The sequence below is a fragment of the Ammodytes marinus genome (assembly GCF_949987685.1).
Source record: "Ammodytes marinus genome assembly, chromosome: 17".
In the NCBI taxonomy this organism is placed as follows: Eukaryota; Metazoa; Chordata; class Actinopteri; order Uranoscopiformes; family Ammodytidae; genus Ammodytes; species Ammodytes marinus.
In genome coordinates, this window is record NC_137221.1 from 25,395,174 (window position 1) to 25,539,352 (window position 144,179).

General features: G+C 41.1%; 5 protein-coding genes across 6 annotated transcripts in view; 3 read left to right on the forward strand and 2 right to left on the reverse strand.

Moving 5' to 3' along the window:
* The first annotated feature begins 9,933 nt into the window (after positions 1-9,933).
* On the forward strand, positions 9,934-16,888 carry c1galt1a (core 1 synthase, glycoprotein-N-acetylgalactosamine 3-beta-galactosyltransferase 1a). 2 transcript variants are annotated; one of them, XM_080044967.1, is made up of 4 exons: positions 9,934-10,184; positions 10,381-10,560; positions 11,950-12,614; positions 13,367-16,888. In XM_080044967.1, exons 2-4 carry the CDS (start codon positions 10,404-10,406, stop codon positions 13,529-13,531), a joined length of 987 nt encoding a protein of 328 aa, XP_079901093.1. In that variant the 5' UTR covers positions 9,934-10,184; positions 10,381-10,403; the 3' UTR covers positions 13,532-16,888. The 2 variants fall into 2 exon arrangements, with proteins under 2 accessions (XP_079901093.1, XP_079901092.1); XM_080044966.1 differs by having other exon boundaries at positions 9,935-10,223; positions 13,367-16,886.
* A 1,174-nt stretch (positions 16,889-18,062) lies between these two features.
* On the reverse strand, positions 18,063-51,627 carry col28a1a (collagen, type XXVIII, alpha 1a; the record flags this gene model as incomplete). The annotated part of the gene is made up of 33 exons (XM_080045913.1): positions 18,063-18,235; positions 18,705-19,005; positions 19,419-19,564; positions 20,217-20,771; positions 21,792-21,828; positions 21,919-21,954; positions 24,992-25,072; positions 25,266-25,334; positions 25,536-25,604; positions 25,844-25,912; positions 28,294-28,362; positions 28,472-28,540; positions 28,826-28,894; positions 29,187-29,255; positions 30,088-30,159; positions 30,733-30,801; positions 32,841-32,912; positions 33,002-33,070; positions 37,678-37,746; positions 37,842-37,910; positions 37,996-38,064; positions 38,746-38,814; positions 39,461-39,529; positions 39,641-39,709; positions 40,162-40,215; positions 44,966-45,010; positions 45,120-45,164; positions 45,445-45,471; positions 45,768-45,812; positions 45,912-45,965; positions 47,697-47,756; positions 49,643-50,253; positions 51,501-51,627. The coding sequence occupies 33 exons, from the start codon at positions 51,625-51,627 to the stop codon at positions 18,063-18,065; spliced, it is 3,576 nt and encodes a 1,191-aa protein (XP_079902039.1).
* Positions 51,628-75,165: 23,538 nt separating this feature from the next.
* rpa3 (replication protein A3) lies at positions 75,166-79,904 on the reverse strand. The gene is made up of 4 exons (XM_080045523.1): positions 79,778-79,904; positions 79,608-79,682; positions 77,166-77,277; positions 75,166-75,953 (listed from the first exon to the last, which is right to left on the reverse strand). The coding sequence occupies exons 1-4, from the start codon at positions 79,874-79,876 to the stop codon at positions 75,868-75,870; spliced, it is 372 nt and encodes a 123-aa protein (XP_079901649.1). The 5' UTR covers positions 79,877-79,904; the 3' UTR covers positions 75,166-75,867.
* A 2,562-nt stretch (positions 79,905-82,466) lies between these two features.
* On the forward strand, positions 82,467-119,969 carry umad1 (UBAP1-MVB12-associated (UMA) domain containing 1). Its single transcript, XM_080045083.1, has 4 exons — positions 82,467-82,631; positions 102,504-102,597; positions 112,055-112,143; positions 116,854-119,969. Exons 2-4 carry the CDS (start codon positions 102,513-102,515, stop codon positions 117,145-117,147), a joined length of 468 nt encoding a protein of 155 aa, XP_079901209.1. The 5' UTR covers positions 82,467-82,631; positions 102,504-102,512; the 3' UTR covers positions 117,148-119,969.
* A 2,581-nt stretch (positions 119,970-122,550) lies between these two features.
* Positions 122,551-144,179, forward strand: part of glcci1a (glucocorticoid induced 1a) — a 23,322-nt gene continuing 1,693 nt past the window's right edge. The window contains exons 1-8 of the mRNA XM_080045775.1: positions 122,551-123,231; positions 126,529-126,686; positions 132,830-132,919; positions 137,860-137,997; positions 138,911-139,063; positions 139,361-139,571; positions 139,817-139,937; positions 142,230-144,179. The exon at positions 142,230-144,179 is cut by the window's right edge and continues 1,693 nt beyond it. Coding sequence (XP_079901901.1) covers positions 122,874-123,231; positions 126,529-126,686; positions 132,830-132,919; positions 137,860-137,997; positions 138,911-139,063; positions 139,361-139,571; positions 139,817-139,937; positions 142,230-142,461 — 1,461 coding nt within the window. The 5' untranslated portion in view covers positions 122,551-122,873 and the 3' untranslated portion in view covers positions 142,462-144,179. The remainder of the gene's footprint in view (positions 123,232-126,528; positions 126,687-132,829; positions 132,920-137,859; positions 137,998-138,910; positions 139,064-139,360; positions 139,572-139,816; positions 139,938-142,229) is intronic.

The window sequence follows — 144,179 nt, forward strand, 5'->3', positions numbered from 1 at the left end:
AGGTACCTACACAAAACAAAAAGCTATGAAGAGTTCCTTAGTTTGAGACCTGACTTTTTCCAGAATTGTGGCTGCTTTTAACCCTAACCAGCTCCACCCTAATGGTCAGAGGGCAACCTATGGCCCCCAGAGGACATCCTGAGTTTAGTCATCACCTAGAGTCGATATGTCACGTTGGCCAAGAAGTCTGATTCAGCAACTTTTAAGACGATGATGATGATGATGATGATGATGGCCAGGGTCAATAAACTACTGTTATCTCTTAGCCAGACTGTCTTTGATTAACTCACAAGACAGTCACCTTTGTGTGAAATTTGAATGATCTACAGGTCAGCCTTGAGGGTTTCCTCACTCAGGCAGCTGACATCCCTGACTTTGCCCCCTGCCAGATGAGGCATTGTCTTTGTCCTGCTCTGTAGCAGTATAGGCCTTAATATAAAATGTATAGTATCATAATACACTACAGTAATCTTAAAATGTGTCATAACGAAATACACTACACCTACATTGAGACATAGAATAAAATGTCATAGTTTGTCATACAATATATTAAGACTGCCTATCCTTTAAAATAAATTAAGATAAGCTTACATTTAAAATGAACTCACATTAAATGGGGTAGGGGTCTTCAATCAATATAATTGATTGAAAGTATTTCAAGTCTCAAGACACTTGTTTATTCCACCTTTTTTAACGACTGAAAACATTTTAAACTAATTTTTAAAAGTAACATCAATTGGGGGTAACTGAAGCAAAAAAAAAGACATTTGACAGTATATAATAAAGTCACATTTTTCTTTTACAGTGAAACACTGCAGGTGAAAGAGTCACATGTATATAGGCCTATAGCATCATGGAACTTGACAGTTGATTATTTACATTAAAATTATATGAATATTTTTGTATTAAGCTACAATTCTTGGATAGCCTACTGCCATTTTTAGTTTTATAAATCAAAAATTCTATGTATAGGTCTTAAAAATACATTTTCTGCATGTTTTTAAGAAGACCATGTTTGATAAATGAACAACATGTGAACAAATCCTTCTGCAATAGGAATATTAGAATATTTATCAAAACGTCATTCAAGGAAATACTAGCCTATAAGGGAAGGGAAAGCAAAAGTAGAACACCAAATTCCCCTGGTTTGTAGGGGCCACAGCATAACACATGTCAAAAGGGGATCTTTTAAATGATTTTATTTTTAGGCCCAAATATATTTTTGTGTTTTCTTACATGGTTACACCCCCATGAATTGTAACCTGTGTATTCATAGTAGGGACATGTGTTTTCTATTTAGGCTGCCTATCTCACAGTCCAAGCTTACATACAAAACACAAGACTTTTCAACCTTACATTGTTCAAATAAACCACCCGTCTCTTCAAGCTGATCGCATCCTAAATAATGCAGCTTACAGTTAATTTAAATGTGCAACATTTTGTAGTTGGGGATGGTCACATGCACTGCTCTTTGCCTCTGTTTCTTGCCCTGCGTTCCAATCCCCATACTTCCCTAGTATTAAGTATGCCAGAAAAAGATTTAGGATGTCCGAATACATGCACGTCATTTGTAGTATGCTGAAAATACATAAATGCCCCATAACTCCAATAGCATTTTGGAGTATTCGACATAATGAAAAAAAAACTTCCTTATCTGATTTCTCTCCTGTGGCCCTAAAACTCTTCTTTACTTTTAATGTAGTGAAAAGAAAAAGTATGTGAATTGGAGCGCAGGGTCTGTTTCCTGGTTTGTTTTCCTCTCTCTTTACTACCACTAGAGGGCAGCAACAGTGTGCATTTTTAAAACCTTCATACTTCAATAACTTGTAATTCAGCACTAGTCAGCTACACATCCAGCAAGTCTGGTTGTACGACTCCATAACAGAAACTAACTGAATAATGCGTGACAACTAGACTCTGTATATAGAAATGGTCACAACACTCTGACCTACAGTATTGCCCAACTGAATACTATAGCTGCAGGTGATTCTTTATCCTAATTAACTCAAGTTAATACATCCTGGCTAAATCTGCAGTGATATTAGTTGATTTTAGTATATGTACATTGGATGGTTCTGAAATAGAAAGAGAATGCCTATAAAGTGACTAGGGCGTATTCATTGATGAAAAGCTCCCCAATAAACCTCATGCTATTGAGTTAACCAAGAAGTTAGAGGAATACTTCACTCATACGGTACAGGCGTTCTATCATTATAAAAGCGCTATTATAATATAATGAATGAGGTTTTTCTTCCCTCAGTCTTCCCTTGGCCCAGCTATCCTGTTAATCCTAACCATACAGTTTACCGTGTGATGTCTCACATGGGAAAATGTAGGGTTAGACAGTGAGACCATAAACACACTTCTGCCTTTTCTCAGGCTAGGATGAACCTATTTCTAACATTTTTGCACATTTATACTACATAGGATCTCAGAGTTCAATACACCCTCATATTTCCACCGGTGAAGTAGGCCTTTAATGATGAACCTTGGGTTCCTTTTTTGAAATAGATCCTAGAAAGCAGATGGTGAAATGTACTGTCTTCCCTGTACTTATGATTCTAGTTATACGACATGCTGCCTTTACCACTGTGAAACAGCTTGATACTGTTTATCACTCAGCAGCACTTTGTTTTATGACTGGCGATCACTTTAGCACACATTGTAATCTTTACCTGACAGTGTGTGCTCATCACTGGCTGCTTGGATAAGGAAGCATTTGATTTAGACTTTAGTGTCCCCAAGGGGAAATTCTTTTTCACATCACAGGTACATTTATGGTCTGCATGCCGACAGACAATGGACAGAAACAAAGTAAACATACATACAGGATATATAAACAGAGTGGGACTGGGGTGATTTATCTTGGCCTTTTGTTAAGTGCCGCTATGGCTGCAGGCACCAGGCTTTTGCCATAGCGAGCCCTCCGGCACAACAGGGACCTGTACCTGCGTCCGGAGGGCATGACAGTGAAGTGGCAGTTGAGTGGGTGTGAGTTGTCCTGTGTGTAACCCTAGGGTACACAATTTTACTTTAACTGAGATATGTTTGTAAATAATATGTTATCGAAAAATCAAACTGTAACAGAGTACTGGGCTAATTGGTAGGTTTGTCTCGTGGAGCTGGTGGAGGATTAAAGACACGACACAGATATTTGGTAACCGGTTTTGTATTTCAAATAAACAAAGAATAATCACTTGACTCAATCAAGGAAATATAAACAAACATAAATAAAAATGAGGCCTTCAATTCAATTATCTTAGATGTTCACACTTGGTATGGGCACACTTTACTCCATACATTTAGATCCACAGTTCCCAGTTCTACTCAAACATTGATTAGACTAAACATAAAACAATGCATCCCACACACTTCATTCACTGCAGGTTAGATATGTTAGATGTGTTTGTGGGTGCAGAATGTTCAAGGAAGTCAGTGTTTGTTTGGGCAGGGGAAATCCTACCACACTCCAGGCAGCCAGCTTGAAGCCTGCCTTTTTAGGGAATTGGACTCGAGTTTGTTCTTCTCCTTTAGCTCGCCATCATCTCGCTCCGGCAATAGGGCCTGACCTGTTTAGGTAAACAGGTAAGATTACAAGTCTGCTCAATTTGGGAGCAGCATTTTAATTAAGTGTTCCATTTTGGAGCTCTCACCAGTGTTCAGTGTTAGAAGCGTCCTCCTCAGCAGCAGATCAGCTCCCCCATGTTTTCAGTCACAGTCCAGGTAAGTATGTTTTGTTTCCAGGGTTGGTAAGTTTGGTTGTGTCTCTCCTGTGTTGTGCTTCTCTTCCAAAAGTTCTGATTGACTGGGGTTTTAACTGTGTCCTGCTGCCTGAATGCTTAATTAGCTGATTTGGTTCACCTGGGGAATGGGGGTTGGCTCAAGGGATTTGATTGACAGTTTGCCAATTTCAACAGTGTTACATGTGCTATTGTGGATGCAATGCGTGAGATGGCCTTGAGATTCAGTTCTGACAGTGTGGGTGTGGGGAGACCAATTATTTTGGCAGCTATGTTTTTGACACGTGTGAGTTTGACACGGTTTTTGACAGTGAGCATGTTAAAGAAGCAGATGGAACAGTAGAGCAGGATGGGCTGGACAATACTTTGATACAACAGAAGGAGGAGATGGGGGGAAACATAGAGTCCTTTAAGTTTACGGATGGCATACAGTCCTTGGTGGCTCCTTTTTTGAATGTCCGTTGTGTGCTGGTCGAAATTGAGTTTATTGTCCAGTGTGAGTCCAAGGTATTTCAAGCTGTCAACTGTTTCTACTGTGTCATTGTTGATGAGAGTGGGGGGCTGGGGTGATGGGGTACCTATTGTTATTTCTTTTGTTTTGTTTTGTTTTGAGATGGAGGAAGTTATGTGTGCACCATTGGGAGAAGTGAGTGATAGTGTTGTGGTAATCTGATACAGAGTTATTGTCTGATAGGAGGGCGAGGATGGCAGTGTCGTCAGAGTATTTGAGGTAGGTGGTGGTGTGGGAGGGGCTGGTGCAGTCATTAGTGTAAAGGGTGTAGAGGAAAGGGCTAAGCACACAGCCCTGGGGGGCTCCGGTGTTGGTGGTGAGTGTGGGTGATGTGGATGTGCCTACCCGAACAGCTTGCCGTCTGTCGCTGAGGAAGTTGTGCAGGAGATGGATCAGGATGGGTGGAGTGTTGAGGTGGTGAAGCTTCTGGATGAGCAGGTGTCTTTGGATGGTGTTGAAGGCGGAGCTGAAGTCCACAAAGAGGATCCTGGCGAAATTGCCTGAGGAGTCTAGGTGCTGGAGGAGAAGATGCAGCAGGCAGGCGACAGCGTCCTCTGTGCTCCTTTTTTCCCTGTAGGCGAATTGAAGGGGGTCCAGATGAGGTTTGACAAATGGGAGGATGGTCCTGAGCAGCAGTTTTTCAAAGCATTTCATGATTATGGGTGTGAGGGCGATGGGGCGGTAGTGGTTTGGTTCGGAGGGTCGTGGTTTTTTGGGTACCGGGATTATGGTTGCACTTTTCCAGAGGAGGGGTATTGTGGCTGTAAGGTAGGATTCACAGAAGAGGGAGTGGGCGATTGGAGCCAGCTCAGCAGCACAGGTCTTCAGCACCCTTGCTGGGATGCCGTCGGGTCCTGGGGCCTTGGATGGGTTGCACCGGCTGAGCTGGTGGCGAACTTCTTCCACTGTGAAGGGGGCAGGCTCATTGGGATCTATTGGGGGGAGAGCCTGTAGTGCTTGCATGCAGTCTTTTGTGAAATCCTGTGAGTCAAACCGGTTGAAAAATGTGTTCAGTTCAGTGGGGAGAGCATGTATGCTTATTAAGCCATTATAGAAAATAACTACAAAATAACCCTAGAGCTCCCATTGCATGGAGCTCTTATACAGTACAAGACCAGATCACCGGATTGGCTGTTTTTTGAGGTGCCGCAAATCAAAACTGAGTTGGGAAAAAACTGCTTATTGTGTATAGAGCCTAGACCTTCAAGAAACCCTTAAAGGTGAAGTAAGCGATTTATTTACGTTAATTTAAAGGCCTACTTCACCGGTTTGAATATGAAGGTGTATTGAATTCTGAAAATATAGGGTTAAAAAAAACTTACTTTGTAAATATTACTGTGATGTCTTTTACTGTGACATCACAGTAATATTTACAAAGTACGTTTTTTTTTAACCCTATATTTCTCTTTCTGTGATGTCACGAGAAAGAGAAATATAGGGTTAAAAAAAACACTCTTTCTGCCTTTTCTCAGGCTAGGATGAACCGATTTTAATTTTTTTTGCACATTTATACTACATAGGATCTCAGAATTCAATACACCTTCATATTCAAACCGGTGAAGTAGGCCTTTAAGTGTTAAATCGCTCTTTATTCCTACAGTGATCACTTATATAGTGTGCACGTCTCATAAAGACGATCTCTCAGCCACCCGCTCTGCATGTAATCAGCAAATAAACTTTTCGGGGATCCCATTACTGATAACCAGAAGAATATAATAATGATAATCAGAAGAGCGAACGCTACAAACCCGCGCCCGTCTCAGTGCCGGTACACGTGCAGAGCAACAGATGGGTGAATGTTTATGTGCCTACAATGGCGGGGCAGGGAAAAATCCTTCCCAATGTCTGTTTTGATGGTTTTTATCATGTTGTATCACACTTGATTGAACTCGCTGCTTGAAGACCGCAGTGCATTAATGTTGTGACGAGGGAGGGGACTGCTTACTGCAGTCACCGACAGGAAGTTGGCCAACATAATTTTGTTTACAGCACCTTTAAGTGAAATTTCCAAATTTCTTTTGACAAATTCAATTATTTTTTATGTATTGTATATTATGTCCTCTATTCTGCACATTTTCAATTTCTTTAGTTTGGAGTTCACATTGAGGGCAGTGGGACAGTTTGATTTAATTTCTTTATTGTTCAAATACAGGTACAAAGACAGACGGAGCAGAAATAATACATTACTATTTCATCAGTATTCTGCCAGCATGCAGGTTGCTGCTGGGTTGTCGTCATCAGGTTGTGTAACCTTGTGCTTTGTTCCTGTTTGACGAGACACTTGTTCGCCCACATGGTTTGGCAAACTCCTTCATGTGCCAATGTGATGTTGGTTTTTTATGATGAACACTTCTGTCAACACTGGCTGAATTTCTTTACGTGTGAAGCTAACAAGGCAAGGTAAGGCAAGGCAAGTTCATTTCTATAGCACAATTCAGACCGAAGGCCATTCAAAGTGCTTTACAGGGGCAAGATTAAAATACATAATAATAATAATGTCTTTATTTATATAGCACCTTTAAAAATAATGGTTAACAAAGTGCTTTAACAAAATACATACGAGCAAGTACAATCAAATAAATACATACTAATAAAAAAACACACATACAAAAAGATAAATACACATACTCATACACACACGACAAACTAAACAAGATTAATAAGTGCTAGGGTAAAAAGACATTGAGAAAGAGAATAAAAAGAATAAGTAGATGGCATCACGTAAAAGCAAGTCTGTAAAAATATTAATACATAATATACAATAGAAATAAAACATTTGACCAACTCTAATCTAATGTCACACAGTGTTAGTGTCTGCATGCTGCTACCATCTCAGGGGTGTAGGCCCTACTACAAACCCAGGGGCCTATTTCACAAAACCAAGATAAGGTATTAGGCCGGGATATTTCAGCCATCTTGGCTTGCTTTAGTCATGATGCCATATCAGTCATGCCTTATTGGTTCATTCCTCTGTCACTCCAATCGGAAATCAAGGTGTGTAACAGTTAATCCATGAACTGTGTATTGCTTAATTGTTATAAGCCTGTTTTAAGTACCCCACATAAAGGACTACATTGCCATTTAGTTATACATATTAAAATAATGTATGTGATAGGTATGCAGGCTACATTATATTGGTATATATAATTGATTATTGATGGCAGATGAAGTTGCACAATGTGGTTTAAACTCAAATTGCAGCGGTGTATGTCAGTCTGGTAAGTGTATTCTAAATTGGAATTGGTACAGTTTGTGGTTCCACATAGTTCATCATTTATTATCTCACCTGTCACATGTTTAACTTTGTGAAAGATGCACCAGTAGACTGCTCACTGTCACTCTTTTATCCTTAAACAAAACAGGGAGCATCAAGATCAGTTGGACAATCATGAACTAGCAAGGCGTTGTGATCGAAGAATAAAGTTATTTGAACTTGAATTGAATTGCATTTGTGAACGACTGAATGTGGTTGCAAAGTTCCCTGGACATTTATACACACTGGCAATTACAGAAGCCTTGTGACATTAGTCAACTATGGACTATCTGTATCTGATCTGTATGACGTTTACTTGGATATGCAAAACATTAGGCTACAGCCTATACAATGCCCCAGATTCCATGGAAAGGTGCAGTAGAACACACCCACATAGCCTCAGGGGGACATCAGGGCAATGTTGTTAATAATATGGTACTTGCTGTAGTTTGGTCTGGCTTTGCGAGTCTAATAATATGGCAACTGCCTCCAACCTACCTGGTTAACGCCAACGTTCATTTGGGACTGATTAAGAATATACACAGATGAACACACAGGGATTGGTGTAAGTGGCAAGTCAGAGAAAAATAAATTGTTCTTTATTTTTATTAAACCTCCTTTTGAAGCATGTTGCATTGTGTGGCCTCTGTTCACTTGTGTTGTTTCAAAATGACCACAACTTGTTTTGTAGCAAGGGAACACCATGTATTTGACATCAAGTCACAAGGTCTGTATACTCCTAATTATATTGGAGCCATTTGTAGTAAACTTATGTAGGATTTTGAACAGTTCTCAAACTTTTTTTTTTACAGTGAGTTGCAAGTGCTGGAGCAAAAAGTGACACAGATACCCGGTCTTCATAAATATATTGTAAAACTATATGTAGTTGTAAAAGTTTATGTACAGTATTTGGATATTTTGATGGCTGCGTTTGGTGCCGGCAATAGTGAGTAGAGGAGGTGGCCATGTAAAACACTTAACCCAAGCTCGGCAAGCTCTTTCCGGTCAAATATTTCAAGAGGACAATATAGTCACATGCAAGGCCAACAAGGTGTCCCTCTCCCTCTGAGGCGCTCAGGTAGGTGTGGGTCAGAAATGATATACTTTCAGAATGCAATCAAATGAAGAGAATAATTAACAAATCAATCACGGGCAAAGATTTGAGGTATGAGGCCACATCACATTCGACATCTGTCAACATTTTAAGTTGGGGCTAACAATCGCATTCACAGCTTCCAGATCTTGAACCCAGCTCCATTCCCCTGGTCCAGGGCCTGCCTTCACCGACTGGCTAAGGGATTGTTTTACGCTCTTTAATTGTGTGAGCATTATGAATTTATAAAGTTTAGTCAAAGGAATGTACTACTATCTCAGCCATGGAGCAAAACTTTTTTACGGCACTTTAACTTTCCTCCTGAAAGGTGGAGTCAGTGATTCTGGAGAGTTTGTTGTCAAAATCACTTCTTGTTAAAATCTGTGAATATCTCTCTCTGTCACTCTCTGCGATCCTGTACGTAATGTGTGTGCACATGTCATTGTATTATACATCTAATAAAAATTGAGTTTCAACAGAAATCCATGTGCCAAATATTTTGTATATATTAAATTATTTTTTAGATGAATAAAGTGTCAGTATCAGTGTTTGGTTCCCATCTCCATTGAAAGTGGGTTCGCAGAAAACACCTAACAAAGAAGACTTTTTCAACCAAGGGCGCACTCACACTAGGCAAAGTTGCCCTGTACCGTACACAAGGAAGATTTCTAAACCATTTAGGGCTTTATAAACCGACATCAATATTTTGAAATCAATTCTTTGGGTGACAGGAAGCCAGTGTAAAGACCTCAGAACTGGGGTAATGTGATTCACTTTTTTGGTACTGACAATAATCTCAACTGGGCCTGAGTACAGTTGCTCCTTCCCTATGTCACCATGTGCCTTTGTGATTTGGAGCGTAGGCTACTTGCAGGCTACACGATTGTATTTGAATAATTTAATCCGGACAAATTTGCATTTCCGATTGGTGCACAAGCCATGACCAGAGCCTCAATCAGTCTGGTTACCTGTGTATCATTTTGTAGGAGTGAATAACCTGTTTCCTACAAATGACACCAAGCTCTCTCTCTCTCTCTCTCTCTCTCTCTCTCTCTCTCTCTCTCTCTCTCTGTCTGTTTCGACACACTGGCTCTTTCATTGTGTCAGGTCATATTACAATTATGTAAACACATGGTAAGGGTGTTCCCGTATTGTAGCCTACGCTCAAATAGATTGCATTTCTGTCTTTCCATATATAAGCAGTATACCATACAGGGCTCTAAAAATATTTCACATGCTGCTGAACCCTCTGGAAAGATGCAGAAGATCTAGTAAATCTGGTTTGACTTCTACATCATCAGCTGAACCAGTTTACGTTCCTGAATGAACTTTCAACGCCTCTACCTCTTTCATTCTTCTCTTTTGTCTAGAGGAGTGAGGTAGGGCGTGGTTTGCTTCTATACAGTGGATTTAAACCTGAAGTGATTTCGTACTAGTGTCAGTGTGTGTGTGTGTGTGTGTGCGTGCAGGGCTCTGGCTCTCTGCTCCATGTGTGTGTGTGTGTGTGTGCGCTGCGTTTGTTGTTTTCTATAGGAAGAAAGGACAGCGGAATGCAGATTGGGTGGGGGAGTGGTCATTCCTAATGAGGTAACATCATTTCTCATTGAAAATACTCACACAACTCATGTAAGTACGGCTCTTCCATTTATTTATTTTTTTCTTTGCTGCTAGCTGTCCAAATAATTCAATTTAAAACATCTTTAATTTGAGCATAAACTGGCTGAAGACAAAGAAAAAAGTGTCACAAAGTTATCGATGAACTAACTGTTTGATCCTGCATTAGTTTCATACAGGTAAACCAGGAGGATGCCACGCCTCAGGTCAAAGTTCATTACCACCTCTGGACTGATTGTGGGATTTTTCTGCATTCGCTTTCTGTTGGAGTCAAACTTCTCAAAAGACCATCTTGTGAGCGGTGACGAACGTCAAGTCAAAGCCCACCATTCACAGCATGTACACACAGGTAGGCATTCGATTCAATTAGCCTTATATTTGGTTGAATTCAAGTATTATTATATAATTTGAAGATGTTTTAAATTAGTATTAGCATTTTTCCAATTCAAATCTCTAAAAAATATCTTAGGGTGAATTATTTAGTGTTTTGTGGGTGTGTTTTAAAGCATATGGATCTCCGATAGTTTTAGTGAATTTAGGTTATTAAATAAAGTTTGAGGGTCAGAGTCGATCTAACAAACTGTGAAAAAAGAATTGGTTGATTCAAAGTGTCATTACTGAGTGTAGAGGGTTGCCTGCATACATTATTCCGCACCACCTGCATCCACTTTTTAAACTCAAGCTATTGTATGACATTCAACTGAAAGTCTAGCTTAAACGACCCATATCGTGAGCTTGTAAAACCATTCCATTCCAAAATCTCTTGAAATGAAGTTACAGTGTTGAGGCATGATTTGGCTGAAGTGGGGTATGCCTCCACCTGTTTTTCAGTCAAAAATATAGCCAAACAACCTTAATTGCTCTTATTCTCGACAAGTCAGACTCAAAACAGCTTTATCAATTACATGCTTAGTAGGCCTACATTAAATTTTAAAGGTTGACTATTCCACATTTTCATTAAAAATGAAATTATTCATTAAAAATAGTCACACAAAAGTTATCCGACTCAATTATCACTGCTGTCCCACTAGAATGTGTGGTGGAGTGTTTACCCCCAACACCTTTCTGTATTTGCTTTGTTTTGGTTTCTTTTGTTACTTCGGGATCTTTCTAGGCATCCAAAAATTGAGCAGTGCACGTGGAGAGTGTCGAACCCTCAACCAATAACATTGTGAGGGCGCTCCCTGTGCTGCTACGGCGCTGCACTCTGCAGCTGAGGCACTAGACGCTTGGCCAGCTCTCTCACCTCTCTCCACTTCCTTGACTGGGGTTAGCTTTAGTTAGCTCAGTGGCTCACTGTAACGGCTGCTGCCATCTAGCTGCTGCCTAGGATATGTTTTTTGTGTACTGTATGTCTAACTGGAAACTGCGGGGCCCTGCAGGTAGCAACAAATGTTACTATATAAAATACAACCAGACAGAGGAGCACTGTGCAGATAAACACACCGCCACATATTATGTTGGAGCATAAGAGAGGGATTACTTTTGTGGGAGTCTATAATAATTTTTTTTCGACTCTCAAAGATAGAAACTTTCTTCTTGTGTAGTGGCCAGTGCCATATATTCTATACAAAGCTATAAAGAGTAAAAATTAAACATTTAATACAAATATTATATATGGGGGGTGGTGGTAACAAAATGAAGCTGAATCACTGCATTCCACAATTAAACCTATACTGGCTCATATCTAAATGTACATGCTATACTATTTCTGACACCTGTCCATTTTTTCTCCAAGATCTGGACAACGGGTCAGCAGCTAATTCATCTCACCAAACACGGATCTTGTGCTGGATCATGACGGGGCCGAAGAACTTGGAATCCCGGGTCACACACATCAGGGGAGCGTGGGCCAAGCGCTGCCACAAAGTGCTGTACATGAGCTCTGTCAAGACGGACTTCCCCACGGTGGGGCTGAACGTGAGCGAGGGCAGGGAGAACCTGTACTGGAAGACCATCCGAGCCCTGCAGTACATCCACCAGCACCACCTGGAGGAGGCCGACTGGTTCCTCAAAGCCGACGATGACACCTTCGTGGTGGTGGAAAACCTACGCCACACCCTGTCCAAGTACGACCCGGAGAAGCCACTGTACCTGGGGAGGAGGTATTACCCCTTCATGGATCAAGGCTACATGAGCGGGGGAGCAGGCTATGTCCTCAGTAAGGAAGCGCTGAGAAGGTTTGTCCGAGGGTTCGACACAGGGGAATGTACCCACTTCTCCGACTTAGAGGACATGGCTCTGGGGAAATGTATGGAGACCATGAAGGTGGAGCCGGCGGACACCAGAGACGTGCAAGGGAGACACACATTTCATCCCTATCCACCAGATTATTACCTGATCAGACAGCCCCCAAGACCACGGCCTTGGTATCTCCAATACGAATACTATACTATAATAGAGGTATGCACAACAATACCCCTACCTGTTGTACAATCCACATCACATATTCACCTTTCTTTTTTAAAAACCTCATTGGCATTTAATGAAAAACTTTGCTGATTGTAAATAACTGTACATTTGACTTTTCCATTATCGTCCAAAATCAATGCTCTTGTTTGGTGCTACCACGCTGTGTCAAGGTTAACTTGGGCATATTTGTGGTTTAAGCTAGGCCTATATGCTAACAACAGCTTGCTAGAATACTCACATTGACTCTACTAACATTTATGTTTTTATCTTATTTGAATGTTTATTTCACATAGGGGAAAGTGTGTCGCATACCCCAATGCCACACACCGAAACATTTATAGCCTACCGTGAATATGCTCTACATTCAGATGAATTAGCCTATTGGTGTCGCTTCCCTTTTTTTCTTTTATTAACAGGAGTTTTTCCTCACATCTGTACCGCTGAGCAGGTTTCTGTCATGCTGAAATGTAACGTTGCGGCTGCACGCGATCGCTACTGTTCAATTGTGTGATCACAAACAACATCAGAAATGATTGGATGTCATTTCCAAAAATATTCTTTTATTTACACTGTATACTCTACTACCGTAATGATGGGTAGAGACTGCTCATGCCAATTCTCATGCATGCATCCTCAACGGAAAGATTCTGATGAAATTAAGCACTAAGCCGCTCCACTAAAATTGTAAACTGCTGTTTGAACGCACTGATGCTAATCTCTCATGTGTTTCTGTCCCCTTCCAGGGCCCAGGCTGCTGCTCAGATTTTGCTGTGTCATTTCACTACATTTACCCTTTACAGCAATATGTGTTGGAGTACATGACATACCATCTGAGGCCGTATGGATACAAATACAGATTCAATCCTGATGAAAAAAAGGAATTGAACACTCCAACTAAGCCCGTTTAAAATGTCGGTGTCTGGACAACAACCTTTGAACTTATTGGGAGAGGGGTTGAGGCTATCTGCAGGATTCAGAGCCGGTAGCCAAAACAGTTTCATTCTCTCTAACTGTAACGGTTTATTGTATGGCTGATTAAGTTTTAAGATGCCTTGATTCCAAGTCAAGTCAATCTGTACAGCATACCACACCCTCTGTCCTTGGACCCTCGATTCGGATAAGTAAAACACCTTTTAATGGGTAAAAATGTCAACATGGATCTAGGGTTGCCTTGCTCTATTACAACACTGTTTGTCAGACTTTGTGAAACAGACTTTCACTTGACCCAAATATAGCTCCTTCGGATATCTTGACAGGAGAGTTGAATGTTAATGGACATGTTTAAATATAATCAAGCCCATTTAGGTTTTCAAAAGCTTTGCCAACTTTGAAAGCTTGTTAGGATCACTTCCCAGCACTCTGTGATCAAAAACAGACTTCTGTCTGCCCCCCCCCCCCCCCCCCCAGGCATTTTTTTAAGGAACAGGATGTGACCAATTGTTTTAAAAAATGCAACCCCCGTAAAGGTCCAGGCCCCGATCACATCGGTGGCCGCTTATTAAATACCTGCGCAGATCAATTGGGTCCCATTTTTAATTTGATTTTTAACAGATCTCTCAGCCAGCACATAGTACCCTCCCTCTGGAAACAGTCCACTATAGTACCCGTGGCCAAGTGCAATAATCCAAAATCACTGAACGATTTCAGACCCGTAGCCCTTACTTCCCTGGTCATGAAGCAGTTCAAGAAGCTTGTCAAATCAGAGCTTGTTGCAAAAACCAACTGCCTTCTAGACCCTTTTCAATTTGCTTACAGGGAGGGAAGAGGCGTCCAGGACGCAACTGCTACTCTTCTCAATCTGCTTTTTAAACACCTTGAAGGCAGTAAGAAGCATGCCAAGCTACTTTTTGTCGATTTCTCCTCGGCTTTTAATACGATCCAGCCCCATGTTCTCGTTGACAAGCTAGTTAACATCTTTAGCCTAGATCCTTGTTTAGTGGGTTGGATTTTTTAACTAAAAGATCCCAAAGTGTTAAGGTGAACACAACAGTGTCTAGCCTTCTGTCCACCTCCACTGGTTCGCCACAGGGCTGTGTTCTCTCTGCTCTTTTCTTTATTTTATACACTGATGACTGTTGCAGTAACCATGACAACCGTTTCATCATCAAATACGGTCATTGTCAGCCTACTCAATAATGATGAGACTGTGCATGGCCAGGTTACAGAGGACTTCCTGACCTGCTGCAATGATGCGTTCCTTGAACTTGACATCTCAAAAACAAAAGAGCTCTGTATAGATTTCAGACGTGGCCCCCATCCCACCGAGAACACTGTCATCTGTGGCCAGCCTGTGGAAATCGTGTCCAGTTATAAATATCTGGGCACTATCATTGATAATAACTTGAAATTTGATGTAAACACTGAAATGCTGTGCAAGAAAGGCCAGCAACGCCTTTACTGTCTTAGAAAATTGTCTAGATTCAATGTTGACAAAAGCCTGTTGAAATTGTTTTACAGCGCTTACATTCATTCTGTCATCTCCTTCTCTATCATATGCTGGTACGGTAACCTCACTACCAAGGACAACAATTCTCTTGGGAGAATAGTAAAAACTGCTGCGAAAATCACTGGTATCCAGTTAGAAGGCCTTGATCCTTTCTATAGCAAACAGTTGCTCAAAAAATCTAGGTCCATACGACAAGACAGTGCCCACCCTCTCTATTCAGAATACAGGGTGTTGCCATCTGTCCTTCGCCTGTGTGTCCCTATGACCACCAAAAACAGATACAAGTTTTCCTTTGCCCCTGCCTCGATATATTATTTTATTTTATGATTTTATCTTATTTTATGACGGTAAGACCTGTGTCTGCACGGGCACTTTGACTTTGTTGAGTTGGTTTTTCCCTGATTCTTGCACTTTAGTGCCCAGGCCTGCGTACATGTAGTGATGTTTGTCCGTCACTGTATTGTACTGTTATGTGTTGTCGCCTCTCCTCGCTGTAAACCAATTTGCCCTCTTGGGACACTAATAAAAATCTTGAATCTTGAATCTTGAATCTAGCAAACATGGACTTTTTATTTATTTTTTACAATATATTTTGACGGGTGCCAGGATAAAAAGTGGTCACTGTGTGACTTGCAAAGTATAAAGGATCAGCTTGGGTTATCGGATTTTTTGGAAATGCAGTTATACATTGTCGAGAGTGTAATAAGAAGATTGACACAACATAGCCTAGCTAGCATAAAGACTGGAAACATGGAGAAGAGGCTAGCTTTTCTCCATCCAGCAGTAACAAAAGGCACCTAGCAGTACCTCCAACGCTTAGTAATTAACATGATTTATCTTAATTGTTCATTCACTTCCTAAAGTCTGTGCTAGCTGGTTGCATGGCATCAATGCTCAGACCAATAAAACCCTGTAACACTGCAACTTAAAGTTTCCACGCTTCAGTTTTTGCATGGCTGGTCATTGTAGTTGTAGATTTGCCACACACACAGCAGTGTATCCACCTACTTATGTAACTCTTGTGGCATACTGGTGGAATTGCACTTGATACATCATGTAGCATTTACATGTGGCACTTTGTAGTTTGGTTTATTTGAAGCTATAGTACCTCCGATATTCCTGTTGTTCTGAGTTTGTACCTTCATGGTAGTACAGTGTTGTCTTGTTCTCTCCCTCTCCCCTTTCCCCCCCAGGAGGTCATTCACCTCCTACCAGGCCATTGCTTAAATAAGACTTTGTTTCTAGGCAATTTTTGCCTGTTTAAATAAATGTTGATGATGATGATGATGGTTGAATGCACTTAATGGAAGTCGCGTTGGATAAAAGTGTCGGCTAAATAAAATGTAATGTAATGTAACCAATGGTTTAAACCCCCAAATCACAACATCTACAGTTTGCGTTAGGCTGGAGACTTTCTTTAAGATGTCAAAGTCTATACATCTTATCGTAAATTGTGTGTAAGTATTGAGCCTCAGCCAGAGGCTCTTCAGGACAACTTCATGTACCAGGTCTGTGTATTCAATGTCATGTCATATGTGTTGGACCTTTGAAAAAAGTTCTTGAATTCTTAAAGAAATTGTATTTTATTTATTTAAAAAATTAGTTTTGTTTGTTCTGTTTAACTATCACGTTCTAAGTGTACTATTCCTTCTGGCACAAACATTAAAACAATATATTTTACAGTCAAGTGTGTCTCTTTCCGTACAACATTCAATATAATGGAGGTTAATGTTCTGATCAGCTAAACAACTATAGAACTTAAGAAATGAACACAACATCATGTGCACATATACAAACATAATGTGAAATTACAATAAATTGAGTACAGTGTGTTGAGTTATCAAGCTATCTCTTAACTCTTAAATAAACATCTACAAACAGTGACCCACAATGACAATCTATGACAAGACATCCCAGAAAGGAATAACTAAAATAACCTAAAATCAAGTAGAAAAATGCGTTATACACTGTTGGCTCAATACACTACATCAATCTGTAACAACAGTATAGACTATATTCACATTGCAGGTGAAAGTACCTCAATTTTGCCCTGTGCTTTTTCTCAAGCAATAGTATTATGACATGGCATAACCAGACAGATTTGTGAGACATAAGTGTTAACAATTCAGAAACCAGTTGCCACAGTAACAATCAGAAACGTGTATTAACTACATGAAATGCATGCTATTTGCTGATTGTGACATAGGGATGTGACACCTCTTTTTTTATTATTAACATTCCCATTCCATCCCATTAACTCTTAAATAATACCAATTAAAACAGTACGGCCATCATCTAGCTTTTTGGTTTACAGTTCCACATGCCAAATTTTACATATTTATTCAAACATTTCTGAAAAAATGTATGTAATCAACCGGCTCACGTTTCATGATATATATATATATAAGTGTGCAAGTGCCTTTAGCCTGAAAAGTCAGCTAGATAGCAACTGAAAGAAGGTGGAAGTAATTTGCAAATTTGGGATGATATGTTGAACAAGTTAAAAGGCCAGTACATGTGTCACAGTTGAGAATTGAGCAGGAGCACCTGCAGTGTAAACATAGCCTGAGAGAGAGAGAGAGTGAGGAGGGTCCAGTCTGCTCCATAGTATCTGTCTGATGTACAGGGGAGCGTGGCTATGTTCCCACAGGCCCGTTGGTCCCACATTTCTAAGTAATCCAACAATATAATAGAGAATAGTATTTCTGTGTGTGAGATTGGGAGTGTGTCACTCCTATTCATACCTCTCCCGTGTCCCTTTTCCCTAACCTTAAACCACCCAGCTGTGATGCCTGAACCTAATCGCCACTGTCAGGCAAACATAGGGCTGTGGGAGCATCGGGCTGTGGGAACATAGGGATGACCCCCACGTACGGCTAGCAGCAGCTGTTAGCCTGAGCGCTATCAAACAGTGAAGTCCGGTGTGTTTCTTCAGTGTTGCAATGGAGCAGGTTAGCATGGTACACACCCTTTCTCTCCAAACACACAGTCTGTTACGTGTACACGCAGGAATTGCGGCAGCTGGCTTCCGTCTCAAAGTTGTTTGCGTTGCCCTGACAGCCTCCATACCAGAACTGAGCACAGGCGTTGGCCTCAAAGTCGTAGTACCATCTGACTATGTACTGTCGACAGGAACCGGGGTCCAGGGGCAGGCTGCACCCCCCATCTGAAAGGGACAAGAAGGGTGCAATGAAATGTTTGGTTTGATTAAAAAGGAGGGAAGAAAAGCATCACTGTCATTTCAACTGTGGTTGTTGTGTGTATCCAATACCCATACTTTCTGCTATTTAGTATGGTAGAAAAAAATTTAGGCTGTCCCAATTCTTGTGGTCAGATTTAGTATGTTTGAAAATTCAATGAGTTCAATCAGAGGGCGTCCAAAAACTACCTGGTTCACTGTTGACCCTTATTTTAACTTGCAGATCATCAGCCATGCTCATAGAGTTCCCAAATCAGCTCGTGTATCTGTATAAAAAGTAAAGCTGGCAAAGAGTTCGGGTTTGCCTTAAATTTCAAATATCTAGCAAAGACAGTTGCCTTGAAAATTTGAGTTGTCCTAGCTTTTTAATGTTACAGTGTAAACAGTCAAATTCAGTCTGATGTAAGTCAAAGTGTATCAAAGGTTGCTCCTTTACCTGGCATTGCTGAGTCCGGCAGGGCTGGAGAAGAAGTGCTGACTGGAGCCTGTGTACTCTTTGCCTCAGGCCGCCAGTCATTGGGAGTGTGAGGACCCACCACAGAGGCCACCCCAGGGCCTTGCTGGACCACCACGGAGGCCCCTCCAGGGCCCTGCTGGCCCCTGACACCAGGAGAGGTCAAAGTGATATTGACCGTGGGCTCCACCAGTAGTTTAGTATCAAGCAGGTTCTGGTCAGATCTACCTGACTCACGGGACTCCGGAGTAGGGGCTGTGACTGTCCTCACTGGGATTTCGAGCTGGGAAGTAGAAGAGGTGCTTAGATCAGACACATTTATAATTGATGTTGTTACACAACACATCATACATCAAATTAAATTAGAAAAAAATACGATTTCCAATGTATAATTTTAAATGTTGGTTTCCATAGGATGAAGCTTGATGGTTTTGGTGGCACCAAACTAATTTTGACCTCTAAGCTCAGCTCATCACCTAGCATGGCAAAGAATAGCCCCCTTCACCAGTGATATAATGCTGGTCTTCCACATCATGTCAGTCATCATCATGCTTTTTTTTTTAGCAAATAATGAGTATTTCAAATGTGAGGTCAACTATTTTTTTAAACTGATGTGAATGTTGTTTTGTCACTTGAAGACCGGAAGGTATGTAGTGTATCTTTCAATTGTTCCAAATAAGATTAAAGAGTCATTACTTGTACTTTCTTCTCCTGTGGGAACTGTTTGGTGCGTCTGTCTTCTGGAACCTCTGGGTGGATCTCCACAGGTGGAAGAGAGTTGGGTAGAAATGCCATGGCGTCATCCGGCTCACAGATGTGACTCAGTATTTTGCTTTCTACAGCTGCACCAAAATGAACAAAGAAGTAACACAATTAGAAAGGTACAAGACCATGATCAAAATGGTGCCTTGGATATACTGTATGGCACTGTATGTTGCAGGCAGAAGAACATGCAATATCAGTGTGCTGCAGCTGGAGGACTCCTTCATCTACCTTGTTTAGTTCATCCATGTCCTAAAGAAGTATTTCAAAACTAAATATATGGTCTATGCTTTTATGATTGATTTTATTGATACTTTCATCTGGCCAAATCTGCAGTGAACATTCCACCTCTGCATCAAACCAACTCAAATGAAACATTGTTTTTTATGTCCCTCTAAGGGATAAGTCGCATATAAACTGATGGCAGGGCCGCTGACTTCTATACTTGTCCTCGTACATGAGCATATGTGCCCAAGCACACCTTTTCCAACCGTGTAAGGGTCAAGGAAGTGTACTGCTTGAGTACGGTATGAAACACTCACACTGTTTCAAACATTCTAGACTTAAGGCGCCAAAGTGCTTGGGCATGGTACAGACCTAATGTGAGTGCGCCCTAAAAGGTTATCTCTTGTAGTAAGCCATTGCTAGCATACATACATAGTAATAGTATATCATGGTCAACTTAGTGTTGGTGTTGTTTATCTTAGGTGTGAGACAACATGGTTTCCTTACTGGGAAGATTCCTGAAGTCATCTATGAGGTAGATATGGCCTTCATCAGGATCAGAGGCAATGACCGTCATCTCAGCCAGGAACTCTCCGTACAGAGGGTCACTCTTGTTCACCACTCCTACCACAAACATCTCGATCCCCTCTGCCTGGGCCTCCGTGGCCGTCTCTTCAAACTGCATGACATCCCGGGGGTCTGCCTGACCGTCCGTTAACACCACAGCTACTTTCCTCACGCCGGGCCGAGCGGCCTGGAACAGCTGGCTGGCTCTGTGGATGGCGCTGCCCGTGAAGGTGCCCTCTCCCAGGTAGGGCATGTTCTTGACCTTGGCCTTCACCTGGTCCTGGCTGAAGTGCTGCTGCAGACTGACCACCACCCTGTCCACGTGGCTGTACAGCACCACGCCCACTCGACTGGCTTCCTGGCTCACCGACAGCCGCTCGATAATGGCGTTCACAAAGTCCTTAACCAACTCAAAGTTCTCTGGACCCACGCTCTCAGAACTGTCTATGACAAACACCAGCTCCAGAGGGCTCTCTCTGCACTTGACACCACAGGCTGCATGGGCAACACATGATTATAATGTTAAAACTACCAATACAGGAACAATTGTTTAAACAAAGCTTGACAACAAGGAGGACAACATAGAATGCAGCAGGCCTGAAAGTACTGTTCCACTTAAAAAAACAGTTCAACCTACTTCTTAGCGAAAAAATTTAGAACCTTACCAGGTATATTGGTCTTGGTATATTGTATTATAATCAAAATATCTCATTGCACTTAGGGCGTTATAGGGACTTGTACATTCTATTCAATTCAATTCAATTGAAAATGAGGATGACAAGGTTGGCAACTATGGGCCGGTTTCGCAGACATGGATTAAGCCTAGTTCTGGACTAAATTGTACTTTCAATGGACAATCTCCATTCAAAATTCCATTTAGTCCAGGACTAGGCTTAATCCATGTCTGTGAAACTGGCCCTATGACACAAAAGCTCTTCCTACTAGTAACATTATGCTCATTATGAGTAGCTAACGTTATGTCTAATCCTTAAATGCCAAACCATCACATACTTATCTTATTTAAGGAAGGTGATTAACAGTGCAAGTAATGTTTCACTTGAAATGAGTTCAATTAAACTTGAAACGTAGAGAATAACATGGACAATACAATACAATAACACTTCAAAACATATACTTCAAAGATTGTTTTCCCAGCTGATTTCAAGATCTCTTCTATCTTTAAAGGATTACAAATGGCATCTTATTTAAAGACATTTAAAACAGTTTTATTTATGACAAGTGAAATACACTTTGTATTACTGACTCTTTTTTTTAAGAGGCATATTTACCGGTGATAATGCTTTTTGTCTTAATTCATATGACACTTTTTAAAACACAGAGTAGGACTGCATTATGCCATAAGATGAGATATTGTGTGGAGTTAGTTTACATTTTTGGAACCATTAGCTCAGATCTTACCAACACAAAACCCATTATGAATGATGAGTAAACTACTGTGAAACAGGGAAAAAAGGAGATCATTTGATGAAGTAAAAAATGAAAGGTGTACTTTACCACACATTTCCCTTATAATCCTAATGACTTCTTCTCTCTGTGGACAGAACAAACAGGAGAAGTTAAAAAGGAGTCTTATGTATGAGATGTTAATGTTTGATATTATGAAGAGTGTCACTTTACTCACTGTGAGCCCTGGTTCCCCCTTTCCTCCAGGTCTCCCCTGTGAAACCAAACTCGGACGTCAATTGATGACATCAAGTCAAGTCAAACGTTGTAGTTAATTATAATACATGGCTAACACTTTACAATAAGGGTAGATTAATTAACTGTTAGATAACGCTTCATTAAGGCTTAGTAAGCATGTTCTAAGCATTACCTTACTGTTAATAAATGCTTAGTAAATGCTTAATAAACATAAACTAAGCATTAGCTAACTGTTAAGCTTATTTCGTTCTTAAGTAAGCATTAGTTAACAAAGCATTAACTAACCGTTAATAACTAAGCATTAAAGCTGGGGTATGTGATTTCTGATTGGTCAAAGTTAACGAGCTGTACACTTTGACCAATCAGAGCGGGGCTCCGATTCTCTGTTCTTATTGGCTGTTGGGGCTGTCCATTCACTTTGGCACAACGTTGTTGGTGTGTAGAGCGTGTCAGGGTCCAGGGAGGGACCATAGGGGAGGGACCAAAGAGAACAAGTGGAGCGGTTGAGGTATTTGGATTCGAATCTCTATCCCATGCCATTTTCTCCCCAAATCCTCCACCCCAGCGTCAACACTTACTTAATGCTTAATAGGCATTAACTACGCATTAACTAACCATTTATAACATTAACTTAACAGTAACTAACAGTTAATTATTGTAAAGTGTTACCGATATATGCAAGACATACATAAGAATTGAAATGGCGTTTATCTCCGACCCACATCGCAATAGGAACAATAAAATAAAATAGAGTAGAATGAGATAAAGATAAACAATATTTACATATATTTAATATTTATACTGTTGGGCTAATCTCTGTATACGACCATCACATGGTGAGCTTACAGTATGTAAGGGATGCTCTGATCCAATTGGCACCAACTGATGTCAGCAGACATTTGCTACAAACTCGATTTACATATCTTTAAATCTGCATTTTGGAAATCAGGGGCCTATTGCATAAAACTAGGATAAGGGATTAACCTAGGATATTTCGGTTATCCTGGCTTGCGTTAGCCATGATCTGGTTGCATAAAAGCGGAGGGACATAAGTTACCATGGAGAATTATCCTTTACGTTTAGCCTGGTCCCGACCAGGCTAAACGTAAAGGATAAACTTATTCTGTTGCCTGATTGGCTCAGTCAGCTGTCACTCCGATCTGAAATCAAGGTGTTTAACAGTTATTCCATGATCTTCCGTGTATTGCTTTATTTTCATTAGCCTGTTTTAAGGTACCACATAAAAGACTGCATTGTCATTTAGTTAAATAGTTCTTCTTTTTTATTATTTAACCTGAACCATTTATAATTAACTTAATTATAATTACATTAAGATGCAATGATATAAATTATAATAATTTATGTGATAGTCTGTTCATATTGCAGGCTATATTTATACAATTGATTATCGATGGCAGATGACGTTGCAAGTGTGGGTCAAATAAATTCACTTTGTACTTATCACTATATCGAAGTGCATCTAAAACAAAATTAAATATCAATGAAAAATTCCTTTTTTCTGCAATTTAATTCAAAAAGTGAAACTTAAATATATTCTAGAAATTCATTACACATGAAGTGAAATTAATCTAGAATAAACATACTTTTCAGAAGGTCGACATTTCTGTATTATAAATCCTTTTTCTGATTGGTTGTATGTAACATTCTAATATTTTGAGATACTGTATACTTTTTATTCCATGATCAATCAATCATCCAAAAAAAGGCCTGACATATTTCACTTCTTGAAATGAATCTATGAAAGTTTCACTTTTTGAATGGACTTTCCATGATATACATTTTTTTAGATGCACCTGCAGACTGCTCACTGTCAACTATTTTATCATAAAACAATGCAGGGACATCAAGAACAGTTGGCAGAGAATACATCTCCTGTATGAAATTAACTGCCCCCTGATTTACGGTTTAAACTAGCAAGGCATTGTGGGAAAATGGGCCGTCTTTTCCATTTTTCCATCAGTAAATCTGTGTTCGATCTTTGGGTCTACTTCTGAAAGCTGTGGGCTGGCACTTAACAGAATTACTTACACCTGGCTTGACAAAGCAGCCCCTTTACATCCTGGATTGGCGTTTATGCAACTGACTAATCCAAAGTGCCCAGGCTAGACTTTGTCAAGGCTGGCTTTATCAATCATCCTGGATGTCTTTATTCCACTTTTATGCAATAGGCCCCAGGACAAATTGATGATTCATGGTTAGTATTATGTGAGCTAGCAGAGCAAATAGTTTGTCATCGAGTGTCTCTGAATCGCTCCAAAGAATTGTGCTGGAAGTTTTAGTGGCTACATGGAGATTTCAGTCTTTGTTGATTGTAACGCTTGGACAGAAGTGGTAGTGTGTTTACAAGTGTTTTAGTTAGTGTGTGTAGTGAACTGTGTACGAAATGCAACATTTGGTGGAATGGAGACGAAATCTGCAGTTTATCTGATGCTCTCTGATGTATTACTGCTGACATACAGTATGTAAGCTTGCAGGCCTCTAAAGTCTGTAGATTTAGGGATCAGATTATTTGCATTTCAGACATTGCAGCACATGTAGCCAAGCGTTTTAAGCTTTAAGTGTTAAACCACTCAACTGTATTTACCAGTATAACAATGACTTTTTGATAAGATAGAAACTGGTGGATACAATGTCTAACATTCTGTCTCCTGTTTGTCAGTTTAAGAGGCAAGCATTGCTTTTTTCTTTAGGGTGCCAGACCATGTTGGTAATCACTTGTGTTGAATTGATGAACGTATTGGCCTACAAATAGCTAATTGGCCTGTGTCTAATTAATCCAAGTTTTTTTTTACCTACAAGGACACAAAACACGCTATCTGAACCTTTCTTTATAAGTTCCATCTTACGTTATATGGGGAGGACATGTGTGCCTAAAAGTTGAAAACGTAACTGTGTCCCAATACAAAAAATAGCTGCAAAAATAAATAATTTACAGAATACTCTCATAATCACTGAGCTTGTGGATAACAGTTAAGGAGGTTGTCACATAAACCATAAAGTAAGTATTTCCCAGATGAGACATGCAACGTTACCATGGCTCCAGTAGATCCATGTTGTCCATGGTTTCCAGTGTCTCCTTTCTTTCCCCGGTCTCCAGGAAGGCCTCTATCGCCCTGTGTGTGTGTGTGTGTGTGTGTGTGTGTGTGTGTGTGTGTGTGTGTGTGTGTGTGTGTGTGTGCATGCATGCACATGTTTGTGTTTGAAAACAAATGTTATTACAACACATTTGGAGCACTGGCAGTCAGACACAATATGTCATAGAAGTCATGCAGCCGTTGAGACATGCAGTAGCTGGATTGTTTGTACCTGATCCCCTGGAAGGCCTTCTCCTGGTGGCCCCCGAGGGCCCAGTGGCCCCTGAAAACCAGGCTCCCCCTGAGAACAGAGATTGGTTAGCATGACGAGGGGGGTATCATCAGCATAAAGACCTTTCTATGGAGTCAAACTACACCAAGGCTTGATTGATTTCATCACAAGCCAAATCCTTAATCTTAAAAAACTATATTCAAAACCATCTTGTGTAAAAACATGGGCATGGTCAGACATCCTAGCAGACTGGTCTATTCTCTTTCCTACCTTTGGTCCCTGGATGCCCTCTCCTGGATTCCCTGGCAGGCCTGATGGACCAGGCTGTCCTGAAGAGCCCTGGTGGTAGAAAACATTACAATAATAGTTCTGTCATAAGCTTATCATTATAAAGAAATGCATATTTTAAGAACAATATAAATTATTTAACTCCCTTCATACATACACACTCAGGGGAAAAAAGGTGTTAAATGGAACCGTAAATGGATCTTCAAGGTAATGCCATAGAAGACACTTTTTGGATTGCACAACCTGTAAATGGTTCTTTAAATACTTTATATGCATAAACACACACTGACCTTTGGTCCATATAGTCCAATCCCAGGGGGACCTGATGGCCCTAGCACCCCTGCTAAGCCTCTGTCACCCTGGCAAGTGGACAAAAAAAGAAAATAAATATAGGGGAGAACGGGATAATCTGAGCCACTTTTTACATTTAATAATAATAATAATAATGCATTTATTTTATATGGCGCCTTTCAGGGCACTCAAGGTCGCCTAACAAGCATAAAACAAGGTAAAAACACAATTAAAACAAGTTTAAAAAGCACAAAGCTTGCAGCAGATTTTCAGTCCATGGGTGAGTATGCCTGCCTAAATAAATGTGTTTTAAGGTGGGATTTGAAGGTGAGATGTGAGTCCATATTTCTAATGTCCGGGGGAAGGCTGTTCCAGAGGCGTGGGGCGGAGCGGCTGAAAGCTCGAGCCCCCATGGTGGACAGACGAGCTGGGGGGACGTGTAGGTTGATGGAGGAGGCGGATCTAAGTGACCCTCTAAGCGAGCTGAAATGATTTATCACTCAAATTTATACATTTCCCATTAATTCAGGATGTTTCCTAGAAATGGGCATTAGCAGAATTTGTTCAAGACAAAGGGCAGTGAAAATATGATTGTTTAAAAAAAAGTTGTCATGTGGCTCACTTTACCCCAGCTGTGGGGTAAACTGAGACAGACCAGAAAAATCAAGGGGCTAAAGTGAACCAGCTGGGGGTAAACTGATCCACTTACTTTTTCCACTCTGAAACTACCATAACAACACATATTGTAACAGTTAGAATCCTGAAAGCTAGCCTCACATTTCAGAACTAATGTCGGACTTGTAAAATGTCCGACATTAGTTCTCATGTAATGATGGGGTTTGGTCAATTAAGCAAAGCAAATTTTCTAAACACTTGAATTTAACTCTGAACAAAATCAAATACAACATATTATAATTCAAAAGGTTTTAATAAGATTCAAATGAAAGATAGAACCAGTTAGATTAGAACACAGTCTGGGGGTCAGAACACAGGACCATTAGAGCCAGCTTGTGTCTGTGGGTCAAAGCATAGGAAAATCAGAACCAGCGAGAACAGCCTGGGACTCAGAACACAGGAGAAGACCCAACTGGATTATAACATCAACCTGTCATACTCTACAACTAGGCCTACTCTACATTCCAGCCCTGAAGGTTACAGGGAAAGATGAGAAAGTGCTCTTTCCGTGTGGTTGCCCCATGTCGTCTTCCTGGTGTATTTCCTTGGCATGATGGCGTTTCTACAATGTGTATGACATTAAAATAAAACATATGTTATGTAATATTACATTAAAATATGTTTAAGACTTAACTTAACTTGTGCCTCATGGTGGGGGAAAGTGAGACAGTGTCTCACTTTCCCCCACAGTATTTGGCTCACTTTCTCCCACCACCACAATTTGAGAAAAAACTACCTCTCTTAGTATTTCAGGCTAATCTTTAGCTAATATCATCACATGGTTTTTATATGTTGGTAGTTCATCAACACGTATGATAGAAGTTTTTCTACGTGAATACATTTGCTTTGGCACAACAGTTGATTAAGTTGACAGCAAGAAAATTTACTTTTACATGCAAAATACCTATTTTGGTGAAAAAAACATGCTTACCACAGCACCATGAGGTCCTCTCTTTCAGGGCCATGGGGAAATGAGAGGGGCTTGAAAACATATATCTCACATGACCACAAATGTTTTCCGTTGCCCAGATACAGGGGGTGGCTCACATTACCCGATGCCTCAGATTCCCCCGTTCTGCCCTACTTCTTATAAGCCCAATGATATATTATATAATTTCAATGATATCTCTCTCATGTTCGTTCTGTCTCTTAGGTCTTGTTCACTCCTTATAGTCCGCTTCCTTGGTACACACCAGATGTGAGTTGGATACATTGTTTTGTGCTTAAGCTGGTTCGGTTCTCGTTCACAAAGGCAAAACTCAAACAGACTATACATGGTAAAAAACATATTGCGTACTTAATAGGCTTCCTGTGATTGGTGCGGTTAGGGTTCACACCAGAGATGAACCTCTCCAGAGGCCAGCCCTTTAAAGTGGACCAGAGGCTGGGACTGTGTTCAAATCAACCCAGACAAACTGCAACAAGGGGTTAAACACTCCAGGGTTTGATTCAACTGTACTAAACGAGACTGGTTTGAACGCAACCTAGCCTATATGTACATCAGTGTTGACAACAACCCTTAACTCAATAGACTCCCTTCCAGTCCATCATTGTCTGAGCCTGTATGTATTTGTAATGATAAGTGCTGTTTGTGCTTATATGTTTTTAAAATGTTCCCAAATGCAAGACAAATTCCCCTTGGAGCAATAAAGGTTTATCTCAACCTCAAATCTCAATCTCAGTTGGTTCCCATGCCCACCCATAGCCACATGTATGAAGTGGAGTCATATGGTTTTTGCTTTGTTGGTGTTGAGCAGTTCCACTGGTGACTCACCTTAGGTCCAGGCACCCCTTTCCCTTCAGGTCCCATGTCCCCCTGCAGCCCTGGTAAGCCAGGCAGCCCCTAACCATGGAGAAAGACATGGTCATTTAAAAGCCTGTTTTGCCTTTGCATTCAATATGAAGATTGACCAATTGCAACATTTCTCATTTGAATGACTGGCTCCTCTCACCTGTGGCCCCGGGAAGCCATCTCCCTTTACTCCTGGAGGCCCAACAGGTCCAGGATTACCTGTGTTACCCTGTCAGAGGAACATATACAAGAGTCAAATGACTATTAATAAGCAGAAAGAAAAGGCTGTTTTATCTACACAGTGGCTAAAACACTATGGTGAGCTGCTGTGGGTGGATATATTACGAACATACTGTACAAGTTGTGTGACCTCAATAATCCACACATTATATTACTAAAGTAAAAGGAATAGTCATTTGCAATAAGGAAAAAGCTTTGTTTTATATATTCCAATTGCAGACTGTAACTCTAAGGTGCACAATGACACAATGGTCTTATTCTGTGTTGATTTTACCTTTGGCCCAATGATTCCTACTCCAGCTTCTCCAACAGGTCCATGTGGTCCCACCGGCCCGGGGTCTCCCTGTTATTGTATTAAAGAAGTGAAACACATTAAACCCTATAGAATAAAATACAATTGCCATCGAACATCGAATGACCAAAATACATGGACCATACATGGACCCCCACAATGGGTAAATGTTATTCATCAACATGAATCTCTTCAGTCAGGGTGTCTGTTTGTAATAATGTGTGTGTGTGTGTGTGTGTGTGTGTGTGTGTGTGTGTGTGTGTGTGTGTGTGTGTGTGTGTGTGTGTGTGTGTGTGTGTGTGTGCGTGCGTGCGTGCGTGCGTGTGTGTGTTTTATTAATCACCTTTGGTCCTGGTAAGCCGCGCCCTGCATGTCCGGGTAGACCCATCATTCCTGCAGTGCCAGGCTCTCCCTGAACAAAGAGCCAGTCGTCAAATATCAAACAATCCACACACTTGTGCCAAGACCCATGAGCAAACATTTGTCTTGCGTTTTCTAAATCCTAGAACAAAAACCCTTTGCCTCATGAGCTCAAATAAAACCATCATTCTATCAGTTCAGCTTCTTAAGCAATAAGATAAACTGTATTTAAAGGTGTTAGTTTAAAAGCAAGTACCTGATAAAGAATGACGTCTATTTTGTCACAAAAAGAGGAAGTGAACTTGTAGACCACGTCAGCCAAGGTTTAGAAACCATTAGAAATTCCATTTTGCACTACAGGTGTTCCTCTGACCATGACCTGACCTGACACCTCTATGAAACTCTGACAGACTGGATAACCTATCTACAGCGAGCAGACATGAGAACATTACGCTTCTGGGAATGGGGAAACCTGTACTTAATGGGGATTTAACGATATGAAAAACGTAATAAGTAAAAAGGGGTTAGGGTGGTCGACCCTCAACTGCAGGGTCAGTGGTTCAATACCCCGTCTCCCCGCCACATGTCCAAGTGTCCCTGGGCAAAGAGACACTGAACCCTAAATTGCTCCCGATAGTTAGCTTGCACCCTGCGTGGTAGCTGCTGCTATCAGTGTATGAATGTGTGCTCCAGTTTAAAGTCGCTTTGGATAAAAGCATCTGCTAAAATGACATGTAATGTAATAATGTAATACGTCCACGATACGGTATGTATTGCAACATTTTGAAGAGATGAAAAAATGCAATTGAAGATTGGAATAAAATGCCACAATTGAAGATTTAAAATGATGTAGAAATGAGGGGACTATAGTGTTGAACATATACCTTAGCTCCCATAGGTCCAGCTGGGCCTGGAGACCCTGACAGCCCCCTTGACCCACGGTCCCCTCTGTCTCCCTGTGGAAGAACACACAGAGATAAGTTAAGTTAAGTTAAGTTAAGTTACTTTATTAGTCAATGGATGGTTACATCGAAATTGGGGTGGTAGGATGGCCAAGAGGACAGGTGGCCGACCAGTAACCATGAGGTCGCTGGTTCGATCCCCGGCACCAGACAGGAGGGTGTTAGTTTTAAAACTAGCAGAGGCTGGTATTACGTCTACGGTGCCCTCCATCTCTACCATTGTGTTCTTGAGCAAGACACTTAACCCTTAAACTGCTCCAGGGGCGCTGTGCTACGGCTGACCCTGCGCTCTGACCCCCTCCGAAGTGTGGTAACTTGAGAGGGGAGATGCGAGAAGACTAATTTCAATGTAACCATCCATTGACTAATAAAGTAACTTAACTTAACCACCATTTTGTATGTAGCTGTTTGCCTACGTTCTGTGGGAAATGTATTATCATCACCATGCTGAAGTGCTATTAAACAAAGCAATGCTTTCCAAATCCACGCCCACATCTAGAACGATGTCGGAGGAAATTTTAAATTTACCAGCGGCGAGTCTGGATTTGACAGGGTATTTGGGATTACCTTTTCTCCAGAGACGCCTTTCCCAGGCGCTCCCTCTTGGCCTCTCAGACCTGGAAGGCCCATCTCTCCCTATAGAGGACACAGCCATGGACATGTTATAAAAGGACACATCACATCACACTCATGCACATAGATGACACACACCACACTGCCTCAGAGCACTGGAATCAACCAACATGTTCCAGTCAATCACCAGATACTTTACCAATGCTTGTGAGTGTTCCGAATCTAGACGTTTGGCTTCAGGAAAAAACAATGCACGATTAGCAGTTTAAAGTTATACTCTGTAAGATTGTTATCTAGTTAACTGTCTGTTAAGTTCCTATCTATCAAAGAGTGAGTTTAAAACAATGGTGATTGATCATTTGACCCACTGATGAAAGCGCCTGTTGCTGTTTTGCCCAGTAATACTATCAGAGTAGGGACATCTACAACTGTTTTTGAATTTAGTTTTATATGTTTTATATACAGTCTATGGTTCGTATAAGACATGGTCCTAGGTCCCACATTTTCAAAATTGACGACAACTTGTGGCCAGATTTAGGATGGTTAGAAGTACCCGGATGTCCTACTTCATGCGGCCAAGATTGTTAGTGTTGAAAAGTGCATCCTATTTGGGCGATTCTGACCCACAATCCAGTGCGCACGTGAAGTGACGTAACATCGACGAAGCCTCCATATGAAAACAAACAGGGATGCGACGGATATAAAAAGAGGCAAGATCAAGGTGCAATGTTATGATGAAATAAGAGATAAAAGTATGTCCCAATAGTATGCCTACTGCATCCTAACTAGATTATTTTTATCGTCGGATGTAGTATGTAGAATAGAAAAAAGAAAGAGTATGCGATTCGGAACGCAACCACAATGTTGGATCAGAACACACAGAGAAAGCATTCTGCAGGTAAGAACTGCCAATCTACTGACTCCATACAGTCAATAATGTTTTGGTTTTGAAATAAACTCTGGTCCAGAAGTGCCTGCAACTACATTTATGGCCACTAGAAACAACAACGTAACTCAAATGGAGCGGATAACAGCTTTAACTGTTAAAGCGAGTCACTGCAGGTGAATATGGTCAAATTCTTAAATGATATCTATCATCACAAAACTTTACCGGTGGATTACACTAGAGGACTTTTAAAAGACGTTGAAAAGACTGAAGACTGAAACCCTCTCACATCTAAAGACAATCAACTCACACCTGAAGACAACTAGTCATTAGTTTTCAGTCACAGAGTGAGATTTTGAATAGAAAGGGGGTCTCATATTGCAAGACTACAACTAGATTCCTTTTGAGATTAATATTATTTCCGCAAACGCGATAGTGATTATTTAATTTAAAAAAAAGTTAACTAAATATTCCGAGCAGGGGACTTCCTTTAGTTATTTGATCATCTTTATTTGCTGATCTCGTCCCCCAATAACTTTAACTCCTAACCCTGTATTTCACAGGAAAGTGTTAAGGTTGCGCGGCTGTCTGCCTGGTTTTCCAGCCGAAATAAGTGCCTGCACAGACGGACACAGGTCGCGACTAATGCCGCTCCTCCTGCATCGTGCTTGGTGCATGCGAGAGTGTGACAGCGTTTACGTAATTTCGCTTGAGCCAACCCCTTAAGACTAACGATAATATCAAACATGTTTGATAATGTCGGAACGTCAAGACGAGAAGAAGACTGGCTGAAATCGGGTCAGAAGACCACCATACACCAAACGACTGAGACTACGTGCGCGCGCCACAACTCCAGCACGACTCCTGTGATTTCAGTCCAACATTGGAAGATTGTCTGTGACTGTCAAATCGCGTGAAAAGTCGTGTAGTGTATCCAAAGTTTTAACAGAACAGACTTTGGATACAGACTTTTTTCAATGCATGTTTTTAGGAATGAAATGCATCATAAATCAGACAAATCCTTCTGTACTAACCTATAAGGAGATTTATGTTGAGATTAGTATTGAACAAATATATATATATATTTATGTGTTATTTTAATATAAAAGTTGAACCCAAACAGTGAGATGAGCAGCTGTAGCCAGAGGGAGAAGGCTTTGTTATGTGTTTTTATTTGACAAAGCCTTGACCTTTGACCTCCAGGGTTGTGACTCACCTTGGGCCCGACAGCTCCGTCCTCCCCCGGTATACCAGGTATCCCAGCAGCCCCGTTAGGCCCTCCATCCCCCTGGAATACAACACATTCCCTCCTGAGACCCACCCTTCAATCTGTTTAAAAAACGTTATTATTATTCCACAGACGTTCTGCTGTCTTACCTTTGGTCCTGGCTGTCCAACCCCCCTCTCTCCATGATGTCCAGGCTCCCCGGGGAAACCCTGCTCCCCCTGACGTGCAACACAAACCACAAGAGAAACTTGTCCACGCTGTTTTTTTTGTTGGTTAATCTCATGGATTCAAAAAACTGCTGCTAGTGTGTGTGTGTGTGTGTGTGGGGGGTGGGGGGGAGGGCGTGGCTTCTCCCCTTATGATGTCATAAGGAGAGAAATCTGCCCGGGGTTTTGGAACACAGGTTTTCAGAGCACCATGGTGTTTTTTGCCCCCTTCAAGACAGCGCTGCCCCTAACCTTAACCCTAACCCTAACCCTAACCTTAAAGCGGACATATGATACATTTTGACTTTTATGACCTATAAACGTTGTTATGATGATTTATAGTCATGTTTAACCATACTAGATTATCAAATAATGACGTACATGCATTTCGACGTATTCCCTGCTTACCGTCTGGGGTGTCTGTGCAGAGCACTAGACACTATTCTAGCCAGTCGAGAAGTCACGTGTTCAAAGCGGCTTGACGCTTTGTAACATCGTGACGTCGCATGTAACTTGGTGTCGTCACCACGCGGATGTTTCCATGTATGGTAATGCTGCCACTTTCCTACTCGCGTCTGCCTCGCGCCCTTATAGGTCCATGCTCGCACCTCCCGCCACTGAAAGTGTTCCAGAAGGAAGGTAACCAATCACAACGAAGTTGGGTTTTCAGGAAGGGAGGGGAGGGGGCGGAAATGTCAAAAGCAAAGTGTTTACAAGGCATGCTGGATCGCCAAAATAAGAGAAAGAGCTTCCCGAAAATCTACATAGTTTTTTGTGATGTGATTCGTGTCAGGTTGCTCTATAGCAGTGTAAAACAAGAAATTAAGACCAGAAAAGTAGTATAATAGGTCCTCTTTAACCAGCGCTGCCTTGAAGGCTCCATTGGGGGCACAACACACCATTTTCAGAAAGATGGAGTTGGAGAAAAGGAGAGAGGGGTTTTTATTTCTCATACTTAGGGAGTCTCTAGTCACACCAGAGACCCAACTTAATGTTGAAAAGAAAACATGAATAAGTGCATATTGCTTAATAGGTGACTTTTAGAGTAATGCATAATATCTCTGTATTTCTCATGATGGTCAGATAGAGTTGTCACACCCCGGCTCCAGGGAAGGACAAGGAGGAAACCACACAAGATAATTAGTTTAACCAAATAATACTTTATTTAAACAAAGTATAAAGTAACCTACTAAATGGTGCATGAATATCAGTAATCAGTAATGGGTGCGGTGTCTGTGTGGATGAAGAATGTAGTGTATGTGTAAAGCAAAACTAACTAAGGAAATCAAATCCAAAGCAAAGCAAAGCTAAGCAAACCAAACCAACCAGCAGGCCAGGGAGCCCATGTGGCTGATAACTCCAGCTTATATAGCTGACGAGATCAGCCAGCAGGGGTGCATGCAATTAACAATTAGCTCCTGGAAGCCAGGTGCCAGGAGCTGTCACACCCCCCTCCATAGAAACAGGGTTCAACACTTAACCTGCAAAACAAACACATTTAGTTACGGGGAACATACAAACATGACCAACTACTAACACGTTGACCAGATATCTCTCTTTTCCCTAACATTTTATTTTCTGGCATCCCCGAGACCCAACAACTAAGACCCTACAGCACGGGGACGAATATTAAGCGGGAGGATATAGCTAAGGCGATGGCGCCCGGGAAAGAGCATCAGCAGCTACATTATTCTGGCCTCTGATATGTTGAATATCCCGTTTCATACCAGGCCAGAAAAAGTCCTGAAGGACCCGCCCATATGTTCCCCTCAATCCCCCTTGACCAGCTACATGCGCCACTGTGATTACCGGCTGTCTATATTTCACAGGAAGCACAATCTTCCCCACTGATCCCCCAGCCAAATTTCTCCCATGAAGGACCCACCTCCTCATCAGCAGGCCCTGATGGAGAAAATAACCTCTCGAGTTGTTTCCCCCATTAATAGAGTGCCCGGCCTGCTCAAACAGCTCTCTTAACGAGAGATCCTCTTTCTGGTCCCTCATGAATTCTGCATGAGAAACAGACCCAAGATCAGATATCTGTACGTCAACTCTTGGCAGCACACTGAGAGAACGGGACACTGCACCCACCGACTGCTCAGGGACCTTAGACCTCGCTTTAGCATCAGGCCACATACATGCTCCTGCCAAATCATTGCCCAGAATAATGTCAACCCCTTTCATTGACAAATCTGGACGCACACCCACCTCTACATCCCCCTGTATCATGCCACAAGACAAATGCACTGTATGGACAGGCACAACAATGGTGTTTAAATCCATTCCTCTGATTCGAACACACCTTCCTGTGTCAGAGGCTGGTGAAAAACGTAAGGCTGACTCCCTAATGAAGCTTTGTAGAGCCCCAGAATCTCTAAAAACTTTGACAGGCACCTTCTTACTATTGTCAGTTAAGGATACAAAACCCTCTGATATAAATGGAGCATACCTTAAAGCAATGTCAGCTGCACTCAACACACTGGGTCGCATCTGAAAAGGAGGGACAATTTTGTCAGTACTTAGCTCTGAGCTACTAAGCAGAACAGCTAACCCCACAGATTGGACAGGCCCTGTACTAAAACCCTTTTTTGATTCTAGCAAGGGGCACTCCTTTTTCCAGTGCCCTTGTCGCTGACAATAATTACAAGTGGAATTAGTATCATTGTTCCCAGCTCTGCCTAGCTCTCCCTTTGAAGAACCCCAACTAAAATCCGATTCACCTTTCTCCCCGCTGTCTTTGAATCCAAACCGTTGTGGACCTTGCTCCCCAAAGACACGTTTGTGTGTTAAACCATATTCGTCCGCAAGTACAGCGGCTTCTTTTGGAGTTTTAACTTTTCTCTCATTGATATAAGTAAATATGTGGTTAGGCAACGACTGCTTAAATTGTTCCAGCACAACAAGGTTACGCAGCTCTTCAAATGACCCAACACTGGACGCAGAACACCACCGATCAAAATGTATATCCAGCTCCCTTTCAAAATCCACATGCGTTTGCTTTTCCCCTTTTTTCCAATTTCTGAAGAGCTGCCTGTAGGCTTCAGGAACTCATTCATAAGCTTTCAAAACGGCTTCTTTAACCATTTTATACTCTTTGCACTGTTCTGCTGTTAAAGCTGCATATGCCTTTTGGGCTTTACCTCTAAACACGCATTGAAGTAACAACGTACGTTCACTATCAGGCCACTCCTGTGAATCAGCGAGACGCTCAAACAAGGAAAAAAACGTATCTGGATCTTCCTCATCAAATTTAGGCAGCAATCTGAGATTCTTAGTACAATCCACTCTAGATGAACCAGCAGACCTAGTTATATCAGTTCCTGCCATCTTACCTTCTCTAACCAGATCTAGTTTGTATTGTTCAATGTCCAGTTTTGCCTGCTCTGTTTTTTGTTTCATTGCTTCAAGCGCCAACTCTTTATCTATCTTTATTTTGTCATGTTCCATTTGTATTAACATCAGTTCCTTTTGTTGATCAAAGGTGAGACTCCCCCCTGGTGAAACCACCGTACTTGGTAAACCCTTACCTTCATCAGAAGCCAAAACCCCTTCTTCCATCAAAGTCGCCTTCAGGATACGTTTGATTGTGTCCTTCAGACGTGTAGCTGCAATTTCAACTTTGAAATGATCAGCAATTTTCAACAGTTGGTCCTTTGTACAGCTGTCCAGCAAGGTTTCAGAAGGAGACTGAATAAACGCTTCTACTGAAGAAGCCATGCCAAAACAGCTTTGATCACTGGGATGCAAATAGAATTAGAACTTCCCCCCTAACTGCCTATCCAAACCTGAATAATCTTGACCCTAGTGTTCATGCAGCTTGCGGTGGGTATTTATGCACTGTAAACCAGCCGGTTTGAAAGGCGACCTGCAAGCAGACAACCCCCAAGATCCTTCGGATGTGCCCCCGAGACAATTGACATTGAACAATTGACACTAACCACGCCCCACAGCACTACCAAAAGGGAAAAACAACAAAAGAAAAAAAATTCACGCAACCCAAAGGGGCAACGCAACTGAAGCCTAACAGGGAAAGTTCAAATCCAGACATGTGCTCACCAGACAATCAACTCTGTTAGCCTAGCCTCAGCCAACTACCCACTATGAAAAGAACCTGCTCCCAAACCAACTACTAACCTGTCCTATGTGATATTCCTCCAAACTGTTCAACTACTTAATCCAACCACTTATTGACGAGCCCCCATGTCACACCCCGGCTCCAGGGAAGGACAAGGAGGAAACCACACAAGATAATTAGTTTAACCAAATAATACTTTATTTAAACAAAGTATAAAGTAACCTACTAAATGGTGCATGAATATCAGTAATCAGTAATGGGTGCGGTGTCTGTGTGGGTGAAGAATGTAGTGTATGTGTAACGCAAAACTAACTAAGCAAATCAAATCCAAAGCAAAGCAAAGCCCATGTGGCTGATAACTCCAGCTTATATAGCTGACGAGATCAGCCAGCAGGGGTGCATGCAATTAACAATTAGCTCCTGGAAGCCAGGTGCCAGGAGCTGTCACAGAGTTAAATGACATATTATAGTATATGTTCAGTGTATCACTCATTCCTATAAATAATATATAAGCCCCGTGATAACTCGTGCTAAGACTGCTTACCTTGGGTCCAACTATCCCCAGTCCTGGAGTCCCTCTGGGACCAGATGGCCCCACTGGCCCTTGGTCCCCCTAGAGCCAGAGAGAAACATCACAGTCAACATGCAGCTACGCAGGTCAAGGAAGAATATTGGAAGCTAATTCCTGACATTTCCCATTGGCCTTGCCTTCTCTCCCTGGATGCCTGCCCCTGGAAAGCCCACAAAGCCTGGCAGCCCTGGGGCCCCTGGGAGTCCCTGGTGGGGTCAGAGGGTGTCAGAGATCAGAGAGGATCAATCTTTACAGCAGCTTCTCTCAGGTTTTCACTAGGTTGAACCATACCTTATCACCTTTGTACCCAAGACCTGGTGGTCCACGTCCACCCTTGGTACCCTCATAGCCCCTGTCACCCTGTTAAAAAGAAACACACTGGGGGGGTCAAGGAAAGCTTGGGGGCCTAGATGAATGACACATCACATTGACACTGGCGCAAACTTACATATCACAGGCTATAGGGCTCAACAGTGCGGTTCCAGAAGTAAATATTTTTTCTCATTAGGGGATTTGATTATTAGCCACAAAATGTCAAAACCATCCCAAGTCAGACTTACCATGAGCTACCCGAGTTTGAAAGGTGGTATATGCTTCTGTAGATGTCACAAGTTTGCATGATATTAATCTAGTTTTAAGAAAAACATGTTTGATTCGCCATCTCAGGGAGAAGAACTACACTACCCATGATCCTAGAGCGTCACAGCGACGGCTCTGATTGGTGGAGACCACGGTTAACATGGAAATGTTTACCACTTGCTTTGGGATGAGTAGTTTCTTCACTCCCACAAAAAATGATGTTCAAGGTCTTGTACCTTTGCCTTTTTCTCCGTTTTACATTTTTTTTTAGCCCTGATTAAAACGTTTTGTTATCACTAGTATTGGGGTAGCTGATTGGCTTGGTTCTGTGGTTAAAATGTTTCGATATAAGGAATTGTTCGAATGTCAATGGAGTTTTTGAATGGGAAAATGTACTTCCAGAACCAGAGCCGCTATAAAAGAACGGGTAAACGATACATGGAACAGCGTCCTGAAAGTTACCTTGGACCCTGGAACACCCTCCCCTGGAAACCCTGGAGATCCTTGGTGGCCTGGTGGCCCCGCTGGGCCCTAAACACATTCACAAGGAGAGTGGATGTTAAATACTGAATAAACAGATATTATCTTACATGAGTGATTGTATACTGGAAGCACTACAATATTCACTCAACCAAACAGACTTCGGTAATCTTTGATGCATTTGTTGTGTGATGTTTTTTTATGAAGTGTTCAACTCCCTACTTTTACATAGAGCCTAGGCTATATATTAACACCAACTTTTACAGCTCACACACAGAACGGACAGGTAGTGGATCGTCAAGATATTTTGACAACAAGCGTTCCCCACTATCACTGTATCCACCTTAAAAGGGTGAAGTGCAGTTTTTCAGCTTTGGCATTGATTTAAAGTTGGAGTCAGCGATTCTGGAGAACACTTGTTGTCAGAATATTATTTTTTGTCAAAATCAATTAACATCTCTTCACACTCATCTTAAAAATATATGCTGGTGTTTATACACAGCCTAGGCTTTGTAAATGTATAGTAAACAGAGGAGGCCCACAGTAGCTCGCACTGGATTTCTTTCCAGCGCACACACAAAAAGTGACTTTGCCGACAAGCCTTCTCCAGAATCACTGACTCCACCATTAGGTAGCCTACAGGGATGCAGCGATGGCATTAGTGAAGATGTATTCAGCTATAAGTAGAGTCATTTACCGGTGTCCCTGGTTCACCCATACCCATTGGTCCCAGAGAGCCTGGTCTTCCTTGGTTCCCTTTGTCACCCTAAAAAATCAGTTTATAGATTAGTTATCATCTGAAGGTATGCACAGGACACACATTGGACTTCATGCAAATAGGTTATTGACTCAAATACTAAAGCAAAGCTAAATGTACCTTGGGACCGGGGAACCCAATGCCGTTATCTCCTCGAGGTCCAGGTGCACCCCTCAGTCCTCGGTCACCCTGTTAGAGAGAGGAATAGAAAGGTATACATGTGCCCATAGCTTTAACATGGGATCACCCTGGTGTATCTGTAGAGTGGTTTAGCTTAGCTCCCATAAATGATAAATGGACTTGACTTATATAGCGCTTTTTAGCCAATTTGCTCACCCCCAAAGCGCTTTACATGTCTTACCACATTCACCCACTCATACACAGCTGCTATTTGGGGTTCAGTGCCTTGCCCAGGGACACTTCAACATGTGGCGGGTAGGCGGGGCATCGAACCTTCGACCCTGCACTCCAGAGGCAACCTTCCTACCCACTTCGCCACTGCCGCTGTCTGGCTTTAACATGGGAACACACTGATGTACATGATGTATGTGTAGAGTGGCTTAGCTTAGATCCCATAGCTTTAACATGGGAACCGCCTGATATACATGATGCATCTGAAAAGTGGTTTCCAGTCTCCTTACTTTAGGACCTGAAGGCCCATATGGTCCCTGGTCTCCGGCTCCTCCCCTTTGTCCCTGAGATGAGAACAATACAGGACAAGGCAAATCATCCCATTAATAACATGGAAGTTCTTTATTACAAAACATAATAGGTTATTTAGAACTCTTGGGTCTATAACCGTATACACATTCAGCTTATTTTGGAGGGTAAAAAAAAGGCAAGACGGGTAAGTTTGAGATTTCTCTTTGCCTTTTGGAAGGTTATACGTTTGTGTACATTAAAACGTCTAGTGATTAATGAGAGTTTCTTCAGTAAGGCTAAAGGCCAATATACACTCAACAAAAATATAAACGCAACACTTTTGTTTTTGCTCCCATTTTTCATGAGATGGACTTAAAGATCTAAAATTCATTCCAGATACACAATATTACCATTTCTCTCAAACATTGTTCACAAATCTGTCTAAATGTGTGATAGTGAGCACTTCTGCTTTGCTGAGATAATCCATCCCACCTCACAGGTGTGCCACATCAAGATGCTGATCTGACATCATGATTAGTGCACAGGTGTGCCTTAGACTGTCCACAATAAAAGGCCACTCTGAAATGTGCATTTTTTTGATTTATTGGGGGTCTGGGGACTCAGAACCAGTCAGTATCTGGTGTGACCACCATTTGCCTCATGCAGTGCAACACATCTTCTTCGCATAGAGTTTATCAGATTGTCAATTGTGGCCTGTGGAATGTTGGTCCACTCCTCTTCAATGGCTATGCGAAGTTGCTGGATATTAGTGGGAAGTGGTGCACGCTGTCGTATACGCCGGTCAAGCACATCCCAAACATGCTCAATGGGTGACAAGTCCGGTGAGTATGGTGGCCATGCAAGAACTGGGACATTTTCAGCTTCCAAGAATTGTGTTCAGATCCTTGCAACATGGGGCCGTGCATTATCTTGCTGAAACGTGAGGTGATGTTCATGGATGTATGGCACAACAATGGGCCTCAGGATCTCATCACGGTATCTCTGTGCATTCAAAATGCCATCAATAAAATGCACCTGTGTTCTTCGTCCATAACAGATGCCTGCCCATACCATAACCCCACCACCACCATGGGCCACTCGATCCACAACATTGACATCAGCAAAGCGCTCACCCACACAACGCCACACACGCTGTCTGCCATCTGCCATCTGCCCTGAACAATGTAAACCGAGATTCATCCGTGAAGAGAACACCTCTCCAACATGCCAGACGCCATCGAATGTGAGCATTTGCCCACTCAAGTCTGTTACGGCGACAAGCTGGAGTCAGGTCAAGACCCCGATGAGGACGACGAGCATGCAGTTGAGCTTCCCTGAGACGGTTTCTGACAGTTTGTGCAGAAATTGTTTGGTTATGCAAACCAATTGTTTCAGCAGCTGTCTCAGTGGCTGGTCTCAGACGATCTTGGAGGTGAACCTGCTGGATGTGGAGGTCCTGGGCTGGTGTGGTTACACGTGGTCTGCGGTTGTGAGGCCGGTTGGATGTACTGCCATATTCTCTGAAACGCCTTTGGAGACGGCTTATGGTGGAGAAATGAATATTCAATGCACGAGCAACAGATCTGGTTGACATTCCTGCTGTCAGCATGCCAATTGCACGCTCCCTCAATGCTTGTGGCATCTGTGGCATTTTGCTCTGAGACAAAACTGCACATTTCAGGGTGGCCTTTTATTGTGGACAGTCTAAGGCACACCTGTGCACTAATCATGATGTCAGATCAGCATCTTGATGTGGCACACCTGTGAGGTGGGATGGATTATCTCAGCTAAGCAGAAGTGCTCACTATCACACATTTAGACAGATTTGTGAACAATGTTTGAGAGAAATGGTAATATTGTGTATCTGGAATGAATTTTAGATCTTTAAGTCCATCTCATGAAAAATGGGAGCAAAAACAAAAGTGTTGCGTTTATATTTTTGTTGAGTGTAAGTGGCAATGTGTGGAGCGACCACTGGTTAGTTTTTGTTGGTCAGCAATACAAGACAAAGCTGTATCAAATCTGATTGAAAGGCTTATTCCATCGAAAGAAGAGTGAACGCTGAGCACATGGAAACCACGATGGCATAAAGCACATTCCAATTTAAGTTACAATTGAAGTTATGACTGAAAAATAGAGTCGAGCATAACAACGTTGAGTTCTGAAATATCACACTATTGACATTACATTACATGTCATTTCGCTGACGCTTTTTATCCAAAGTGCATTCAAGGTACAAACTCAGAACAGCAAGAATCACGCTAGTAGACCTACATTTGCTTCAAATAAACCAAACTACAGTGTGCCACATGTACGTGCTACATAAAGGATATACAGTATATATTGTTTATATGGCAGACATATAGGTAGAGTATAAGGATCTAGTGTGCAGCACTGGCAGATGAGCTGTGACTGCCCTCTGCTGGAATCTAAGGAGAGTGTAATAGTGTATTAATGTCTGCTTCTTTTCCAATGCATCACCATGTTATGCAATACTCCTCTCCATTTTTGTGTTTTGGAATTTGACCATTTATATCCATTAAGACCACTTTTTTATCTACAATATTTACTCTTTCAAGGAAAGTATGTCCAGGCCCTCAAGCTCTTCCATTCTCCTCAAAACTATCTCTGTCATTTTCTAAAAACTAAGTGCAACGCCGTCCGTGACTGCTTTTAAAGCAAAGAGTCTAAAAATGAACGTTGTTATTCCCTTGATTTGAAGGACTATCATGTCTCACCCTTCTTTTCGTTTCCAAGTAAGCCAGGCTTAGTGTGACAGTGAGCCAGCATTTACAATACCAGGACCCTGGAACTGAAGCAAACTGAATGGAATCCAGCCATTCAATTGATTTATTTAAACCTTTGCATTTCCCTATAGTGACATTTTTAGTTTACTCTTGTTCATATATTACTACAAAAATCTGTCAAAGCATTACAAGCTGTCTGGAAGGCCTACAGAGTTAGAATACGTACACTGTTAATCTGTAAGGTTCAAGTTCGAATCCCCCTGAACATGTTCCCTTTCTACCAATTCTTCTCAGGGAGACTAGAGTTATATTTTTGTCCATTTAATCTATTAAATCCGTGCTATTACTTCTGTAAATTGTATATATGTTTCATGACCCTATATCACAATGTCTGTCTTCAACTATTGATGTATTGATTTGAAAGAAATCAAATAAATTCAAATAGATGGGACTTGTAGTAAATGGGCCAACACATTCAAAAACACCAGCTGGTGCTTCAAATTCAGATACTTCTATAATATAAGTTGATACACTGCAGGTAAAAACATTCTTTAAATACTGGTACATTTTGAGATTTTTGTCTATTTCGTTCCCATGTCTTCTTTCATACTAGTATAAATCAAAGGTCCAACATGTACATTTAGGTGTTTAATTGACTAAACCTTGTCTGTTTGCGTCTGTAAATTTCTCCTATACAACAATCTTTAACGGCCATTATCTCAACATTAGTTTTTTTCAATACTCCTTTTCTATACCAAAAATCTCAACTTCTAAAGCACTTACATCAACAAAACGTTCGGTTCAATAATAATTCATAGCACTATTCTAAAGATTATTACAGACGTCTTTGTTCATATGTTGTTAAATGTCTGATTTATGATACATTTTCTTCTTAAAACATGCCTTTTCAAGACCTGTACACTATAACAAAGAATTGTTTTAATGTCAGTAATCAACTGGCACATTTTCATAACGATATCTATAAATGTGTTGAACTTTTTCAACTGCGGCATCTCACCTTAATATTTTTAAACTGGTATCAGAAAAAAAAATGACATTGAGGCTGTCACTGAGAGGCTGTTTAAGGACCAGTGGGTACTAACACTGTGATGGTGTGTATACTTTGGTAGAACAGGTTTATGAATACACTTTGGGACAGTGTGTGTAGGGACATTTTCATGGGAACTGGAGACCAAATCATAAAGACATAAAACCCCTGATGACACTGTGGTGACGGCGGCTGCATGTTTTTCTACCAGGGCTGAAGGGGGCAACAAGTGTTTAAGGAGAGAGAGGGGGAATGGATAAAATGTGCCCAAAACCCTAATCCTCTGGGACAGCGTCTGCTCAAAGACTACAACCAAACATTGCAAGCCTGGATTCCCCTGCTTTAGAAAGGCTACATTAGGAGAGGGATAAGAAGCTAATCCACAGCTCACATTCCACAAGTGCAGAAGCAGGAGATGGGCCTCGGAGTGTGTGGCTTTTCACACTGGACGCACTGATTGTCCCAGCTAGGATGTGGGATGGGGGGGGGACACACACACAGGAATCTTTCAATTTGACCACACACACCCATTCAGGTGAAGCTTGTATATACAGAGTGCAGACAGGGAAATGACTTCAAAGTGTATTTCCCAAAAAGGTTTAACAAATTCTGTCATTTATGAAGAGGGGTTATGGGTTAGGGTTAGTTTTAGTTGTTAAGGTGAGAAACAGCAGACAAACGTAATTGTTTTTCAAGCACTGGTCAATTCTATTTTGCATCCACAACATGTCACTATAAATCAAAGGTCCAAAATTTACATTAAGGTGTTTATTTGACTAAACCTCGCCTCTTTGCGTCTGTATATTTCTCCTACACAATCATCTTTAACGGACATTATCTCAACATTAGTTTTTTCACTCCTGAGCCAGAAATCTCAACTTCTAATGCACTCACATCAACTTAACTTTCCATAATCATAATGTGTATATCAGTATATCAATGTATTGCTGAATGCATTGTCATCTATTTGACTGTTGGTCAAATGGAGAAGAAGTTCAAACACTTTACCTGCTCTCCCGCGGGGCCTCTGGGGCCAGGAGCTCCATCTGAACCCTGAGGAAAGACATTGTTATAATATCACTATATTCACATACAGTGGGCTACATGGCATCACCAAAGTCATAGAGGCAATTCAATGAATATAAAAAAACAAGAAACTTACTTGTTTTCCTTTTTTACCAGGGGTACCACATTCACCCTTTTCTCCCTAGAAAATACAACCAGTATACAGTAGATACAGGTCAGAGAAGCTTAAAGAAACATAAAACATAAGCAGTGAGCAAACTCAAACCGTCTGACACTATAGCAACATCTAGGATTAATATGTCCCAATAGGGAACCTCCTTAAAATGCATTGAGAAAGTCAACACACATTCTTTTCCTACCTTCAAGATATTGCCATACCTTAATGTACCAGTGGTGATTCATCTTGAATAAAATACACGTCATTTTAAGTCATTTAAAAAAAGATCAATAATAATACATACCCTTTCCCCTTGGCCGCCAGATCGACCCTAGAAAGGAAAAATTATACTTTAAAACTTCTGCTAATCGTCCACCAACCATCATGCTACTGTAATGAAAAAGTCAACCAACTAACATTAAAATAGATCATATCTAATGTGATGGGAGCACGGGAGATGTTTTAAGACTGATATATATCTATATATCTATATATATATAGATACATAGATATATATATATAGATATATATATATTATCCATTTGGAGCTCCCAGTATACCGTACCATAGATATACATCAGCTCGTTACCAGGTCAAACGAAGGTCGAAGTATTTGATGATGATTACCTCTAGGCCCTCCATTCCTGGACGTCCGTTCACGCCTGCCTCCCCCTACAGTGACCGAGCCCAGACAAAACAGCCCATCAGACTATACACTTCATGGATTATTTCTGTTACCAGCGCTGGATTACAGAGACAAAAGAGATTTACCCGAGTGCCCTTTGGACCTGGAGCTCCGTCGGACCCCGGCTCGCCTGCTTTCCCCTGGATGAAAGTAAAAGGGAGAGGTTGGAATGAGAATGAGAATATTTGGGCCCCATTTGAGTTTGTACGGTGTATGTATAGGCAATAGGTGAGGTAGGTCATCCTCAGTGCAACCTGTCTGTAACCCCGGTCCAACATAAACGTCCCCCTCGGTGCAGTGGGTTTTCTCAGATCATCGCTGGCCTGTGTGTTTGCTCAGATTTAATCTTCCATCCTTGACCTTTGCATACGTTCCACTGGCCTGTGTTCAGCAGTGCTACCAGTGAAAACAGTCCTTTTCAGCTCGGCCCTCACCATCTGCTACACTTGCTTTGTTGGGAAATATTTCCTGCTCTTTAGCCTCTTTTTCCCATAGTGCTTTGTTATGAATGCCAGGAACACCTGCTAGCAAAGGCCTCCACATGCCAGCGATAACAAGCCAGTCTTTGAGGCTTATACTGGGCTTACTCTGTGGCTAAAGAAGTGACTGTCAACCTGAGGCCAGCTGCTACAGAAATAGTGTCACATTTTTTAATCCGACTCATTTCATGAATGATGAGAATAATCATCACCGGCAAAAAGTTGGCAGATAGATGCCAATGGTAACAATTTTATTGTTTGTATAAAGTACAGCGAACGTGTCTGGGTTGTGCTTATGTTGCTTACTTATACACACATACTACCTAATAAATAAAATAATAATACATTCATAATTTCTTAATAGAAAACAATATTCATGTTGACATGCCTTGCTTTAAGGAAAATGCTTAATGTCTGAGTTCCTAAAGGCCCCACTTAATATCGGAATCGGTCCCATAAAATCCACATCAGTCGAGCCCTAGTCACATTACCCAAATTCCCACTTCTCTAATGAGAAAATGTAGAAAAAATTACTTTTTTTTGGTTAATGCATCACAAGGTGAAACTGGTCAGCCTGTGCACCTGCTTACCACTTTGATGTAAAGCAACTAATAGCTTTCAAAGAAATGTAGTACATACAGTATATTCATTGTCCTGTGAGGATGATGCTAGGACAGAACAATATTGTTTAAATCTGTATCAACATAGCTTGACCAACCAATCTCAACTGGAGGTGCAAATAGTAGAATTTTAAACTGCATTACACAACGCACTTAAGCATTTGCCAGTAGTCAAAAGAGCTGTTGCGCTTCCATTCAGAACATCCATCTCCATCCATCTCCATCTTTCACCCATGAAGACCATGTGATTTATAGTTAGGAGATTGAGGAAAAGCCAGTTGATGGACCTTGACTTTGAAAAGTTTCGTAAAACTTTGTTGACAAAGATTTAAGATGTATCTTTGGCTCATTTAAAGGTAAAGTAACCACAATTGGCGGGTTGTACATTTGATATGCTAACAATACACAGACTGGGTAAGTTAAAGACCTACTTCACCGGTGGGAACATGAAGGTGTATTGAATTCTGAGATCCTATTTAGTATAAATGTGGAAAAAAAAATGTAATTGGTTCATCCTAGCCTGAGAAAAGGCTGAAAGAGTGTTTTATGGTCTCACTGTCTAAACCTACATTTTCCTTACTGTGACATCACAGTAAGGGCTAGGATTAACAGGACAGCTGGGCCAAGGGAAGACTGAGGGAAGACAGAGGGAAGAAAAACCTCAATCATTATATTATAATAGTGATTTTATAATGATAGAACGCCTGTTCCGTATGGGTGAAGTATTCCTTTAAGTATAGGATGATTTAAAAGAGCACTATCATACACTCACCGGGCTTCCAGGGTGACCCCTCTCCCCTCTCTCACACAGACAGCTCTTTGGCTGTGGGCACTGAAATAAAGGCATAGGAAAAGAGCAAAACATGAATAGATAATCCTAATGTATTTAAGATTCAAAACAAAAAAAATTAAATAGCTAGAAGAATTATGAATGTGTGTCATGCACCTAAGAAAGGTCTCAAAGGTTGATGCGTGTGTGTGTGTGTGTGTGTGTGTGTGTGTGTGTGTGTGTAAATGATCACAGGGATGATATTGGTTAACATTGTCATATTACTTACCTGGGTTTTGACAATTGTGTTCTAAAAGGAAAAAAAACAGAGAGTTAATCACAGTCCAGTCCTGCAGAAATCTTAAACCAAGACATATACTACAACACTCTCCATGCGTTCCAAATCACATACTTTTTTCTTTTTACTACACTACATACTAAAGTACAGAAGAGTTTTAGGGCCACGGGAGAGAAAGAAAAAACAGATAAGCAATGTCATTATGTCGAGAAATTTCAAGAATAAAGATGAATACTCCAAATTGCAATTGGAGATAATGGGGCATCTAGGTATTTTTAGCATACTACAATTGACGTGCATGTATTGGGACATCCTATATCTTTTTCTGGCATACTAAATAGTAGGGAAGTATGGAGATTGCAACGCAGGGACTCTCTCTTGCGGGGTACCACATGGTTCCATTCTTGGCTCCATCATCTTTTCGTTAGATACAGTATGTTGCCTAGGGGCCAATTATTGTCAAGCACAACTTGTTGTTTCATTGTATGCAGATGATACGCAGATGTATCTACCTATGAAGCCTAATGATAGTGATGCACTTAATTATCTGCTTAATTGTATTAATAATATCAAGCTGTGGCTGTCACAAAACTTCCTTAATTTAAATGAGGATGAAACTGAATGTATACTTGTTTTGTACTTCTTGCATGTTAAACTTCCAGTCTGCAGCTTGGGCGTTCTGGCTTTGTATGTTAAACCATCAGTATAACATCTGGTGGTGACTTTTGACAGTAGCTTGAAATTCAACAAACAGATCAACAATGTTGTTCAAATGAGCTTTTTCCGGGGTTGCTCCGTGGCGTAGTGTTTAAAGCGTGTACCAGGTTCGACTCCAGCCCAGGTCGTTCTCTGCATGTAATCCCCCTCTCTACCTCATTTCATCTCTCTTTCTCCAAAAACCTTTTAATAAAGGCATGGAAAAATCCCCAGAAATGATCTTAAAAAGAGCTTTGTCTTCAAGTTAAGTCCCTCCTAAACAGGAGTGATCCAGTGAAGGCAATTCACAACCCTATTAGTTCATTTGGATTACTGTAATGCTCTTTATGTTGACCTCAATCAATCTTCCATCTTGCTCCTTCAACTTGTTCAAAATGTTGCAATTGGCTTTTCAAGGCACACCTCCAGGTGTGAAAACATTACGCCCATTCTTTACTCTCTCCACTGGTTCCGTTTAATTTTAGAATCGATTTTAAGATGTTGAACTCTTTGTCAAACACAACAGGTCATTGCGGTTATACAAGCAACTTCTTTTAGGTATAAACTGTGGGCTGATCGCACTTTTACAGTTGTTGGCCCGCCACTCTGGAACATGTTACCCCCCCCCCCCATTTTATTTAGAAAGGCTTTTAATACACAGTAGCGCTGTGACTTATTCCTTTCTTTCTCCTGCTTGTATGTAAGCTTTTCTGATTTTACTGTATGTGATGTTTTATTGTTGTTTCCTTGATGATTGATTGATTGATTGATTGATTGATTGCTGTACTAGTTGTCTCACTGAAATGAATGAAGAGACTGCATTCTTTGCAGTAGTGCTATTGATGGTATGAATGTGACTCAAGCTTAATCCAAACATTGGTTACCTATTTTAATTGCATACTTATGGTCTATATGAGTATATACATTTTGTTTCCCCCAGAATCGCTGACTCCACCTCTAACTTCATGACTACGACACTGATAGTACAAACAGGACTGACCAGCTCATTGAAGAGTCTGTCGTCCAGCTGGCTGTCAGTCAGGCTGAGGACGTGCTGCTGTGGCGGGGCGCTGGCTATGGATCTCAGCTTGGCCCCCATGGGTCCGTCCCTGGGCAGGGCCGACAGCCGGATGGTGAACACCCTGATGTTGTGCTGTTTGGCCTGGGCGGCGGCCGCCATGGCGCTGGGGCTGCGTGGATGGTCCGTTCCGTCCATCATCAACAGTGCCACCCGCAGGCTGCTGGAGGACGTCTCTCGGCTGAAGAGCTGCGTGGCGTTGGCCAGGGCGTAGGCGGTGTAGGTGCCCTGGCCCATGAAGGCCATGGAGGCCACGCGGCTCTGGAACACATCCAGGTCCTGCCAGTCTCTGAAGTTATGCTCCACCAGCACGCTGCTGCTGTACTGCATCGCCGCCAGACGCAGGCGCAGCCGCCAGCCGGCAGAGTGGAGCTGCATGAGCTTAGTGCTGAAGCGCAGGATGAAGTCCTTCTGTTGCTCAAACACCAGAGACTTGGCTTTCTCCGAACTGTCCACGATGAACATGATCTCCACTGGGCAGATCAGGGCTATGGGAAGGACGCAACACAGAAAAGGGTTACATTGTAATAGCAACCACTCACAGAGGTTTCAAGCAGTTGGTGGAGATGTTATAATTCTTACCTTTTACCAGAGTACCTGTATGATAAAGACAGCATTGGGCAACATTGTTCCAACAGTAATGTCCCCTTCACCCAACACTGCGGTCATTAGATCTTTACAACAACTGATCATTTGGTATGGAGGCTTGTGAACAGACGATTAGGATTTTAGTTAACCTTTGGTCTTTCATATTGTGCTACCATTGGGATTAACTTTTTCCTAGATATCCCATCTTTTGATCAATGACAAGAAACCTACAAAAACTAATCAGAGAATTCCCAATACAGAATAACCAGCAAATTACCCTGACAATATTATTGTATGATATGAGCTTTGTTAGAATATATTGCTATTATATATATTCATGATGAGCTACATACATTTGCAGTATACATGTTTTGTGTTAACAATAAAAAAAAACATATCATCTGGAGCAGAATGTTTCTTTGCCTCTGAAGTATCATAGGTATCGGCCTGAAAACGCCTGCATTGGAAGGCATCAATGTTTAGACAAAGTTAGACTGAATAATAATGGTACCTAGAGGCAACAAACATAGGATTGTTTCTGTTTTAACTTCACAAAATCCAGGTTAAATATGAGACTACTGGTAGTATCTTTAAATGAAGCACGGAAAGGTTAAGCAACCATGACATAAAAATGATATGAGGCCCATAGTGTGAAATTGATCATTTGTGTCCCAAGCAGTGACAACTCTGATATTAAACATGTTGTTAAATATAAAACACATATTCAATCACCTGTCAAGATCAACATTTGAGTATCAAGTTACAATAACCAGACTTTATCTGTGAACACTGTATCTTTCATTAGATAAGGTGCAACCACCTCTAAATGTATGCTGGACCTTATTAGTTGTGTATTAATTTTTTATTTGTTTAACCTACTAATGAATGATCCTGTTTTACTTTTCTTTATTTCTGTTTCTCTGTATTTGTATATATCAAATGTTTCTATTGTATCTTTTCTTTGTCATTTTTATTGTAACATCAACCTGCCTAATGGACTACAGATGGAAATGAGCCCCCGGGCTACAATCTGACATTTTTAAGCGTACTGCTGTACATGTTCATTAATGTGCATTGTCCTGAAACAAACAAATATATAAATTCACATCACTGACACACTACTTTATGACTTTTTGCAAACACTCACTTTTGGCCTCGTTGACAATGACCTGGTTGTCATCTCTCTGTCCTTTCCTCCTCTTCTTCTGCCCCGTGGTTTGGCTGGACAGGGTCAGAGTGAGGAGCAAAACCTTCAGGAGCCACTGCAGATACATTGTTGGAACCAGCTTCTCATCGTGGGGGGGAAACAAACAGTATTGTCAGTCATTGGATGACTTTGTTTTTGCACAACAGCGTCATGGTGCTCTCAGAGATGCTCTTTGTTTGTTTGTATGTGGACTGTTGTTTCTCTAGTTTTTTATTCTCTAATATATTGACCTCTGTCTTATTTTTCGATAATCATTATAATGCATCAAACCTCCGCAGCCTTGGCGACAGAGCCTTCTCTGAGGGCAGCTCCCAGGCTCTGGAACAGCCTCCCCAAACATATCCGTGACTCTGAGTCTCTCACCATCTTCTAATCCCACCTCAAGACCCATCTCTTCTCCTCTGCTTACCCCTAGACCAGCCACCAACCCAAGCCCCATCAACTAATTTAATTTAATTTAACTTCCAACCCGACACACACTAATGTAATGATTTGACATGGACACAAGAGGGAGACAGGACTAGGATGGCTAGGCCTGTTCTTTCAGCATCCTATATTGATGATGGTGGGGCCAGCTCACAGAGCACACACCTCACCTCTGCTTACCTCCAATACTACTAACACTACTGCCTCTGCTAACAAATAGTGTTGGACTTTTATGAATACTTACTGCACTGTACTGTATGAATTGGATTTTACGTGATGTTTTGCATTGATGTCAACGGCTTTGAAATGTCAGGTGCAAACATAGATGTGTTTATCAGAGGGACCGACCTTCCTGTGTGGTCAATACTTCACCAGACATTCACAAATTCGATCTCAATTGCTTTGGCCTACACATTGATATAATAATAATAATAATAATAATAATAATAATAATAATAATAATAATAATAATAATAATAATAATAATAATAATAATAATAATAATAATAATAATAACATCTTTATTTATATAGCACCTTTAAAATAATGGTTTACAAAGTGCTTTAACAAAATACATACGAGCAAGTACAATCAAATAAATACATACTAATAAAAAAAACACATATACAAAAAGATAAATGCACATACTCATATATAAACACAACAAACCAAACAAGATCAATAGGAAGAAAATTAAAAGAATTAAAAGAATAAATAGACGGCATCATGTAAAAGCAATATTGTGATGTATTGTTAAGTTTGACATCCTCCTAATAAAGGTGTTTTTCAGATCTAAAACTCCAAATCAGGATTGTCACCTATAACATTGATGATTATTACCATATCTGCTGTTAACTTCAATTTATATTAAAATGCCAATGCTAATGCTGCAATTATTATAAATAAGAACAAGTAACTTTACAACTGAACAACTACCTTTTAAACTGAAATTACCACCACCCCTGCTTTTAACGATACCTACATACTGTAAGTATGGTACTTACAATTTGATCTAAGCATTCAATGTGCCACACATATAAAATGGCCTAATTTTACTGCTGCAACTGGTGCCACAAAAAAAAACGACCAACGCTATACTGCAACTACAACTTCCATTTCAATATATGGTATGTCTGGTATTATAATAATACTATGAAAATATGATAAGTAGATAGGATAAAAATATGGAACGATCTTGCAATGGTGGATGTTATTTTTAATTGTCCCTGATAGATACAATCATACACTTAAGCACCCACATGAACCCGTCATTAGTTTCGGGATACATTTTATTTTGAACTATAAGCATATGAACTATTCAAAGATAAACTAAAGTAGACCTACAGCAAATTACTTTAAAAAACAGCCAGTGTTTGACTAAGTAGCATATATGATGAGACACTGTGCCTACCTGTGTGTGAGTAGAGTCAGAGCTCAGGGCTAATCCATCAGTGAGAGGGACCGGTTACACACTGGAGAGGTCAGACCTGCAGCAAGCGCCCATGGACCCCCCGCCCCCCGACACACACACTGACAAGTCACACACATTACAGCAACTACAGCTTCCTGTTATGCCCTTCAGAATAAAACTTAACCTAAAAGCCAGACGCTGCAGGTGAATATGGTCAAATTTTTCATGTAAAGTTATCATCATGAAACCTTGCCAGTTGTTTACTAAAGTTAAAAACAATAATTTTTAGTTTAAAAAATGTCCGAAGAAAAATGCACATTTGGCGATATATCTAAATAATTATATGTGTGTAAATTTGCATCTCTTTAAAACAAAAAAACATCTAAGGAAAATAGACAAAGATCGCAAAACTGACCAGACCAGTGCTTGAAAAAAATAAGTTTTTATCTGCTGTGTCTCACCTTAAGGAACCACATCGACTCATTATCTGACATTTAATGTTGTAATTTGATTATTTAATGATGAGTGTATTTCAAAATAGTATGGGAAGTTCTGCATGGGGCCAGCACTTTGGATGCAATGTGCATGTTCTGCTTTTATTTTGAAGGAAATCGTTCTCGCCAACTATGGCAACTTTCAGCCAATGTTCACTGTTATCTGATCAATCTTTAACAGCCAGTATCTCAACATTAGTTTATCAATACTCTGAACTCTCAACTTAACTTTCAATGGAAAAAAATTAAATTAGGTTTAACCCTGGCTTTATCCAACACACACACACACACACACACACACACACACACACACACACACACACACACATATATATATATGCATATATATATATATATATATATATATATATATATATGCAAATGTATGCATAATCTTTTAGTTATGCCATATTTGCATATTTATTTAAACATTTCTGAAAAACATCACGTTTGATTCAGCAACAAAAATGAAGCAGGTCATTGAATGAAGTTAGATTAAGCTCTGCATTGTTTCCTCATCTCAGCTCACTTCTCTGATGACTGAACCTCTGACCTGGACAAATGCCATCCATGCCTTCATATCATCTGCACCTCTTTAGATTATGACATCACTCCATCTTCTTAATCCCTGTATCCAGCCATCAAGGTCAAAAGAGGGGACCACATTATTCCCATCTCTGGCTCCTGTGTGTGTGTGTGTGTGTGTGTGTGTGTGTGTGTGTGTGTGTGTGTGTGTGTGTGTGTGTGTGTGTGTGTGTGTGTGTGTGCGTCTAACGGTGTCTGTCTAATGTTTGGTGCTGACAGGTATAGTGAACAGTGGATTTACCAGAGCTTTTCATTTGAAGTGAAAACAACTGTGTGCTGCTGCTGGAAACAAGAACCAGGAAGGTCAGAGAGTGAACCAAAGCAGTAAAGCGCAGGTTTACTTTTTACAGTGGGCCTACGGAATGAATCAGTTGTTCATTTTTTAAACCCAAAGGATGCTATCTTTGCTATCGTCATAAGGCGGACAATGGACTACAACCTGATATATTTTTTTACAGACGTCCTCTAAGCTCCACTAATAACATTGCTCTCTATGTGCAGCGGGCTGTGAGACGAGAGCACGGGGATCGTCTACAAAGGGATACACTGAAGAGAAAAATAACATTCGCTCTCATACAGAGTGCAGTTATTAGTGGAGTTTAGAGGACATCTGTTTTACCGTAGTCTTCAACTGATGACTTTAAAGGGATAGTTTATTATTATTGGAGTGTGGTTGTATGAGGTACCAAAGAGCCACCAAGCTTCTACTCCTCCAGATGGAACACCTTCACCAACCCAGACCTCGCCTTTGCTGTGTTCCACAGTAAGGACCCGATGCCAGAGAGAAGGGTCATTGACAGGTTCCCCCGATCACACCACCGACCGTCTGTCATCAGAATACCATCACTGGTGCAGCCGGTCGCAGGGAAGCCTGTCAAAAGATGGAATTTCCGTAAGGCCAACTGGCATGCTTTTTCTTTTGACACAGAGAGAAGATCTGTCACCCTCCCGGACCCAGACACTCCTAATGTGGATGCTGCATATGCAGCCTACTGTGAAGTGCTGACAGGGGCAGCGAAGAAAACCATACCACGAGGCTACAATGCAAACTACATCCCGGGTTGGAACGAGGAGTGCAACCACCTCCTGCGAGCCCACCAGCAGGCTAGCTCAAGAGCTGAAGTGGATGCGACAGCAACGGCACTGCTTGAGAAGCTGGACGCCACTCGCAGGGCTAGATGGACAGAGGTCGTCGAGTCGATTGACTTCACCCACTCCAGCCGTAAAGCGTGGCAGACCATAAACCAGCTCTCAGGAAGAAGTACACCGCCTCCCAAGTGCCCTGTGACAGCAAACGCCATCGCAGCCCAACTCCTGAAAAATGGCCGCTTCCCAGACGCAGACAAAGAGTTTGCCCGCTCAACATCCCACGAGGTATCCAGTCTCTCTAGGGCGGCCAGTGTCAATGCCAACCTGTCAGGAGATTTCACACCAGCTGAGCTCAAGGACGCTATGGCCAAACTCAAACAAGGCAAGGCACCAGGCTCTGACAACATTCACCCAGAGTTTGTGATCCACCAGAGCGAAATAACATCTGCCTGGCTGTGTGCATTCTTCTCTGCGTGCCTCCGGAGGTCCAAGCTCCCAAGGGCATGGCGACGGGCCGCTGTCATAGCCGTCTTGAAACCCAACAAACCTGCGGATGACCCCAAGTCCTACAGACCAATCTCGTTGCTGTGCGTCCCTTTTAAAATCCTGGAGAGGATGATACACAGCCGAATTGAGCCAGTAGTTGACTCACAGCTACCGAGGGAACAGGCTGGCTTCCGCCGGGGCAGGTCTACAGTGGACCAGGTAACCCTTCTCACACAAGATCTCGAGGACAGCTTCCAGGCCAAAACCAAAGCTGGGGTGGTACTACTGGACCTGACTGCTGCTTACGACACCGTCTGGCACCGCGGACTCCACCTGAAGCTGCTGAGAACAATCCCGGACCGTCATATGGTCAACTTCATCATGGAGATGCTGTCAAACCGCAGCTTCATTCTCCAGACCAGTGACGGCCAGCGTAGAAGGCTCAGGAGGCTGAGAAACGGGGTCCCACAAGGGTCTGTCCTCTCACCGATGCTCTTCAACATCTACATCTTTGACCTACCGGTGACGACATCTAGAAGGTATGGATACGCGGATGATCTAGCCATCATGCTACACCGGCCCACATGGAAGGCGGTTGAAGAGGGTCTTAATCAGGACATGGACGTCCTGGCTGCCTACCTTCGAAGCTGGCGACTGCAGCTCAGTAAGGGAAAGACTGTATCAGCAGCATTCCACCTCTGCAACAGGGAAGCAAGAAGGGAGCTGGAGATCTCAGTGGACAACAAACCCCTGGAGTTCCAGCAGGCCCCAAAGTACCTGGGCGTACGCCTGGACAGGACACTGTCCTACAAACAACACTTGGATGAAGTGAGGGCTAAAGTAACAGCAAGGGTCTCACTCATCCGGCGCCTAGCTGGTACAACCTGGGGGGCCTCGGCCAAGGTTCTACGTATCTCCACACAAGCCCTCGTATTCTCTGCAGCTGAGTACTGTGCCCCAACCTGGAGTAGAAGCCCACATGTCAAGAAGGTCGATACGGCCATCAACAATGCCCTCCGGATCATAAATGGCTGCCTGAAACCCACCCCTGTGTTCTACCTGCCAGTCCTAGCAGGAATAGCGCCAGCCGGCCTACGGCGAGAGGCCGCTACCCTCGCCCTGGCAAGGAAAGCCCAGGAACACAGCTGGCACCTCCTCCATGAAACCACCACCATGGCAACACCTCCAAGCAGACTCAAGTCCCGCCACCCATACAATCAGGCCGCACAAGAGATGCTTATTTCCATCCCGGAGGATCTGACAACCAAAGCCTGGCTGGCAGCGGCATGGAAGCAGGAGTGGGAGTCAGCAGGACAGACACGCCTACACCATTACATCCAGGATCCTGGAGGTGGCGTTGAGGGAGAAGATCTACCTCGCCGGCAATGGACCCTCCTGAACCGCCTTCGCACAGGGGTTGGCTGCTTCAAAGCGTCCATGAAGAAGTGGGGCCTAACAGACAGTGCAGCGTGTGAGTGCGGGGAGCCTGAGCAGACTGCCGACCACATCATCACCACCTGTCCCCGGCATAAACCACCTTCAGAGGAGGGCCTCTTCCAAGTGGGACCTGAGACGAGGGAGTGGCTACACGACACGAAGTTGGACATATGAAACGATACACGAAAGAAGAAGGTACCTGGGCATTTTCTGTTACCTTATGGAGCTGGTGATCAGTGCAGTCACAATAATGGGTTTGTTAGAGATGTCGCTGTAGCAGAAGTAGGGGAGAACAGGGTAATTTGTCACACGGGTTGGTTGTCACAATCGTTATATCTCGGAACCAGAAGGCGCTGTCTGTGAAATTTTGGTATGTAAATATCCAGAATTGGGATCAGAGGTCACCTGCATAGTCTTCCTTGGAGTTAGACTGCTGAATTTGAGGTGAGACGACTGTTTGTGTTTTTCATTTCAAATTGAAAATATTTAGCTCCTCAGTATTTTTCTTCTAGGCTTTTACACAATGGGTTTATAACAAAACACTTGTTACCCATACAAAGTGTGAAGGGTAAACTATAGTTTAGATTGTGGTTAGCAAGCTAATTAGTTGTCAGATGGTTGTTGGCCTTGATGCTAGCAAGAAATTCAAGTTGGGGTTGGTCGTCATATTTTTTGGGGGGTTGGTTGTCACATGTTATCTCAAGGCTGCAGCCAGAAAAGGAACCCAATAACGAAATAAATTGTCAAGCTGTATCCTCACTGACACCCCAGAGAAGGAAAGAATAGAGCAGGAAAAGGCAGCTAGCATGCAAAAGAAAAAAGGGCAACAAAATCAAAACAACCCAGTGCATCCCAAACTAGACCAGCTGCCAAGGCTACAGTAAGTTATGTAGGCCTATTTGTCAACTTGACAATGCAATTAAACTTTCAAATTTAGTTCTACTTTCTTGCCTTCTTTTTAAGATTATTCCCATTAAGATAACATTGTGACAAACAACCCCATAGTGTTTGACAACCGGGGTTTGTTGTCACAATGTGTAAGGGTGTCTTTGATGATTAATTTCTTCTTTATTACAATAAGATAGAAAAAGTGAGGGGTACACATTTCAAGCCAACACCTTAAGCTTCAATTTAATGTAGGAATGACTATTGAAAGATGTTTAGGTGATAAGCAATTCTCACTAGAGTAAAAAGTGTGCCTACTTACCCCGTTCTCCCCTAAGCTGTTGCAGAGGGGACCAGCAAAACAACGTTTTTTTTGGCCACATATATAACTGCTTACCTAAAAACATAAATATCTGTTTAATGTACGCTAAATATAGGATTTTTTCACTGCTGGCATTTTATTTTTGCATTTTTTTAAAAGCGTAGGGGAGAGTGGCCTAAGTTGTGTCGGTGGGGAAGTTGTGCCACCCCTTGTTTCTAGAAAACCGTGGAAGAAATTGGAAATGTGACCACATATTTAAGAAGAGACATCCATTTGACTCCTCCTGTAAAGAAGGGAGACACAAGGAATAAGATATAAGCACATTTAAGCTCAAAACAATTTTTTTGCCTTTCAAAGTAAAATTTCCATGATCAAGGTTTTTTGATTATTGTGTCTGAACAATTATAGACAAGTTTGAAAACATTTGACACATGTTTTAGTGCTTTAGTATGCTACACTTTGAGTCTATACAGTTAGCAGAGAGTTGTGCCAGTGGCATGGCTGTATACGCTGGTCACCAAAAGAAAGTGATCGTCTACAGTAGCTCAGAAGAGAGTGGCATCTCCATTCCACTTAACGACACCACTGACAAGAGTTCAGATGGCCATAAGATGATGATGGTGACTTTGACAGTGTGAGCTTTGCAGGCAAAACCACCTAGATCTGCTAGGCCTTGTTTAAGAAAATTGACCTTCAATCTTTGTAAAATATTTACTTTATTTACTTTAAATAAACCTTAAATAAGTAATTGTCTAATGGATTTGTCTTGCATTACCGTTTATGAGATATCTATCAATGGCACAATTTACCCCATGGTATTCTCTCTTGTGGCACAACTTACACCACACCGGGGGCAAGTTGTGCCACAAGACAACTTTTTTTCCGAAAGCTATATTTCATTCCATATCCAAAGTTTTTATTGCCAGGGATGCACAACATCCTGAAATATATGTACATATTTGAGTTGGAGACATAACTGTCAAGGCCTCACTTTAAAATCACTTTGAGTAAAAAGTGGCACAACTTAGGCCTATCTCCCCTATAGTTCGGCCATGTATTATTACGCACAATCTTAACAGTACAGTCTGCAAATCAACAGCGAAAAAATTCTATAGTGTACAATTGAACGAACATTTATTTTTTTAGGTTAGCATTTATACGTAGGGGAGAACGGGGGAATGTGAGCCATCGGGTAATGTGAGACACCCCCTGTATCTAGGCAATGGAACACATTTTTGGTCATGTGAGATATATGTTTTCAAGCCCCTCTCATTTCCCCTTTGCCATGAAAGAGAGGACCTCATGGTAAGCATGTTTTTTTCACAAAAATTTATTTTTTGCATGTAAAAGTACATTTTCTTGCTGTCAACTTAATCGATTGTTGTGCCAAAGCAAATTGATTCAGGTAGAAAAACTTCTATCATACATGTTGATTAACTACCAACATATGAAACCATGTGATGATGATAACTGAAGATAAGCCTGATTTACTGAAAGAGGGAGTTTTTTCTCAAATTGTGGCAGTGAGACAAATGCTGTGGGGTGAAGTGAGACAGTGTCTGTGCCCTCTTTTAATGAATCCATTATATTTGAGGTAAGACAAAAGACAATGTGGGCTGGAGGTGGGGGTTGATGGTTGAAGGGGTGTCAGCAAGGGCATGGTTTAGCACGGATGTATGTGGGGGACAGGAGTTTGACCTTTAACATCAATAGACTCTAAGTAATATGTCTTTATTCAATGAATGATCCCAATAAAACAAATGCAGAAAAATATTAATCAAAGACTGAAAAGATGGAAAATGACAGCTGTGTTCTGAGTCCCAGGCTGTTCTAGCTGGTTCTGATTGTTCTTTGCTCTGACCCCCAGACACTAGCTGGCTCTAAGGGTCCTGTGTTCTGACCCACAGACTGTGTTTTAATCTAACTGGCTCTATCTGTCATTTGAATGTTAATTATTGAATATGAATTATATGGTGTATTTGATCAGAGTTACTTTCAAGTGTTTAGAAAATGTTTTTCTTAATTGACCAAACCCCATGATTCTGTTACTAGTCTGACATTAGTTTTGGAATATTTGGTTTTCAATCTATCTGTCAGGGTTCTAACTGTTACGACATGTGGTGTTATGGTAGTTTCAGAGTGGAAAAAGTAAGTGGATCAGTTTACCCCCTTGATTTCGCTGAGACACAAGACAACTTTTTTTAAATCAATCATATTTTCACTGCCCTTTGTCATTTATACATTCTGCTAATGCCCTTTTCTAGGAAACATCCTGAATTAATGGGAAATGTGTACATTTGACTGATAAATAATTTTAGCTCCATTAGAGGGGAGCAAATGTAAAAAGTTTCTCACATTACCACGTTTTCCCCTATATGTTAAAAAAAAATTCTGCTGACCTCTCTGCAACAGTGCAATGCTGACTTCTGCTACAGCACCATCTTTAACAAACTCCTTATAGTGACTGCACTGATGACCAGCTCCATAAGGTAACAGACTAACTATGCCTAAGTACCTCATACAACACTTCAAAGATACTGAACTATCCCTTTAATCTTGACATTGTATTTTTTCTTTATTCACAAAATTGTAATTACCACTTTATTTTTAAAACTTTGACTTTATTCTCTTGAGTGAATAATGGTCTGCTGCTTGAAAAGTACATACAGACTTATGTCTAATCCAGGCCTACTGTATACAGACTTAGAAGTGACCTATTACTGCAAAACAAACTCTTCAACTACACCACTATAAAACAGAGAATACTACCCTGCATTCCAAATCACATTCTTTTTACTACACTACATACTAAAGTACAGAAGAGTTTTAGGTCCACAGGAGAGAAAAAAACAAATCAAATAAGGAAGATTTTTTTTCATTATGTTGAGAAATGTCAAGAATAAAGACGAATACTCCAAATTGCAATTGGAGTTAATGGGGCATCTAGGTATTTTCAGCATACTACAATTGACGTGCATGCATAGGGACATCCTATATGTTTTTCTGGCATACTAAATAGTAGGGAAGTATGGGGATTGGAACGCAGGGTTAGTGTGGAAATATGTTAAGGCAACAACGTACCCTGCTCATGAGCCACTGAGTGGAATGCAAAAACCAGTGCATAATAAAACATGACTTATATGGTGAGGAAGACATGGAGGGGAACAGCTTGGTAGATATACTGTACTGTATATTGTATTTTAAAACCCTGTCCTAAGTTTGAAAATGCTGAGGAACTTTTACCTGTCTGTCTGATAAAACTTCCATTAGCTGCTCCCATAATTCATAGAGATAGGTTTGAGATAAGGCCTCACGCCCTATTCCCTAACATAACTCATTGATATGTCTGGCACATGCCACTGCTCCCTCTCTCTGCCAATAGATACAATCAGTCTATAAATATGACCTGGAAACCTTTGGAGAAGACTTTCTTCAAAGAAAAAAGTGTAAAAGGCTTTTCGCTCTGCAAACAAATAAAAGTGTCTTGACTTTTTTATTTAACCTTTATTTACCCAGGCAAGCAAATTAAGAACAAAATTCTTATTTTCAAGTGCAGCCTGAACTTTAGAGCTGCACTAACTGATCTAATGCTGGAACATGCTGTACAACACAACACGGACATATCTCATAAAGTTTCAAGATAACTGAGTAGGTGAGGACGGGGGAATGTGAGCCATCGGGTAATGTGAGACACCCCCTGTATCTAGGACACGAAACACATTTTTGGTCATGTGAGATATATGTTTTGAAGCCCCTCTCATTTCCCCTCGTCCATTAAATAGAGGACCTCATGGTGCTGTTGAAAGCATGTTTTTTTTCACAAAAATGTCTTTTTTGTATGTAAAAGTAAATTTTCTTGCTGTCAACTTAATAGATTGTTGTGCCAAAGCAAATTGATTCAGGTAGAAAAACTTATATCATAAATGTTGATGAACTACCAACATATGAAACAATGTGATGATGATAACTGAAGATTAGCCTGATTTGCTGAGAGAGGTAGTTTTTTCTCAAATTGTGGCAGTGAGGTAAAGTGAGACAAATGCTGTGGGGTGAAGTGAGACAGTGTCTGTGCCCTCTTTTAATGAATTCATTATATTTGAGGTAGCAAGGAGACTAGTTTGAATAAGACAAAAGACAATGTGGGCTGGAGGTGGGGGTTGATGGTTGAAGGGGTGTCAGCAAGGGCATGGTTTGGCACGGATGTATGTGGGGGACAGGAGAGTGACCTTTAACATCAATAGACTCTAAGTAATATGTCTTTATTGAATGAATGGTCCCAATAAAACAAATGCAGAAAAATATTAATCAAAGACTCAAAAGATGGAAAATGACAGCTGGGTCTAGTCCTGTGTAAATGAGTCCCAGGCTGTTCTAGCTGGTTCTGATTGTTCTTTGCTCTGACCCCCAGACACTAGCTGGCTCTAAGGGTCCTGTGTTCTGACCCCCAGACTGTGTTTTAATCTAACTGGTTCTATCTGTCATTTGAATGTTAATTATTGAATATGAATTATATGTTGTATTTGATCAGAGTTACTTTCAAGTGTTTAGAAAAATGTTTTGCTTAATTGACCAAACCCCATGATTCTGTTACTAGTCCGACATTAGTTTTGTAATATTTGGTTTTCTGTTACAATTAGGCCTTTCACACCGCCGCAAAATCGGAGCTAGTTCTGGGCTTGTTCGGAGTTAGAGCCAGTGTTTTGGTTTCACACCGCCAGAGAGCCTGCTCCGGGCCGTAAAAACCGGGGGAACTCATACCCCAGGATTGAGCAGGGTTTGATAAGAACTGCTTGCGCGAACGGTTGGGGGAGGGATTATCCTGACCAACCAGAGCAACTCAAACCTCATGCCCGCCATATATTAAAAACACCGCTACTACGAGACGTAAACATAACATAATTACCGAACGTAGCGATCAAATTGACCGGCGAGAATACGCTGTATGGGTCCTGTTTGCTTAAGAAAGCAAAGCGAGAGCCAACAAGTGTAAAAATAAGACGTATTCGCCGCTGTTGTTGTGCTTAAAGCTAGCGGTAGCTTTAGCGTTAGCCACAAGAGCAGCGGCGTCGGGTGACGTACACACACGTTTACAGTGACGTCATGACGTTGCTCTCTTGCCGGCTCCATGGCTGTCTCCGGTCGATGTGAAACCAACCGGTTCATAACTGGGATAAGGCTGTAACCAGTTTTGAACTGACCCCAACACCAGCCTGGAACTGACTCTTGGTTCATTTTGGTGTGAAAGGCCTTTGGTGTGTGTTGTTATGGTAGTTCCAGTGGAAAAAGTAAGTGGTTCACTTTACCCCCTTGATTTTTCTGGTCTGTCTCAGTTTACCCCACAGCTGGGGTAAAGTGAGACACATGACAACTTTTTTTAAAACAATCGTATTTTCACTGCCCTTTGTCTTGAAAAAAATCTGCTAATGCCCATTTCTAGGAAACATCCTGAATTAATGGGAAATGTGTAAATTTGAGTGATAAATCGTTTTAGCTCGCTTAGAGGGGAGCAAATGTAAAAAGTGTCTCAGATTACCCCGTTCTCCCCTATATTTGCTTTGAATTTTTTTTTATTTGAAAGTAGGGGAGAGTGGCCTAAGTTGTGCATTTTGGAAGTTGTGCCACCCCTTGTTTCTAGAAAACGGTGGAAGAAATTGGAAATGTGACCACATATTTAAGAAGAGCCATCCATTTGACTCATCCTGTAAAGAAGGGAGACACAAGGAATAAGATATAAGCACATTTAAGTTCAAAAAACTGTGTTTTGCCTTTCAAAGTAAAATTTCCATGATCAAGGTTTTTTGATTATTGTGTCTGAACACTTATAGACAAGTTTGAAAACATATGACACATGTTTTAGTGCTTTGGTATGCTACATTTTGAGTCTATACAGTTAGCACGATGTCAGCCCTAAATTGCTGCATCATGCATATTATCCAAATTTCTGGGATTGGGGTGATTTGTGCCAAAGGGCCTAGGTGAATTATAAGTAAGTAAGTAAAATGTATTTATAAAAGCACATTTATGACAGTTTGCACTGTCCAAAGTGCTGTACATAGTGCATTCAGTAGGTAAACAATGAAGGTAAAATAACAATAACAAAAATAAAAGACATAAAGCCCATACATCCACATATAAACAAAGATAATAGTGCAGAGGTAAGATAGTTAATGGGGAGGAAAAGCCAGGATGTACATATGGGTTTTGAGCCTTGATTTGAAGGCAGAAATGGAGGGGGAATCACATTTGTCAGGTGGCAGTTTGTTCCAAAAGCACGGAGCAACTAGTGCAAAGTACATTTCTGAGAGTTGTGCCAGTGGCATGGCTGTATACGCTGGTCACCTAAAGAAAGTGATTGTCCACAGTAGCTCAGAAGAGAGTGACATCTCAATTCCACTTAACGACACCACTGATGAGAGTTCAGATGGCCAGAAAGATGATGATGGTGACTTTGTCATTGTGAGCTTTGCAGGTAAAACCATTAGATCTGCTAGGCCTTGTTTAAGAAAATTGTCCTTCAATCTTTGTCAACTATTTACTTTATTTACTTTAAATACACCTTAAATAAGTGATTGTCTAATGGATTTGTCTTGCATTACAGTTTATGAGATATATAGCAATGGCACAATTTACCCCATGGTATTCTCTCCAACCGCACAACTTACACCACACCGGGGGCAAGTTGTGCAACAAGACAACTTTTTTTCCGAAAGCTATATTTCTTCAACAGTTTATTCCAGGTCCAAAGTTTTTATTGCCAGGGATGCACAACACCCTGAAATATATGTACATATTTGAGTTGGAGACTTTACTGTCAAGGCCTTACTTTAAAGTCACTTTGAGTGAAAAGTTGCACAACTTAGGCCACTCTCCCCTATACGGAAACTATAGAGTCACTTATAACGACTGTGATGAAAAGGTGAGATGACATTTTTTTTTTTTAATCTGACATGCCCTCATTTTTGTATGTATGCTTTTATACAATCCTTGGCTAATGTGTTTTTTTTTCTGCATTCATTTCGGGCTGTCTTCATGTTGTGTGTTAAAGGTTCAGTAAGCGGAATGGTCCTTTTAGCTAACTTCCTGTCAGTAACTGCAGTTAGCAGACCCTCCCTCGTCCCCTCGTCCCCACGTCCCCTCGTCCCCACGTCACCACATTAATGCACTGCAGTCTTCAAACAGCGAGTTATCTAACATCATCTCAGATCCATAAGCGTCATAAAACATGATAAAAACCATCAAAACAGACATTGGGAAGGATTTTTTTTTACCTGTTCCGCCATTGTAGGCACATAAACATTCAACCATCTGTCGCTCTGCGCGTGCACCGGCAGTGAGACGGGTGCCGGTTTGTAGCGTTCTCTATTGTGATTGGACATCAGTTTCGGGATCCCCGAAAAGTTTATTTGCTGATTACATGCAGAGTGGGTGACTGAGAGATCGGCTTTATGAAACGTGCACAGTTTATAAGTGATCACTGTATGAATAAAGAGCGATATAACACTTATATTAACATTAATAAATCACTTACTTCACCTTTAATTGGTTTGACTCATACAACAGTGGCCTACCCAGCTTTGGAAAAAGGCAATCGGTGGGGACTCCTGGATGACATAATTCAAGTGGGATGTTGTGCCGATGGCGAGGCAATGGTAAAGGCTGTGTGTGTGGAGAGTCCAGCCCCGGGTGGTGCCTTGTGCCTGGGAAGAGACTGTGTGTGGAACACTGTCTGCAGACAGCTCTGTGTTAAGACAACACAGCCAGGCGGCAACAACACTAGAACCAGACTGGCAGTTTATTAATGGGCGACCTCCGATCAAAGTTAAACATATTTTGATTAGACCAAAGGCTTTCTGACAGCACCTTGGCTGATCACAATGTGGAGAGACACGAGTGGTGGGCAGGACATGTGCCTCCACAGCCTTTAAAGCGATAAACAATATAAAACCAACATTTAAAAATGGAAGAAAAGAGATGGGGAGGATACGTTTTAGTAAGGACAGCAGCTGAAAACAGACATGTGAGCCAGGCCCTTAAGCCTAAAAGCCAAAAAGTTCCCAACAACCGTAACAGTAAATAGGAAAACATGTCAACATATAATAAATGACTTACCTGAATAATAAAGGAGTAAAGGAAAAAAGAAAACACAATTGACAAATAAAGAGAGAGAACAAATAATTAAGTATATTGTTAAAATAGATTGATAAAAGAACATGTAAAATATGACAATCAATTGGTAAAGAATGAGTGAGGCAGAAAGCTAAATATTTCCACTCAAGCTGTCTCGGGAGTGATACGATATTATTGAAGTCTTTTAAAAAAGGCCTTAGTTAAGTGTTGGTAGGGGAGAACGGGGTAAGTAGGCACACTTTTTACTCTAGTGAGAATTGCTTATCACCTAAACATCTTTCAATAGTCATTCCTACATTAAATTGAAGCTTAAGGTGTTGGCATGAAATGTGTACCCCTCACTTTTTCTATCTTATTGTAATAAAGAAGAAATTAATCATCAAAGACACCCTTACACATTGTGACAACCAACCCCGGTTGTCAAACACTATGGGGTTGTTTGTCACAATGTTATCTTAATGGGAATAATCTTAAAAAGAAGGCAAGAAAGTAGAACTAAATTTGAAAGTTTAATTGCATTGTCAAGTTGACAAATAGGCCTACATAACTTACTGTAGCCTTGGCAGCTGGTCTAGTTTGGGATGCACTGGGTTGTTTTGATTTTGTTGCCCTTTTTTCTTTTGCATGCTAGCTGCCTTTTCCTGCTCTATTCTTTCCTTCTCTGGGGTGTCAGTGAGGATACAGCTTGACAACTTATTTTGTTATTGGGTTCCTTTTCTGGCTGCAGCCTTGAGATAACATGTGACAACCAACCCCCCCAAAAATATGACGACCAACCCCAACTTGAATTTCTTGCTAGCATCAAGGCCAACAACCATCTGACAACTAATTAGCTTGCTAACCACAATCTAAACTATAGTTTACCCTTCACACTTTGTATGGGTAACAAGTGTTTTGTTATAAACCCATTGTGTAAAAGCCTAGAAGAAAAATACTGAGGAGCTAAATATTTTCAATTTGAAATGAAAAACACAAACAGTCGTCTCACCTCAAATTCAGCAGTTTAACTCCAAGGAAGACTATGCAGGTGACCTCTGATCCCAATTCTGGATATTTACATACCAAAATTTCACAGACAGCGCCTTCTGGTTCCGAGATATAACGATTGTGACAACCAACCCGTGTGACAAATTACCTCTCCCCTATACATCTGACCATTGGGCTCGTAAATCAGAAGACACGCTGTATTGTAGTGGACACATACTGAGTTGAAAGGAGGCGGAACAAGGCTGTTACTGGCTTGAGATTGATGGCACTGAACTTCCGCCAGACTGAGGAGAATGTGTTGAGAAGAAGCAGTTTTATTGTTGTGTCACAGGAAAGTATTCAACTGCTGATCAAGACTGACAAAATGCGATATATTGATACATATAGGCATTTGTTAAAAAAGCACATGAAATAGGCCTTGACAAATGAGGGCAAGGGAAGCCCACCAGGTTATGTCCATACATCTATTTAGTAGATTTCAGTCATCTGCACTGAAGAAAAAAAAAGGCTGCAAGCAACTGGGGAGGCATACAACAAATGTAAATCCAGCAAATAACTTGTACCAAATGTACCCAAAAGAAAAAAAATGATTGTGCCACTCCACCCTACCTAAGGCCTTTTACACATTGGGTAACAGATTATTCTGGGAGAATTATGGAGGTGAACATTTTCGATTAGACTATTTGGTTGGAAGTGTGTATAATTGGTCTGAGAAAAAAAGTTAGGATTGACATTAGCTGTTTCAAGGGGAAGGACAGACTTTTGGAGAGAATTTGGAATCAAGATTTAAAAGGGATACTGGCCAAAGGGGTTGGGTCTTTATCTTTCTTAAGAAGCAAAGATAGAAGCAATATATTGGTATATTTGTCTTACAGATATAAAGGGCAACCCCCTATGGACCTGTAAGAACATTTTGAGTGGAATAGATAGCCCTGTGTCCTCTTAACATAGATGTAGTAAGGTGTGTTCCCTTCAGAAATGGGATATCCGCCCAAAGCTTTGGCAGCACTGCCAATACTTTAACGATTTCTGAATGTGTTTATTCGTGCCTTTAATGATCTTAGTCATAACATTGACACTCTGAACTGTCACAGTGATGAATTGACCTGGATTGGTGTAGTTCCCTCTCGGCACCTGACATTGTATCAGGCTGAAAATACTTAGAAACACAATGGTAAGCATGTTTATGAATAAAATGTCCAAAGGTACATATGGGTGTTTATGTGATTAAACCTTGTCAGTTTGCATCTGGGAACTTTCGCCCGGGAATTTTGGGAATATTCAAAATTGGGAATTATAGGAATTAACTAAATGGCGGTCATTTAAAAGATTTTTTTTTTCATATCCAAACATAAATCTAAACATATAAACATTATATTTGTCATAGGCAGACAACCATCATCCATGCTAACTAATACAATACTAATACAATAAAAAAAAAACATTACATTAGAACAGATTTATTTGTAAGTAGAACTTTATCAAGTTTTGATTATTTTATGAACAATCAATAATTTCACTGAACAACAGAAAGATGAATGTTGAGTAAAATATAACTCATCTGTCTGACCCAACCCATTCAATAAATTAAGTAAATTGCCCCCCATGTGATGGAGGAATGCACAGTGCATGTAGGGGGCATGGCCTCAGTACCCCTGCAGTAGGATGTGTGCTATGTGCAATTTGCCAAGTCTACTTGCATAAAATCTGGTTATTTTAGGCAAGATTATGCTAAAATATATTGTCCCCACATATATTTGGGACCTTCCTGGTGAAATAAAGGTTAAATAAAAATTAATAAAAAATGTAATATTTAAAATCACTGTTTAAGCCTCTGTAAACCTGGTCTAGTAAAAAGCAATATATGATATCAAGTTGGGTGTCTCAATAAGCTTTAAAAAAATCTGATTTGAAGTTAAATGTTCATAAATATTATAAAACGTAGTTGGAAAAACTGCTTTATTACTATCTAGAACGTTTGCCAGGACTGACATAACACAGTTAGAAGGATTTAGTGCATTTGGGTTGCTTTAAATCTAGTAAATTCCTGTTTATTCCCGTTAATTCCCAAAATTCCTGTTAATTCCCATAAATTCCCGTTAATTCCCATGGAAAGTTTCCAACTTTGAAAATTCCCGAAATTTTGCAACCCTAATCTCAACATTAGTTTGTTTCAATACTCTAAACTTAAAATCTCAACTTTTTTTTTTTTTTAAGATATTTTTTTGGGGCATTTTTATGCTTTATTTGATAGTGCAGAGAGACAGAGGTGAAACGGGGCAGAGAGGGGAGTGACATGCAGAGAACGACCGCGGGTGGGAATCGAACCCGGGTCTGCTGCTGGGCCCGGCCCGGGAGGGGGACGCCTTACCAACTGAGCTAAAGGCGCCCCAAAATCTCAACTTTTAAAGCACTCCCATCAACTAAACATTCCATGATCCTTCTGATACTATTCTGAATTTTTTTACAGAAGGATGTGTTACTATGTTGTTAATTGTTCACATGTTGTTAATTATCTGATCTAGGATACGTTTTCTTCTCAATGCATTTTTTAGACCTGCACATGAATCTGTATCCAAAATCTGTTCTGTTATAACTTTGGACACCAAACTGTTGTAAAATGAAATAAAGATTTTTAACTCTAAAACATGTCCATTTACTCATAATTAGTTAGATATCGCCGCGATTGCATATTCATTCAAACATCTATAAAAAAAAATTAATATAAAAAAAATATTGTTTCAATGTAAATAATCAACTGGCAACGTTTCATGGCGATATTGGGCTAAATTACAAGTGTTAACACTATTCACCTGCATGTGTCTCACCTTTGAACCATTGTTTCAATGTAACTTCAAAGTGCCACACGTAGCGCTGTATATCTACTGCGTTACCTGGCTGCGAAGACAGTTTTAGAGCCTGTCTATATGCTTACATGAGGCTGATGCTTGCAGGTATGAAAGTCTTCTTGAACCTTTCCATGCTTAGATCATTTGTTAAAGTTCCCTTTGGCACTTAAAGACTTTTGGCAGGGGCCTGACAGCTTGATTTGGACCCTGCTCCTTGGGGCCCTGCATAGAGGCATGTGACAGATATGCGGAGGTTGTTTGAAACATGTTGGCTCACATTGCATCACGAAGGAGCTGCCACATCTAAGGAGGCAACTTCAGAATAAAAATATCCCAGTCTCTCTACCTTGGTATGCAAGAAATGAACTAATAACCTTTTGGAGGTATGGTAATGGGTTAAAAAAAAAGTGTTTTACAAGATCCACCGGCTCAGTCTAGTTAAGTTATTGTGGTCATTTCAGGGTTAACAAGCAGACCAGAATGACATCGTTAAAACATCCAGCCCTCCAAAGAAGCAGGAAAAGTCTTGTGGAGGACCAATCGGATGAGGTGAATTTATATAATTAAGGTTAAATGGGGAGCTACACTAGCAAACAGACAGCGTTCTCTTCATGGATATGTGGGTCTGATGATGAATTGGTTGGATAATTGTTTTTTGATGGTAAACTAGCCTTTGTTCAGTAGCCATTGAACCCTCCTACAGGACCAATAGAGGGATTTTATTTGACAGTTTGATGATTGTCAGCCTGTAAAACCTGCGACAAAACGTGTCTCATTCTGTCTATGGAGTTATTAACTCACTTCAAGAATTTCACTCAATGGTTTTTGTGGTGCCCATTAAGATATCAATCAAAAAGTTGTACTCAATTCCGAGTTGAAACAATGACAATTTGTAAAGATATTTAATTTTATCCTAAAAAATGGTGAAATATAAACATGTTGAATACCAACTTAAGGCTGCACTGATCAACATTTTTTTTTAATACCAATGATTCATTGATATGTCATGTGACATTGAGAGACTCGTATGTTCTGACTAACTCTGAAGCCTTCTCTCAGTTTTTTGAGCATTGTTTTGGTTCCCTGAGCCGTGGATAGCAGGCAGCTGTGTATGATATATACACAATACGTTAAAAACAGAAGCTTGACCCAACAAATGTTTAGCAATTTTTCATGAAAAATCATTTAATCAAGAAACTATTTACAAAATGGTTGTCAATTCAATTTCTGTCAATCAGTTCATCAACTTATTGTTTTAAGCATTTTGCACAAAGGTAAATACACATGACCAGAGTTCAGATTTTGAATCAGGATCAAATGCAGCCTTTTTAAAAAGTGCATAAATGCTTGTGCAGATTTGACATTTGCGATAAGCATTGGCTAAAACATGAAGAGGTTTCCCTGTGTGTGAGATGGATAGACTGTGTGGGTGTAGTAGGAGGCAGGTGGGGCACATGGCTGCAACATTAAACAGCAGTGTCTTGACTTGCTGGAATACGGCAGCTGCCTTCCTCCAGGCTATACTGCTCTCCTAGCCCCCGTCACACACACACTGAATATACTTAGTTCTTTTTTACAGCCATTGACATTATCACCTTGTCCTCCTTGGTAATGATATACTCATCCCTGCATTGCTTACCCATAATGCTCTATTTCACACCCATCGTTTCCTCCTTGATCACATTTTGATGTCGGAATTGTGAAATGGTTGGGCATTCATCATTCTGTTGAAGGGTGAGACTTACAAATTCAAATCCTGTCAAAATACACTCAACCCTTAGGCACTGGAAAGAAGTGGATAGCCTTACACACACTGATATATACTTCTTCATTCGTCTATTTCTGTATATTACAGAGGAAAAAACACTGTATCCCCCAGAGAACTACTTTTAAAGCTATATTGCTTAACTTCCCCCATGATCAATTCAGAGTGATTCCAAACAATCATCTCAAGATTTTTCTGAGCTCCTGCACCAGTGTCAGGGGGGGAGACACCAGTTTGTAAACGCTGCCATACTGAGAAATACAGAGAGAGTTTTGTGGAGCTGATATACATAATCAACTTTGTGTCGACTCGTTTGGCGATGGCTTGAATGTAACCAATTAACCAAACCAAACATTCATTTGATATGGAAAAGCTACGCACTATAGCTTTTAATTAAGATTTTACAAATCTGTAAAGAGTACCAACGTTATTTGACTAAATCTCTCTCTATTTGTCTTTTATTTCTCCTTGCTTTTTGCACATGTTTTTGGTATGCTCTGAAAGAGTTCAATCCATTATTTGTTGCAATGATGCAATATTATACTGTGCATTCTTTAGTTATAACAGTCCAATAATATACAACTCTATTAAAGACTGCCCAACATCCTTCAGATGCTGCATCTCTCTCTCTCTCTCTCTCTCTCTCTCTGTTTGTTTGTGTGTGTGTGTGTGTGTGTGTGGGAGCCAGCAGAGTGTGCTATAACCAAATGGATAATGCTGTGATGGTGTTCCTCATTGAGCATGTTAAAATAAAGATGAAGTTAATTAAAGGGGTAGTTAGACATAGGGCCTTATTCCCAAGTTAGCCTTGGTGTTCTTTATCAGTGGAGACAGTTTTCAACACATTTAATTCAGTCCTTCTAGTTGCAGAGTGCGCTCGTGCTAAGCTAGCGCACGGCATCGGGGGGATATCTAGCTTGCAACTAAAACAGTCTTACCCACTCCACAGTACACCCGAGGCCAATCAATTATAACGCCAGACTATCGATGTAAATGTCTGTGTTGATAGAATAATTTTAGAAATAAAACCAACCTCGCATATTGCATTTTGAGGGACTTTATTCCTTGTAGGCTGCGGCAGCGGCGGACTAATACCTAGGTTACAGGCTCTATAATAGTTTGTTTACCTGCTGCTGCCCGTACCTGTACGAGCCGGAATACACTGATGAAGAATTGAGAGGGATGCTCAAAGGGCAGAAAGAGAAAGAGCGTCTGTAGAGACAGCCCCCGCTGGAGCTGCAGCAGAGAACCGGGACAGAATGACGGTAGACTGGTGGCAGTTCAGTTTCAGTTTCTGTCCCACGCTGCTCTGTTTACTTTCTGCTGTAGTGATTCGGTTACACAGCAAAGTAAAAGTCCGCTGCTGCTAAGAAAGTAGTCCCTCAAAATGCGATAATTCATGCGATGCGAGGTTGGTTTTATTTCTAAAATTATTCTATCAACACAGACATTTACATCGATAGTCTGGCGTTATAATTGATTGGCCTCGGGTGTACTGTGGAGTGGGTAAGACTGTTTTAGTAGCAGGCTAGGTATTCCCCCGATGCCGTGCGCTAGCTTAGCACGAGCGCACTCTGCAACTAGAAGGACTGAATTAAATGTGTTGAAAACTGTCTCCAATGATAAAGAACACCAAGGCTAACTTGGGAATAAGGCCCTATGTCTAAAATCCTGAACTACCCCTTTAAGGTTTAAAAACTCAACAACAATTTACTATACTTAACCTTTTCAAATTAATACTTTGAAAACACATGCACAGAGAAATAGCTTCCTTTGTTAAGGACCTAACTGTCCGTGACAACAGAGTTCATGGCCACTCTTTGCAAAATAAGAACAAACACTTATTATTTGTTTGACCTACATGTGTATAAAATGAATACATTTAATACTACTGTGGTATTTTTTTTTCTCTTTTTGAAGAACATCTCTTTAGAGATGGACCTTGGCACTGTCCACTGAAGCTAGATTTAAATAAAGCTATAGTGTGTAGCTTTTCCATACAAAATGACTGCTAGTAACATTCAGGCCATTGAAAAACGAGTTGACACAAAGTTGATTAAGCCTATCGGATCCACAAAACTCTCAAGAGCTCAGAAAAATCCCAATAAGAGCCCAAGAAATGTTTCAGTTGTTGGTTCTCCTGCTAAGAAAAAAACCTGGACGTACAGAAGGTATAAAATCCATGTGCTTTACACATGTAGATGCACCAACAGTGTTGTAATCACTCAGAATTCCTCATTTGGGGCGACAGAAGTTACGCACTATAGCTTTTACCTGCACTTATTTGATTTAAGAGTGAGAGCGCATTCTTCTCCTATTATTATATACTCTATAGCTCCGGTATGCAATGTCTGCTCATACCTGCCCCCTGCTGCTCACTAGGGGTTGATGCAGATATTTCATGAACTTGAGAGGAAGCACTAGTTCTGATGCCAATTCATTTTACAACTGTATACAAAGCAGTTACAATGTAGTGTTTTATTTTTCATTAATGTATTATGTCATAACCAGATAAATGAAAAAAGAACGTCTGATGTTGTAATTTACCAAATCCTTGTACCAAACCTGGATGAGTGGAAACAAATGGTTGAACATTAATCTTTCCAATATGCAAGTCTCTTTAATAGATTACGATTATAGATTTATTATGGTTTTCTTATTGCATTACTAGAATGCTTTAACAGAAACCTTCCCTTTCTCATTGATAACATGAAGCACAAGAGAACCACAATAACAACAGGCAGAACAAAGTGTACTGGCTAACTGTATGACACTATTTGGAGTATCTAGGTGATGTGTTGGACAAGAACAGACACAGAAAATTCATTCATATCATTATATTATTCATAATTAGTTGTTTTTGTTGGTCATTTCATTTGATTGTGATGCCCAAAAGGCAAAACTCAAAATATGTTTTTTTATACAAGACCAAACATTTTTATTGTTGCACTATATGTCTAGTGCTTGTCGCTTTTGCACTGCCCTATTTATGGAAGCACAAGACGAAAATGACCATAAAACCATCTCAAAGATCCATCAGTAGCTTTCACATGAGCATTCTATTATTTGAGGAGCAGCACTGGTGACAAAGCCTATATAGAAGATAGTAAATCGGCCTTCATGTTGAGGCTAGTTTATCACCGATACTGATTGCAAGGTAATCGATGAACCTACACGCTCAAGGCTGATTGGAGCAAAATCTTTCAAATATTATGCTGAACATTTACTTTTAAAAAAAAAGCAACATTGACACTTCATTTGTTACTTTTTAAGGTGTTTCATTTAATCGGCAAAAACTTACTTGATATTAGACATTTCCTTTTGTACAAATCTATTTTTATTTTTAACAAAAAAACGGGAAGACGAAACAAACAAACAAACAATCAACTCTGAAAACAACAATCTTCAGTAAGAAGAGGAAAGACATTTTCAACCAGGTGAGCCTCATCCACTTGCACTTGTCACTTTGAACGGGTAGTGCTCTGGGAAATCATGGATGACCTTCAGGGCTTCATTATACAGCTCCACATCTGTTGGAAAGGGGAGGAGAGAACATGCTGTAAGTCAACACAGACAGACGAGCACTGCTGGATTGTATTGTATTCATCCTAAGTGTAAGGGAGGAATGGGACCCATCTGATCCAATCTCAGTAGCAGGTCTGATATGGCTGCAATCTCAAATATCATATTTGGCGACTGTGGCTCAGTTGGTAGAGCGGGTTGGCCAACGATCCAAGGGTTGGCGGTTCGATCCCCGCCCGGCCACCTGTGTCATGGTTGTTGTGTCCTTGGGCAAGACACTACACCCACCTTGCCTTGTGTGAATGTGTATGATTGCTGTATGTTTGAGGTGGTGGTCGGAGGGGCCGTTGGCGCTGAATGGCAGCCATGCTTCCGTCAGTCTGCCCCAGGGCAGCTGTGGCTACTATTGTAGTTTACCACCATCGGTATGACTGTGTGTGAATGAATAGAACCTGGAACCCTGTAAAGCACTTTGAGTCACAGAGAAATAAAGCGCTATATAAATCCATTATTAATTATATCAGACTGACCACTCCGATCTACGTACCGATTCAAATTCCATAGAATGTTTAAAAAAAAAGATTTTACAACGAAAGAAATTGAAATTTTAAAGACCATAGCTATGTGATATAGCACATGTTAAAAATAATTTAGCAATTAAAACAATGATTTTGTATTCAAACCTTTCAAAGCAGTTCAGATAAGCCTTTAAGGGCATTTTGGAATATGTTTTGCTCGTTTAAAATTACAATTGTCTGTGTTGCTTAAGCCTTCCTCTAACCTTACACATAACATCACCAACAACAAAGAAATGTAGAATAATTATGATATCGGACAGTATCTGTATTGGCTGATATCTAGAACCAAGCTATTGGAATGGGATGGTACTGAAGAACAGTGGATGGGTGAATTGGTAAATGGACTTGACTTATATAGCGCCTTTTAGCCGATTTTCTCAGCCCCAAAGCGCTTTACATTTCTTACCACATTCACCCATTCATACACACACACTCATACACCGACGGCAGTAGCTGCCATGCAAGGCGCCCTCTGAACCATCAGGAGCAATGTGGGGTTCACTGTCTTTCCCAGGGACACTGTGACATGTGGCTGGTAGGCGGGGGATCGAACCTCCGACCCTGCACTCCAGAGGACGATCTCCCTACCCACTGCGCCACTGCCGCCCCTTCTCTAGTGTAAAGTGATGGAGGGAGACCTACCAAATGGAATGCCCTTGTCCTCTCGTAGCATGTTGTAGGTGGTGGCCATGATTGCTCCCTTGTTGGACACCATACCAATCACCTCCACCACTCCGCTCAGCTCCTCTTCAAGCTGGGGAACAAACAATAGCAAGAGCTTAATACAGGTCTGTTGTTGAAATGGGCCAGTCTCACTTAAGCCTGACTTTTCAGTATTTCACACACCAAAGACAACCATGCGCTGGTGTCTGAAAATAATTATTCACAAGTGTTATTAAAATCTTAAAAAAGGTGTTACGAGGAACTTTTAAATATTTCTGAAACAGTCTCATTGTTCCTCTGATGATCATAAATTACATGTAACAGCAAATGAGACCATCAGTGCAAAGAATGCTATTTTTATATAGTTGTTCTTAATGCCTTCGTCATGGGTTCGCCCACCCAGGAACATCAGCATGGTGAAGTAAAATAAACTATCGCTTTTGTCCAAAGGGGGCGCTAGAATGAACACAAACTGAAAGTTCATCTGAGCACATTTACAGTTTTTACCTAATGCTTAAACACTAAAAGTGGTTGCTAGGCCCAAAGCATCACAACCTCTAACGTTGGTGACCATGCCCTAAACACAAGCACCAACCCTACAAACACAATAAGTGCTTTGCACTGTGTTTGAAATTCTCCAACACACTTCTTGCAAAACACTACACACTGTTTTTTCACCTAAGATACATTGTTGAAAAATGAAATCTCCTGCTATCATTGGGAAAACACATCTATTTAAAATACAAAACACAACTAAAATTGGAAAAGCATACGGACTCACACACATGAAATATACAAAATAAAGCTAATATAAAACCAATCGTTGTGAGCCTTAGCATTACAAATAGACCTCAGGTGAGCTCAGCTTCTTTGTGAGACAGTAAGAGACAGGGGAAGAGGACAAGAGAGAGCGGCAGGAGGACAATGACAAAGGAGACAACAGACGGAGACAGGGTCACTATAGTGGACCATGTTATAGGTCATGGCCTATCAATATAGGAGCCTGGGCAGAAAGTCCAGCCCAACTACACAATAGCTCCATGATTACTGTAAGACATTTAGACTGGATATTTTCGCTGTTGCTTCTCAAAGGATGACATTGCATGTGATGTCGATGAGGCGATGTGGCCAGACGCAAACGGGAGGCGGTATCCGAAGGAATCATAATAATCCAAATTCCACAAAATGTTACTGTAATTGTTTCAGAGTTCATAGGGACACACTGAATTGCTTGTTGAACTGCGATCCTATTCGTTGATTTTTTTTTATTTTTTTTGGCCAAAACCATGAAATTGCTAAATAAAACTTTTTTTCAGAAGCTTTTCTATATTTTTTTTTCACGTGTCTAATTGAAAATATAGTGGATCAATCTTTCCAAAAAAATCTACAAGAGGTTGGATACGGCACGCAAGGCGATATTTCCCCCGTTGCTTGGCAAGGGAGGACTTTGCCTGTGATGTGGATGAACAGGAGACAGGATCCATAGCCTAAATGTCTTCCAATCATTCCCCTACAACACTATGTTTTGTAGAACATTCTAGTGGTACCATTTCTTGTGTGTGTTTTTTTTTTTTACTTTTGCTAAAACCTGAAATGGCAAAATTAAATGTTTTACATTTTGTTTTCATGTGTCTAGATCAACTGTAGTGGATCGATCTTTCACAAAAAAATCTGTATGAGACTTTTAAAGTCAAAAACCATCCAAAGTACTGAATACAGCTGTGTTTTGCAAAAAGCCCATCTTTGTGTTGTTGCTGCTAGGAAAGAGTAATACAGAGGTGCATTATGTGTATTGTTTTGATGCTAAAAACAGTTTTGAAATGGGATTGTTAGGTTTTGTTTCAAGAGTTTCATTATGCCATATCAGTTAGAAGTTTATCTCCATGTGCTTTGTCCTATTCGGCCTGTGTGTTAAGTTTTGACACAGTGGGCCAAAGTCTGCAACATGTGTGTAAGCATTCGGCAAAAACTGTAACTAAACATCATTATTATCACTACCGGATCTAGTATTACGGTGTAGTGCAGGCCTGTATGTAGGATACAATGTATGACACATCGTACATAAAACAACCAATAAGATAAGCATATGAATGAAAATCAATAAAGTCAAGATTGAAATAGACAAATGTTTCACGTCATACAAAATGAAGCAGAGACGAGCCAATTATTTAGATAAGGAAACACAACAACAACTTGGGAAACAGGTTGAACATTATTCTTTTTATCTATTATTGTTGTGTTTAGCCACACAAGGAACTTAAGTATGATCCAGATTGTGACAATCAAAAACGCTCCACTCTCGTCAGAAATAATGCTCTTAACCCTTGTCACTGACAGATTGAGAAACACAAACGGTAAATCATTTCACGGGTTACCTGCATTTTGCTCAAATAACAGATAAGACGAAGAGTATCTACTCACAGGGTCGTTCAGTTCAACTGTTGCGCTCTTTCCCTCTCCATCCGACACGGTGAACTGTTTCCCGGTTGGGTGAACCTGGCCGGGCAGAGCAGAGGAGGAATACTTCAGGTTTTAACTCATATATTCATTAGCTCCATTCGAATCACATGTACACACTCAGCACCACTGACCTTATCAACACGCCCGACGAAGCACACCGCTTTGTTTATGTGCTGTGCCAACATGTCGCAGTTTATTCTTGCTTTGGGGACGTCCAGTATGCCTGCCATCTTAACACTTGGCTGTTTTGGCGTTATCTGAACTCGGAACAATGTGATATCGCGCGGGAAATGCAGAGCAGTACAGTTCTGTTGTATAACGACATCCCAAGCGGGCGGAGCGCCTACACTTTCAGTTAAAAGAACACTGGGCTTGTCATCACGGCACACCCTAGAATACAAATCGAACGTCTCCGGATCTTACTACGACATATCCGTTGTGCTCTAACACAACTTTTCCTTCCCCCGGAAACTTTAACGTACAGTTCCACTTTAGGTTTTTATTATATATTATTTTTTTTAACTTTATTTGAATGTGAAACTTTAACAAGGCTGAGAAATATTTAAAAAATACATGAACCAATGAATAATATATTACATACAACATAGAGATTGAATTGAACTAATGACCAAAACCAGACAAAGAACACAGTTTAAATGAAAATCACACAAGGGGAAATAATCATAGTTTAGTGGTTGATTATTTTAGTGAGTTATATTAATGGTGTGCCTGAGGTCCTTTTAATAATTGTATAGATTTCAAATAGCATACAAATTCATTAAAAAAACAGCACATTTGGGGAAGATTTAAGGATTTTATTCTTGTAGATGAAATGTTTTGCTAGACATAGACCTACATTACAGCAGCGAGTTCCACGTCATGTTGCCAACTGGGTCAATATCGCTGTAGGGTGCCTTTCCACCCTCACAATACTTGAAAATTATAGTCCTAAATTTCCATATCCTTTATGCTTCATCATAAATAGTGGATTCTGAAGTTGTGTAAATATATATTTACGGAGCTCCCACACCTATTTTTAGTTAATTATGACCTGTTTTCAGAGGAATGAGTGTAAGATATGTCCACCCTGTCGTGGAAATGTACATTACTGCTAAACATGTTTTTTATTTGAATTTTAAGATGAAAACTACATTTTATAAAAGGTATGATGTCCCTTTCCTACACAAGGACTTTGTTTGATTTCATATTATAATTATTATTTTTTTAATGTATGTGATCCCTTCGTTTTCAAAGAAACACACACAAGTCGCACATGGATTTCTTTGATTTGGAAAGTAAATGTGATATTTTGTTAGGTTTTTTTTGTGCACATTATCCCATCCCTCACTTAGCTGTTATACACTAGATTAAATATTATTGTATTTTACAGTATGACTGATTTTTTATCTAAAAATGTCAAGATGACAGGGTGGACAATCACATGACTGCGAGCAATTTGTGCAAATTGCAATAATTCAATATGACCAAATGATAAAGGCAATGATACAGTGAGATCCAACCAGGAATAAGCAATAATATAGAATAATGACCTAGCTTGTATCTGTGTTTGTGTCCACACAATTGTCTTGCATGTATCATCATTTACAATTCCCATTTAAAATGATTGATATGTCCACCCTGTTATGGGAATGTCCACCCTGTCGCCACTTTACCCAATGCAAGACATGACAGGGTGGACAATTGAGGATGATGACAGGGTGGACATTTTGATCTTAAATTTGAATGTAAGCTAATAACTAACTAAGATTGTATAACTGGCTGGTATGGTTGTTGAAGAGAAATGTCTATAGTTAAACATACACATTTTTAAACTATTGAATTATCAACAGTTATGGTGTATTTCATGACGACAGGGTGGACATGTTAAGCTTCGGACAAACCTGTAAGCAAACTTTTACAAAGAAAATGTGTATGTAGGAAAGTAATCTAAACACTAAACTCAGCCTTTTACATTCCCCATCAATGAAATGCATTAATCACTGGTGTTGTGGTGTTCCTGGAGTGGATGACCTTTTCTTAATTGGACGGATTCTCCAACATGACAGGGTGGACAATTTTTAAGGGACACAAACAAACATCTTCTTTTTTTTAAATAAATTAAAATGAGAAATGTGTGTTCAAATTATAAATACACCTTAGTTGAATATTAATACTATTGTATATAATTGTATGAAAAAAAAAGATAATTTGTATGATTAGACCACATTTTACTTGTATTGTAAATTAATGTTCACTGCGAGGGACAAGGGAAAATAGCACATATCCTCTTTTACAAAACTGAATAAAATCTAAAATATGTATCTGAAGAGCCAAATAATGTTTTGTCAAGGATAGAAAACCATTGTCCAGTACAACAAACCTCTTTCATATTATTTTTAAGCTAAATTAAGACAGTAATTCACTAGTTTGTGCATAGGACACCAAAAGGCACCCTACAGGGATATTGACCCAACTGCATAATTATAGCAGTGTTAATGTCTTTATAATATTTCCTGTACTTTAATTCCTGATTAGACTAACTTATGCTTTGTTTTATGGTTGTTTTAGTTTGATGTTTCATGAATGTATTTCTTTATGTTTGCTGAATGACTTTATTAATAATTTACACGCATACAATTTGTACTTGCTTCAGTGGGTATTTTATACAACTAGTTTTTTAATTTAAAATGCATTTTTGATTATTTAATTTTAAAAAGGAAGAAGCATTATTTGTAGCAGAACTCTGTGTGGCAGTTAACGTTTCTTCACGAGCACGGACATTGTGGACACCACCAGTGACGTCACTAGTACATCATAACAACACGGATGGTACCGCAGGGGTGAAGGAAAGCAACGACGGGTTCGTTTGTTTCAGAATAGTGAAGAGAACATTTTCAAGAACTGAATCTGAACCTTAAAACATTAGGTGGACCATGAATTGACTTTATGGCCGACTTCTGAACTTCATGACAAGGCACAACCACAGTAAGACCGTCATTACCACTTTAGTGTCAGGCAGCACTCTTTCACTTTGTCTCGTGACCTCTTTTATAAAGCATATCTATGGGCTCGACTCTTGATGAAAAATAAAGCCTTGTTTGGTGTAAGAAGCCTTACAAGATACAGCGAGTAACTTCTTAATCGTAAATTAAGGTGAGGAAAGCATTTAATATAACTTTTATCGAGTTATATGAAATTAACATTGAATTCTTAAATGCTGTAACTTCAAATTGTATCAAGCATTTACTTAATGCCCGCCGCCCGCCTAGTTCCTTACCGATGCCTCGCCAATCTCCTAAATAATCGGAGAACCGGATTTTAAATGTCCCACTAGAATGTGTGTGGTTTCAGTTTGTGTTAATTCTTGCACCCCCTTTTGACAAAAGCAGTTGTATTTTTACTACGCCAGCTGATGTTCCTGGGTGAGCGTACCCATGACAAAGGCATTCAGAAAAACTATATAAAAATAGCATTCTTTGCACTGATGGTCTCGTTTGCTGTGACATGTAATGCGTGATCATCAGAGGAAAAATTAAACGTTCAGAATCAGACATATTTAAAAGTTCCTCGTAGCACCTTTAATCTACAGAGTATAAACACTGCAGGTAGACTGCTGTATTTTGCTTCTTGGCAACATGTGTTGGTTGTGCTTCGTTAACACAGACTTTTGGCGCTTTTCCACCGTATGGTATCAGCTCAACCAGTGGCGAACTTAGCCATTTTGGGGCTCCAGGCGAACAGTCATTTGGGGGCCCTTGCATCTAATGTACCTCGCGCACACTGAGATACTCCATACCAGGGATGAACAAAAGTCACTAGCTTTTTTTCATTTTGGATGAGACTACTCAGGTACGTGTCAGAGGCTTTCTTAGCTTGGATTGGTCTAAGAGGATCCCACATCACAGGGTCAAACTGAGCCATTAACTGAACCTGACCCATGACATGTCCATTGCCTAGTCCTAGTTCATTAATGGCGCTTTTCCACCGCATGGTATCAGCTCGACTCGACTCGACTCGCATTTTTGGCTTTTCCACCGCAATTTCATGGTACCTGGTACCACGTAGCGGCTGCTTTTTTGGTATCGCCTCGCTCTAGGTTCCAAGCGAGCTGAGCCGATGCTAAAAGGTGACGTCGGCAGACGGCCGGCCACTGATTGGCCAGAGACTATTGTCTGGCCAATCGGTGGCCAGAGACTACCGGCTTCATTCTGTTGTTTATTCTCCCCAACTCTCCGGGACTTTTGAGTGTATTTACGCCGCGTGCAGCCTTCTCTGGCTCTCTTTCATTTGATTTGCATCACAGATCCGAATTTAATTTCCATATATTCGCTAAGCTCACCCAGTGTTGGTTGTTGGGGAAGTTACTTACATACCGAGAGGAGACATGTAGGGCAGCTAGCAGCTAGGCTAAATAGTAGCCAGCTGGGACAGACATGATAGCGAGCGATTACATTACAAGCCTCGGACTGAACTGATTACCTCAATAAAATATTCAGGCTGAGACACGGCTTGCATTTGAAAACACGTATCCTGAAACAAGCACTAAACAGTCAACTTTATCATGCCCGTGTTTACGTGCATAGGGATGTACGTGACGCATACCTACAGCTGACTGTGTGGCAGAGTCACACATCGGGACAACAACCATCCCTTTTAATGGCCCGTAGCAATATTCTTCTACTTCTTTTAGCAAACAGATACAAGGGGGGTATTTCTTAAACATTTTTCATCCGTGTTTTTGGCGGTTGGTTCAGTTAATAGTGCAACAACGTTCAGCAGGTACTATTTGCGGTGGAAAACGACCCGTGCTGCTACCAAACCAAGTTGAGTCGAGTCGAGTCGAGTTGAGTCGAGCTACATGTGCGGTGGAAAAGCGCCATAAGTGTGTCAGAGGGGCCACGCAGAGGAAGCTTTCTCTCTGACAGGAAGTTGATGATTGCCACTAACCTGGATAAAATTCTAGAGACCAATATGACTTTGCTTTCAATTAAATGTGTTGTTTTATTTTTTAAATACACAGTGAATTACAAAATAGCCTGTGTCCACAGAGTCTAGGCCTATTTGAAATAAAATCTTCAAATATTAAAAAAAAAAAATTAGGTTATAACCCTGCCTTCTTTAAGCATGGATAGTAGTGACTAAGTGTGCAGGGGAGAGAGAAATATACACAGATAGAGGGAGGAAGAGATAGCTTTATTTTGCTTTTTTACTTAAATTGATCATTGATGGCTTTAGACTGACTCCTGCTGTCGCAAGCCTATCAGCTGTTGTTCTGAACAGCTGTTACACACGGAGGTGAAAACAAAATTGAAACTTAACTATCGCCTGGCTGGGCTGACTTAAAGTGGAGCAGCCAAATATAGCCTAAACTAATAGGCCTAAATATTGTTACAAAAATACAGGCAATGTGTTGTGTGATTTTTGTCAGTAGCCTACAGTAGACCTAGAGGCTGGCCCCGATCGCCACTAACTGTTCTGTAATACACGATCGCCGATCACGTGAACACACAGGCGTCTTTATTTTTAGCATATATGCATCCAATCCGCGGTTCACGTGGGTCCCAAACCGTGAGGGTTGGTCTGAATGGACCACGGATCAACCGTGATCCGTTGCACCATTACTTATCTCCATCAGTTTGTTGACACACATTCACGTCATTAGCATAGCTGCTGGCTGAGCCAGAGCCATGTCATGGAATTGAAATATCAACCTTTAAAAGATGAGAAATTAGTCAATTAATACGAGGTGACACAATGTTTAAATATAAAAATAGAACAGATCTTTAATGTTTGCAAACATGGGTCAAGACAACAATGCAACAATGGGATTGTGTGAAATGACCACCGATAGGCAGTCAGACAGAGAAGTTATAGCAAAATCTAATTACGCACGAACCTCATCCTACGTAAATAGCTTTCAGGGTTGGAATAGTGAGACATAACAACCTTCACCATAAGGTCAGGTCAGAACTTTTGTTGATTAACTTCCGTTTATTTAGAGTCAAGATGGCATTAGTCTATATAAACACTTAATTATTATGACTGTAATAAAGAATTCCACAACATTCCCTTCTCTTTAAAATAAATAAATAACAAATATAATTATTCTAAAAAATGGTCTAATAATTAAAGGATAAACAAGTTTATATGGAAAAACAAAAGCGTATTAAAATTCTACATGATGGCCTGTGAGATTGTCCGCCAAGGCCTGAGTGGCCTTTCAGGTGTTTTATCCCCTTGACCAGTGTATTCAAAATAGACGGACAGAAATCACAGGTCATCATCACCTATACACATAGAAGCAAACCCACCCCCTCACAATTGGCAAAAGGAGGTCAAAAGAATTCTATGCACTAACTATACTTACTATAACAGAACTTATCATTTGGAAAAAAACCTCATAGGTCGTTAGAGAGGAAAAAAAATTTTTCAGACAGTTCTGTTTAACAAAAAATTAAACAGCTATGCTTAAAAGATTTAAATCAAAAGTAATGTTATATGACAGTATAATTCTAGACAAAGCTAAATAAAATGTTGTAAGAAAGAATTAATGTTAACTATTAAATGTAGATTAATATACCGTAAGGGTAATGTTAAGTTGCAGGATATAATTAAAGGTTAGCATAAATCAAAGGCCTGGTGTTCAGGTGTCATTATTTTCATTGTAGCCATTCTCATCGTGGGATGCAGAGGAACACCCACATGGCAGGATGTTTCTTCGGGCTCAGGAGTCAGCATGCTACCTGTGGGTATACGTACCTGGGTCAGAGGTTCTAGAACATGACCCTTCGTAGGGGCGGACACCTTTACCGTGTGCCCTTGTTGTCATCCTTCCGGGATTTCTTTAGTCCTGTAGTCGTGGGTCTGCCTCAACCCTAGGCTTGAAGCATGCACATTCGGTAGAGTGGAGGCCTACGAGCTTCCTTCGGTCAAGAAGTGCAGCTGCTCAATGTCTGGGAGTGAGTCGGCCACATCCCAGGGATCAAAGGATTCTCGTCTGGGAGAACGGAGGAGAGCATATTGCTCCACCTTTCCTCCAACCACACTGGCTATCCATCTGTGTAGCAAGGCTCTCATGCAGGTAAGGGTACAAGTACAGAGACACAAGAAGGCACCAAACATGATTAGGAATGGAAAAAGAACTTGAAGGGCAACTGCTCCCCATGGGCCTAGCCTGTCCTGCAACCATTGTTCCTGAGACAAATTTAGGCACTTTGAACAAAAAACTCTGTGAGTAAGTATTGAAGCCTGTTGTGTACCAGTACCTGTTAAAATCAAAAGGGAAAACTAAAACAAAATCATCATATTTTAGATCAAAGTTTTCTAAACAAATGTGTGAACACATTTTAACCAGATAAAAGGTGAAGTGAGCTAAAGAAAAAAAAAACAATACAATGGGCATTATTGTGTATCGCTATGGTGGCTTTTAGGTCGCAGGATTTAATCAAATTTAAAAAATTTATCTTAGATCTTCTGTCTTCTGGCGGTCGGATGCTCTACCTGTTGAAAGAGTGATTATCAATCTCCCCTTCCTTTCACACACATGCATGCAGTCAGTCACACACACACACTAGCACGCTTTCCGTTCCTTCTCTCACAAAAACATGCAGGCTGTCAAACTCAATCAGACACACATGCACGTTCATCCTTGCACGCTCTCCCTCGGACACACACACACAGGCACTCAATGTTGGTGTCCCATGGTCACTCAACCACACCAGCACACACACTCACTCATACACACACACTCCCTTTCTCTCTCTCTCTGAAAGGAATCCAATGTTAACACTGTTAGGGACACACTACACTCTAAAAAATGATTCAGGGGATTAGTTCATTACGCTTAAAATACAGACGTTTTTCAGCATAAAAAAACGAGTTTGTTACATGAACTTGAATTATTCCATTGACAACTTATTCTAAATAAGTGGGTCAAACTTAATATTTAGAAGAATGTGTTAACTTATCAATGTATCAATTTTGAATGAATATTTATGCGTCCACTCAACACTTTTGAAATAATAAGTTAGTCCAACTTGTCTTTCTGGTTAGTTTCAACTGTACATATTTTGAAAGTTAAGTAGGCGCCTGAATTTGCCCGGACATGTTTCGCTGCCACGCACTGCGGTCACACAGCCAGACCACGTTGTCCACCACAAGTGAAAGAAGGGGAAGAAGTCGGAGTTCACGTTGAGTATGCTATCATAGGGTAAGTAACAGCACTAATTAGGGGGCCAAGCCCGAGCAGGAGCTGGGACCGCGTTTTGCACAGCAACGCGGTTCCCAAGCCCTGCGGGGCATGGAACCCTATTGTTTTAGTGGCGATTATTAGGGGGCCAAGCCCGAGCAGGCTGGGACCGCGTTTTGCACAGCAACGCGGTTCCCAAGCCCTGCGGGGCAGGGAACCCTATTGTTTTTGTAAGGATTTTTTTTATTATTATTATTATTTGTACCTCCCTAAAACTGCGTGCACAGCCCAAACCGTAAAGGGTGCAGACATGCCAATAGCATGACTAGATCCAGGTCCGTCCGGACTACGCATACGACAAAAATTCAGACATGCCGGCCACTAGGTGGCGCTACAACGAAGGAAAACGCGTTTGGGGTCATAACTCCCACACCGAACGTCCCACAGTCAAAAACTTTATATCCACAGATGCACTGGAGTCAGCTGCATCATTTGGCATAGGCCACGCCCATTTGCGATATTATAGATTTTTCGCAAAATCGCGAAAACTGCAAAACTGACTTTTCGTTACTCCTCCCACAATTTTTGGACAATTGACACCAAAGTTTGCACAGAACATCTACCGACCCACACGGAAAAAAATCATTCGAAAGAATTTTGATCCGACCATCGATAACGAAACGGTAGCACTTTGAATATTTGTTGATTAGCTACGTTTTACGTAGAAATTCATAAATCCAAAATCATAAGTCGGATCAAGTCCAAATTTTAGACATATGTTGGGGCTACCCTTAATTGCGTTCAATAAAAAAATTGGACATTTTCGCCATAAGGGGGCGCCATAAATTGGGAAATTTCATATCTCCTAATTGGCCAGAGGAAATTTCTTAAAACTCACGGGAAAGCATCAAGGGGCATACACGAGTCTATATAAAAAATATGGCCAAGAAATAGTAATGTTTAAGGGACTTTTTAATAAAATTAGATTTTTTTTTTTCCATCAAAGAAAAAAGGCGGGAATGTTAGCATGTCCATTGACATTACATTGTGCAATTAGCTCCGGCGGCCATTTTGTCAAGGCTGACAATCTACTTTTGCTCATAACTCGCCAACCACACATCTCACATTAAAAAACTTGACATGCACTTGTTCTGTGAATTGAGCTGCATCGTTCCACCGTGGCAGTTTCGCAAAATTCATCCATAAACAGCGATACCTATACAACTCCCGCACCGAACATCCCACGGTCAAAAACTTTACATCCACAGGTTCTGTGGAGTGAGCGGCCGGCGCGGCGGTTGACGACGAGTTGCGTCGGAGGCTTGGCCCCCGGTAAAAACTGCTTGCAGTTCTAGTTATTCTTTTTATTTGTCTCGGAAAAACGGTGTAAAACTGGTGCTGCAGCCCAAACCGTAACGGGTTGGGACATGCCACTAGCATCATTAGTTCAGACCCCCGGCCTCTCAGCCTACAAAAAAATTCAGACATGCCGGCCACTAGGTGGCGCTACAACGAAGGAAAACGCGTTTGGGGTCATAACTCCCACACCGAACGTCCCACAGTCAAAAACTTTATATCCACATATGCACTGGAGTCAGCTGCATAATTTGGCATAGGCCACGCCCATTTGCGATATTATAGATTTTTCGCAAAATCGCAAAAACTGAAAAACATATTTTTCGCTACTCCTCCCACAATTTTTGGACAATTGACACCAAAGTTTGCACAGAACATCTACCGACCCACACGGTAAAAACTTGTGTAAAAGAATTTTGATCCGACCATGGATAACGAAACGGTAGCGTTTTAAATATTTGTTGATTAGCTACGTTTTACGAAAAAATTCATAAATCCAAAATCATAAGTCGGATCAAGTCCAAATTTTAGACATATGTTGGGGCTACCCTTAATTGCGTTCAATAAAAAAATTGGACATTTTCGCCATAAGGGGGCGCCATAAATTAGGAAATTTTATATCTCCTAATTGGCCAGAGGAATTTTCTTAAAACTCACGGTAAAACATCAAGGGGCAAACACGAGTCTATAGAAAAAATATGGCCAAGAAATAGTAATGTTTAAGGGACTTTTTAATAAAATTAGATTTTTTTTTTTCCGTCAAAGAAAAAAGGCGGGAATGTTAGCATGTCCATTGACATTACATTGTGCAATTAGCTCCGGCGGCCATTTTGTCAAGGCTGACAATCTACTTTTGCTCATAACTCTCCAACCACACATCGCACATTAAAAAACTTGACATGCACTTGTTCTGTGAATTGAGCTGCATCGTTCCACCGTGGCAGTTTCGCCAAATTCATCCGTAAACAGCGATACCTATACAACTCCCGCACCGAACATCCCACGGTCAAAAACTTTACATCCACGGATTCCGCGAAGTGATCGGCAGGCGCGGCGCTTGACGACGAGTTGCGTCGGAGGCTTGGCCCCCGGTAAAAACTGCTTGCAGTTCTAGTTCGTTTTGCTTTTATTCGCCACAATTACCAACTGTACTGTACTTTTGGCACTTCACCAAAATTCTAAGCTAAATTAGCAGCTTGATAGTAGGCTACGGCATTAGCTAACGTTAGCTAGCTAGCCTTTTTCGGTTGTATTGTTCCAGAGCAAGCCGACTTTATTGGCGCACTTGACTTATGTAGCTTGAGATAAAAGTGAGTGTGTGTGGCACTGGGTAAAGTGTTGGTGTTCACGTTGTTGTTTTTTAGTGTGTAAGGGCAAAGTTGGGTAATAAAGCCAGTTGGAAGCAGCACGTGCCAACTCTGTAGCTAATGTAAAATAATAGGGCATGTTAGCTGTTACTTAGTTCGAACACAGTACATCAGGATAACATACAAATATACTGGTAGGCCTATTTTCAGTTTGAGTTTAATGCAGGCTTCTGTTTTTTTTGTTCTTTCTGTGTTTGCTTAACTGAACCATCTTGTAACACAGAGAGGTACTTGGTTTTCGATTAGCTATTTCTACAGCACATATAAAACTTTTTTGATTGTGCCTTTATTTCAAAATTTCATTTGTTGTGTGCAGATAAATGAAGAATTCAGACGAATCACCACTGCAAACCACGTTCATGGCAAAACTGGACCAGTACTCCCCGAAAATAATGTCCATGGCCTCCTCAACAGGAGGAGCTGCAAGAATGAAGATCCATTCCAGCACATAAGTAACATGCTGCTAGAGGTATGAATCAATGTTTTATTCTTATTAGCTCGTGTTGTGGGTGTGTGATCATCAGGGCTGGCCAGAGTAATTAAAATAGTCCACTGTTCGGTTGTTACGTTGGTATTCAAGGCTCAATTCAGTATTCAGGACTTTTCTGACACAAATGCATGTGAAACATCCACCATAACTTGAATGGGATAATATATCACATGTTGTATACTGCTTGGTCCTGGTCCTGTTCCCCAATGAGGCTAAGAAAAATCATTGCAGTTTTATGCCACAAAATCAACTCACGGTTTGTTATTTTCAGTGTTTGATTCTCCTCAGCCTTCTGTTGAAACAAATGTGTCCATTTCTGTCCTGAACAAGACATATCTTGTTTGGCATAACAGTGCTAACAGTTTAAGCAGATCTTCCCATAACTCTATGCACTACCTGTACAGGGCTCCAGACTAACTTTTTCATTGGGTGCACCGGTGCGCCTAACTTTTTCATCTAGGTGCACCAGCATATATTTTGGGTGCACCAAATTAGTGCTGCACGTTTTGGAGAAATTGTGCGATTGCGATTATAGTGGCTAATATTGCGATTTGCGATGCAATATAATAAATAAATGGTATTATGATTCTTGGTTTTCAAGGAAAATTTGCGATTATTGATAGTTTGGAAACTTGATCTCAATTTAAAACACATATTATATTATTTAACACATATTAAGAATCATTGAAAATATATAGAAAATAAAGCTTGTACTAGGCTAGCAGCCTACACTAGGGGTGTGAATGTTTACAAAAATGTCTAAATGGTTACAGTCTGCAATTTTTTTGTGTACACATTTAACCATAATATGGGGGGGGGGGGTCAACGTCACTTTTTTTGCAGAGGCTGTTGGAGTGACAGTGTGCAGTGAGAAAGACAAGCAGACAGACAGACAGAGAGAGGCAGTCATTTCATGATTTAGCTTTTTGACTTAAGTGATCATAACTGCCTAGTGATCAGACTGACTCCCGCTGTCGGGGCCGTTGGGCTCGCGAGCCGATCAGCTGTTTGAGACGGAGATGAAAACAAAAGTGAAACTGAAGGTGGAGCGTGCAGTTAAATATTTAAATCAATAAATATTGTAACCAAACACAATAATGTGTTGTGTTATTTGCTTTAGTAGCCTACAGTAAATCACATCGCCCTCCACTCCTGGAGATAGCCCATAATCATTTCCCAAAGTAAAAAAAAAAAAAAAAAAAAAAAAAAAAACGGTTTTCATTTATTGATTTTTTTCGTAAACGTTTATGATTTACCAAACGAGTACACGTGTACTCGTGCACACCCCTTACCTACACTGTTTTCAAAATAATAAAACACTTAAATAATCATAATTTCCCCATGAAAATAAAGGCATTCCTCAAGACAACTTACTGAAACTTGCGTGGCCCTTCACTCTCATGCATTCGACTTTTCTCCGCACTGAATGGATAGACCGGGCGAGTTGCCACCGGTTGCCACGCGACATATAGCGACTATTACTTTCCAAGTTTTAGACAGCAGTTCAATGTTCAATCCCCATATAGCAGACGTTGGCTTTGATTTCCGTCACAGTTCAGCGTGGATGCTGATGCGCGTCGGTGTCCATGTTTGTTTGTTTACTCTGATGTCTGCACCATGGTCTGCACCTGTCTTGCACGCCGTGTAGGTGCTCGCGCAGCTACACACACACACTCACTGTCAGAGGAGCCGAGTACGCTACCAAAAAGACGAGAGGAGCGGTTGGAACGTTTAGACACACGCGCGTCGCGCGCACATTTATCCTACATTAAATCGCAATCGCAGCCATTTGTGAGGAATGTAATTGCTCTAGCTCACATCGTGATTAGAAGAATCGTGCAGCACAGCACCCAATATTACATAATATGACGTGAAAATTTTCAGGTGCACTGGTGCGACCAGTGAAAATATCTGGGCGCACTCACCAGATTTTTGGGCGCACGTGCGCCCAAATTAGGCGCACTCTGGAGCCCTGCTGTATATTAATTCATTTAAAAGAGCAACAATTGAAGTCCAACCCACAAACCAGCAGCTACAATTCTGATTAGTCAGCTCAGCTGTTATGTGCTGTTCTCCTGCTGCACCTCTATGGGTTGGATTTAATCCAATTAATGGGGTGGCACTACAATTTTTTATTTTTAGTAGAGCAATTAAAAAAACATTGCTATTTGGCCAAAAAAAACAAGAGGAACATGCTAGTAATGTTTCTGTAACGCTTAATTGAGGTGTAAACTAAATAAGTGTTATATTTGATAAAAATAAAAAAATATTCAGTTGGTTCAGTCCAGACCCCTGACACTTTACCTTTCAGTCCTCTTTTCCCAGTTATGTAATTATTAAAATGCATCCTAATGGAGGAGCAGTTGTAAGATTGTTTTTCTCATTCACAGGATAATTCAGTGGAAAGGAGGAGAGAGGTGGCTATCCGGTGTCTCATGGTGTATCTCAGAGAAAAGGAGGAGGATCTCTTCAAAGAAAGCTTGGTAGGTAAATCTGAACACCAAAGATCAGACAGTTAACTGTACGTTTTGCTACTCTTATTTTTATGACTTAAAACACTGAAATGTTTATTCTGACCTTCTTATACCAGGATGGAGAAATGGACTTCACTGATGACGTGATAAAGATTGTTGTCAGGAGAGGTTCCTTGACGTCTGATAGTGCCACCGCAAGGGTAGTCATCGAGGGAACCGAAGTCCTGGATGACCTGGATCTACCAAGAGCATGCGCCTTGCTAATGGGGCTGATATATGCGCTCAACCTAAGCTACCCAAAAGAACTGATCAAAACCTTCGAGGTATTTCAGAAAATACTCCTTGAGCTAGATGGCCTGAAAGCCAGCCCGAGGGTAATGTCTCTCAAAAATAGACTTATGTCTTAAAATAGATTCAGCAGGAAACATAAAGTGTTGTTGTGCGGTTAAACTGCCAGTTTATTGGTTCCACTTTGCATAAAGTAAAGCATAATGGCAGATGATAACAATGTTGAGTAATGCTTTAGAGTTGTTGTTTGTTCAACTTAATGATTATTCTTCGAGAATGTAGTTTTTGCCTTTAGGTGTTTCTGTTATTAAAGAGATAGTTCAGTATTTTTGAAGTGGGGTTGTATAGGATTCTTATGCATAGTTAGTCTGATATAGAGATGGCGAGCAGTACTGTCATTTTAAGGAGTTCGAGGGAAAAATGTATATTGCGAAAGTCAGCCTTGTACTTTTGCAGTAGGGGGTCAGCAGAGAATTTATTTTTTTTAACATAAATGCTGACCTTACAAAAAAACCGCTAAGTGTAGGATTTTTTCACTGCTTTAGTTTGTCGTCAGACAAGACGTTAATTTTGTACCTTTTTTTTTCCAAACGTTGTTCGGCCATGTATTACCACCTCAAGTTGGCCGTATTGTTGGTGAAACATGGCCGAACTACACTTGAAACATTTAAAAAAAATAAAACAGCTGTCTAGCGTCAAACTAAAGCACTGAAAATATGCTACATTTAGCGTACAATTGAAGGGATATTGTTAGGTCTATACGTGGTGAAAAAGCGTTTTTCTGCTGGACCCCTTTGCAACAGTACAAGGTTGACTTCTGTTACAGCAATGTCTCCCCCAAACTCAATAATGTGACAGTGCTTATCACCATCTCCATGAGGTAACAGACTAACTATGCATAAGTACAGAAATACAACCACACTTTGAAAATAATCAACTATCCCTTTTTAAGTCCCTCACTAATTGTGTCCGTCACCCACTCTGTTTTGTGTGGACAGAACATTAGAAGCAGATTCGCAGATTTTGCCAACACTGACAATACCAAAGATGTCTTTTACTTTGCACTTGTATATTTATTTTAATTATTTTCTATTAAGAGACACTTTATTGATCCCTTGGGAAGGTAACTACAGGTAAATTCATTTTCTGTTTTATTATATATATTTTTTTAAAGATAAAATACAGTGCGAAAAATGTGATTCATTCCAGGATGTATGATATTATTGGAAGTGGGAATGTTTATTTTGTTGTTATTCTTCATGGTAAAAGTGCTCAAATAAACTGTGAAAACTGGAATTGCTGTTTCTTCTTTATTCTTACATAAGTGAAATAAGTTACTCAAACACAAAAAAGTAAGCTAACTGTTTGCGTTGACATTTTTGAGTAGGATGAAAGAAATAAATTAAGTTAGATTATCTTAAATAAGTAATTTGAACAGATTAGCTTAAATAAGTAATTTGAACACTCAATATCCCCATATCTTTCGAATTAATATTAAGTTGGTTCAACTTAATTATGCTTTCAAAGGTCAAAGCAAATTATGTTGGATCTACTAATGTAATTGCATTATTATGACTACAAAAGACTCATACGATGAACTCAATAATGCCAAAAGTTGGGACAACTTAAAAAGAGGCATGCAAATAGTTAGCATAGGTTTTTAAGTTGAGGCAGTGTATTCTTTTTTAGAGTGTACATACTTTAAACAACAGTTTAAAATAGTTTTTGAAGCCTAGTTAAAACAAATTGGTGCTATTTGTAAATAATTCATTTCTATTCCCCCCCCTTCTCTTACTCCCATGTCAGAATCCGAATCAGAAAAAGCTTTATTTATCCCAAGAAGGGCAATTTAGTTTACAGTTCCAGTTCGCAGTAAAAAATCATTTGAACAAATACTATAAAAAGCAGTACGAGGTAGGAAATAACATAAATAGTCAAACAGCAGTCCAACACACAAATCCAACTCACATTCACTTCAACTCAACCTGTCAGAACAATCAGCCAACTACACGCTGCTCTCCACCTACTCCTGACCCTTGTGATCATTCAGTAACCTGATGGCTGCAGGAATAAATGAGTGCGAGTACCTCACTGTTGTCCTTTACTGACAGACTGTTAAACCAGCATGTAAATGAAAAAGTTAAAAGACTCTCAATGAAAGACTGATAAAAAGTTCTCAAAATAACTTTGGAGACACTGAAAGAGTTGAGCATTCTCAACAAGTGAACTCTTTGTTCATTTGCATGCGGCGTAATGAACTTCCCTTTTTCACAATGACCTCAGTATTTGCATGAAATTTAAGCTGGTTATTGTGATGGAAGTTCTGTTTAAGGTTGGAGGTCAACTCAGGTGGAAGAATATTTCAGGAGGCTTGGATGAGTTATGAAGCAATATTTATTACAGACTTGGCCAAGGAGAACCGGACTGCAACTCTCGTGACTTGCACTTCAATTCTGACAAATTCATGCTTAGAGCTGTGTTTTAACCTCGCGCTATCTCTATCACCTCCCCGGCTCGGGCACCAAGCGTACCAATGTTTTGGTTCAGAGCTGAACACAGTGAACCACAACATTCTGGAGTCTTAGGAGATGAGACTTTATCTATACAACTGACCTGTGTCTCCTAACAGGCTACAAGGCTGACCTAGAGTCTGAGAGACAGACACACAAGATAGGCATATATGACCTCTCAATCTTTCCCATTAATATTACAACTAAAGACCCAAAATTCCCTCAACATAGAAATATGCTCAGAGAAATCAGATGTTTCAAAATGTGAGTAAAACACATTAAAAACATCTGGCAAATCAGAGACATCAACACCTTCAACAGCTATCAGCTGCCTGGAATCACATTTCATTCTGTAGCTCGTGTGCTTGTCTGTTTGAGAGACATCTATGGCTGCTCTCAAGGTCTGCCACCTTATCTATTGTTTTTACTCACTGCCGTCTGTGACTGCATGTAGAAAGAAACCTTAGAATGAGTTACTCTCTCCTGTGTGTGAGACTATTTAATTGATGAAACACATATTGTAGAATCATAAAGTAAATGTTCCTTGCTTCTTTCACTAATCATGTGCATTTAAATGTCTAATAGTCAATAAGCTAATTATCTGAGTCAAAAGGAAACGTTTATTACAACCAAGTTGAAATGAAGGAAAACAACATTTATAATATCTCAAGATCATGCAACGTAAATAGTTTTAGGATACTTTCCAGACGGAGTCCAAGGGTCAATCTCCTCTCATAATTTTAGGCACTGTATTGTATGTAAATGCGTCTCTGTATCTCATAATTTGTTCCTCAGCAACAGCTCTCTCTATAGAATCTCTGTGTCTGAGCCACTGCATAGGCAGCAGGAACAAGAAAATATAATAGATCTCAACATTACAGCTAATTTGCACAACAATTTATTTTGGCACTTTACGTTTTAACTTTTGGATTTACAAAATCAAAAACTATAGTCAACATTCAACAAAGATAATCAATTCTGACTCTGGTGGTAACATCTTGCTAGTCATATCTCACAGCTGTCTTATATTATCACTGCAAATAAGAGTGTTCAATTTCAACATCAAACAGCATATACTCTTTGAAGGGGTACTATCAACCAAAATAGACACTGTGGACCCATTTATTTCTACTGGCATTAGTGGGTCTTCAATAGGGGAAGAAGAAAGTTTAATTGTAGCTGCTTGAATTAAATTGGTATGGTCTGACCATTTTTTCCCGCAGAAGTTACACTGACCTTTTCTCCAATTGTTTCTGAAGTTATTGTTTTGTGAGTAGTGTGGGGAAGTGTGTGCTTTGCTCTGCCGGCTGATGTACTTTGGTTCTATCGCACTCACTCCTCCCTCTTTGATCCCTGACCCTCCTGCTGCATGCAAGTCTATCTCCCTTAGTGCTTGAACTGCAGCTGCTATGAAAAGTAATTCATCCTCTTTATTTCTACTTACATGTTCTAATTTAGCTTCTTCTATCTTATGAGTTACTTTTGGGTATGAGGAAACAATAGGCACATCAATTAATCAATTCTTTAAGTTCTTCAGAAACTCGACATATTGTTCGTATGTTCTCAAAGTTTTACCCAGGTCACATTTATTGTGTAAGATAAACTAAATTTGGTCAAAACACGGGTTGTCCTTCTTGTCTAGAAACAAACGTTGTTTTGGGAAACATTCTCCTGAGCTCTTATCAGCTCTGCTGAGAGGGAGAAAAGACTTATCTATTGCCTTTTTCTGTCTCCCCTTCTATCCATTAATTTTTCTTGTCTGTAAGGAGAACGCAGTAAATTAGGAAAAGGTTATAAAAAAATTAAACAGTCAGTCTTAGTCATCAGTCAGTCCATGATCATGTATAAAGTTTGCTCTGCAGAGGCTTAACTAATTTTGAAAATTCTGAAGTCATTTAAAAATGATTATCCCTTTTTGGAAATTGTGTGGCTTGGGAATAATAACATCCCGTCTTACACACTATTATTTTTAGAAAATTCTACTCACAAATGATGCTATAGCGCAATATTAGAAGTACTTTTCTATCATTAAATAATTGTTTCGTAATTGTGTGTGTATATAAAGGAAACATGCTCTCGTGGTTAAACCAACACTACTTTAGTCACTGCAGTCACTTGCTCGGCCTATAGCCGTGTTTTGGGTAAATGTCCTTGTGGAGTTTTCACCTGCAAAGATAGGAATGTAAACATGGAGACCTTGGATACAGTACAATACTCAGTTGTCTATCAAACCAAATTAGATACGTTATACCATAATTAGCCAAAAATGTAATCACCTAGCGTGACACTAACAATTCTGATGTAGACAATTCAGATGGGGGAATTAAGCATTTAATAATAATATTACTGGACAGTGAGAGTCACTGCATGTTTGGTGCACCTCACCCTCCTGTGGACCCCTCTCTGTCTCTCCTCTCCGGCCAGTCAGTCTCCCACTCTCCCACTGCCTCTCTGCTCCTGGGACTGCAACTGCAGTCCATTCTCTGGTTGTTGTTCAGGACATTCCCTGCCCAGTGCAAGTTGTCCCAACACAGAATCAGTCTTGTTGATGTTCCTGGTGTTTTAGCCATCTGCTGGCTCTGCCTCTGCCTCTGGTCCTCTTCATCCGCCTTTTCCATGTGTCCATAGGCCTTCAGCTGGGCCATACGGAGGTTGTATTGTCCTTGTCACAGAGTTTGCATTAGTTCTGTCATAAAAGGATCTCTTCTTTAGGCCAGTCATGTTGAACTGGACCCCATTTAAAATGGAAAAAGGTGATGTAGTTGTAAAATACTCATCTGGCAGATGCAGGGCTGTATCCAGGTGTAGATGTGGAAACAGCTTTAGTTTGTTGAGCTGGTTTTGGTCTGCAACCGGAGGTGTGAGAGAGGAGATTCCGCTAGGCCAGAGACGAGAGTCCAGGTCTGGGATAATGTGTCCTGTGAGGAGCTTAGCACACTTTGGTTAAAGTTATTTTACCTTTAAGCTAATCACTGTCTCTGTTCACTTTGCAACAAAGGCTTGACAAAAAAACAAGCTTTTTATTTCTCTAAAATTTAAATAATTGCTAACTTAGTTTTCCTATCTTAATGAGCCTAAAGCTCACATTTCCTGGAAAGACCATATTCCTCCCATAAATTTACCAATGCACCTGTATAGTGAGTCTCCACCCTTATCACACATTCTTTGCACAACTGTCAAATTCAACTTCCAACTCCTTTTGTTTAAACAGACTGTTCCCCTTTTACAATAATATTGAATTTTAGAGAATGCAGTGGAGGACAGATCCAACAGAAGACACAGAGACCTTAAATAAACCACACACAATTAGTACTTGCGAATATTTTAACTATTTTAGAACGTTCTTTATTTTAGGTCTATTTTTGCCAAATATTTTTATGGATCCTGCGCGCTGTCCCTGACAGTTAAGATATCTTTGTGGTCCCTGACCACTATAAAATAGTTTAAACTTAGTTAAATCTATCCTATTTCTCGAGCTTAGGCCCCTGGCCAGTATCTGTCCCTGACAGTGGTGCCCCTGGCACAAGATATCTTTCGTGGTCCCGGACCACCTAGTGCCCGGCACTAGATAGAATAGATTTAACCCGGTTAAATCTATCCTATTCCTCGAGTTTGGTCCCTGACCCTAGTGCCCCTGGCGCTAGATAAAATAGTTTAACTTAGTTAAATCTATCCTATTTCTCGAGCTTGGCCCCTGGCCAGTATCTGTCCCTGACAGTGAAGATATCTTTTGTGGTCCCGGACCACAATAAAATAGTTTAACCCGGTTAAATCTATTTTATTCCTCGAAAAGCTCGTCAGCTAATGCGAGTTTGACCCCTGGTCTTTGGCCCCTGGCCTTTAGTTCAGCTATCAAGCCATTGTCCTAAACCAACTTGTAACTAAAGCTAGTCGTCCAACATACCCTAAGCTTACTTTTATAGTTTATAGTTTATTGACCCCTGGCCTTTAAAACTTTAATTAAACATTGTGTTCTCACCTTTTTAGTCTTTTTGAGTTCTTGGATGCCGTATCGGGAGATCCCCTGAAGCACATCTGATTTAGGCGCCAACCTGCATCTCCTGAGGTCAGTTACGGTCCTCCGTGGGGAGAGGTTTAGGCTCCGGGACCCAGTCTCCGGCTGTGCACAGTTAACCTGTCAGAGGGTGCTTCAGGGAATCCTCGAGTTAGACATCCCGGACACGAGCCCCCAAATTGTCATGGAATTGAAATATCAACCTTTAAAAGATGAGAAATTAGTCAATTAATACGAGGTGACACAATGTTTAAATATAAAAATAGAACAGATCTTTAATGTTTGCAAACATGGGTCAAGACAACAATGCAACAATGGGATTGTGTGAAATGACCACCGATAGGCAGTCAGACAGAGAAGTTATAGCAAAATCTAATTACGCACGAACCTCATCCTACGTAAATAGCTTTCAGGGTTGGAATAGTGAGACATAACAACCTTCACCATAAGGTCAGGTCAGAACTTTTGTTGATTAACTTCCGTTTATTTAGAGTCAAGATGGCATTAGTCTATATAAACACTTAATTATTATGACTGTAATAAAGAATTCCACAACAGCCACCTGTTGGATTGACAGTAGGAGCTGGAACGTTACCGGTTAATGATGTAGACAGCTGTTCTTCCGTCTAAGGTCCCGCTGCCACTGCGCTGGGTGCTGTAAAAAAGCTTAATAGCTTCGGCAGCTTTGATATTAAGTCCTGACTTTGGTCCTTCTTCTATTTGTTTTGTGACCCGCTCTCGTATGTTCGCTTCATTTTGGTATAGGTAGGTTAGGTTTATCTCGTCTCTCTCTTCTCCCGCTATTTACTTTTTTGGATTTACGCGTGAACGTGCAGCGTCATGAGCGTAATGTGTAATGGAATAGTCCATGTAGTGCAGACTGAAGGGGGGTGCACGATTGGCAGAAAGGCCGTCAAAACGCGAGTAATTAGACATCCCGATGATACTATTGTGAAGAGATTTTTTATAAAAAACAATAGATATGGGGCAAAATATAAAGAGGGAATTTTGGGGGCCCCAAAGGGGCTTATGGGGCCCCGGGGCTCCAGGCAATTGCCTGGTTTGCCTCAATGGACGGCCCGCCCCTGAGCTCAACTCGACTCGACTCAACTCGCATTTTTGGCGTTTCCACCGCAATTTCATGGTACCTGGTACCTGGTAGCGGCTGCTTTTTTGGTATCGCCTCGCTCTAGGGTCCAAGCGAGCTGAGCCGATGCTAAAAGGTGACGTCGGCAGACGGCCGGCCACTGATTGGCCAGAGACTATTGTCTGGCCAATCAGTGGCCAGAGACTACCGGCTTCATTCTGTTGTTTATTCTCCCCAACTCTCCGGGACTTTTGAGTGTATTTACGCCGCGTGCAGCCTTCTCTGGCTCTCTTTCATTTGATTTGCATCACAGATCCGAATTTATTTTCCATATATTCGCTAAGCTCACCCAGTGTTGGTTGTTGGGGAAGTTACTTACATACGAGAGGAGACATGTAGGGCAGCTAGCAGCTAGGCTAAATAGTAGCCAGCTGGGACAGACATGATAGCGAGCGATTACATTACAAGCCTCGGACTGAACTGATTACCTCAATAAAATATTCAGGCTGAGTCACGGCTTGCATTTGAAAACATGTATCCTGAAACAAGCACTAAACAGTCAACTTTATCATGCCCGTGTTTACGTGCATAGGGATGTACGTGACGCATCCCTACAGCTGACTGAGTGGCAGAGTCACACATCGGGACAACAACCATCCCTTTTAATGGCCCGTAGCAATATTCTTCTACTTCTTTTAGCAAACAGATACAAGGGGGGTATTTCTTAAACATTTTTCATCCGTGTTTTTGGCGGTTGGTTCAGTTAATAGTGCAACAACTGCTCGTAATTTCTGCTTTGCTACTTTGCTCCGGAGTAGGCTTTCAGCCCCTTACGACGACCCCGCCCACGTTCAGCACGTACTATTTGCGGTGGAAAACGACCCGTGCTGCTATCAAACCAAGTTGAGTCGAGTCGAGTCGAGCTACATGTGCGGTGGAAAAGCGCCAATAGTTCCACCTCCCACCACAATAAAAGCACCACCCATTGTACTGGGGCATCATTGATCATTGAGAGGGATTGTTTTGTGTATGACTTTTAGTATGACCTCATTGCTCTAACCTTTGACCTTCTGTGTTCACAGAGAATAACCATGTTCAGCTTCCTCGGACTCCGTAATAAAGACTCCAAGAAGTCAACATCCGAGAAGGAAGTGGATGGAGGCTTCGTTATCATTGGTGAGAAACATAACCTCATATCATTTGGTGTTATTCTAAGGTATGCCATATTTGGCTTTTAAATTGTCAATACATTTAAAGCACCAAGTTATTTTTGAAAGAGTAATTACACAGTGCGTGGTGGAGAGAAATGTTTAAGTTTATGAAGCTGTGTATGTTTGATTTGGTATATTTGAGTTTAAAGAGTACCTATTATGCTTTTTCAACTTTTATGACCTTTAAACGTTGTTATAATGATTTATAGTAATGTTTAACCATACAAAGTGTCAAATGATGACTTACATGCATTTAGACATATTCCCTGCTGACCGTCTGGGGTGGCTGTGCAGAGCGCTAAACACTAGGAACGCCGGTCGCGATTCACTTGTTCAAATTTCCGGGATTTATCTACGTAGATTAATCCGGATTTTCCATGTATGGTAATGCTGCAACATGCTCAGGCACGCTCCGGCCATGCCCCCACCTGCCTGCTCAAATCTGCCCACGCGCTGCTGAAAGTGTTCCGGAAGGTAACCAATCACAACGGAGTGGGGTTTGCAGGAGGGGGGCGAGGGGGTGGAGAAGTACGAAGCCGGGTGTTGACAGAGAATGCTGAAAGCGCCCAGATGAGAGGAAGAGTTTCCCTAAAATCAACATAGTTTTTTGTGCTGTGATTCGTGTCAGGTTTCTCTATAGGAGTCATTAATGAGAAATTAAGACCAGCAAAGTAGTATAATAGGAGATCTTTAAAGAGTGCTTGCTAACAATCTAGAGATATCTGTAGATAATATTCTGTATCTATAAATTGCCCATAATCAAGGGACTGTTAAAAGTCATTGTTTCTCATATAAAGTGCTGCTTGAAAGTATGTGAACCCCTTGAGCATTTTGGAATTTTATTTATTTTAACCATTATTAATACATTTTTATCAATACCAGTATTTTTTATATGAAATATTATCAATTCAACATTTCTCTTTTCCAGAAATACATTTTTGAAACAGAATAAAACAAATTATTTGACAACTGTTGTATGTGCAAAAGTTTGTGAACCTGCATTGCTTAAATCGAGCAGGTAAACACAATCAGATGGGCCAAATTGAGTCATGAAATGGACCAATGTAGTGAGAGATCTTTAGGGAAGAAATTTGGCGGCACTAGATAAAATAGAGATCAAACCAGGTCAGTTTAGGCTCACCAAAGTGAACCCTTTTATTTATTAGTATGGTAGAATTTTTTTTTAGGATGTCCCAATTCTTGTTGCCAGATTTAGGATGGATAAAAAGACCCGGATGTCTACCACATCCGGCCAAGATTTTTAGTGTTGAAAACAGCATCCTATTTGGGTGATTCTGACCCATAATCCAGTGCGAACCTGAAGAGACGTCACATCAACAGAGCCTCCACACGAAAAAAAAACGGGGATGCGACGGATATAAAAGCAAGAGGCAAGATCAAGGCGCAATGTTATGATGAAATAGATAAGTAAAAGTATGTCTCAATTGTAGCATACTGCATCCTAACTAGATTCACACTGTGTTACAGTATTTCCCTGTGGTGGGCGTTATAGATGGAGGAGCTAGAGAGCAGATGGTCAGGAGGCTGCATGTTATATTTGGCAGAGCAGAGCAAGTGTCAGAGCCAGGCTTTTCTTCTGCAGTATTGAGGCAACCCACAGAGCTCACAGACGCTCACTGTAAACACTCCCACGCTTAGCATTTAGTCAAGATGTCCTCCTTATCAAGAGGTGGCCTCATCATCAGCAACGTCCTGTACCTCCACCTTTCTGAAAACATGTGTTCAAAAACCCAGTCAGATTGATCTCCCCTTATGATGTCACAAGGGGAGAAGCCGTTTTCCCCCTAATTACCAACATTATTTAGCACTACCTCCACCTGTGATAAGCCACACCACCAGATCCCTCTGAATCTGACTGGCAGTTCGATTCAAACCAGCCGTTAGATTCGGGGCCAATCAGAACAGACTGGGCTTTTTGGAAGGCGGCTTTTTTCAGACATAGGCTGAAAAGAAGAGATTCAGCAATGGCACCAAATAAATATGAACCATGAAAAACAGTTTCTGGTAGAAACCCAATTACGATTTGGAACCTTGAAAAAAAAGAGCAATATTAACCCTTTTCCAACAAGGCAGTTTGGGGACCGGTTTTGGAGCCTGTGCCCAATTAGGAACCAGTTCTTTGCTTTTCCATCACGAGAGAACCGGTTCCCGACCTGAGCGACACCAACTCTTTTTCTGGAACTTGGAACCACTTATGTCAAGGGGCCGGGGGGAGGGGATTATCATGACAAACCAGACCAACTAAAACTTGTGACCGCCATATTTAAAAACGCGCTACTCCGAGACGTAATCAATAAACTGAACAAGTTGTGTTTGGTTAACAAAGCAAAACCAGAAGCAACACGTGAAAATACGATGTATCCGCCACTGTAGTTATGCTTAAAGTTAGTGTTAGCTGGGGCCAGACGTATACAGTGACATGACATGGCTCTCTAGTCTGTGGAAAAGCAAAGCCGTTCTTTATAGGTTCCCAGTTCAACCAGCTGAGAACCGGCTCTAGCACCGGCACCAGAACTTGATCCTAGCCTGTCTTGGTGTGAGAGGGATATTTTGTGTGACCTACAATGTCCTGTTGTGTGTGTGTGTGTGTGTGTGCGTGTGTGTGTCTGTGTGTCTGTCTGCCTGTCTGTCTGTCTGTCTGTCTGTGTGTGTGTGTGTGTGTGTCAGGGATGGAAATTAACACCCGCCACACGCCAAATGCGGGTAGATTTGCGTGCTGGCGTGTAAATTGTGTCACTTCACCCGCCACTGTGTCGGGTAATACTTTCCAGTCAGGTCCGATCTAATTTGCATATTTAATACATTCGTCATGAACATGATGACAGGGCGCTACACAGTTCAACAGTTTCTTTTTGCCTTTCTAGTCGAACTGAACTACGACGCGATCCGCTCCGCGAGGAAATACTATCTGCGAGTTAACGTGTGGAGGCATAAGTCGACAAATCAATCGACTTACTTTGCCCCCTTTTTTTCTTCCCACAGCAGAGGTTGAGGTGCTGAGAATAAAGTGAAAACTGCGCTTTTCCTTTAAGCAGCAGAGCTGCCGCCGTTGTTACAGTATTTGCATCAAAGCCCTAATGGTAATACAAATGAGATGCTTTATTTAAACGCTGTCCGTGCTTAGAGGTGATTTTAATTGTGTCGGCTGAAACAGAAACTAACGGAGGGATTCGGCTCACATACAGTCCCTTGAGTCGCGCAGTCAGTTTGCCGACATGGCTTTGTATTTAAGGCTCGAGACATACAATCAGATCGCATACAAACAGGGAAGCCTTTCCCATCGATATCGCTAACGGGGAGAATATCCCCGGTTATTATTTGAGCCTCAAACCACAGAGTTCTTCCCCGTGCGGTGGCTCGCGTACTCACTAGTGATCTCACGGTGAAACGCTGCTTTGCTCGGACGAAGGCATCGTGTGTTTCTAGATGATTTAACGTCATAGTCTCAGACGAGCGTTTAACATTATGCTGCATCTTTTGCACTGCACTGTTTTTTATCAACAGTGAAAAAATGGTCCCACACCGGACTCTTATGTGTAGCTGATTACTTCATGCACGCACCTTGCAGAAGTGACGCTCCTGCAGCGCGCTCACGACCAGACGTGACACGGTGACATCTCCCATTAATAAAACGGCATAACTCCCTGATTTTCAGATTTCTATTTTTAAATTCGACTTGAGCGCAAGTGGAAAACCGGTCAATGTGTCGACACATTCACATCCCTAATGCATATGGAGAAAGTGATAAACAATATCAACATTTCATATCATTAACTAAAAAGAAAAAAGAAATCTAAAGGTAACTTCAATACTGTATTATAATTATTGACTAAATGATGAAAAAAAGGTGTCTGCAGGGCCAGTGAAAATATACAAGGGGCCAGTAAAACTCGGATCTATTGGCCAAGCGGGCCAGTTGGGAAAAAAAGTTGCATTGAACCCAGAGTATATATGGAGTTCAATTATACAATGTTTTGAAATAAAGATGGCGTGTATTGTGTATCATATATAGTAAGAGTGTACCATTTAATTTGCAACTCAGTTCCTTGGTAGCACCTACTTACAGTACAAATGACTTCTGATGGAAAACATTTGTATGAAAAACACTTTCATTAGCTATTCTTACTATTGTATTGTTTAACATTAACGCATATATTAAAAAAGATATTGCATATAAAAAGTGGCTGGTAAAAAAGATGAGTGGCTGGTAGATTTTTAAATCTACCTGCCACAGTGGCTGGTAGGCAAAAAAGTTAATTTCCATCCCTTGTGTGTGTGTGTGTGTGTGTGTGTGTGTGTGTGTGTGTGTGTGTGTGTGTGTGTGTGTGTGTGTGTGTGTGTGTGTGTGTGTGTGTGTGTGTGTGTGTGTGTGTGTGTGTGTGTGTGTGTGTGTGTGTGTGTGTGTGTGTGTGTGTGTGTGTGTGTAACACAACAGGTTTAAAAATGTCCTCTGGGGATTGGGGTCACAGTGCACAACAGTTTCCTCCTCATAAGAAACACTTAGCTAACCCTAAGTGTTTGTACTTCGTAACACAGAGTAATAACACAGTTGTGGTGGTTGTGAATATGTGTGTCTACTCTACATGACGAGGGAAGGTCCCGTCTCAGGTTCTCTGTGCTGTGGTCACATAAAGAATAAACCTGGGGCCGTTCATTCACCAGCTGGCTCTGCTCACATTCAAACTCTTGGACTCTTTGTCGCCTAATTTCACGTGATACCTGAAACCCTGTTGTTCTCTTAAGAGGAAAAGAATATTGCTTCCTGCTCTGCACCATATTTTACCTAGTCATGCTCTGGGGATATTTTTAATTTGTCTTTATTGTGTCCTGTGTTTTCAAGAGTTGGTTTTAGAACGGTTTGATTATAATGAATAATCTGGTGGGCTGGATCCTTGACTATTTAAAGGAATACTTCACCCATACGGAACCGACTTTCTATCATTATAAAATTGCTATTATAATATAATAAAGGAGGTTTTTCTTCCCTCAAACTTTCCTCAGTCTTCCCTTGGCCCAGCTGTCCTATTATTCCTAACCCTAATTTTTTACTAGTGTGATAGGGTTAGACAGTGAGACCATAAAACACTCTTTCTGCCTTTTCTCAGGCTAGGATGAACTGATTTCTAAAATGTTTGCACATTTATACTACATAGGATCTCAGAGTTCAATACACCTTCATATTCCCACCGGTGAAGTAGATCTTTATCAAACTGGACACAGAGGTTGAGGGTAAATGGTTGTCCTTCACAGATTCCCCACAAGGGGCTGTCACCTTTATTAGAGAGGATGAATAGCTACGTCCCTGTTATAGCGACAGCTTTCCAATAAAGGCCGCTAAGAGGCTTAAGTGGGCTCCAGGCAGTTACGCGTCAATCAATTTCCAAGTCCGGTGATGAGTATAGTTTGAGAATTTAATAAATGAAAGCAGAATGACAACTGATGAATGAAAACATGACGAGGGTATTGAAAAAAAATAAAGAAAAGATAAACTGTTGTAATTGACGGTTTCTTGACGATAGTTTGACGGTAAACAGAAAATGTAACCAGGTGCGCCACTAACCCCCTTTGTCTCCTAACTCCCGCCCGCCAAAAGTGTCCAGGTATATAGATTAAACCACACCCACACCCACATGTGTCAATCAAAAGGAAGTGACATAAACCAAAACAGTGTGCGTGACTTTTCAAAATAAACAATAAACAAATAGACCAAATATGCATTTTGGCCCCTACACCTGTTATTGATGAGTTGAGTGGTGTGAGGATTCATACCTCCAGCTGAACATATCGGGAACTAAATACATGCCAATTGATTTTAGAAGGGGAAACAAACATGCACTTTGTTTATAAGTCACACCATCAAGCATGTGCAATCATATACATTCCTCAGGCCATCATTGGTGATCATTTGAACTTTGAAGCTAACTGTGAGGCTGTGTGTAAAAAGAGTCATAAGAGCTTGTATTGTTTAAAGGTGAAGTAAGCAACTCTTTGAAACCTTTATCTAGGCTGATGGATGATCAGATGATTGTAGGTAAAGGGAAGCACTCTGCTGTGGCGATACATAGAGCTGAGATCAGAGCAAGCCCCAACCTCAGCGATTTTTACCAGCATCCAATAAGGAAGTGACCAAAATTGTAGTACCTTCCGGTGGCCACTGGGGCTGGTACCAAGACTGAGCAATTTTTCCTTGACTCACTTGTTAGACAGGCCGTTTTCAAAGTCTTATTAAACCTATTTACAGCCTGGTACACAATATCATTCTAGTCTGTATGTTTAGGTCATATCTCCATGACAACACTGAGGTGGGTGAATTTTTTTCTAGCAGGCTAGTTTTTATTCTTTTGGAGGTAAAAATTTATTGGCGCGATCTCTTGAGTGACAGCTCTCCGTCCGTTGTCCCTCACTTTGCCTTGGAGGTATACGTCAGCTAGATGGGCGTATCTCCCTCCCCCCGACGTGAGGCGGAGTAAAAATCTCACAAGATGGCGACGTGCATAAACCAGGATTATTGGATGCCGTGTGAATAACTGAGGTCAGCACGGATGATACATCCATATTATTTACTATCTATGGATCAGAGACAGTGTCCTCACAGTGAATTGTTTCATTGAGTGGACAGTCAGTTTGGCCCTGGAGAGAGAGAGAGAGAGAGAGAGAGGGATTCCAGCCTCACCTTCTCTTCCCATTACTGCCTCCACTCACTCAGTGTTTAGAGTTACTTGACAAGGAAGCTCTAATGAATCAGCCTGCCAGCACAACCTTTAGATAGGCATGGGACATGGACTAAGAATAAATGACAACAACATTTTATTCTTATTTATATGCTCTAAGCACATTGTTGACTTTCTTGTACAACATTATTATTCCATTCCATCCACAGCCACTGTGGTCATTTGGAACATAAGGAGTTAGGTTGCGTCCACACTGGCCTTGTTTAGTATAGTTGAATGGAACCCTGGAGTATTTAACCTCTTGGTGTGGTGGGTATGGGTTGGTTTGAACACAGTCCCAAACTCTGGTGTGAACTTAACAACCAGACTCTGGTCCACTTGAAAGGGCTGGTCTCTGGAGAGGTTCATCACTGGTTTAAACCCCATCCTTTCATTAAACACATATGTTATTATTGTGTTATTTAGTGCACATTGTTTGATCATACGCTCATATGCTCCGTACACTACAGTCTGCTGATATTGTGACATGGGCTGGTGAAGGGGGAGGAAAGAAGTGGAGATTGAAGTTAGCCTTAGCTATGGCTAGTTAAAAAGTCAGCATTCTTTTATATACAGAGTACATAGACATGTTTATACTTTATTGTGTTGTCATTTTTTAATATTTAACAATCGACCATACAACACCAGGTCTCCACAGAACTATTTAAGTAAAATATAGGCCTACATAAACCGCTGCCTTGTGGCACTACATTTAATAGACTGTCTGTTATAATATGCGCTCCACATGAAGACCTCCACATTCTACTCGCCTAACCGTCTGACCAATGACTAAACAACGGTTGGACCATCTGTCAAATGAAACAATGTATCCAACTCACATCTAGTGTGTGCCCCTAAGAAGCAAGCTATTAGGTGTGAACACCTCAATGTGAAGAATGTGCAGCTAACCCCCGCTGTGCCTCCTTGGATAAAATGAAAAATGGGGCAAATATACATCCACTCATAGGCCTTTCACACCGCCGCAAAATCGGAGCTAGTTCTGGGCTTGTTCGGAGTTAGAGCCAGTGTTTTGGTTTCACACCGCCAGAGAGCCTGCTCCGGGCCGTAAAAACCGGGGGAACTCATACCCCAGGATTGAGCAGGGTTTGATAAGAACTGCTTGCGCGAACGGATGGGGGAGGGATTATCCTGACCAACCAGAGCAACTCAAACCTCATGCCCGCCATATTTAAAAACACCGCTACTACGAGACGTAAACATAACATAATTACCGAACGTAGCGATCAAATTGACCGGCGAGAATACGCTGTATGGGTCCTGTTTGGTTAAGAAAGCAAAGCGAGAGCTAGCACGTGTAAAAATAAGACGTATTCGCCGCTGTTGTTGCGCTTAAAGCTAGCGGTAGCTTTAGCGTTAGCCACAAGAGCAGCGGCGTCGGGCGACGTACACACACGTTTACAGTGACGTCATGACGTTGCTCTCTTGCCGGCTCCATGGCTGTCTCCGGTCGATGTGAAACCAACCGGTTCATAACTGGGATAAGGCTGTAACCAGTTTTGAACTGACCCCAACACCAGCCTGGAACTGACTCTTGGTTCATTTTGGTGTGAAAGGCCTAACAGTAACATGGTGTTTGCTCATTCACAGCAGTCATAATGCTTTTTAATCACATCATGTCAGCTGCAGAAATAACCAGACTGACCTTATTTATGCTTTAAATCATATTATATGTATAATATATACAGTATATAGATATACATACGTATGCTCAGAAAAAAATAATGAAAATCAGTTTCCCATCTTCACAGCAGCCGATCCTTATCTTTTGAGATACTGGATGAGCAAAGTATTTTCAACCAATCACTTTTGACTGGACAGCTCATTGACTGATTGTTTCAGCACTAGTGTGTACCAGTGTTTGTACATGGAACCCAGTTGCTACAAATCTCATTCAGTGGATTTACTGCCCACCTGTTAGCTTAGCTTTACATTCCGGGGATTTAGCAAAACTGCAGTTGAAGAGTAGCCTGGAAATCCAGACCCTGATATCTTGAACGATAGAGGGTCTGGCCACGATCAATAGTAATTTCCAACTCAAGGGGCGGCTCCTACTCGTGCATTTCAAATGCCACTGCACGCAGTTGGATAGCACTACAACCAATCAGAGCGATGCACAAGGTGATGTATTGCCCCGTTCGTTTAGCGAACAGCTGTTAAACTGTTAAATTAAATGTTTACCATGGTCGGTCGGCAAAACAGAACATTCCACTTACTTACTGAAAGAGTTGAGTGCCGTCTTCCAAACCGTAAAGGGTCGAGGCCAAAGCAGTCTCAAACTCACACAACATATCCGCAGCCATCTTTGATGTTTACTATCACGGCTTCGACGTCGCATGCACGTCACTGTCGTCATCCGGTTACGTCCGCCCCAGAGCACCATACAAAGGGCTCTGGCGCGCCCATATTAGATAGAACCAATTGAAACGTGAGCCCGGATTTCTGGACTTTTTGAAAAAGCTTCAATGGAGAGTGTCCAGACCAACAGGCGCAGCAAATTTTATTTGCCAGCGCCTAGTGGCAGGTCTGGGAATGACAGGCTAGCTGAAGAGTGGATCTGAGCCTTATTTTAATCATGTCATTTTAACTAGTGAGAAACCTTGTTCCTCTAAGATATATCTTAAGTCAATGCTCCATAAACCTTTTTTTTTTTGCTTAATTTCTTTTTTGCAGGAGAGACAGTTGAAGAACAGAGGAGGAAGATGCCGCAGACTGTGAACATGGCTCAGCCGGCAACATATGTCATAGTGCAGCCGTCAAAGGTGAGCTGTGTGAGATCTTCATGACATAATGTAGAAGTGTGAAGCTGCTGCATTCTAGTCAGCATAGTGGAACTCAATAATCAGAGAAATAAGAGGAAGAAAACAGCCTTCTGATCATTGTGTGTGCGTGTTTGTGTGTGTGCGCGTGTGTGTGTGTGTGTACGTACACCTTTGGTCCATATGTCGTCCTGGAGCTGCCACATGTCACACACAGTTAGTGAGTGGCTCGTCCCTTCTTCATTAATCACACAGTTCAACAGGAAGCAGTGAGATGCAGCAACATTCTAATCACTTTCATGACATGAATGATAGGATATTCCAACAAAAGATAATTAATTGGCTCAAATACTGTTTTCCTAAAAAAAAACTAGTTTGCCTGAAAACGCGAAATCTAGTGATTTTTACAGTGCAGAATACCAGCCCCGTTGCCTTATATAGTTCTTAACAGTTTCATCATGTTTTCTGACAATGACATGTGAAAGTATCTGGCCTGTAATGCTAACCCTCGCCACAGGGCAACATTGTTTATCAGACACTATTGAGCCACAATCCTTTCTAAACTCCTCACTATGAAGTTTTCAGGTGTCTACACACTACAGTCATAATTCACATGTCTGCTGGCCATCCCTGTCTGTTAAATGTTAGCATATGCTGTTTGTAAGCATTGAAGAAACAACTGATGCTGCTGTTTTTCTTCAGACATCAGCCTTTCCTACATAGGCCTGCATCCAGTGAACAGGGGTATAGCATGCTCTGGATTTTATAACAGTGGAACGTTTGCACATCAATAAACCACTTTCCATATTAAGGTGAACTGTTTTGATCATGGTTAGAATAATCTACCAGGAATGTGTGCCAATGTAGGGATGATGTTTGACAGTTTTTTTTATTACATTCAGATCCAGAATTGATTCCATGTCGTCACCTCTGAATTGTTTAACCCCTTATTTAATCTGACTTAAAGGGGTAGTTCAGGATTTTGGACATAGGGCCTGATTCCCAAGTTAGCCTTGGTGTTCTTTATAATTGGAGACAGTTTTCAACACATTTAATTCAGTCCTTGTAGTTGCAGAGTGCGCTCGTGCTAAGCTAGCGCACGGCATTGGGGGGATACCTAGCTGCTACTAAAACAGTCTTACCCACTCCACAGTACACCCGAGGCTAATCAATTATAACGCCAGACTATCGATGTAAATGTCTGTGTTGATAGAATAATTTTAGAAATAAAACCAACCTCGCATCGCATGAATTATCGCATTTTGGGGACTACTTTCTCGGCAGCAGCGGACTTTTACTTTGCTGTGTAACCGAATCACTACAGCAGAAAGTAAACAGAGCAGCGTGGGACAGCAACTGAAACGAACGACTAGGCAACATGGTGCGCCAGTGTGCATTCAGGAATTGTACAAATAAATCCCACAGATGGACACCACAAAGTTTTGCTCTGTCTCGGGAGACGCTATGCCCAGACACGTCTAGACCCTGAAAGCTAGTGTCCAGCTCCAGCTCTTGCATTTGTGGGGTGACCAAGTCCCACTCCCTGCAGCAAAAACATTCGTCCTGTGTCGGCATTTCTATACATTTTCTGCACTGGCACCACCAGTCTCCTGTTGTTCTGTCCCGGTTCTCTGCTGCATCTCCAGCGGGGGCTGTCTCTAAAGACGCTCTTTCTTTTTCTGCCCTTTGCGCATCCATCTCTATCAGTTCTTCATCAGTGTATTCCGGCTCGTACAGGTACGGTTCGGTGGTGGATACAACAAATTCCTCATAATCGTGTTCAAAAGCATCGCTAAGTCCTCCAAACGTGGCCATATCTTGTTTATTGAATAGGCTAATAAAACTCCTTCGTGCGTGCACTGTACTCTGCGTCTGTAACTATGAGAGCAGCAGGTAAACAAACTATTATAGATCCGATAACCTAGGTATTAGTCCGCCGCTGCCGCAGCCTGGCAGGAATACACACTGCTACACAGCAAGTCCCTCAAAATGCAATATGCGAGGCTAGTTTCATTTCTAAAATTTTTCTATCAACACAGACATTTACATCGATAGTCTGGCGTTATAATTGATTAGCCTCGGGTGTACTGTGGAGTGGGGAAGGCTGTTTTAGTAGCAGGCTAGGTATCCCCCCAATGCCGTGCGCTAGCTTAGCACGAGCACACTCTGCAACTACAAGGACTGAATTAAATGTGTTGAAAACTGTCTCCAATGATAAAGAACACCAAGGCTAACTTGGGAATCAGGCCCTATGTCCAAAATCCTGAACTACCCCTTTAAAGGTGTTGTCAAAATCACTTTTTGTCCAAATAAGTGAATATCTTAGTGAAAATAATTTTGGTGTTAATCCACAGCCTAGGCTCTGTAAACTGGTATGTAGACAAAGGGTATGTAAACAAAGGGGCCACTTTACAACATGCCATTTCACATTGGCTGTGGAATTAACACCAACATTATTTTGACAACAACCATTTTCTAGAATCCCTGACTGGGACCTTTAAGGCTATAATGACCCTGACTCATGATGTTATAATTCTGTTATCAAGTTGTTATTGTCTTTGATAAAATACAACAACTTATATTCTTTAAACAAAACAAGGCATCAGTCTTTAGAGAAAATAATTGGCAGATTCATTTTAATGTGAAAAGAGTTGTTAGCCTCATAATTCAGTAACCAACACTATGCACAACAGTGTTCAAATACTCCACATGATAGCATTGAGAAGTTTTGTAATGGGGCGCTTTAACCTCAAGTTGAGTCACTGTCCAGCAACTTGATTATTACTGGTGGCTTTTTATACCAAAAAAAAAATAACGTTTCAATTGTTCATCTTATTTTTTTTCTTTTAATTCATTCTTATAAAGATATGCTGGTAAACAAAATGAATTCTTTTAAACTTGGTCACTGTTGCAGCTTCACAATCATTGCCAGGTGTTGGCTCTTTGTTTTGTGCGTGCGTTGATATAGAGACATGTTGGAGAGCACTCCAGCTCCACCCGCCCCACAGGGAACTGCTGCCTCTTAATTACACAGGAAGAACCATTTCCTGAAACAACATCTCCTCTGCATTTAGTGTCACATTTGCTTTTCATTAGAATTCTAAAGGGCCAAAACAAAGTCTCAAATCTGACACTGCATGCATTCCATATTGAGGCCTGCACTGCTCTGAAGGCAGTACATGATAGGACGAAAGAATGACATCGCCTTATTAAAAAAAAAATTTTTAAAAATTGACGCAAGTTGCTTATTTGTGAAATGTATAATAAGCCTCCAACACATTAGACAGAATCACCAGGCAACCTCAGTCTCAACATGTAGAAGGAAATGTACACAGTTCACAGCGGTGGCATAGTTGGTTAAAGACCTACTTCACCAGTGGAAATATGAAGGTGTATTGAACTCTGAGATCCTATGTAGTATAAATGTGCAAACATTTTAGAAATCGGTTCATCCTAGCCTGAGAAAAGGCAGAATGAGTGTTTTATGGTCTCACTGTCTAATCCTACATTTAACTAGTGTGACATCACACTAGTAAAAATGTAGGGTTAGGATTAACAGGACAGCTGGGCCAAGGGAAGACTGAGGAAAGAATGAGGGAAGAAAAACCTCATTCATTATATTATAATTGCGATTTTATAAAGATAGAACGCCGGTTCCATATGGGTGAAGTATTCCTTTAAGTATAATACGTGGGACTATGCCGTTGCAACTCCCATCCTTAGGATGGTACAGAAGTTAAGGCTTGTGTCTGCACACTCACGATACCCCAAATAGTGATTTTAATATTGTTTCAAATATTCCCCCTAACCTAAATATTTCAAGCTTTGAAATCACTCAAGCACAGTGCCACAGCAGATAAGAAGCCACGCAGGGTCACAGAAAAAAACACTGAACCTTCAATAAAACACTTTAAAAAGTAAAACCAATGATTGATGCATTGAAGCTTCAAGAATGTCCATTCCCTTAATGAAAACAACACAAGGCATTGTGTTTTAAAGTTGGAGTCAGTGATTCTGGAGAATGCTTGTTTGTCAGAATCCCTTTCGTCAAAATCAGTGAATATCTCCTCACGATCCGCTACCTGTCTGTACTGTGTGCGGCGGGAAAAAAATCCAGTGTTTACACATTCCATGCTCTTTAAACGGGCGTGTTGCTAGCTACGGTGGGCCCCCTTTGTTTACATACACTCTGTTTACATACAAGTTTACGGTAGAGATGTGAATCTTCACTGGCACCCTTTGATTTGATTATGATTCACCATTCAACGATACTATTCGATTTTGGAGGTCAAAGTTCAAGGTCACTGTGGCCTCGCCTATTGGGAATGCAATATCTCAAGAACGCTTTGAGGGATCTTCTTAATAGTTTGTACAAATGTCAACTCTGACTCAAACGTGAACTGTATGGATTGTGGAGGTCAAAAGCTACTGTGACCTTACATATTGTCAACTCGCAGTGACCTTGTACCATATTGTAGCTTCTTAGGAGCTTTACCTTCTTTAAAGCATTGCCTACCACTAACTGTACTTCTACCGTTCAGCAATCGATGCCTGGCGGAGGAATATAACCTCTGGGCAGTATAGTTCTAGTTCCATCTGATCCTTCATATTTACTGTTGTGACATTTTAAAAGGGCGTAGATGACAAAGTGTGTACCTCAAATGAATAACTCTACATTCAATCTAATCTGTTTTGTCCTTTTTGCCCTTGCAGCCGTCCTGTACAGTCCCAGCTCAGTCCGCTGACACAAGGCCCCGAGCCCCCTTACCTCCAGTGGCCTTCCCCACACAAGTGTTCCCCCCGACGGGACCCTCTGCCGTGGAGGCTCCGTCAACCCTCCAAGATCTCCTGGAGGATGTCCCCTTCACGCTGGCCCCTCACGTCCTGGCCATGCAGACTGGCTTCAGCCTCATCCCTGATGTGCTGCTGGCCCGCGACATCAACTACAACCTCACCAGCTTTCAGTATGACTTCACCTTAGAGAACTCTGTGCTTCAGAATGCCTAGCAGTGTGTTATTGGGAGTTTATCACACTGTGAGGATCTTTGCCTGATTGCTGTTGGTTTAATTGATAGGTCCCTTCAATATAATGAACAAGCAGATGTGATTCTGGAGCACTCTGAACTCTTCACTTAAAGTTGTAGACGTGCAGAGCATTGAGCGTTTGTTATTAACTCCTTATCCGTGTTCAACTTTCAATGTAAAGGCATTGAGATCACATGAATACATTGGAAAGGACACGAGGAACAATTTAACGAACCTGAACACAAGTTGTGACTTTATAGTTTTATAGGGACTGACTTGTGTTTAACTTGTTCCTTATTGTGTTGCTCATACAGTTAGAGCACCTGCTGTGTGCTTTATTACAGATATGGGCCTGGTCATGATTGGCTGAGGAGTCACGAGTGTGTGGAACCCTCATGCTTGTTGCAGATACAGTGAACACTGTGTTATGATGCCGTTGTCTAGCTATGAACCGGTTGATTGTGGTCTATTACCACTTGAGTTTCTATCAGCTATACGAGAACATTGCACTCAGCAAGAACAGTGCGTTGATCTGGTAACATTGGGACAAAATATTTGGGTGGGGTAATGCCAAAAAAATGAACACACATGAAATGGGTTCTTAAACTCTGTGCTCACACATCTGTTGTAATTATGTTGAAAGCGGATCCAATAAGATGGTCAATAAACTGTAAATGGTTTAAATAGGTGATGTTTTGCAATGAACAGTTTGGGTATCATGTTTTACTGTTCCACTCTTGTAATTAAAGGTCACATATGCTATTATGAAAAATGCACTTTTTCCATAGTTTTTCAACATTCTTATATTTCTTATAGAACTCAATTAATAAAAGCAACCCTCTCTCTTTTTCTCCACCTCCACCTTTCTAAACGCCTTTTTTCAAAAACACCAGACAGATTGATTGCCCCCTTATGATGTCATAAGGGGAGAAGCCACGCCCCCTCATTACCAACATAACTTAGCATTACCTTGACTTTTGATAAATCACACCGCAGTTAGATTCAGGGCCAATCAGAGCATACTGGGCTTTTTGAAAGGCGGGGCTTAAAGAGACGGAGCGTTTTAGAAAGAAGCTTAAAAAAAAGAGATTCATCACACTGTGAGAAATAAAAAAGGTTTTCCGACTACACCATGAAAACAGTTTCTTGTGCAAACCCAAATTACAATTTTGAACCCTGAAAATGAGTGTGATATGTGACCTTTAAGTTTTGACTAACCTGCTAACCTTGCTTACAACTGATCCACTGATCACAAAATGTGGACACTTAACCTGACAGGTCCTGACCAAAGTATGGTGTTTTGGGTCATTTTGCTGTGCTAAGCTTCTGGGCTTAAATTGGGTTTCTTGCTTGGCTATTTTCATTACGTGGGTTTGTTATTTAGACATGTCTCTCCCTAACTGTGCCAATCTTCTAGGCCTTTGTTTGTCATCTGTTTCAAGTATAAACAAAAAGTAGCCAATGCGTTGTGTCTCCTTTTTTAGTTACGAACCTATACAAAAATAATGAAAGTTTATGTTTTATTGAATATTCTTCCATATTCCTTTTGTTGTGACCTATCTGTTTGGAATAGGGTGTTTAGGATGTGACACCTACAGTTACTGTTTATAATGAACACTTGGGTAAGACCCAAGCGTTCAATAATCATTGGATGGAAAAAACAAATTCATGTTCGCTCAATTGAATCAACTATTTATTTGCTAACTGCAACAAGATAAAACTGTTTGATTAAGTGGAAATGTAAAAGGCAAGACTATTTTTACACTAGAAAAAATGAATAAAATCAGTTTAATTTATAACTGTAATTCGCTACCAATCGTTACCATGTTTGTATTTTTTCTCTGTATGTTGCCTAGCTTTTTATCCTACTTTTTTATTTTTTTTTGCCAGCATGTTTTCTGTTTGTTGTATTATTTATTGACTTTGCATTGTCCATTGGTATTTGTTTTCCTGTGTTAATGGCACACTTGTTTTATTAGAATTTATTTGAATATACAAATAATGTATAGACTTTGCTCAATATGTGGATATGCTCTTGTTTACTGCCATGACTGCATGTACTGTACTCGGTGTACGCGAGATATTAAGCCCTTTTACCACTTTTTACATTCATTACTGAATGGTGTGGACAGCATAGTGGTCCTCTCGATGACGTACCATACATTCTCAAATAGCTGAGCCTCTATTTACCTTGATGGAAATCTCAGTATTCCCCCCAAACCTCTTTGTGATAATGCACTGTACTTTGGACAGCAGTCACTCAATCAGAATAATCAAACTCCTGCTCTGAGTTTCTCCTCCAACAGAAAAAAAAATATATCAGTTACAACCTTATTTGAGTTTAGGACAATACAATGGTAAGATATAACTTTTTATTTGACAATGTTTGGTACTTGCAAGTGCATACAACTCTTGTAACACTGTATATAGGGGGATTTCACTAAAGCATTCATTCATCTGTAGTTACTGATTGGAGTGATATGTGCATCCTGGTTTGAATTATGTTCTTAAACTGATTACATGATGTTGACATCTTTACTGTGGGTGATTTTATTTTGTTTGGGGATGGTTTTAAAATCAAGGCTTTTAAAATGAGAAGTGGAAATATATTTGCATAGAGTGCTGAATTCACCTTATACTGTACCTTTTGATTGTTTGTACAAGATGAAATGTGCTCTCTTCAAACCAGCTGTGCCTTTTATAATAGAGTCAATATATACCTTTCAATTGTATTTAAAAGCAAATACTTACTCCCACTCAACCATATTCTTCCCTGAATTAAAGTGTGTATCTGATGCTGTTAATGTGTGTCAATTGGTTGTGATTTTGGAAAGCAACTTATATTAGAAATATATTTGTGACTGGCTCTATGCATTTGAGGATAATGTCTTACCATCTTATGATCAAATTACTTAATTGATTAATATAACTAATGTTGCGGCTTGAGAAGAGAGTTGGCCTAGTAAGTTTTTATTGGACTACTTTGTTATAAAAACGCAGATTACAATTGACAAAAGTATTGGAACAGTGAGGCCAATTCCTTTATTTTTGCTGTAGACTGAAAACATTTGGGTTTGACACCAACATATGAATATGAGACAATAGATAAACATTTCAGCTTTCATTTCCAGGTATTTACATCTGGATCTGATACACAACACATAAGATAGCATTATTTTTTAAGGAACACCATATTTTTAGGAGAGCAAAAGTATTGGAACAGATAGACATAAAATAAATTCAAGTGAATAAGACTTAATATTTTGTTGCAAATTCTTCTCTTGCAATAACTGCATCAAGCCTGTGACCCATTGACATCACAACACTTTTGCATTCTTCTTTTGTGATGCTTTTCCAGGCTTTCACCGCAGCCTCTTTCAGTTGCTGTTTGTTTTGGGGGGTTACTCTCTTCAGTCTCCTCTTTAGCAGGTACAATGCATGCTCTATAGGGTTTAAGTCTGGAGATTGACTTGGCCAGTCTAAAACCTTCCATTTCTTGCCCCTGATTAACTCTTTTGTTGTTTTTGCAGTGTGTTCTGGGTCATTATCTTGCTGCACGATGAAGGATCTTCCATCAGTTTGGTTGCATATTTCTTTAAATTGGCAGACAAAATGTGTGTGTAAACTTCTGAGTTCCTTTTGCTGTTGCTCTCATGTGTTACATTATCAATGAAGAATAATGAGCCCGTCTCAGAAGAAGCCATGCAAGCCCAAGCCATGACATTGCCTCCACCGTGTTTCACAGATGAGCTTTTATGTTTGATAGCAGCAGCAAAATTAACTTAAAAGTCTACAGAAACATTCGGTCTGCGAATTTAAAGAAAGATGCAACCAAACTGATTGGAAGATCCTCCATCATGCAGCAAGATAATGATCCAAAACAACTGCAAAAACAACAAAGGAGCTCATCGGGGGCAAGAAATGGAAGGTTTAAGACTGCCCAAGTCAGACTTAAACCCTTTAGAGCATGCATTTTACCTGCTAAAGAGGAGACCGAAGGGAGTAACCCCACAAAACAAACAGCAACTGAATGAGGCTGCGGTGAAAGCCTGGAAAAGCATCACAAAAGAAGAATGCAAAAGTTTTGTGATGTCAATGGGTCACAGGCTTGATGCAGTTATTGCAAGCAAAGGATTTGTGACAAAATATTAAGTCTTATTAATTTTAATTTATTTTAGGTCTATCTGTTCCAATACTTTTGCTCTCCTAAAAATGTGGTGTTCCTTTACAAATATTGCTATCTTCTCAGTTGTGAATCAGATCCAGATGTAAATACCTGGAAATGAAAGCTGAAATGTTGATCTATTGTCTCATATTCATATTTTGGTGTTAAACCCAAATGTTTCCAGTCTACAGCAAAAATAAAGGAATTGGCCTCACTGTTCCAATACTTTTGTAGGGGACTGTATTTCACTGTCCACAAACAAATTTGCAATTATGTATAAATGACTGTATATTCATATTTAAGCATTTGCAGATTATATTTCTACACGTGAAACAGGTTTTGCATATGTGCTGATTGTTTCCTTAAACAAAATGATTGCCTCTCACATTTGTGTTTTATGTGAGGTTTATTGTACAGATCTGTAGTGGTAAAAGTTGGACACAATGATGCAAATAAATGGATAGGAAGTCACAAATGTCACGTTGGCTGACAAGAAGCGATCCAAAACATATGCAAAACCTTTATCACATGTAGAAATGGATGCGTAATGACTACATATTTAGAGAGTACGTCTGTTGATTGTGAAATACACAGGAATCATGGTACAACGTTTTAAATGCTGCATCTTTACAACAATAGTCCAATAAAAACGTCCATGTATTAGCCTACTCCACCTTTGGAATGTTACCTCTTCCTATAGGCCTACATGAATGCATTCCTCTCTCCATTTTTAATGAACAAGGAGCATAACCTTATTTCTGAGGCTAATTGTAGAATATCATGTTCGTATTTCAACTGTTTATTTTCATTCCATGGAATTTAAATTCCACAGTGTTGATCCCTGTTAGGCCTATACACATTTACGTTTTTAATGTTTTGTCTGAAAAAATGTTTTAATGATCTGATATAAAACGAGAAAAAAAGATCAATAATTTACTATTATACACTGGAGGTTACAATGTTTTATCATGTTTATACTTATTAAGATTATGACTCAGTGGTCACCAACCAATAGCAGACCCTGAAATCACTTCTGGTTAACCTGCCGCTCATTCCCATTGGTGAAAGCTTCCACATATCCAATTAACAACTCAGTGAGTGATCCAGGAAGTTGTCGATAACCAATCAGAAAGTGGTCGTAGTTATTTGGTCCCGCCCATGGTCCAACCTCTTCTCCAAGTATTTGTACGTCTTGGAAATGTCAGTAGTCAGAAGGAGAAAGACAGCGATGACCAGTGACAATTTAGTAACGCGGTAATAACTACTTTTATGCACATTTATCCAGTGTGCTGTTGAGTTGTAAATGTAAAGTGTTTTGGGACGTCTCTAATTTTAACTTCAGACACTTTGGAAACTTTCTGGCAAAGTGTGTTCCAATGGATAGCGTATTAGATGTCGTATGCTGAAAAACAAAACAGTTAACCTAGGTCTTGAGCTAGTTTACAGGTCAGGACCTTGTACTTTTACCACCCATAGTGTTGTTACATAAACAACTTTATCAACGGGACGGGGCTGCAACTTTATCAACGGGACGGGGCTGATTATGTCAGCGTCCACAGCAGATGCCAGCTCAGCCGAGCATCGGGTTAAAGCCAGCGGCTCTCCGACAGCCTGTAGCAATCCCATCGCCAGCAGCACTGCGGTCCGCTTGCAGCCTGTCCGAGCCACGGTGCCGTACCAGCTTTACCGTGGAAACCAGCAGCAGCACAGCCCAACCCGCTCCGTTTCCTCCGCCTTCTCAGTCGCTGGGAGCAACACAGGACCGACGACGTCCCGTTGCTCCAGTCCCGCCAACCCCGGTGGAAGCGGCTCGGACGGTAGGCTGGTGCCCAGGCAGAGGCTCTCACCACCGGACAACAGGAGCTCACCTGAACGCCCTCCCTACTCGCCTCTTTCCAAAGGTAAAGCCAATAAAGTTCACCCGATATGCTCCCATCATCGTTCAGATAGCTCGGTGCTAACCTGTGCTAGGTGTCGTTCTGTCTAACCGTCTCGCCACACTCGCTTCGGATATCTGTCAATTTAATGACTTCCGCGATAAATTAACACTAAAAGTGCATTTAAAAATGACATCGAATTTGTTTCCAAACAATGACATGATAGTCTTATTTTCGGCGTACTTTCAGTCTCCCACCTCTCACTACATTAAAATAAAATCTAAATTTGTATTTTTTTCTTTAAGCATGTACGCCATCGTCCGCCACGTTGTTTTGGAGAGATACGCAAGTGGAAAATAGGCGAAGCAGCTTAAAAATATAACATTTTAATTCCAATGAGCTCACTTTTGGAAATAAAACGTACTCCGAACTGTGAAGCGGACTGTCATTAATTAAACAGGTGTATGAGATCTTTTAAAGAGCCATTTAAACTTTACAAATAAGCAAAACAACCTAAAACTGCCAAGTGTTCCATGGGAAGATTCGTTTTAGCGAGCCGTTCTCTGTAACTACGAACGAACTACCCATCTCGGGAGGAGATGCTAAGCTATAGTGGCTAGCTTTCTAATGGGGTCATAATAATACATTGTATTTGATGCTTGACAATTAAGACTTCGACATGACACATTTAATCGCTGTATTTTCACAATAGGTCGCATAACCATGTTATATAGACTCATAATAAAAAACATTTTTTTTAGTTGGTTAAAATCAGTGTGTTAGACAGACGATTGACGCAGAATCATTTAAAACTAGCTAATGCATTTGTTATTACATTACATTGGCACTTGCTTCAAGGAGATACACATGACATGTCAGGCTATGGATGTGTGAGTGTGGCGGGGATGATGCAGCTACTCTGTCGTAGATAAACAGGGCTCACTGTCTGCTCTATGATACGGATGATTATCCACATTTTCGATCGTGTGAACACTATAACGCTTCTTATTAATTCGTTACATTGAGGTTGTTCATCGTCATTGAAACCGAAAGCAATTATGTCATCAACTGGTATGGCTCCTATGGGGCCTAGTACTGACTCAGTGAGACAGACACCCAGCCTTTCTGGGCAAGCAGGCCAGCCTATGTATGCAACTTCATGCATACCACTGGGCAAACTGAATAAAAAGGAGAATGATCTTTATAATAGGCCCATGATCCATCCAATTTCCAGAAAATATGGTGTTTGTGCAATCCAGCCAAAATAGAGCATCAGTCATTCCTACTGCAAGGAAACTATTTTGTGAAGAGATGACGGCTCTAATGTTTCACATCTGTTCTGGTATAAGATATTACAGCATATTGTATGCACTTGACGTTGCATCTTCCACTGTAAGCTATCATCATTGTAGTAGTGGTGTATCCAGGTCATTTTGTTGAGGATGGCATGCTTCAAAACCAGGGTGGCAATGTGAACGATAACCGTTGTAGTGTCATCCCACACCAATGCTGCAGTTCCCCTCAGTTTGTGCGGGTCTGTGGTGGTTACACTCCCCACACACGCTATAGCCTCACGGTGACAGAGACGTGCATGAATGTCATTTAATTGCGACTGTCCTGCTTGCAGACGCACGGAGCACAATAGAAAGTTATTTGTCCAACATATAGCTGACAGTCAGGGCGAACCCACAAAGCCCAATGTGTAAATCATGTTTTAAAATAAATTCTACTGTATACACTCACCGGCCACTTTATTAGGTACAGGCTAGCGGATAATTTTCTTGTTAACACATACAACTTATCAGTCAATTAAATGGCAGCAACTCAATGTATTTAGGCATGTAGACCTGGAAAGGACAACTTATTGAAGTTCAAACCAAGCATGATAATGGGGAAGAAAGAGGGTTTAAGTGACTTTGAACATGGCAATGGCAATGACCAGAAGGGCTGGTCTGAGTATTTCAGAAACTGCTGATCTACTGGTATTTTCACGCACAACCATCTCTAGGGTTTACAGAGAATGTGAAGAGGTGTGAAGAGGTGTTACAGTAGAAAGTCTGCGTGATGAGGAAGGAGGAAGCCCATTGTTCCTCTGATACTCTTTGGTACATTGTTGAGCTACTTACGGCATTAACACACAGTATTTGGAAGATCAGACGGGCCAAGTCTAATTTAGTCCCATGAGTGCACCTTCAAATCCTGTGGATTTATAGAGTGCCTATCTCTGCCCCCTCTACCTTGTTTAATTAAGGATTCTCTATTGTTGGACCTGAAGCCAATACTCCAGATTACAACAGGAATATTGACTAAACAAGGCTAATAAGAAGAAGAAGAAGAAGAAGAAGAAGAAGAAGAAGAAGAAGAAGAAGAAGAAGAAGGTGGTTTAGGTCATTAGTCCTTTGCCTTTAGAGCATGACTGTGTGTTAAGTACTGTTAAACGTGTCTCATGCAGTATGTTTCTGCAGACCACGCTGTGTTTCTGGACCTGTACTCATAGTTATATTGATGAAAGAGGTTGGATATCAATGAATCAGTGCATTTTTCCATCACGGGTATCAGCATTTAGAGACACTTGCACGGTAAATCCTTTTTAAGTAATCACATAGACACACTCAATTTCACTTGCATTATGGAAGTAAGGTGTATTGAATTAGCTCCCTAGTTATAGGCTATACAATCTGCTAGCATCAGTTGTTATTTGAGCCTAGACAATTGGCGGTCACAAGCTTAAATGAGAAGTTGCTGTTTACCTCGGACTGAATCTTGACAAATTTCAAGTGCTGAAAATATTTGAGTATCTCTTCTCATTCTGAAAAAATATCCAAATGTCATGCCTAGGGTCTGTAAATAGGTTGATTTGAAAACCAAGCCAAAGGGGCCAATAGATTAAGAGTACTAAACTGATCGTACATTTACTTTACACACACACACACACACACACACACACACACACACACACACACACACACACACACACACACACACACACACACACACACAAGCACACACAGTATGATGCAAAGGACAGACCTCTCAGGTCAGGGTTGAAGCCAGCAGCAGTGCCTTAGCTTTCAGAGTGGTGGACTAGCTATTAGCTCTTCATCACTTTGTGTCTACTGTTTGGTGCTGGGGTGGTAATGTGTAGAGGGAATCTATCAGGGCTTAGCAGGAGGCTGCAATTTTTTTGGCCACGTGAAATCTGTATTGTAAAAAACCCAAACAATGAGTCGTTAGAATAAGCAAAAAAGAAGGTGGTAGTTCCCTGGTCCATGGCACAGAGGTATTCATTGTCTTTTGCTTTCTTGTCTTTCCTCTGTGCAGTTGAAAGGACCAAACCCCAGCAGCAGCAGGTGCGGAGCTCGGGGGCCATCTGGCGGACTTCATCCCTGGGCACTATCACTGGGCCCTACCTCACCGGGCAGTGGCCTCGTGACCCCCATGTTCACTACCCATCTTGTATGAAAGATAAATCCACACAGGTAACAACACAACTCACACATTTCCCTTCATGTGTCATGCTTGGTCAGAGATCAATGCCTCGTTTCCACCGAGTAGAGCGGGTCGGAGCGGTTCGGTCCGGTTATTTTGGCTTTCCATTTGCCAAAAGTTGGTTAGGGTACGGATATAAGCGAGCCTAACCGCTCCAAGCCGCTCCCATTTTTGGTACTCCTCCGTTGGGGTACCAGCTGCCTGAAAGGGTGCCTAAGGTGGAGCTACACATGCCGTCCGTTGGTTGGTCGAAAGAATAATTTCCGCCGTGTGTAGACACCTCTGCAACAGTGAAGAGAGCCTTGTGTTTTGGCGAAAAATGTGAGCACAGCACTGTTTATTGTGTGGGGATTTTCCTCGTCATTAAATTAATCAGTGGGCTACACTGTGTCCCACTGCTACGATGTCATGTAGCTGCCGCAGCCAGCGCTGTTCGCTCACTCTCTCTGTCGGCTTGCACCGAGCCGTCTCTGTGCATTTACCGGCGTAATACGCTCACAACACGGGGGGAATAAATAAAGAAGCGGCTGGTTTGACCAAGCAAAAACGAGAGACCGCTGGCTTGACCGCAGTTGTTCCACAGCCCAATAGTTTTACCCAGATTCTGGCGGCGGCTATCGTCGTCCAGCCTAAACCGCGCCCTACCAGTAAGGGTAGGGTCGGTGGTGGAAACAACACCGAGATTCTTAAAAGTGAGCTGTCCCGCTCGGAGCCGCTCCGACCCGAGTCATGTTGCATTTGTGCGACAGCCAGAAGAGAAGGAAGGGGTATTTATTTATTATAGTTTAGACAATGGGGCAGTTGATGGATTATTTTGCCTGTTATTGTAGTATCTAACTAATGCAGTTTTTTCCATTACGAAGTACCCGCTCTTCCTTTTCTGGAGGTTGTTTTCCATAGAGTACCAATGATAGCACTGCCTCTGTGTAGCTAGTTGTCAAAGCACCGTGTGCGACTAACATTAGTGTGTATGTGTTGCTACTCAGTTTTCATCTGGCGATTACGGTCACTTAACCACTCAGAGAAACGTGCCCAGTCATAGCAGGCATTGTTTTTTAACACATAACATTAACCAGTTATACATCACCGTTAAGTCCCTGGAAACTTCATTATAGAACAGAAAGGTAGACTGTGGCTCAGGTGGTAGAGCGGGTCGGCAAATGATCCAAGGGTTGTCGGTTCGATCCCCGCCCTGCCACCTGTGTCATGGTTGTTGTGTCCTTGGGCAAGACACTTCACCCACCCTGCCTCGTGTGAATGCAGAGTTATGGCAGGGGGACGCAGATGAATATGTGAAAAAAATAAAATAAAAAATGTAGTTTGTGTTTTTGATATTAACATCATATTAAGCAAATGTAACTTATCATACAAAAAAAAAGAATACAGTGTGTTGGTCTAGAATAGTTAATAGCCTAATAATTGAATCAGATCATCTGGGAGATAATCCGAGGTTAACTGATCACGTGATGTCACGTTCACGTCCTAGCACAGTGTGTATTGAGTTTATTTAAAAACATTTGGAAATGGGGCTGCCTTCAGTTTCCCATGCACTGTGTATAGTCTATAGCCTATTTCAGCCTCGTCTGTGGAAATAAAGATAGCTGGACAAGAGTTCTTCTGCTTCGTTCCTCTCAATGCATTTAAATGCATTCATTATATTACAGAGAGTTAAAGAAAAAGAGCTCCAAGCCCAACCCAGAGGACCCTGCATAATATTTTATTACTATTTTCACCCTGCAGGACATTGGAGGCACGAGCGAAAAACACCGGGGGTGTGAAGGACATTTAACAATACTCAAATATTTGGGCAAGTCTGTCTGCCTATCTTTCTCACTCTGCTCAGTCACTACTATCCATGCTTAAAGGAAGCAGGATTCAACCACTGGATTAAGATGTTCAAATGTATTTTAAAAAAGCAAAACGAAAACATACTTAGATAAAGATGTTAAAATGGTTAAAAAAAAAAAGGTTAAAAAAACGCAGATCTTTCAAAACACACAGGGATTTAGAACTTTTTTTTTGGGGAGGGGGGGGGGGGCTCAGCTGAAATTTGTTCTCTGATAGGCCTTTCACACCAAAATGAACCAAGAGTCAGTTCCAGGCTGGTGTTGGGGTCAGTTCAAAACTGGTTACAGCCTTATCCCAGTTATGAACCGGTTGGTTTCACATCGACCGGAGACAGCCATGGAGCCGGCAAGAGAGCAACGTCATGACGTCACTGTAAACGTGTGTGTACGTCACCCGACGCCGCTGCTCTTGTGGCTATCGCTAAAGCTACCGCTAGCTTTAAGCACAACAACAGCGGCGAATACGTCTTATTTTTACACTTGTTGGCTCTCGCTTTGCTTTCTTAAGCAAACAGGACCCATACAGCGTATTCTCGCCGGTCAATTTGATCGCTACGTTCGGTAATTATGTTATGTTTACGTCTCGTAGTAGCGGTGTTTTTAAATATGGCGGGCATGAGGTTTGAGTTGCTCTGGTTGGTCAGGATAATCCCTCCCCCAACCGTTCGCGCAAGCAGTTCTTATCAAACCCTGCTCAATCCTGGGGTATGAGTTCCCCCGGTTTTTACGGCCCGGAGCAGGCTCCCTGGCGGTGTGAAACCAAAACACTGGCTCTAACTCCGAACAAGCCCAGAACTAGCTCCGATTTTGCGGCGGTGTGAAAGGCCTATGAGGGGGGGCTCACTCTCACACTTTGAAAACCCCTGATGAATTGGTTTGCAAATGACATGGGCTGGTCATTGGTTCCTTCATAAACCCAAGGCTATATGTACTAAGGTGTTTGCTTCAGTGTTTCATATGCAGCAGGACTCTCTCTGTCATTAGTCTTTACTCATAGCATCATTGTTTGTGTGCAGTAGTTCCTCTTATGATGAATGCTCTTCCTGTACTTGCGTAATGACCTTCCTAAAGGCTGTAGAGCTGCTCCCCAGGGGTGTGCCATCTGAGTCTGACTGCGTGAGTCACCAGTGTCGGCCTTTATGCGTCACATAGCTACCAGCTCTGGACGTATGAGGATAAAGTCAAGAAATCAGAGTATCATATCATTTTATTTCTTCGCAAATAAAATTGGATGCTTCTGGTGATGTCACGAGCACGCACGCACACACCATTGTGGTAATGTTGAGCTTGATCTGTGCCCACACCTTCCTGCCCAGTGCTCCTCTCATGCTGTTGCCCCTCAGATGATACATCCTGTGTGGTCCACGTTGTGTGACATTCACCACCTACGCGCCTGTGGAGCTTCAAAAGCCAGATGAACTCTTTGCTCCTAGCTAGCTAGCTTGCTTGCTTTCTTTTATTAACTCTTGAAGTGACACTAATGCATCATGCTATAAAAAGTGTGCTTCCGATGTTTGACAGATTTTTGTATAGGGGAGAACGGGGTAATCTGAGCCACTTTTTACATTTGCTCCCCTCCAAGCGAGCTAAAATGATTTATCACTCAAATTTACACAGTTCCCATTAATTCAGGATGTTTCCTAGAAATGGGCATTAGCAGTTTTTTTTCAAGACAAAGGGCAGTGAAAATATGATTGTTTTAAAAAAAGTTGTCATGTGGCTCACTTTACCCCAGCTGTGGGGTAAACTGAGACAGACCAGAAAAATCAAGGGGGTAAAGTGAACCAGCTCGGGGTAAACTGATCCACTTACTTTTTCCACTCTGAAACTACCATAACATCACATATTGTAACAGTTAGAATCCTGAAAGCTAGCCACACATTCCAGAACTAATGTCAGACTAGTAAAAGAATGATGGGGTTTGGTCAATTAAAGGCCTACTTCACCGGTTTGAATATGAAGGTGTATTGAATTCTGAGATCCTATGTAGTATAAATGTGCAAAAAAAATTAAAATCGGTTCATCCTAGCCTGAGAAAAGGCAGAAAGAGTGTTTTTTTTAACCCTATATTTCTCTTTCTCGTGACATCACAGAAAGAGAAATACAGGGTTTAAAAAAAAACGTACTTTGTAAATATTACTGTGATGTCACAGTAAAAGACATCACAGTAATATTTACAAAGTACGTTTTTTTTAACCCTATATTTCTCTTTCTGTGATGTCACGAGAAAGAGAAATATAGGGTTAAAAAAAACACTCTTTCTGCCTTTTCTCAGGCTAGGATGAACCGATTTAATTTTTTTTCGCACATTTATACTACATAGGATCTCAGAATTCAATACACCTTCATATTCAAACCGGTGAAGTAGGCCTTTAAGCAAAGCAAATTTTGTAAACTCTTGAAAGTAACTCTGAACAAAATCAAATACAACATATTATAATTCAAAAGGTTTTAATAAGATTCAAATGAAAGATAGAACCAGTTAGATTAGAACACAGTCTGGGGGTCAGAACACAGGACCCTTAGAGCCAGCTTGTGTCTGGGGGTCAAAGCATAGGAAAATCAGAACCAGCGAGAGCAGCCTGGGACTCAGAACACAGGAGAAGACCCAACTGGATTATAACATCAGCCTGTCATACTCTACAACCAGGCCTACTCTACATTCCAGCCCTGAAGGTTACAGGGAAAGATGAGAAGGTGCTCTTTCCGTGTGGTTGCCCCAGGTCGTCTTCCTGGTGTATTTCCTTGGCATGATGGCTTTTCTACAATGTGTATGACATTAAAATAAAACATATGTTATGTAATATTACATTAAAATATGTTTAAGACTAAAGTTAACTTGTGCGTCATGGTGGGGGAAAGTGAGACAGTGCCTCACTTTCCCCCACAGCATTTGGCTCACTTTCCCCCACCACCACAATTTGAGAAAAAACTACCTCTCTTAGCATTTCAGGCTAATCTTTAGCTAATATCATCACATGGTTTTTATATGTTGGTAGTTCATCAACACGTATGATAGAAGTTTTTCTACGTGAATACATTTGCTTTGGCACAACAGTTGATTAAGTTGACAGCAAGAACATTTACATGCAAAATACCTATTTTGGTGAAATAAACATGCTTACCACAGCACCATGAGGTCCTCTCTTTCAGGGCCATGAGGAAATTAGAGGGTCTTGAAAACATATATCTCACATGACCAAAAATGTTTTCCGTTGCCTAGATACAGGGGGTGGCTCAGATTACCCGATGCCTCAGATTCCCCCGTTCTCCCCTATATACATTCAATACACAGTATATACAGGAAAATGTTCCCCTTTATAATCCTGCTCTTATCCAACCTGCTAACCTAAACGCATTACATAACAAAAGACGACAACAAACAGATGACTATGTTTTAAAGGTAACATAGCTTAGCATTTTGAACGTGAAAATTAGCTAAGATAATTTTCACGTTCAAAATTAGGGATGGGGTCGATCCGATCCAATATTGGTATCGCGTCCGATATGGCTGCAATCTACGTATCCGTTATCGGACTAACCAAATTATTTCAACAATGAAATAAATTAAATTTTAAGACCGCAGTGAGGGGTTCCCACCTTCCCCAACTACACGCAACATGCTCCATAATGTTTTTTACCCCTCATTTCTCTACTGATATCACCCGCGCAAACAATGAGACATCTTTGTTGTATGCTGTTAGATATGACTATATATAGTCTCACACTTTTTTCATTCCACTATAACCTGCTTTTATCTTGCACTATTTGTACCCTTTTCCATCTTGTGCTAGCCACATGCAATTTCTAATATGTTGTACATTGACAAGATTGCTTATAAAATATTTGCCTTTGATCTTCACAAAATTCTAACCACACACGCATCCCAACATGGACATGTAGTTGCACTGCACATATCCACGGGTAAGGACTAGTAATAATAGATGAGTGAAAATAATAAGTGAGTGATTATGCATATTGAAGGATATTGTATCCAATTTCTGTGTCATAACTCATAATACTTTATACTTTTCTACATTTCAGAGACACAATTCAATAAATGTATCTTACAGTTATAATATATAAGATTGTACATTACAAAATCATGATGATTGTGTAAAATACAACTTGTGAAATATTAAAAAGGTGATTCAGTGTTTGTGTCCATACATTCATTTATCTTTACCAACATTTGTGAAGAGTCATAGTGAGACCATTGTTTAACAACATGTCCTACTAAGCACTTGTGCTCATAGTAATGTGAAGATGTGCTTTTGTATTGCTAGACTCCTGGATGTTGGAGTGAGGAAACAGGAGAGAAGAGGAGCCCCCACCAGCGCTCTGCTTCCTGGGGCAGCGCCGACCAGCTCAAAGAGGCATGACACTAATATCAATACAAATACACACACTGTGGCCATCAGTGCACTCATTTGAGGATGTTTGGGGGAGACATCGCTGTATGACAAGTCAGCCTTGTACTGTTGCAGAGGGGGCCAGCAGAAAAATAACATACAGCCCTGGAAAAAATTAAGAGACCAGTCTGGATTTTTCTTAAATCTTTATCTCTACATTACTTATTGAAAATGGTCTGAATGGCAATATTTTTATTATGAATTTGGTAGAAATGTTTCCAGTAGTTTATATTATAAATCAAAATGTTAATTTTACTCAAACATATGCCTCTAAAGAGTAAAACAAGAGACACTGAAAAATTGGAGTGGTCTCTTAATTTTTTCCGGAGCTGTGTAGTGTGACTTTCTCATACTAAAATGTGAGTCTTTTGAACTTTTCCCCTGATGCTTGGAATACCTTTTGAAAGGCATCTCTGTCAGACTATGAATTTGGTCGGAGCAAAGTGTGGGTTGCAATACTTCTTTTGTTTATTTAAAAAAAAATCTAAGTCATCTCTTGGTGGCTTGCTTTGTTGAAAATGGCTGAGGACAATCGTGGTGGGTTTGGTCTGGTCTCTTTATGGTGCTGATGGTGTACAGCATAGACAGACAGACAGACAGACAGAGAGACAGACAGTTTAGGCGCTCTCAGCTCAACCCTGCTCCTACTCACAGCAGCAGGGACGTGGCAGATATCGCTATCTCACTCCTAACTACTCACTTCCCCACTTTGAAACGGCCATAAACCCCGCTGCAATTTATGGAGAGCCAAGCACCAGCTGTCTGCAGCACATGCAACAATCAGGGCCGTGCCGGATGACAACTCTAATGTTCACACACAGGCACCATGCTGAGTTACTGGGGCTCCACACATGGCAATAGAAGCTACAAGGAGCATAGAAGAGAAGGGGCAGGCTGTCTAAGCAGTGCAGCTGCTTTACAGCTACATACGGGATATTCATTGTGCATAATCTAAAACTTATCTGTCTTATCCTGCCGCTATCTGAATGTCAGAGTACACACAGATGTGTTGTAGTTGGTGTATATTCAGGGTGTATTCACACATGCCGTGTTTAGTTCGGTTGAAACAAACTCAGGTGCACTTCCGCCTTCGGTGCGCATCTTTCAGGCAGGTGTGAATACAGCAATCGCACTCGGGGGCGGACCAAACAAACGCTCCGAGACCCAGCTGAAGAGGTAGTCTCGGTCCGTTTCCAAACGCACTCTGCTGCAGTTCGTTTGTGGTCTGGTCCAGACTCAATCCGACCCAAATGCAGGAGGCACTGTGCCTTTTCTTTCTTTTCTTTTTTAATAAATGGCCGTCAGCTTCACATTGTGGGAAAGTGTTGTTGTCGCCATTGTTAGGACGATAAGTTGTGGTTTGACCGGGAGCCCTGAACAATATATTACATTTGATCGAGAGGACGCGTAAAAATGCTGAATGTGTTCAGCGATCAGATGAAGGAGAGTGGAGCGTCTCCCGCACAGTGACAACAGGTTCACGCTGCACAAGAGTGTTTTTATTTGTTTTATTATGTACGAGACCGTCAATACTATCCCCGTGTCAGTTTGGAGCTGAGCTGCGCCGAACTGACACCCAGCTGATACCCAGCTTAATCAGCTGAGTGTCTCACATCGTAGGCTACAAGCCACATAACGTGGCATTGTCATAGGGCTACATATTATAACCATATGAAACAACAATACTTTAATGTTTTTCTTCTTTATTTATAGGCTAGATGTAGGCCTTTTTATTATTTTTAACCCCATATTATATCAATGATATATTTTGCAGTTTTTACTTTGTGCTTCCTGCTTCTCTCCACCCCAGAATGTCTGTCCAATGAATGAATGACCTCAGATCACGTGTGGTTTTGCTTAGTAATGCTGGTTCACTTGCAAAAGGTCCAATATGAAAGTGGACCACACCAAACAAAAAAAATCTAAACTCTATTTGGTCTGGACCAAAGCAAGTGAACTAGCGGACTTTCCCAGTGTGAATACACCCTTAGTCCACGCAAGCTGAAGAAAGTGACATCTAGTGCCCTCTATGGGCATGTGGACATCAGTATAAGCACTTACTCAGGTTCGCCTGCTTTGCCATGCCATCTCTCGTTTTTATTTTGTTTTAAATATCCACGGCCGACTCACTCCACTTGCAGTAAAACCTTAAGGTGCGCTTGCAGACTGAAGGCCTGGTGAAAGGAAAAGGTGTGGGACTGCACCGTGGAACTGGTTCGTTGGCCCAAATCTAGGGCTCACATAGCAGGCGTTTGACACAGAGGCTGCATTGATAAGTAGTGCATATGTTGTGCCAGTATCAGGCCTGTGTGAGGGAACATGTCTGGACATGTTTTTGGAGCACTAGGAATTCAGGTGAAGAGGTTTTAACAAGGTTACATTTTATAATCATCCGCCTCTGGATTTTGCCTCATTGGCTTTAGGGACGGAATAAGGCCTTGTCCATGCATGTAAGCATATTTTGAAGATTTGAAGAGATTGAAGAGTTTTGGTCTCTCGTCGACACACAATTTGAGTTCAATAAATAAATGTATGATTTTTAAAAAGGCCTTCCGAGGTGCTGGAGTGTTAAACTCTAGTGTGTACTTTGTATCTGCCTTCCAGTGTAATAAGCATGCACCTGAAAGAAAAAAAATGGTAGACTACTTGTTTATTATAATAATAATAATATTAATAATATTATTAATAATAATAGCTTTGTATAGCTCCTTTCAAGAAACCCAAGGACGCTTCACAATAGTACAGGAGGAGGAAAAGAAAATAGTAACACAAGCAATGGCTGAAAAATAAATGGAAAAAACACACTAGAAACTGGTGGCTTCAATAAATGGGACAAAGTTAACAGAGGCCAAAGGCCTTATTAAAGCGATGGTGCTTAATAAGTTTTTTTGAAAGTGTCCACAGGATTTTGGCAGGGAGAGAGTTCCAGAGGGTAGGGGGCTACGACGCTGAAGGCTCTGCTGCCAAAGGCTTGGAGTTTGGTCTGGGGGGTTGAGAGCAGACACGTGTCAGAGGACCGCACGTCTATTACGTTAGGTTTTCCCTGCCAGGGCTTTTTGTAAAAAGTGTCAAATAACTATGAATAAATAAGTAATTTGCTACTTTTGTTTGTGTGACATAATGAAAAGTTAAACCTTGGTGTTGTTATGCCATCACTTTGGCGATAGGCAAAGGACAGAGACATTAACCCTGCGTTCCCCATACTTCCCTACTATTTAGTATGCCAGTAAAAGATTGAGGATGTCCCAATACATGCACGTCAATTGTAGTATGCTGAAAATACATAAATGCCCCACTAACTCCAATAGCATTTTGGAGTATTCATCTTTATTCTTGTCATTTCTCGACATAATGAAAAAAAGATCTTCCTTATCTGATTTTTTTTCTCTCCTGTGGCCCTAAAACTCTTCTGTACTTTAGTATGTAGTGTAGTAAAAAGAAAAAGTATGTGATTTGAAACAGGGTATGTTTTCGGGATGTCTGTATGTCTGTATGTCCGGCCGGGCCATTCTAGTGAACCCGATATCTCATGAACGCTTCAAGGGGTATTCTTTACAGTTTGCACAAATGTCCACTCTGACTGTAGGATGAACTGATTTGATTTGTAGGGTCAATGTCAAGGTCACTGACCTCAAATCCTATCAGCACAATATTTTAAGAATGCATTGAGTTTTTTTTGTAAAATTTTGCACATACTCACACTTAGACTCTAGAGTGAAGTGAACTGATTTAGATTTTGAAAGTGAAAGAGTACTTCAACCTTTGTCAGGTCTCAGTGACCTTGTACCATGTTTCTTAGGAGCTTTACCTTCTTTAAAGCATTGCCTACTACCAATGGACTCTCGCCATTAGGAGGTTATATGCCTCACAGAAGCATACAACCTCCAGGCAGTTAGTTGGAGTGGAGTAATCAGACTTCTGGCCAATCTCAGATCTTTTGGGTATTAAGTTCACCACAGTTTTTGCAGCGGTGTGAAAGGCCAAAGTTATGCCTTTCACACCGCCGCAAAATCGGAGCCGGTTCCGGGCTAGTTCGGAGCTAGAGCCAGTGTTTTGGTTTCACAACGCCAGAGAACCGGCTCCGGCCTGTAAAAACCAGTTCAACTCCAACCCCAGGATTGAACTCGGCTTGAGGTAAGAACTGCCTGCACCAGCGGCCGGGGGAGGGATTATCCTGACCAACCAGACCAACTCAAACCTCATGCCCGCCATGTTTAAAAACACCGCTACTAAGAGACGTAAACATAACATAATTACCGAACGTAGCGATCAAATTGACCGGCGAAAATACGCTGTATGGGTCCTGTTTGCAAAGTGAGAGCCAACATGTGTAAAAATAAGACGTATTCGCCGCTGTTGATGTGCTTAAAGCTAGCGGTAGCTTTAGCGTTAGCCACAAGAGCAGCGGCGTCAGGCGACGTACACATACGTTTACAGTGACGTCATGATGTTGCTCTCTTGCCGGCTCCATGGCTGGCTCTGGTTGTTGTGAAACCAACCGGTTCATAACTGGGATAAGGCTGTAACCAGTTTTGAACTGGCCCCAGCACCAGCCCAGAACTGGCTCATGGTTCTTTTTGGTGTGAAAGGCCTGATGCTATTCTAAAGAACTGGTTAATGAATGGTCTTTAAAGATTACATTTTGGCATTTTTAAGCTTTATTAGACAGTACAGAGTTGATATGGGGAGACAGAGAGAGAGGGGGGATGACCTGCAGTAAAGGTCCATGGGTCGGATTTGAACCTGCAACGAAGGCCAGAGCCAATATGGTATGTGCTATATCCACTACGCCACCGGATCACCCCGAATTAATGGTCTTTATACTGGGAGCAGCAGCAGAAAGTAGTGTTTAGTGTTTAACAGTTCTTGTAAGTCCCTTGTGTCTCCTGTGTATGTGTCTCCAGATAGTCAAGCTCCGGCAGCAGCTCCAGCGCAGTAAACAAGGAGGACGCCACAGCAAAGACAAGGAGCGCCTGTCCCCGCCGCAGTACAACACCGTCACCCACACACCCAACCACACCTCACCAAGCAGCCACACTCAGGTAGAGATGGATAATACTGTGAACATGGGCACATTGTGTAAAGGGATACTTACTAGGGTTGTAACCATTCTCCAAATTCTCGATTTGATCTCAGATGTATTTATTCATGTATGTTTTAAGCACAGACGACTGTGCAAGTTTAGAATAGTCTAGTATAGGATATAATAATACAATGATAATTAATTTAATGTTTTAATTATTATTTCAAAAGATGGTCTACATTGTGTCATGTGTGATATAATCACTATTGGAATGAAAGTGTCAACAAACAAAAGGAAGTCCTATAGGATAGCTGCCATCCTGCTACAACACAACTGATTCTAATCATCAACTTGTTCTAAACCCCTGAAGCTGCTTGATAACAAGTCTGTCCATATAAGATGCAATCCTCAACTAAATTGAAATACCTTCCATTTTGAGAGGTTGAGATCCTGACAGCCCTAGTACTTCCAGTACGTAGCATGGAATGGGACTAACATACATGAGCCTTTTAAAAGGTGTATGTAGAACTCCATTGAGAGGGGCGACCTTCTCAGGTGGTAGAGCGGGTCGGCCAATGATCCAAGGGTTGGTGGTTTGATTCCCGCCCTGCCACCTGTGTCATTGTTGTTGTGTCCTTGGGCAAGACACTCCACCACCTTGCCTGGTGTGAATGTGTATGACTGCTGTATGTTTGACGTGGTGGTCGGAGGGGCCTTTTGTGCGCGGAATGGCAGCCACGCTTCCGTCAGTCTGCCCCAGAGCAGCTGTGGCTACTACCGTAGTTTACCACCACTGGTATGACTGTGTGTGAATGAATGGAACCTGGAACCCTGTAAAGCGCTTTGAGTTCCTAGGAAAAAAAGCACTATATAAATCCAATCCATTATTATTATTCTTAGTTGAAAGTGGCACATCTCCTCCTCTCCTGCAGCATCTCTCCATGTCCAAGTCGGGCCAGATGCCCCTGTCCACCATCACAGTGCCAAAGCCCTCCATCTCCAGGGTCCCCAGCAGCATGGAGGGCATCAACCATGAGCTGGAGAAGGTCTTCATCAAAGACAATGGGGAGAAGGAGGAGCTCAAGGTGGGGGCTCTCTTCCATCACTTAGTTTGGCTTTGTTGGACTCCCCTTGTCTGAGCTTAGATGTAGTAATTATAATATACTTTATTTATATTGCCTTTTTTCTTAGACATGTTACAAAGTGCTTAACAAACATAAAAACCATAAACGGAGAGGAAAAGTAACCAAGCAACCTCATCAAAAAAAGAAAACAAGAAAGGCTGCATCAGACATTACTAAAATCTTTCAGAAATCAAAAGGTTTTAGAAGACGTCAGAGAGCTAGCGTGTCTGATGTGTATTGTGTTGTTGTGTGTGTCAGTCCCTGGAGGTCCCTGATGGCCGGCGGGCCCCCTTCCCCCCCCAGCAGCGCAGCAGTAGCAGCCATAGTGTGGACACTCAGACCCCCTCAGCTCCAGGACGCTCCAGCAGCTGCTCCAGCCTGTCCCCCTGCCCCTCGCCCGCATGCCCACCAGGCTCGCACGACGGCAGCCCCTACACCACCGAGGACCTGCTCTATGAAAGGGATAAAGGTACAGTGACTGGGGGGGGGATCCATCCCAGACCTGAACACATATTACTGATTCATCATTAAAGCCCCAAACCCAAGTCCAAAAAATCACGGCAACTATGTCATTTGGTCAGTTAGTTGCATGAAGGGAGTTAGGCATATTTATCAATCCAAATGATGTTGAATAATCTTTAGCAATGCTTTCATGACGCTGCCAGTGTTTGTTTCTGACTGTAACTTTCCCTTGTATCTCTGTGTTGACACTAGACAGTGGAAGCAGCTCACCACTGCCCAAGTTTGCCTCCTCACCCAAACCCAACAACAGTTACATGTTCAAGCGAGAGCCGCCCGAGGGCTGTGAGAAGATTAAAGCTTTTGAGGAGATGAGGTATACACTGTTTTACTATTAATTATTTTTCTTAACAAGATGTTTTTTTATACTTAAAGGGGTAGTTTGGATTTTTGGACATAGGGCCTGATTCCCAAGTTAGCCTAAGTGTTCTTTATCATTGGAGACAGTTTTCAACACATTTCATTCAGTCCTTCTAGTTGCAGAGTTTGCTCGTGCTAGGCTAGCGCACGGCATTGGGGTCAAATTAGCCTGCTACTAAAACAGTCTTACCTTAAAATCAATAGACTCTAAGTAATATGTCTTTATTCAATGAATGATCCCAATAAAACAAATGCAGAAAAATATTAATCAAAGACTCAAAAGATGGAAAATGACAGCTGGGTCTAGTCCTGTGTTCTGAGTCCCAGGCTGTTCTAGCTGGTTCTGATTGTTCTTTTCCCCCAGACACTAGCTGGGTCCTGTGTTCTGACCCCAAGACTGTGTTTTAATCTAACTGGTTCTATCTGTCATTTGAATGTTAATTATTGAATATGAATTATATGGTGTATTTGATCAGAGTTACTTTCAAGTGTTTAGAAAATGTTTTTCTTAATTGACCAAACCCCATGATTCTGTTATTAGTCCGACCTTAGTTTTGGAATATTTGGTTTTCAATCTAGCTGTCAGTTTCAGAGTGGAAAAAGTAAGTGGATCAGTTTACCCCCTTGATTTCTCTGGTCTGTCTCAATTTACCCCACAGCTGGGGTAAACTGAGACACAAGACAACTTTTTTTAAAACAATCATATGTTCACTTCCCTTTGTCATGAATAAATTCTGCTAATGCCCTTTTTCTAGGAAACATCCTGAATTAATGGGAAATGTGTAAATTTGACTGATAAATCTGATAAATGTATTTTAGCTCCCTTAGCAAATGTAAAAAGTGTCTCCCCGTTCTCCCCTATATTTTTTTTAAGTGAGATAAGCATTTCTTGACCCCACCCCTAAAATAATCGAAACTGACAACTGTAAAGAAACTGAATTGGAAAGCAGAACCCTATTCACTACATTGGTTAAAGGAATACGGTAACAATTATTTTAACTGTGCATGCATTTTTTTAAGAAGAAACCGACAATATCACTCATCTCTAGCTAGCACAGCTCAAATGCTGGCAGGGCAGTACACATGGGCAAACCACCGGGGGATGTTCTAGTCTGTTTACGAGTAAAGGAGCGACATAGTGCAAAAAATACAAAGCGCAACATTGCCTGGTAAACAAGTCCCACACAGGAGCGTTTAGTGATGTTTTAAAGTTTATCTTCCGACTGTCGGTGGAGGCAGGCTAAAGGCTCATTTATGCTCTACGTTACATACGCTTACGGATACGGACGGAGCCTTCTGTCCGTACTCTGCGTACATTACGTCCGTATTTCTGCACGTATCCTGCAAGCTTGCGGATGCGTACCAAACGGACAGAACGGAGCATTACTACCGAAGATCACGGGGGGCGCATAGCCAACAGTTCACTTTCACTTACTGTACATTTGTTTACAAACACAAACGAAAGACATAATACTTTAGAACATTTCTTAACTTTTGAGGAGAGGTTTTTGTGAGTTGGTACGAAATGACATACACATGTATATATCTATGAAGTTACACGGCCGGGGCACAGAGACAGACAACTACAACAGAGCAGCATGAGCGGGGATCGCACGGGGAAGAATGCCAGCTAGACGGCAGGCTGACGGCAGCAATAGAGAAGTGCCGGAGGTCTGTGCGAGACTAGTTTGTTTGACATGTCGTGATCAATGTCCTCCTCACAGACCCCCGCTGTCTATAATACAGCCTCTAGTTTAGCCTCTTCCATCGCTACGGTAGTAGGCCTATATCGCTAAAGCTGTTTCTTCCATGGACCTATTATAAAATATGTATTCCAGTTAATTCAAAGTTTGACTCTTCTTCCTATTTGAGTAACTTTTTACTCCGAGCAGCGCTGCTGCCCACTAATGGATCATTTGCTTAATGTCGATTCCAACATAAAGGACGCATGGAAGTATGAGGGCAGTGACGTATATAACGTTGTAAACGTACGTCTCTATTTACGGACGGAATTGGAGCATAAATGAGCCTTAATGCTTCCTGTTGACTCCCAGTTTTTGAGCTAAGCTAACTAGCGATGAGCGACCTTTGGCCATTTCTTCTTCAAAAATGCATTCACAGTTAAAGGAATGGTTTCTGTTACCTTGTCTTCAACCCGAACAACAAGCTTAAAAATATATATTTTTTGAACTATTCCTTTTATAATTAAAACCTCTGCTTCCTCAATGACCCTGCGTATATTTCTCAGCAGCTCCAGGCAGTCCACATCAGCCTCGGTCCCCCTCTTCTCCTGCCCCGACAAGAACAAGGTCAACTTCATCTCCACGGGCTCTGCCTTCTGCCCCGTCAGACTGCCCGGGTCCCTGCAGCTGCCCCCACAGGAGGAGCAGGGGGCCCCCACTCAGGTCTCCACCAGCACCAGCACAGAGGAGGCAGGCTCTCCCTCAGACCCCCACACAGACAGCCCCGCCATCAGCTAGATCTGGAGCTAGAGCTGGCCTCTTTGCTCCAGGATCAACCACCATGATCACCACTGACTGTCCCACCCAACCAACAACACCCCCAGTCCCTCTGCTCTGCCAGGGGGGCCTCCGTCTCTTTGTGCTGACCCCCTCCACACCCCACTATCTCTGCATGACGTAGCAACAATGTCCCCCAGTAACCACCAATGCCACAACCACAAAGACTGGCCACCGTAACGCTGTGTCCCGCTTAAGCCTCGTTTCCACTGGAGTGGTTTGGTTTGGCTCAGCACGCATTCAGTCATTGTGATTGGTTGACATAGTTTGAGTTAAACCCTTTCCGAGGTGTGTAATCACCTCGGAAAGGGTGAAGAGTTTAGAGAAAAATGTCAGCCCTCACCTCTTTGTTTATTGTGTAGTGTTCTTTGTTGAATTAATCAGCGGGCTACACTGTGTCCCACTGCTATGATGATGTCATCATAGTTATGTAGCTGCTGCGGGCACCATCGTTCAACGGCTCCAACCCGTAGACTGTATATTCTATGGCTGCAACTATCACTGTCTGGCATAAACCCCGCCTACCAAGTAAGGGTGCTCTCTGCAGTGGAAACACAGCTAGATCTAGGGTAACCGTGCCCTGTCGAACCAAACCGAACTGTGCTGCTCGGTGGAAACGAGGCAACGGTGTCCAAGCTGTCGGACCCGACGGTTAAAGGTTATCCCATGCAGAGGGAAGAATGGAGCACTATGGATGGGGGGGAGGGGCATGCATTTTAAACTGGTAGTATATTTCTGTTTAAATTATGTGTTGTTTTCTATTTCAACATTCACAGTATGAATAAGCTCTCTGAACATATAAATATATTATATATACACACACACATACATCTCTATGAAAAGAAAGAAAAATGCTTGTTTAAAAGAAAAACTAAACTGTGTATTGCTGTGTTATGTAGCGAAGAGGAAAACAAACAGCTGTACTATTCAGGATTATGTTTACACTATCCAGGTCACATTGTTACACCCCCCTCTCTTTAAAACAATACCGCAATGAGAGAAGAATTGGGCAAAGACAAAAAAAATGGCCTCCAATTGGTTGCACAGTGTCTGCATCTGGGCCCTGCTTCAGGTATTTCACAATCAAGAGTCTATATACTCAGGTAATTTGGAATGTATTGTCCATACAAATATCTGCAGCTTGAACAAAGCAGAATACATCGACTGTCCATCCATTCCCTGCTTCTTTTCTCATATAAGACTAATCATTCCTTTGTGTTAGCTAGCTATAGCTGGTTGGATACTGTATGGACCACACACACACACACTGTGTGACTGATGGTTGTTACTGGCTGTGTGTGTTAATGGAAGCATGCTGGACAGAGACACGTGTATGGTGTACAGTGGTTGTCCCTTTTATTTAAAGCCTGCAGACCATGTTGTGTGCTTGTCTCCTGAGGCTGTGGACAGTCACATAGAGACACAATCAAAGCCAAGCATGTTGGTTCTTTTCATGTGCAGATTGGAGGTATAGTGTTGCACAAACATTTTTCTGGGCTAGAAATTATTTTATATATATAATGTGTTACTCCTCATTTTTCGGAGGTGTTTTTAGCCAAAGAAGCAGTTGACTAGAGCCTGAGCGATACTTGATATCTGAGGGTCCATTGAACACAAAGAAAACAATATATTTAATGGCCACATGTTTAACTCAACCCTATCATTATTGAAGAGCATTA

Coding starts and splice junctions, on each gene's coding strand:
- c1galt1a (XM_080044967.1), top strand. CDS start 10,404: ATGCCACGCCTCAGGTCAAAGTTCATTACCACCTCTGGACTGATTGTG. Junction 10,561..11,949: donor TTCACAGCATGTACACACAG/GTAGGCATTCGA, acceptor TTTTTCTCCAAG/ATCTGGACAACGGGTCAGCA. Junction 12,615..13,366: donor AATACTATACTATAATAGAG/GTATGCACAACA, acceptor GTCCCCTTCCAG/GGCCCAGGCTGCTGCTCAGA.
- rpa3 (XM_080045523.1), bottom strand. CDS start 79,876: ATGGCAGGCATACTGGACGTCCCCAAAGCAAGAATAAACTGCGACATG. Junction 77,278..79,607: donor CAGTTGAACTGAACGACCCT/GTGAGTAGATAC, acceptor TTTGTTCCCCAG/CTTGAAGAGGAGCTGAGCGG. Junction 75,954..77,165: donor GGACAAGGGCATTCCATTTG/GTAGGTCTCCCT, acceptor CCTTTCCAACAG/ATGTGGAGCTGTATAATGAA.
- umad1 (XM_080045083.1), top strand. CDS start 102,513: ATGTTCAGCTTCCTCGGACTCCGTAATAAAGACTCCAAGAAGTCAACA. Junction 102,598..112,054: donor TGGAGGCTTCGTTATCATTG/GTGAGAAACATA, acceptor TCTTTTTTGCAG/GAGAGACAGTTGAAGAACAG. Junction 112,144..116,853: donor TCATAGTGCAGCCGTCAAAG/GTGAGCTGTGTG, acceptor TTGCCCTTGCAG/CCGTCCTGTACAGTCCCAGC.